This window comes from Mesocricetus auratus, unplaced genomic scaffold (assembly GCF_017639785.1).
Source record: "Mesocricetus auratus isolate SY011 unplaced genomic scaffold, BCM_Maur_2.0 Super-Scaffold_100019, whole genome shotgun sequence".
Lineage (NCBI taxonomy): Eukaryota > Metazoa > Chordata > Mammalia > Rodentia > Cricetidae > Mesocricetus > Mesocricetus auratus.
In genome coordinates this window covers 29,462,327-29,606,505 of record NW_024429200.1, presented here as the reverse complement: position 1 = coordinate 29,606,505, position 144,179 = coordinate 29,462,327, and positions in this window count along the sequence as shown.

The window sequence follows — 144,179 nt, the reverse complement described above, 5'->3', positions numbered from 1 at the left end:
GTATAAAGAAGTAACATCTTGAGGTATCACCATCTCTGACTTCAACTCTATTATAGAGTTATCATCCTGAAAACAGCATGGCATTGGCACAAAATTAGTCATTTTGACTAATGGCATAGAACTGAAAAACTTGAAACCTTGATATTAATCCACCTATGCATACCTGAATTTTGAGAAAGAAGCTAAAATTATACAATGAAAAAAAACATCTTCAAGAAATGGTGTTTTTATAACAGCATCATAGCATGAATATGAATGCAGATAAATCTATATCTATCACCATTCACAAAATTTAAGCTCAAATGGATCAAAGACCACAACATACATCCAGCCACACTGAATCTCTATCTATTAAAAGGTAAATTGGTAGGTACCCTTGAACAAATTGGTACAGGAGTCCACTTCCTAAATTTAACAGCAGTAGACTAGACACTCAGATAATCAATTAATAAATGGGACCACCTGAAACGGAGACACTTCTGTAAGGCAAAGGACAGTACAAAACAGCAGCCCACAGAATGGGAAAATATTTTCAACAATGTCATATCTAACAGAGGGATGATTTTCAAAATATGCAAAAAATCAATAAGCTAGGCACCAAAACACCAAACAATCCAATTAAAAAGTGTAATACAGAACTAAATATATAATTCTCAATAGAAGAATCTAAAATGGCTGAAAGTCAATGAAGAAAGTGTTTAACATGCTGAGCCATTCGGGAAATGAAAATCAAAAAATCTCTAAGATACCATCTTAGAGCTGTCAGAGTGACTGAAATCAAAAACACCAATGGCAGTTATGCTGGAGAGTTTGTGAAGAAAGGGCAGCACTCCTCCACTGCTGGTGGGAGTGAAACCTCATACAATTACTTTGAAAATCAGGATGGTGGTTACTCAGGAAAATGGGAATCATTCTACCTCAAAATTCAGCAATTCCACTCTTATGCATATACCCAAATGATGCATATCCATACAACAAGGTCATCTATCTGTTCAACTATGTTCCTAGCAGTATTGTTTGTAGTAGCTAGAACCTGGAAGTAACCTACATGTTAGGAGAGTGAGTTATGAGAGAGTTAGAGGAAAGAGAGGGGTAACTGAGGAGGGGCAGGAAGATATGAGGGACCAGGGAGTTTGAGTTGGAGGAAGAATACAGAAGAGCAAGAAAAGAGATATATTAATAGAGGGAGCCATTGTAGGTTTAAAGAGAAATCTGGCACTAGGGAAATGTCCAGACATATACAAAGATGACCAATCTAAGAATCTAAGTATTATTGGAGGGTCTATCTTAAATGCCCTTTGTAGAGAGAAGCCTTCCTGCCAGCCTGGTTCCAGAGACGCATCAGTCCCAAATAAACACACAGAAGGCTATATTAATTATAAAGCTGTTGGCCATTTGCTTGTTTCTTACTGGCTATCTCTGACTTAAGTTTTTTACTTCATAACTGTTAATCTATGTATTTCTCTTACCAGGTAAAGGGCCCGTAATTCTTACCCCTATGGTGGCTACATCATGACTCCCTGTGTTTCTTTTTCCCAGAGTCCTCCTCGACTCCTAGTCCCAACTATTTTGCTTCCATATTGGCCAACAGTGCTTTATTCAACAATTGATAAGAGAGAGATTTCAGAATGACATTTCCCATCGGCCATTCCACTATAATGAGATTGATGACTACCTTATATGCCACCCTAGAGCTATCATCCACTCTCTGATCGAAGCAAAAGCATAGAGCCACAGCTAAACACTGAGTCAAATTCCTGCAATTCAGTTGTAGAGAGGGAGGAGTAATGATTAAAAGCATAAACACATGGCTAGGGAATTGCACAGAAACTGCTGACCTGAGCAACGGGGAGCTCATGAACCGCAAACTGATCGCTCAGGAACCAGCATAAGAGGGACCAAGACCTTCTGAATGTGGGGGTCAGTTAGAAGGCCTGGGAGTCTGTGGGCCCTCTGATAGTGGAATAATGTTTATCCCTACTGCTACAATGGATGTTGGGTGTCCCTTCCCCACATGTGGATACTTTCTCAGTCTAGACACACCAGGAAGGTCCTAGACCTTGCCAAAAAACATGTGATAGATATTGTTGATCCCCCATGGAATGCCTCAACCTTCTATGGCACAGAAGAGGCATGGAATGGGGGTCAGTGTGGGGCATGGAGGATGAGAGGGAGAGGAACTGGAATTGACACATAAAACAAATTTGTTTCTAATTTAAATAAAATAAACTGAGGGACAGATATTGGGTTTCAAGCTGAAGATTATGAGAAGCAAAGCAGCCAGCCCGTAGACAGTTCTCCCTTCTAACAATGCTCAGAATGAAGGTGTGATCCACTGAACCTCAGTTTGCATCTCTAGACTGTACTGTTCTCCACCAACTCTCAGAATTCTAGACTGGTCTCTGAGACTGCACTGAGATCCCTGTTTACTCTCTAGAGCTAAAATTAAAGGTATGAGTTTTGTTTCTTTTACAGACTGATTCACTCTCATGTAGCCCTGGGTGGCTTTGAGCTCACAGATATTAATCCACCTCTCTCCTCTGAGTTCTGTACCTAAAGGTGCATGCCACCATTGCCTAGATTCTATGATTATGGATATCTTAGCCTTCTTATCTTGAGTGTCTTTTTTAGATCATAAAAAATATTCACCACAAAATTCTTCTCATTAATTTGGGATTAGTATGTGCTTGTTGTAGACTGCCTTTATTACGCTGATGTTTCTCCCTTGTATTTTCAATATCTCTGGATCACTAAGGAGTGTTTAATTTTATCAAGTCCATTTATGCATGTAATGAGATGATTTTTTTAGATATTTTTACTTTTAAATTTAAATTAGAAACAATGTTGCTTCACAAGTCAATTCCAGGTCCTTCTCCGTTTACCTCCCCTCTTCCAGTGCCTTCCCACCAACCCCCCCAATATCACCTCATTTCCCCAGGGAGGGTGAGGCCCTCCAAGGGGGTGTCCATAGTCCATTTCAACCAAGACAGGGACTGGCCCCTCCCCCAAGAGTTATTGTTGGATGGGAGTCCAAAGTCCATTTGCATAACCGGGATAAATACTGATCTACTACCCAAGGCTCAATAGATTACCTGGGCCTCTTCTTTGACACTCACATTCAGGGAGTCTTGAACAGTCCCATGCTGAATTCCCAGGCATCAGTCTGGGATTCAAGAGCTAACCTTTGTCAGGTCGGCTGTTTCTGGGGTTAAACCAGCCCAGTCTTAATGACATTGTTCCTCCCTCTCTGTCACTGGATTTCTTGAGTTCAGGTCAATGCTTAGCTGTGGGAGTCTGCCTCTGCTTCCATCAGCCACTGAATGAAGTTTCTGTTACCCAGACTCTCTGGCCATGGGATTGTAGGCTCACATTCCTGAGATCTATGTCTAAAATCCATATATGACAGAGTACATGCCATGTTTCTCATTTTGTGACTGAGTTACCTTGCTCAGGATGGTTTCTTCTAGTGCCATCCATTTGCCTACAAATTCCAGGATTCCATTGTGTTTTTCTGCTGAATAGTACTACATTGTGTACCACACTTTCTCTATCCACTCTTTGGTTGAGGAGCATGTAGGTTGCTTCCAAGTTCTGGCTATTACAAATAATGCTGCTATGAACATAGTGGAACAGACATCCTTGTTGTATGAATAGGCATCTTTTGGATATATGCCTAACAGTAGAGTTGCTGGGTCTTGTGGTAGGTTTATTTCCATTTTTATGAGGAATCTCCATACTGATTTCCAAAGTGGCTATACAAGTTTGCACACCCACCAGCAATGGAGGAGTGTTCCCCTTCCACCACAATCTCTCCAGCCTAAATTGTCATTGGTGATTTTGATTTTAGCCATTCTGACAGCAGTGAGATGGTATCTCAGGGTTGTTTTCATTTGCATTTCCTGGATAGCTAAGGATGTTGTGCACTTTCTCAAGTGCCTCTCAGACATTTTAGACTCCTCTATTGAAAATTCTCTATTTAGCCAATTTTTAATTGGATCCTGTGGTGCTTTGGAGACTTCTAGTGTTTTTGTGAATTTTGGAGATCAGCCCTCTGTCAGATGTGGGGTTAGTGAATATTTTTTCCCATTCTGTGGGCTGCCTTTTTGTCTTCCTCACAGTGTCCTTTGCCTTAGAGAAGCTTCCCAGTTTCAGGAGGTACAATTTGTGCTACTGGTGTTAAGTTCAGGAAGCTGTCTCCTGTACCAATTCATTCAAGGGTGCTACCCGGGTTCTATTTTAAGAGTTTCAGTGTAGCTGGATTTATGTTGAGGTCTTTGATCCATTTGGACTTACGTTTTGTGCATGGTGATAGACATGGAGAGATCCGAATTATTCCACATGTCAGCATCCAGTTATGCCAGCATAATTTGTTGAAGATGCTTTCTTTTTTCCACTGTATATTTTTACCTTATTGTCAAGGACCAGATGTTCATACATGTGTGGGTTAATATCAGGGTGTTCAATTAGATTCCATTTGTCTACCTGTCTATTTTTGTGCCAATACCAACCTGTTTTCAGGATTACAGCTCTATAATAGAGCTTGAAGTCAGGGATGGTGATGCCTCCGGATGTTACCTTGTTGAACAGGGTTGTTTTGGCTATCCTGGATCTTTTGATTTTCCATGCAAAATTGATTATTGTTTTTTCAAGGTCTGTGAAGAATTGTGCTTGTATTTTAATGGGGATTGCATTGAATCTGTAGATTGCTTTTGGCAGGATTGCGATTTTTACTACATTGATCCTACCTATCCAAGAGCATGGGAGATCTTTCCATTTTCTGAGGGATTCTTTAATTTATTTCTTTAAAGATTCAAAGTTGCGATACAAGTCTTTCACTTGTTTGGTTAGCGTTACTCCAAGGTATTTTATGTTGTTATGGCAATTGTAAAGATTGATATTTCTCAGATTTCTTTCTCAATCCTTTTATCATCTGTATATAGTAGGGCTAATGATTTTCTTGAGTTGGTCTTGTAACCTTCCGCTTTTCTGAAGTTGTTAATCAGCTATAAGAGTTCCCTAGTAGCGTTCTTTGGATCATTTATGTAAACTATCATATCATCTGCAAATATTGAAAGAATGACCTCTTCCTTTCCAATTTGTCCTCTTGATCGACTTTTGTTGTCATAAGGCTCTGGCTAGAAATTCAAGTACAATATTGAAAAGGTATGGAAAAAGTGGACAGTCTTGTCTTGTTCCTGATTTTAGATGAATTCCATTGAGTTTCTGTCCATTAACTTTGATTTTGGCTATTGGTTTGCTCTATATAGCTTTTATTATGTTTAGGTATGTTACTCTTATCTCAGATCTCTCAAAGACCTTTATCATGAAGGGGTGTTGGATTGTGTCAAATGCTTTGTCAGCATCTAGTGAGATGATCTTGTCATTTTTGTTTTTCAGCTTGTTTATATGGTGGATTACATTGAAGGATTTTCATATGTTGAACCATCCCTGTATCCCTGGGATGAAACAAACTTGATCATGGTGAATGACTGTTATGATGTGTTCCTGGATCTGATTTGCCAGTATTTTAATGAATATTTTTGCATCAAAGTTCATGAGTTCTCTTTCTGAAGTTCTGAGTTCTGAAGTTCTCTTTCTTAGTAGTGTTGTTGTGAGTCTAGGGGATCAAGGTTATCGTAGCCTCATAAAAAGAGCTTGGCAAAGACCCTTCTGCTTCTATTACATGGAATACTTTGAGAAGAATTGTTAAGAGAAGCTTTCCTTGAGAGGAGCCTTCCTGCCTGCCTGGTTCCAGATCCGCATCAGTCCCAAATAAACACACAGGAGGCTATATTAATTATGAAGCTGTTGGCCTTTGCTTGTTTCTTACTGGCTAGCTCTGACTTAAGTAATTACCCCATAATTATTAATCTAAGTATGTCTCTTACCAGAGAATAGTTCTGGGCTTCCTACCCCGTGGCGTCACATGTCGACTCTCCTGTGTTTCTCCTTCCCAGAATCCTCCTGGACTCCTAGTCCCTCCTATCTGGATTCCTATTGGCCAACAGTGCTTTATTAACAAATGTACAGGACTTCCCCCATCATCTCCTCTTTTCTGTTTAAACAAAAAGAAAGGTCTTAACTTTAACATAGTCAAATTATATATAACAGAACAGTTATCAAATAAGAACATAGTTACAATATTTTAGCAAGATTTAAAGAAAATATCATCCATCCCATCCTTGTGAGTCCAAAGTTCTATATGTAGCTTATCTTTTATCATAACTAAGGAAAATTATAACTATCTGTCTTCAACTCCATCAAAGGCCACAGAAGGATAATATATAAACACTAGAAATGACAGAGACATCTTGCCACCTGGACAGTCACCCAAAGTTCCTCTGTAACGTTGGGGCATCCATCTTCAGCCCATAGGCCACAGTGTGTCTGGAACACTTCTCAGCAAAGCAGGAAATTTCAAACTGTCCATCTGCATCAGCAATCTGTCAGTCATTTTTCTGTGTCCTGCAGAAAGTCTTGTAGACTCTTTCATGAAGCAGGAACCCTGAAGGACTATTTGAGTTCAGCAGTCACTTTCCTGTGGGTCTTGCATATCCAGATTGTACAGCAACAGTCAAGCAGTCCAGGCAAAAGCAGTTTCTTGCCCAAATGGCTAACCTTGCCATGTTGAAAGCAAACTCCATAACAAGTTTCTTCGATGCCCATCTTCCTCTCAGACATAATTGGTGCTGCCAGGAGCAGACATTTCTCATTGTCAAGAAAAAACATTTTAAATGACATTTTCTGAAGGTCTTTGAAAGGTTTGAAGACTATCTATCTCAAATATATTTCTGTATATCTAGAAAACCTAACTTACCTAACTATAAATTCTATTATAAGTAACTATCTATAGTCTGTATTCAATTATGCATTACATTTTAAAAGATCAGTATAAGCTCAATACTTACTCAAGAGGAGAAATATACACATTACAAAATTGACCTTGAATTTGTATCAATAAATGAAAAACAATACCCATACCATAATTCCCCTTTTTACCATTAAAAAGAAGTTGGCTGTGATCACTAACCAATTATAAACAACCAATTTAAATGAATACAAAGATTTATATACAAGATGGGAATTAGGATGTCGCTCATTCCAAACTGCTTCCTGCTGGAAGGGGGTGCTGTTCACACCATGGGGATCATGACAAAACTCAGAAACCTGTATAAGTCCATATTTTCGTGGTCTGTAAAGCTCCATCATCTTAGCTGTCTCAATTGTTGAAACGCCTGGCCCATTGCTTCCTGGGGTCTTGGTTCATCAAACCACAGAAGCCTGGAAGGAATCCTCAGCTTTTCATTTTCTGTGGAAAGATAAACTGAAACTCCTTTTCCGAGTAATATATCCTTATATTTAAATTTTGAAGTCAAGGCATTTTTAAAAGATAGAAATTGGGTTAATTCAGCAGCATTTATAATTAAGTATACTTTAGCAGCTGTTCCTTCCTGAGCAATTATAAAACTGAAAAACACAATAGCGTACAGTATCCAGACTCTCTGTGTATTTTCTATCTTTATGTGGCTTATTTATTTATCTATTATTACTTTATTTCTTTCACTTTTATTTATTTTTCTCTGAGACAGGGATTCTCTTTGGAAATCTGCCTGCCTCTGCCTCTGGAGGAAATCCTACCGGCGTGTGCCACCACAATGCTGGCTTTTGTATTTATTTACCACTTTGCCGTTTCATTTTCTCTCTCAATCTCACGTATATTTTGAAACACACTGTAAACCTTTCGAGGTTTTGTTCATCCAAGTCTGACTTTACTGTAAAGCTTTATGTTTTTCTGGCCATGTGTCTTATCTGTAAAACCGCGGCAGTTTATACCACCGGTTTTTCAAGATGGCGGGTGTAAGCGTGACTCCAGCTGCTAGCTTGCAGATGTCACTGCCACTTCCAGCTGTACGTACAACTTTTAAATCGTTAGCAAAGCCTCTTAAAAGAACCTTGCTGTTTTTTTTTTTGTTGTTGTTTTTGTTTTTTTTTTTATGCCGAGTCAGGTAAGCGAGCCGCGTGAATCTCAGCTTGTGGCTAGCTAAACAGAGCCCACCTGAGAAAAATGCTGCTATCAAAATCTGTGCTTCTCTCTGTTCCTAAAATTCCTTTAAAGCTTTTGTCATTCTACGTGGAAATTCATCATTCCACTCCTGATCACCATTTTGTTAAGGGAGGCTTTTTCCTTGCTAGCTGCTTTGGTTTATCACCCGCCAGTCACATGGGCTTTGCCTTTTTTTTGTTGTTGTTGTTGTTTTAATTATGAAGCTGTTGGCCTTTGCATGTTTCTTACTGGCTAGCTCTGACTTAAGTAATTACCCCATAATTGTTAATCTAAGTATATCTCTTACCAGAGAATAGTTCCGGGCTTCCTACCCCGTGGCGTCACATGTCGACTCTCCTGTGTTTCTCCTTCCCAGAATCCTCCTGGACTCCTAGTCCCTGCTATCTAGATTCCTATTGGCCAACAGTGCTTTATTAACAAATGTACAGGACTTCCCCCATCAAAGAATTTCTATAAGCTCTTCTTTGAATTTCTGGTAGAATTCTGCACTGAGGACATCTGCGCTTGGGCTTTTTTGCTTGGGAGACTTTTGATGACTGCTTCTATTTCTGTAGGGGTTATAGGTCTATTTAAATTGCTTATTTGTTCTTGATTTAATTTTGGCAAGTGATAGCTATCCAGGAACTCATCCATTTCCTTTAAATTCTCCAATTTTGTGGAGTACAGGTTTTCAAAGTATGACCTGACGATTCTCTGAATTTCCTCAGAGTCCGTTGTTATGTCCCCTTTTCATTTCTTATTTTTTAATTTGCATGTTCACCCTCTGCTCTTTAGTAAGTTTGAACAAAAGTTTGTCTATCTTGTTGATTTTCTCAAAGAACCAACTCTTCATTGCATTGATTCTTTGTATTGTTTTCCCAGTTTCTACTTTATTGATTTCAACCCTCAATTTGATTATTTCCTGGCATTTACTCCTCCTGGGGGAGTTTGCTTCTTTGTGTTCTAGAGCTTTCGCCTGTGCTGGTAATTCCATAGTATAACTATTCTCCATTTTCTTCATTTAGGAATTTATTGCTATGAACTTAGCCCATAGCACGGCTTTCAAAGTGTCCTATATGTTTGGGTATGTTGTATCTTCATTCTCATTGAATTCTAGGAAGTCTTTAATTTATTTTTTTATTTCTTCTTTGGTCCAGGAATGGTGCAGTTGTGCATTATTCAATATCCATTAATTTGTAGGGTTTCTGCAATTTGTGTTGTTGTTGAATTCTAATTTTAAAGCATGGTGGTCTGATAAGATGCATGGAGCTATTCCAATTTTTTAGTAGCTGCTGAGGTTTGATATGTTGCCAAGTATGTGGTGAATTGAGACGTTTCCATGTGATGGTAAGAAGGTGTATTCTTTTTTATGTGGATGAAATGTTCTATAGATGTCTGTTAATCCCAGTTGGGTCATTACTTCTATTATTCCCTTTGCATCTTTGTTGATTTTCTGTCTGTTATTCCTGTCTAATGGAGAGAATGTGGGTGTTGAAATCTCACACTATAAGTGTGTGGATCTTTATATGTGATTTAAGTTTTAGTAATGTTTCTTTTAGGAATGTACATACCTTTGTAATTGGGGCATAGATGTTCAGGATAGACACTTCATCATGGTGGATTTCACCAGTGATGAGTATGTAATGACCTCCTTTATTTCTTTTGATTGATTTTATTTTAAAGTCTATTTGTTAGATATTAGGATTGCTAACCCTGCTTGTTTCTTGGGTCCATTTGATCGTAAAATGTTTTCCCAACCTTTAACTCTCATGTAATGTCTGTCTTTGGGGTTGAGGTGTGTTTCTTGTTTGCAGCAGAAGGATGAGTTCCTTCTTCAAATTCATTCTGCTAGCCTGTGTCTATTTATGGGTGAGTTAAAGCTATTAATATTGAGGGATATTAATGACTGTTTATTGCTCATTCTTCTTTGATTTGGAATTGTTGTTGTTGGTGGGATTATGTGTGGAATTCCACCACTTTTTTCTTTTGGCTGTTGGTAGAATGCGGCTTTCTAATGCCTATGTTTTTTGGTTGTAGTTTACTTCCTTGGGTTGGAGTTTTCCTTCCAAAACTTTCTGTAGGGCTGGTTAGTGGATATGTATTGCTTGAATCTTGTTTTGTCATGGAATATATTGTTTTCTCCATCTATAGTGATTGAGAGCTTTGCCGGGTATAGTAGTCTGGGCTGAGATCATATTCTCTTAGTGTTGGCAGAATATCTATCCAGGACCTTCTGGCTTTCAGAGTTTCCATGGAGAAGTCAGGTATAAGTTTGATAGGTTTGCCTTTATATGCTACTTGGCCTTTTTCCTTAGCTGCTCTTAATAGTCTTTCTTTATTCTGTATATTAGGGGTCTTGATTATTATGTGGCGAGGGGACTTTTATGTGTTCCACTCTATTTGCTGTTCTGTAAGCTTCTTGTACCTTCATTGACATGTCTTTCTTAAGGTTGGTTAAGTTTTCTTCTATGTTTATGTTTAATATGTTTTCTGCCCCTTTGAGGTGGTTTTCTTCACCTTCTTCTATATCTATTATTCTTAGGTTTGGTCTTTTCATCGTGTCCCATATTTACTGGATGTTTTGTGTTAAGGATTTGTTGGACTTAATATTTTCTTTGTTTGATGACTCCATTTCTCCTAGTATACCTTCAACACCTGAGATTCTCTATTCCATCTCTTGTATTCTGTTGGTAATGCTTGTATCAGTAGTACCTGACCGTTTCCCCAGATTTTCCTTTTCCAGCCTTTCTTCAGATTGTGTTTTTTTATTGTCTCTATTTCACTTTTCAACCCTTGCACTGTTTTATTTATTTATTTATTTGCAATTTTCAGTGTATATTTTCATCCATTTGATGCATTTTATGAATTTTTTGGTTTGTTCTGGCTTCCATTTCTTGGATTTTTCATTTGCTTTGTCTTCCATTTCTCGCATTTTTTCTTTGTTTTTCCTTTCATTTCTTGCATTTTTTGTTTGTCTTTTCATCCATTTCTTTGAGGGATTTTCTTATATCTTCTTTTAGTGCCTCTATCATTTTCATGAAGGTGTTTTTAAGGTCATTCTCTTCTTCTTCATTTGCATTGTTGGAGTCTTGCTGGTGTGGAGTCTCTAGAATCTGGTGGTGTCATATTTGTTTTTTTTTGTTGCTGAGTGTGTTTTTGGATTGTCTCTTTCCCATTCTCTTATTCTAGTGGGTGCAGAAAGATCCCCTTACTGGTCTGGTCGTTAGGGGACCAAAGTTCCCTTTCAATGGGTGCTAGCAAGTCTATTAATCTGGTAGTTCTTCTATTCTTCATCATCATTCTAGTCCCATAGGTGGAAAAGAAGACCAGGAATCTGGGGTGCTTAGCTTCCCACCTGGTCCCTTGGTCTCTTTGCCAGAAGGAAAGACTTGGGATCTGGTGTGCTCCAGCTGGGATGGTAAGCTCTGTGGCCTTCCCCAGTCACTGGAAGGCACTGAGATTCTTTTTTTGTTGTCATTCAATTTGTTTATATGGTGGATTGCATTCATTGTTTCACTTATGTTAAACTGTCCCTGTATTTCTGGGATGAAGCCTATTTGATCATGGTGGGTGATCATTTGATGTGTTCTTGGATATGATTTGCAAGCATTTTATTAAGAATTTTCTTGTATCTATCTTCATATGGGAAATTGGTATGGAATACTTTTTTGTTATGTCCTAATGTGCTTTGTGTATCAGATTTAATGTGTCCCTTGAAAAAGTACTGGGTAGTGTTCCTTTTGTTTCTATTTTATGGAATGGAAGAGGAATATTGACATTAACATTTTTAAAAAGTCTGATGGAATTCTACACTAAATCCATCTTATGCTGGCCTCTTTGGGTTGTTAGAATTTTAAATACTGCTTTTATTTTAATATCTGATCTTGTTTTAGCTTTGGTTAGTAGCATGTACCTAGAAAATTATTCATTTTTAAGATTTTTCTATTTGATATAGTACAGGTTTTTAAAATGTATCCTTATCTTTATGCGTGTTTCCTCAGCGATTTTTGTTATTCCATATTTCTTCTTGATTTTTGTTAATTTGGTTTTTTTCACTTGTATTTTAGTTAGTTTGTCTAAGGATTTGTCAATATTATTGTTTTTTTCAATGAACCAGCTCTTTTTTTAAATTATTGGTCCTCTTCATGGCTATTTGTTTGTTCCTATTTCATTGATTTCAGTCCTGAGTTTTATTATTTTCATGCTTTCAAATCCTTTTGGTTGTGATTTCTTCCTTTTGTTTTGCTATGAAATTTCTCCAATTATTTTAGTACAATAAACTTGACTCATAGAAGTATCTTCAGTGTGTCTTGTAAGTTTAGGTATATACTATTTTCTTTTTTCTTTCAATTCTAGAAAATCTCCAATTTCTTCATTTCTGTCTTGACACATTTCTTATTCACTATTGAACTGTACAGTTTTCATGATTTTATAAGTTTTTCTTGTTTGTGTTATTGTTGAGATTCAGCTTTAATCATTGTTGGTCAGATAAAATGCTGGGTTTTATTTCAATTTTCATTTATCAGGTAACATATGCTTTGTAGGGTTTCTCTAATTTGTGTTGTTGAATTCTAACTTTAAAGCATGGTTTTCTGATAATATCCATGGAGTTATTCCAAATTTTTGTACCTGTTGAGATTTGCTCATTGCCATGTATGTGATCGATTTTAGAGAAGGTCCCATGTGGTGCTGAGAAGAAGGTATATCCTTTGTGTTTGGATGGAATGTTCTATAAATGTCTGTTAAACTGAATTGGGTCATAATTCTAGTAGTTTCTTTGTTTAGTTTCTCTATGGTAGTCTGTTAAGAGAAGCTTTTTCTTTTGATAGGGGCCTTCCCGCCCACCTGGTTCTAGATCTGCATCAGTCCCAAATAAACACACAGGAGGCTATAATAATTATGAAGCTGTTGGCCTTGCTTGTTTCTTACTGGCTAGTTCTAACTTAAGTATTTACCCCATAATTGTTAATCTATGTATTTCTCTTACCGGAGACGTTCCGGGCTTCCTACCCCATAGCGGTTAAATCTTGACTTCCTGTGTTTCTCCTTCCCAGAGTCCTCCTGGACTCCCAGTTCCTCCTATCTAGGTTTCCTATAGGCTCAACAGTACTTTATTGACAAATGTACAGGACTTCCCCAATCATCTCCTCTTTTCTGTTTAAACAAAAAGAAAGGTCTTAACTTTAGCATAGTCAAATTGTATATGACAGAACAGTTATCAAGTAAGAACACAGTTACAACATTTTGTCTATTAACATTTAGCAAGATCTAAAGAAAATATCCATCCCATCCTTGTGACTCCAAAGTCCTATATGTAGCTTATCTTTTATCATAACTAAGGAAAACTATAATTATAACTATCTGTCTTCAACTCCATCAAAGACCACAGAAGGATAATATATAAACACTAGGATCGACAGAGGTATCTTACGGCCTGGACAGTCACCCTAAGTTCCTCTGTACCATTGGGGCATCCATCTTCAGCACATAGGCCACAATGTATCCAGAAGATTTCTCAGTCAAGCAGGAAATTTCAAAACTGTCCATCTGCATCAGCAGTCTGTTACTCATTTTTCTGTGTCCTGCAGAATGTCCCGTAGACACTTCCATGAAGCAGGAACCCTGTAAGATTGAGTTCTGCAGTCACTTTCCTGTGGGTCCTGCATGTCCAGATTATACAGCAACAGTCAGTATAGGCAAGAGCAGTTTCTTGCCCAAATGGCTAATCTTGCCATGTTGATAGCAAACTCCATAACGAATTTCTTCGATGCCCATTTTCCTCTCAGACATAATTGGTGCTGCCAGGAGCAGACATTTCTCATTGTCAAGAAAAACCCTAAACTATTTTAAATGCCATTTCCTGAAGGTCTTTAAGAGGTTTGAAGACTGTTTATCTGTCTCAAATATATTTCTGTATATCTAGAAAACCTAACTTACCTAACTATAAATTCTAACTAGTATAAGTAACTATCTATAATCTGCATTCAATTATGCATTACGTTGTAAAAGATCAGTATAAGCACTTAATCAAGAGGAGAAACATACACATCACAAAATTGACTTTGAATTTGTATCAATAAATGAAAAACAATACCCATACCACAATTCCCCTTTTTACCATTAAAAGGAGATTGGCTGTGATCATTAACCAATTATAAACAACCCCATTTAAATGAAAACAAAGATTTATAAACAAGATGGGAATTAGGACGTCGCTCATTCCAAACTGCTTCATGCTGGAAGGGGGCGCCGTTCATACCATGGGGATCATGACAAAATTCAGAAACCTGTATAAGTCCTTATTTTTGTGGTCTGTAAGACTGCATCATCTTAGCTGTTTCACTTGTTGGAACACCTGGTCCACTGCTTCCGGGGGTCTTGGTTCGTCAAACCACAGAAGCCTGGAAGGAATCCTCAGCTTTTCATTTTCTGTGGAAACATAAGTAAAATCTCCTTTTCCAAGTAACATATCCTTATACTTAAATTTTGAAGTCAAGGCATTTTTAAAAGATAGAAGTTGGATTAATTCAGCAGCATTTATAATCAAGTGTACTTTAGCAGTTCCTTCCTGAGTAATCAAAAAACTGAAAAATGTAGCTCCAAATGACGCTGTAACAATAAGCAACACTTACTGAAAGTAAAACTAAGTATTTATTGTAGAAATTACTCACAAGATAACAAACAAGTAACCCAGATGAGCCAAGTAGTTTTCCACTGCTGAACCAGAAGCCGAACTCTGGGAAAAGAGACCGAGACTTCCTGTGTGCTGTCTTTTATGCCTTCCCCTGTAACATCCCCTAGCCATGCCCAAAAGTGGGCCCGGCTAGTGACATAGTTCACCACCTACGTAAGTATATGTCTTTACGTCCAGCCGTATATGTCTTTAGTCCTGCCTAACATGGGTGTGGTTAGCGGTGTGGTAAACCGCCCTTTTATTACCTTATCTGTATGCGCCTCTAGTAAGTCACATGTTTAATGGCAGCATACAGACTTCCTCCTACAGTAGTCCATTCTAGTGGTGTGGGGTGTTGAAGTCTCCCACTATAAGTGTATCAGGTTTTATGCGTGGTTTGAGCTTTAAAACCGTGTCTTTTATGAAAGTGGACATCTTTTTATTAGGGGAATAGATGTTCAGAAGTGAGACTTCATTTTGGTGGATTTGAGCTGTTTTGTGTGTGAAATGACTTCCGTAATCTCTTTTGATTGATTTCAGTTTAAAATCTAGTTTGATAGATATTAAGTTGCCACCCATGCTTGCTTCTTGAGTCTATTTTATTGGAAAATCTTTTCTCAACCCTTAACTGTGAGGTAATGTTTGTCTGTGAGTGTGAAGTGTGTTTCTTATGTGCAGCAGAAGGATGGATTCTGTCTTCAAATCCATTCTGCTAGCCTCTTAAGACCATTAATATTGAGCGATATTAATGATCATCGATTGCTCATTCTTGTTTGTTTTGGAATGGTTGTTGTTGTTGGAATTGCATGGGGATTTCCACCTGTTGTTTCTTTTGCCTGTTAGTAAAATGGGATTAACTATATGTTTTTCTGGGTGTAGTTAACTACCTTTGGTTGGAGTTTTCCTTACAGAACTTTCTGTAGTGCTGGGTTAGTGGATATGTATTATTTAATTCTGGTTTTGTCATGGGATATCTTCTTTTATGCATCTATATTCATTGAAGCCTTTTTTGGATATAGTAGTCTGGTCTGGCATCCATGGTCTCTTAGTGTTGGTAGAATAACTACCCAGAACTTTCTGGCATTCAGAGTTTCCATGAAGAAGTCAGGTATAATTATGATTGGTTTGCCTCTATATGTTTCTTGACCTTTATCCTTAGCTGCTCTTAATATTCTTTCTTTAATCTGTATGCTTGGCATCTTGATTATTATGACACAAGGGGAATTTTTTGTGCTCTACTCTATTTTGTATTCTGTAAGCTTCTTGTACCTTTATTGGCATGTGCTTCTTTAGGTTGGAAAAGTTTTCTTTTATGATTTTTTGACTGTGTTTTCTGACCCTTTGAAGTGGGTTTCTTCACTTTCTTCTATACCTAATATTCTTCAGTTTGGTCTTTCCACAGCGTCCCATATTTCCTGGATATTTTGTATTAGGGATTTTTTTGGACTTAAGATTTTCTTTGGTTGATGAATCTATTTCTTCTTGTGTATCTCCAACAACTGAGATTCTGTCTTCCATCTCTTGTATTCTGTTGGTTATGCTTGCTTCTGTAGTACCTGACTGTTTGTCCAGCTTTTCTATTTCATCATTCTTTCATACTATACTGTGTTTTTTATTGTCTCTATTACAGCTTTCAATCCTTGTAGTGTTTGAATACTTTCATGCAATTTTTGTTTTCTCTTTTCCTACCTTTCTTGCATTTTTTGGTTTGGTTTTTTCTTCCATTTTTTTGCATTTTTTGTTTTTTTCTTCCATTTCTTAAAGAATTTTCTCATATCATTTTCATGAAGGTATGCATCTGAGTGTTTATGCCTTGCTGGTGTGGAGTTTTAGACTCTGGTGGTGCCGTGTTTTTTTTCTGTTACTGAGTGAATTTTTATATTGTCTCTTTCCCATCTCTTCTTCCAGTGCCTGCAGGATGAGCCTCTTCCTCTTCTCGTGGGTAGGGGACTAGGGTTCTCTTTCGGTGTGTTCAAGCAAATCCAATACTCTCTGGCTTCTGCTCTCTATCCTCTGCCCTCTGCCATGAGTGGGGACAGGAGCAGACTGGCTCTCTCAGCAGGCTCCTGGTTGCTTGGTCCTCTGGGGGCAAGTCGACCTGCCCACAGTATCTGGGCTAAAAGATTTAGAGGGCAAGCTGGAGGGAGTGAGGACTCAGTTGGAGGCCTGTAGCTTACCTCTGCCCCTGTACTTTTCATCTTTATGTAGCTATTTTATTAATCAATTTCTTTCACTTTTATTTATTTATTTTATCTCTGAGACAGGGTTTCCCTGTGGAAATCTGCCTGTCTCTGCTTCTGCCTCTGGAGTGCTGGGATAAAACCTTGTGCCAACACACCAATTCAGTTTTTTTCTCTTCCAAGATTATGTAAATTTTTAACACACTATAAACCATTTAGAGATTTTACTTTATCTGAATCTGACTTTATTGTAAATCTTTATGTTTTTCTGTCCAAGTGTCTGTTATCTGCTAAACAACATTGCTAAAATAAAGCCATAGCTGTTTTAACTGCAGTCTTTCCAAGATGGCAGGCATAAGTTTACTGCCAGAAGTAGCCATGCAAGACTCTGTTTGTCTCTAGCAAAACAGAGCTCACATGAGAAAATACTGCTAGCGAGAAGTCAGGCTTCTCTGTGTACTTTTGTTTCTAATATTCCCTTTTAAGCTTTTGTCATTATACATGGAAATTCATGCAACCAACATTGGGCACCTTATGTAATGTGTATTCTTTCCTGCAGGTATCTGGGTCCTGCTGCTGTCTCAGCCCCAAAATAACATACAAGACACCGTATTAATTATGAAGTTGTTGTCCATTTGTTATGGATTCTTAATGGTTAGCTGTGACTTAATTATTAACCTATTATTGCTAATACATATTTTTCTAAGGACTTAGCTCACCAAGGATGCAGCGTCTGCTCCTGTGACCAAATGGTGACTCTCCACTCTTGACCACATTTTCCAGAATCCTCCTATTCCCAAATATCTTGCCTCCCTATTGACAAACAGTGCCTCATTTATCAAACAATCAGCCAAATATTTATATAATAGGACTTCCCCCATCAAGTAGTGAAAGGAAGTTTATAAGAGTTCTGCAAAATCCTCTGGGTGTAGGAGCAGTCTGGAAGGGAGGTAACACCACGTGTTCTGCTATACATGCCATTGAGAGCTGGAGGAGAGACGAAAGAGCTTATGAACTGAAGGTAGCAAACCTGATTCTCTCCATAGAGGATTTTATTATTAAGGGTGCTACTGATAATAAAATCATCATTAAAATATCAAAACTAAAATTTAAATTTAAAATTTCATATCCATCACCTCTTTCTTTCAAAAATGAATGAGATAAACTTTCAGATATAGAATTGTTCTGAAACAATTTCTACTCTTTTAGCTGCATATAGTAAACAAGATTGAACAGAATGTCACCTTCAAAGAAAATTTAACCAGATAATTATTTGCACCTATTGTTCTGGTGGAAGCTTCACCTGAGCCACTGGCCTCTATATACTCAATGAGTTTGGCATGTTCTGGTAGAATTTCCACTCAAGGACCCTTCACCATCCCTCTTCAAATCCTGCCACTTCTCAGAAAGTCTGCCAAATGATGGCCTCTACCCCAGAGATGCTCAAGACCACCCCCACAAGGCAATTAAAGAGACATGTGATTTTCAGGTCTCTCTCTGGGGGGTTGGAAAATTATCTGGGAGCACCTCATCCATTAAAACCGAGTTTTTTCTAATTTGGTTTTATTTTGTCTGATTTAAATTTCTTTGTTAGTGGAAAAGTTGGTGAACTTTTCATCTATGTATCACTAATATCTATGTACAGTAATTCAGAGATGCAGAAAAATATATGCCTGATAATTTCATGTTATTTCAATATTTTTTTGATAAATGACTATAAAAATCAAATCACAACAACATTCCATGTAACTTGTAATACATTTAAGAACAAAGTATATGGGAACTTTATATGAAATCAGAATGAGATAAATGAATGTATATCATGGCAAAGCTGGCATGCAGCATTGAATATGATACATTAAATTTAGGGAAGATAAGCTAATGATATCTTCAATTAGCTACTAAATTCCAGTAAAATAGCAGAGTTATAGCACATAAATCAAAGAGGAAAGTCAAAAGAAATCATGAAAATACCTAATTAATCTGAATGCAAGTACATATAAAAGAAGAAATAAAGGAACAAAAATCAACTAGAAGACAAATAGCATGTGAGTAAGGACTAGCCAGTGAGTGGGAGATTATTGCAAATCAAATACCTCAGTCAGAAATTGTGTCCAGAACTCAAAAGTAATTTCTAAAACACAGTCTTTTAAAAGCACTGAAACTGATAAACAACTTCTTCAGATAAGATAAATTTACAGGAAGTAAACCCATGGAAAGATGTGCAATATAACTAGTCATTAAAAGTAAAAATTAAAAGATGCAAAAAGCAAACAAGCAACAACCAAACAAAACACTTAGAACCACAAAAAGAAGGCTAACACACATTCACTTGCTGTGTGCTGTCTTTTGAAGACATGGGAGCTATGGAACTCTTAATGGTGTTTAGAGGAATGGCTGGCTTTTTCCAACAAAAATATTTTCTTGTTTTTAAAAACTGAGGTTTCCAAGGCCCCATTGCTGAAGACAGTACCTATCCAACTCTTCTTTTGTCATAACTTTATTTCAAAATTACAATGTTTAGCAACCCAGGTTTTGGTTTGTTTGTTTGTTTGTTTGATTGATTGATTGAACACATATATTTTAATGATTATTCTTTGTTTTAGGTGATCTATTTTTAAAACACAGGTTGATATTCATAGGAAAAAAATGAATAATATCCTGATATTTTAAGCATGGTAAAATTTAGAATAAAACCAATCCAGTTTATTATGATGCAATATTATTTCACATTTCTCTACAGTACTTACCAGGAAGTCATTAGTAGGGTAAGAATTAGTAGGTTGTTGGATTTATTTTTTCTATTCTAAAGATTGCATAAGCATGAAAATCTTGGTTCTTTTTTGTTTACAGGAAAAACCAATAAAAGAAAACCTAATATTTTGTCATGATATACTTATAATTAGAAAGTACAACATATTTGTAAAATAAATTGTTTGGAAGGCTATAAGGATCTCAAAAAAAGCAGATAAAGAATTTCACATTTTTATGCATATCAGTATAGTGAAATTTATTTGCTTATTTGTACTAACTTTTGCCCATTCTTTGTCCTCAAAGGCTAAATTACAAACATACGAGAGCTATCTATGCACATACATGTATTAGTATTCAGTAGCATCCAGGAGTATTCAGTCAGTTAAATAGACAAAGCTGTGTATTTACATGCCCACAATGTGATAACTCATGGCAGCTTTTAAAGTCTACTTCTCTCACTCAGCTATCAATCAAACTGTCAGCCTTCTTTAGATTAACTTTGTATTTCCCAGCACAAATTAATTAATCTGTCCACTACTTCCTATCTCAGTGTTTCTATCAGACAACAAATAAAGCCAATCAAGATTCCAATTCTTTGCTGATTAACCAATAACCTGACAGTGGACTGGTGGCAGCACCATTTCTGAGACTTTCATGGGAGATTATTTATAGAGGTAATGTTGCTGTGCTCAGTCTCCACACCACACATAAGAGCACTGTTTTCTTGGTTTCTTTCATCTTGTAAAGAATTATTTCAGGCAGATGAAACCATTAAAGATACACATGGAAAGGTTTTTCTCTTGTGATTACAGTATTGATATTTTGGTCATGTTGTGGCCTTAAGTGCATCGAATTATATGAATGGTTATTGTCTTTGCTGAAGTGAAAGTGTGCAAGCTCTACCAGATCTCATTGCCATGTTGTCAAAGGATTTTATAGAGATGCAAACTCTACTCCCAAAGGACATCAGATCTGGAAATATATCACTTAAACGTATAGTCCAGTAAAATCTATCACTTCTGACTGAGTAATCTAAGGTCCTTTTGGACTTTGTTAGCCACAAGGTATTTGTGCTTGAGAAGTCATTTCATACACCTCTTTGTCTTCTCTTGCAAGAATATGGGCCAAATAAGCTTTTTAAATTTGATAGCTCAAACAAACATTTTCTTTTTTCTGCAAAAACTATACCCAGACCAATTTTTGGCCTTGAGGCATTGCTATCATAACATCTATTTTTTTAAGGTAACCACTGATCTTACGGAGTGGACACCAAACCACAAGACAAGCGAATATTGCTGACCTTTACCACTGCTACTTGAGATACACATTCCATTTCATCTCCTCTGCCCCATGAAAAGCTGTTGAAAAATGTAAAGACTTTCATCACTGTTTCAAAGTACAAGCAATACTTTCTATCCCTGTTGATGCCATCTATTACACCGATGGTGCCTGAGTTTTTCCATTCTCTTTCATTTGACATTCTGCTTCAGTTCTTAGTTATCTCCGCTACTGGAAAACAATTTGTATTCCACTGCCTACTGCTGTTATTTTGGAATATAATCCAACAGCTCATTTCTTTGTGTCCCTATTTCTAATGATGTTTTTTCTCCATTGCACACAGCTAACCATCGTCTTTTTTACAACAAAGAATGAGTTACTCCTGCAGTATCTGTTTTACTATTTATAGCAGCTGTCTCCTCTCCTTCAGTCAAATTGTTTGATTGTGTTTGCTTTAAAATTCTTGGGCTTTGCAAATATATGAATTATAATATTTTGTTCCTCAATTATAGCATGTAGTCATCAATTCCATATTTTCGTGTTTCTGTTACCCTCCCCTTAGAAAAGACTACAGAGTCTCAAAATCTTCAAATACTGTGTTGCTTATGATCACAGCTTTTATAAAGAGCCTGCTCTGCACAATGCCTGAACACCAACTCCCTTCACTCTTTCAATTGCTTCCTCACTCTCTATAATGGAAATTGGATACTTTTCTCACAGCTCTCCATTGTGTACCATAAAAATTTCAAAACATATATTGCACATATATGAAACCTCCTTATCATTATGACAACAGACACACTATTTTGGAGTATTTCCTATGTTTTCTCTCCATTATTTCAAAAACTATTTCTACCAACTTTAAATAAAAAGTCTACTATCTACATGCCTGTTTGAGATCTAGTTTTTTCTCTTCTCTAAATGCATCTTCTGGTTTTGAAGTCGTCTTCAAATCCTGTACTTAAATTCCTTTTCACTAGAGAGTGGATCCATTTATGGCTACTATGCTGTTGTAAAAAGAAACCTTTTCCTTGAGAGAAGCCTTCCTGCCAGCCTGGTTCTAGAGCCGCATCAGTCCCAAATAAACACACAGGAGGCTATATTAATAATGAAGCTGTTGGCCTTGCTTGTTTCCTACTAGCTAGCTCTGACTTAAGTAATTACCCCATAATTGTTAATCTATGTATTTCTCTTACCAGAAAATAGTTCCAGGCTTCCTACCCCATGGCGTTACATCTTGACTCCCTGTGTTTCTCTTTCCCAGAGTCCTCCTGGACTCTTAGTCCCATCTATTGACCAGCAGTGCTTTATTGACAAATGCACAGGACTTCCCCCCAACATGCTGTAGATGCATAGAGCATACCTACAAGATCAAATGGTCTTTTAAAAATGGATCACATCTATTCTAAGCAAATGAACCAGATCCAGTTCCACTACACCTTGCTTGCTCATATTAATGCCAGGCTATTTCAAATTTTCTTTGTTAGTTTACATATATTCTACAATTCAATCTTACATTTTCTGTTATTATTAATATTTATTATTTTAATTTGAGGCAGGGTTTCTCTATGGAACCTGGAATATCCTGATTCTCACTGTGTAGACAAGGCTGGTTTCAAATACACAGAGATTTACCTGCTACTTTTTTCCTGAAATTAAAGGTATATTACACCATGCCTGGAAATTATTCACATCTTATTTATTGTTAATAGAGTTATTTGTGTGTGTGTGAGAGAGAGAGACAGAGAGACAGAGAGAGAGAGAGAGAGAGAGAGAGAGAGAGAGAGAGAGAGAGAGAGAGAGAGAAGAGATGCAGCCAGTGTCTATCTGAAAGTAGTAGTACAACTTTGTGGAATCCATTTATCTCCTTCCACCTTTACATAAGTTCCTAGAATTGAATTCAGGTTGATGGCATTGCATGAGAGGTGTATTCCAAAACTATGTCACCAAACATCGTGTGTCTTCTTTTAAAAGTAATTCTTAGCCAGGCAGTGGTTTTGCGTGCCTTTAATCCCAGCACCAGGGATGCAGAGGCAGGGAAATTTCTGTGAGTTTAAGACCAGCCTGGTCTGCAAGCGCTAGTTCCAGGACAGCCTCCAAAGCCACAGAGAAACCTTGTTTCTAAATGCTGCCCCCCAAATAAAAATAAAATAAAAGTAATTCTTATGACCAAGTTCTTAAAATTACTCTTAAATCATCAAACACCTCTATGTTGCTAAATCCATTGGAAACTTTTTTACTTTCATCCTATTCAGCAGAGAAACAGTTCTAAGGCATTTTATATACAACTTTCAATTTGTAACAGCCATGGAAATATGCCACTTAGATTTCCCTTCAAGAAAGAAATTCCATTTGCTGCAAGAAGGGAAGTTAACTGACAGTCTCTAGCTTCACTGCCCACGGGATCCACTTCAACTTTCAAGCTAAGACAACTTTTTCCAAGGCAGCTCTCACTCAGTGTGTGGCAAAAGAATTAGAATCTAGACATTTTTGCCAACTGCAAATCTTCTTAAGTGGGCACTCCATACTTCACTAATATAGACCTCTTCCACCAAACTTTCCACAATAACTAGGAGTATTGACGTCTAGGCATCTACTTCTAAGAGAAATTAATTCTGCTTCTAGGAGCTTCCCTATCTGATGCTGCAATGATAAATGGCACACTTACTGAGTATAAGTAAGCGTTTATTGTAGAAATTACTCACGAGAGAAAAACAAGCAACCCAGATGAGCTGAGCATTTTTCCGCTGCTGAACTGGAAGCCGAAAAGAGGGCAAGACATTCTGCTAACAGTCTTTTATACCTTCCTCCCTACACGCCCCTAGCCATGCCCAGAAATGGGCCTGGCTAGTTACGTAGTTCACTACCTATGCCCATATATGTCTTTAGTCATGTGTAAAGTGGGTGTGGTTAGCAGTGTGGTAAACCGCCCTTTTATTACCTCATCTGTATAGGCCTCTAATAAGTCACATGGCTAATGGCAGAATACTGTTTCTTCCTACACCTATCATTGTGCATCATTTAAATTCATCTGCCAAATAAGGAGGCATCAGTGAAAGAATATTTCTTATAAAGTCCTGAGGAATCCATGAGTGCTAACACAATACTGAAAATATTTGCAAATACATAAATAAATACAATGTAAATAAACAATTAGAGGGTTTTATATCGCTCTCTTCTAAAAAATCGTTTTCTAGTACCTTCTTAAGTTGTGATTAAAATTGCTGAACTGAGTATATAGTTCTGTTATGATGATAACTAATTCAATTTTTTAATTTAGAAATTTTAAATGTGGATAATAAAGAGAAATGAAACATATAAAATGGGAATTCCATACCAAAATCAAGTTTAATATCACTAATGTTCTCTAATATGTGCAAACATATTTAAAATTCAATCAAGTGGCTGCATGCATGCATTGTAAAAGCCCATTGGTGAAGCTCCCAAAGATAAGCCTATGCTGACAGAGGCATTTAACTAAGAATATACATGTATGTGTTTGCAATTTACTTTGTAAGTTTTTTTCTAGAACATATTAGTGACTTTCACCAACATACATGTTAAATTGCTTTAACTTTCAAAATTACACATTTAGAACCAGGTAGTATATCAAAAGTCCTTTTATTTTAGTTACTTTCTATAAAAATAATATTATTTGAATTTAGAGGTATTTAGGTAAAGAAAAATAAATTGTGGTAAAATGATAACATTTAATAACTCAGGTAAAGAAATTATGTTATATTATAAGTATAACTTCTATGGATTATATTCAAATTACACTGATTTTATTTAACCACAATGCTTTGCTAACTAGAAATATTATTTACATAATATTCAAAATTATGACTGATGAAATTTGTATTTAGCATTTAGCTTAATATCAACCTAATGTTTAATTTTGTATTTTTTTATTGTTTTATGTGATAAACTAAGATGTTCATCTTTAGAAGGTTCTAGAAAATGCCTGTAGGAAAATATATTGTGCATATGCATATGAAATCTTAATTGAACTTCCATATTCATAAAACAGAATATTTTGTCAGACAGACAGGAAGACAGAGACAGGGGCAGAGAGAGATAAAGAGAGCAGACAGAGACACACAGAGAGAGTAGACAAAGAGAAATTATTTGAGAGGGAGAGAATGCAGCATGCATTCATATGCACCTCACAGGAAGTTGATGGTCTTTTTAATTAGCTTGGTTTAATTTTATAGAATATACAAAAAATATTACTACTGCCAGACATACAAACACTACAAACTCAATCAGTACATGTATTACTTTGTTTGAAATGACATAAAATCTTCAGCTCTCATTATACAACTTAAACAAGAATTCATTTTCTTACAAATATGAAGACCAGTAGCAGAAAACTATACTAACTGGAAAGGTTGTCGTGCTTATATCTACATTCAGAAATATCCCAAAATCTCAAGGAGAAGTTTTGATTCTCAGAAATGAAATATATTATGTGTATAGAAATAAGAATGCTTGTAACTGAAGAATACCAAAGATCATATTAAAGATAATTCTTATTTTTATTTCTCAAACAATTTTCTGTTTGCTTTGTAGGGAAGCTTCATATCTAAAGTTGTGTGCCAAAATCTACTTTAAAGTAAGGTATGATCATGAGATGTAGCTATTGTCAGAGTCTTGTGATCATGATAGTTATGTGGGAGCAACAGAGACAGGTGACCAGAGCTTGTGGAAGCTCATGGACTCTGGATCAACAGTTAGGGAGCCTGCATGAGGTCAACCTAAGTCCTGAAGTTTAACCAAGAGGAATTGCAATAATTTAAAATATTTATGAGTCTATAAGCTCCCACTGATCACCAACTCCAAAAAAAAATTAACCCATTCCTGGGATTAGACTTTTTATTTTTTAGGCTGCAGTATAGACATTCCTGTACCAGTATAGGGTAACTTCATTTTAACCATTCTAACTCTGTATGCAGGTGTGTGTGTGTGTGTGTGTGTGTGTGTGTGTGTGTGTGTGTGTGTGTGTACATGTGTATAGAAGTTTCGGTGAAAGATATTTAATGTATTTAGCATCTCCTTGTATTTCTTCCAGTTCATTTTCCTTCAGTCTCCAACATCAATTTAATTCTTCCTTTTCCATCATTATACGTTAACCCTTTATAACATAGTCTCCTATTTCCCCACCCTTGAAAGCAACTCACTTTGTAATATTATTCAAAATGAAGCACATATATTTGATATTCAAATATATCATGTATAAATTTGAGAAAAATCTGAATTTATCTTTTTGAACCTTGGTTTCCTCACTCAAAATAACTGTTTCCAGCTCTATTGATTTACATACAAATTTTATATTTTTCAAATAAATTTCAAATATTCATATTTCAAATTAACTGAATAATTGTGTTTATAATTTCATTAAAATTAGTAGATTTTTGAAATTTCTTTTGTATTAAGTTTTAATGTTATAAAGGAAAATACAGACTGAGGAAAGATGCAAAGCAGAAAAAGAATAGAATAGAATAGAATAGAATAGAATAGTAAAATAGATTCTATATCTCCTTTCTTTTATTCTTGACCCACATGACCAATGCAGCCAAGTTATGCTACTTGCTGGCCATGGAACATGGTTCCTCATCCCTATCCATTTATTTCCACCAGATTTTTGTGTTGTGTGTGGTGTGGTTTCCTTCACTGTTTGTATGTCCTGGAACACATGCTGGCTTTGAATTCAGAAATCCACTTGCATCTGATCTGTCTCCAGAGTGCTGAGATTAACAGTGTGCCCTACCAATATTGGTCCTAAGTTTTTCTTTAGTTCTTTAATTCCTGTTTATTTTTCTATAATTCCTGAGTGGTATCTTACACTTATGTTACAACTCCCTTTATTCCATTTGGTATCAGACTTTTTTCTAATCTGTTTTCACTTCCTGGTGCCCTTTTCTCCTCAAACTGTACATTTTGTAATTTTTTTGTTTCTTAGATTGTTCTTTTTCATTTTATATCTGAATAAGCATATCCACTAAAAGCCAAGCAGTAGTCAATACAAACTGTATGGAAATCTCAATGAAAGCTGTTAATTCTATAACTCTGCACTTTATACTCAGGAAGCTTTTCTTGGACAAGGACAGAATGCAACTACATCCTTTACCCAAATATTACAAGTTCAGTCTAGGCTATATATTAATAGCATTATCCTCTGAAAACTCTTGATCCATACCCCCACAGTTCAAATCACTCTCAGTGCCACTGTTTTCCATGATCCTACTAGTATGGTCCATTAAGCTCTGCTTAAGGTATTCAATGCTTTTCAAGTCCAGAATCTCAAAGTGTTCCATATTAATCCAAATAAATGAATGCTATAGCCTATCACAGCCATATCTCACTCTTTGTACCAATTACTGTCTTAGGGTTTTATTGCTGTGAAGAGACACCAAGACCAAGGCAACTCTTATAAAGGATAGAAATTAACAGGGGCTGGCTTACATTTTAGAGATTTAATTCATTACCATCATCATGGTAAGTATGCTGGCATGTAGGAAGATACAGTGCTAGAGAAGTAGCTGAGAGGTCTGCATCTAGATCATTAGGTAGCAGGAAGAGAGAGTGAGCCACTGGGCCAGACTGGAGCTTCTGAAACCTCCAAATGCATCCCCAGTGACATACTTCCTCCAAGAAGGCCACACTTATTCCAATGAAGACATATGCCCTAATCATTTCAAATCATACCACTCCTTGTGAGCCTGTGAGAGCTGTTTTCATTCAAATCACCATTATTATGCGTAGACACATGAGTTCTCAAAAGAAAAATTCATTAGTTTTGCATTCTATCCCTTAAAATTTAGTAGTTTATTTTTCTTTTGTTTTTACAATGATATTTATCTTTATTTTTTTTAATTCTCATTTTGGTTTCATGGTATTAGCCAGCCATATTGGGCTACATTGTGAGAATTGAATAGCAATAAAATTAAAGACTTTGCTATGTTATCAAAACTTATTCTGTAGTTTAGATAATCATTGCCATAAAAAGACCCATGAGCTGAGATTTGGATCAAAATTGTGGCAAACTTGAAAAATGTGTAGCCTGTAGGAGGCATGTCTCAGTTGAAGGAAGTAATATCATATGGAATCTCCTGTTGAATGTCGTAATAGGAACCTGAACCTTTTCTCTTTCTCCCTTTGCTTTCCAGAATGCATGAAGGAAATGGGCTTTTTCTGCCCTGTTTATGAGGCACTGTGCTATCATGTACACAATGCACTGGAGCCTAGAAACTAAGATGTGAGTGGATGAACCCAAATGACCTATCCCACCTTATAAATTGTTTATCTTAGGTATTTATTCTGATGGTGAAATCTTGCTAACACTCTTGTAATTTATAAGATTTAGTATGATTTAATGAAGTTTAGGAGAGAAGAAGGCCATACTTGTGTTCTGAGACAAACTGATAAGGAAAGAATTTGAAGAAACAGAAACCACCACAAAATAAGCTCCAAATCAGAAAGGTTGTGTTTCTTTAAATGAGCAAACATAAACTAAGCAGTTTATTTTTCATTGTGACTTACATTATATCCAGGTGTATTGGTCTCAGCTGCTTGTTTTCTGAGGCAAAAGATGGTGAAGTTGTAAGAATTTATAGGCACACATCAAGGATGTAAGAAAAAAGATAAGATGCACATTTAGACAGCTTCCACAGCTCTACCAGTTTTGATCAGTGCCAGATAGATGACTTCTCAAGTTCTGGCTACTTCCTGATTAGGGCACAGGACTGAATCACTAAAATACCCCAAATCACAAGAGCATAGATTACATGTTTCAGGCGTGGGTTTCTGTAGAATGAAAAAGGGGGAAGGGAAATTCTCCAGTGACACAATGGAGAAGTTAACTGTTATTATTAGACAAGCTGTCTTTAAAATTTCATTGTCTGTTATAACTTTTGTGTAACCACTGGGTATCTGGGGTCAGGTACAGCTGCTTTTTCCAGCAATTTCTTAATAACTGTATTCCTGAAACTTTGAGCCCAGTTTAGAGCCTTGGATCTTTAAGATTTTGCTGATGGGAGGAGCACATTATAAATTAAGGCTATTTTGAGCAATTGAGAAAATTCAAGCCATTTTAAGCAACTTGACATGGGCTTGCCACAAAAATAAAAGCTAAAATAAGGGACTACAGGTGTATTTCAGTGGTAGAGTGCTTGACTAGAATGCATTAAGCAGTGGGTTCAATCCAAGCATTGAAAAAATTAGATCAATCTCTCAGCTTTTGTAAGTCCAGAAAATGGATATTAAACTGATAATAAAAGAAAAAGCTGGTTACATAGTTGAACTTTGTCAGAAATTTGGAATAATAGGTATGAGAATAGCTTTTTGGGAAAGATAAAAACCATGTCTATACTCAGTGAAATATCTAACATTTGTAACACAACTCTATATTTTTTACCTTATGATTAGTCATCATACAAAAATTCTATAAATGATGCATACTTTGGTAGACAGCCTGTGAGATTTTGCCGTATGGAATTTTTTGGTAGGATCTGAACAAAGGTCTATTCATTCTGGATGGGGAACCTGCACTAAACAAAAATAATAATTTTACTAAATTTTACATTCTGGAACCAGTGAGTATAGAGATCTTTATTCTTTATGAATACCAAAAAGTTCCTTTTCAATAGATTACTTTTATTTTATTTTTTTCTGAAAAATTTTTCCCAAACAACTTTTATTACATCAGTTAATGTCTATTATACTTCATTTGATGATGCTCCAAAAACATGACTGTCTTTGAGAACTATTAAACTTCCAAATAGTCAGAACCATAAAGCAAGTGGCCATATATCTGTGGGCTTCAGGGATTCTGGTTTTCTCGTCTTGAAACTGCACCTGAGTGCTCAGTATCAAAATAATATTGACCACAGAAGATGCTGAAATATAAAAACACACAATGTAACCTATCTATAAGGCCAAGGTTACTAGGTGGGTAATGTTGTGCCTGGTTTTAAATTGTCTTTCATAAATTTAATGAAGTTTCCTTAGGACATTACACAAAAACTTTTACTCCCAAAATACATTGTATTTTTTTTTGGTTTTACGAGACAAGGTTTCTCTGTATTGTTTTGGAGGCTGTCGGTCCAGCCTGGCCTCGAACTCACAGAGATCCGCCTGCCTCTGCCTCCCGAGTGCTGGGATTAAAGGCGTGCGCCACCACCGCCCGGCAATACATTGTATTAAATTGGACTTTGCATAACATATTTTGTATATTATAGTTTAAGCAAAACTCATATACTATAACAACTTTTTTGAATCACCTAACTAGCTAGCACAAAATCTACAAAGAATATAGATGATATTTTATTTACCAGGTCATGAGCAATTCAAGAAAAGCAACTGCACAGTTAAAAGCTCAAATTTGAACAATAGCACCCAAAGGCTTCAGCCTTGGAGCTCGCTTCATTACATACTCATGGCTCAGAATTTCAGAAAGCCTTTTCTCCCTAGGAATTGTTACTGTTTTCACAATCTTAAAGACAGGTCTTGCTAAACTTATTAATTGTATTTAAATTTTATTTCCCTTTTATTGAAAGATTTTTTTCTCTCACACAACATATCCTGATTACAGTTTCTACTCCATCTTCTCTTCCCAGTTCCTCCCCACCAACACTCCCGTCTGAATTGCTGTATCTCATTAGAAAAGAATGGCTTCTAAGAAATAACAATAAGACACAACCAAAATAAAAAATAATAAAATAGAACAAAAGCTATCACATTTAATTTGGGTAAAGCAAACCAAAAGAAGGAAAAAAAGCCCTAAGAGAAGGCACACGAATCTGACATCCACTCATTCATACACACAGGAATTCCCATACCATTACTCAACTGAAAGCTACAATACATATGGAGAGGACCTGCTGAAGACCATCTAGGTGCTTCCTGCTTTAGTCTCTGTGATTTTATATGTACTTTGTGCAGTTGTTTTAAAGGTTCTTGTTTTCCTAGTGTCCTCCATCTGCTATGGCTCTTAGAGCCTTTCTTCCTCTGTTTCCATGGGGTTCAAAGAGATCAGAGAGAAGAAATTTGATAGAGAATTCTATTCAGTCCATTTTGTTCCACTTGCTTGTCTGTCTGTGTGTCTCTGTATTTGTTCCCATCTGCTTCAGAAAGAAGTTTCTTTGATGATGCCTGAATAAGGCACTAATCTCTGAGTATATCAGATTATCATTTGGAGTCATTTTATTGCTTTTTGTTTTACCAGTATGTCTTTTATTTTTAAGTTTCAGGAACTTGGTGAGTCTTATGAGTTCTTCACTTCCTGAGATCTATAAAATATGTATAGTTCCTGCATCCTAAGGAGCCTCTCTCCGTGACAAAATTCTTCTGTTCTGGGGAGAATACTACATTAAAGTGTAAAAGGACAGATTTGTCTTGATACTCAACTCATACAGATCTATTGTAGCATTTCTCCTTTTAATTTCATATTAAAGGAACTTAGCAAAGTTTAGAATCCTAGAAATTAAAGACTTGATTCATTCATAAATCATGAAGAATTATTTCTTCTGATATGAAATTTTAATGGTTTAGGGAAAATAATTTGGGGAGATATTCTTAAAATTTAAGAAATTTTTGAAATTCTCTTTCTTAATATTATTCATGTTTTGTTTCAAATATATATGTAGTTCTTCCAATATGTTAGGTAGATATAGGCATAGGCAACTTCATAAGCTGTTTTCATAATTATCATATCAATATTTTCTTATTTGTTTTGCAGATATGTTAAGTTGTTTTTAGATTCTTAGACATAAAAGTCAGTGCAATATTTTTAACATTACATTTTGGTTTATTCTTATGATAAGAGTGATATTTTTTCTAAATTTTAAAATTAGTGTCAATGCCTTCATTCTTTTTATTAATGTATTTATAGGTCTACTCTGACAAAGTAGCATGGAAACTTTTGTTATTTTTTCCATAGGCAGATATGGTCACTCTCTTTATACAAGATATATTATAGATCACCTATGCTGAATCATGAATAAATTCCAATTGAAAATTCAGTGATTTAAACTGTAATTTCAAGAAAAATGTGTCTGTGCTCTTAAAAGTGAGAGAAACTTGCAGGGTATATATTTTTTTTACCATAGAAAACACGTATCATTTATTACATGGACTTAGAAATCAACACAAATCAATGTCAGGCACTTCTTAAGTACACACTATGAGAAATGTTTACTACCAAAGATCCGCACATTGAGCAGGCAACGCCAAAAGACTCACTCTTCCATTTTAGGAACAGTACAGAGTTAGAGAATTGAAAATGCTACTTAAAATAAAACTTACATGCTATGTCCCTCAAGGCAGGTGCAGTTGATTAAGACCATGATAGTGGAGTAAGTGAAAGAGCAGGATTTAGTACTTTGGATGCTTAAGAAGTGAGTACTTGTATTTAACCTTAAAATTATTTGAAAATGGGAAGAAATGTAACAGGATACAATTGGGCTAATTATGCAATATTTATCTTTTTGCAGGGTATATTTTTATTTTGAGGCATGAACATATGTTTTATTGCAGTAGGTTGAAGTATTTTGGGTAATTTATTAAAGCAATGTCTATTCATAATCTTTGTGACTTTGTCCTTAAGGCACTTTTCATGATTTTTTCACACTCAGTAGATGAGCATGTTGATAAAACTGGGAGCAATCTCAAATATATATGTACCTTACTGAGCTCTCTGAGACTAGATTTTCCAGAGATCCATCTGGTGGTTTTGTTTTTTTACTATATCCTGACCACTGTTTATACAATATGATGAGAAAATGAGATGGGACAGAAAGTGTAAGGAAATCATTATCCTTCTGGGTTGATGGTGAGCTCTTGCATTTGCAGTTAACATGAAAATTGATAATGTTGAAAGGATGTTAATTTATGCTTGAGTAAAAGTTAATAAAATACCATTTAGATTAAGGTCTCCCTAAATTAAAACTTAAGTGATTGCTCACAATTATAGAATTATACACCCCTCTCTCTCTCTCTCTCTCTCTCTCTCTCTCTCTCTCTCTCTCTCTCTCTCTCTCTCTCTCTCTCTCTCTCTCTCTGTGTGTGTCTCTGTCTCTGTCTCTCTGTCTCTTTCTCTCTCTGTCACTGGTGTTTGTGTGTGTGTGTGTGTGTATTTGTTCAGTATGTTGGAAGACATCAAAACAATATAGATTTTACACACACATGTATAGTTAAATAACAAGGCGAGTGTAACCAACACAACATATTATCTGTTTGTGTCCTTTTCAATTGAGGATTTGCAAAAGTGAAAGAATAGAAGTAAATTACTTATTTAAAGTTATCTAAAGTTAATCTCCCTTAAAGCTGTCTCAATGGTAACATAAATCAAAGCACTGTGACCATTTCATTAGGCTGAAGAGCAAAAAATATCAGCCAAGAACATAGGAAGTCTCCTAGAGACTTGAAAACTCTAATTTTGAGAAGAAAATGGAGCACATCAACATGAACTGTTGCTCAGACCACATTTTTAATTTCTGATACTTAGTACAAAGAGTACACATATTGGTTGCTAATTTAGGCCCCTGTGCCTATGGTAAATTGCTGTGTCAGGGACTGAAAACTAATAAGTGTTGTCAGGTAATACTTCTGCATTGAGATCTCCCTACTTTAACTGATGGTCTCTGATTATGGATAATAAACCTAGAGGCAGTGCCCAGTGGCAACTGTAAGTGATTGAGAGGAAACTATAAGGTCTTCTAAGATCTGTCCAAGGAGATATCAAAATGATACCTTAATTATTATTAATGAAGATGCCCCCAAATTGAGGGCGGAGGAATTAAATTACATAATGATGTAACGTGCAGGCTGCTGACAAAAAAGAAGGAATTAATGGCAAAGGTATTGTATAGCATTTGGCATATTACAGAATTGAAAAGGAGAATACGATTGTGTGGAGAGTGACAGAGTGGGTGTGATTCACAGAAGAATTAGTGTTGATTAATTGGACAATACAACTATGCTTCCATATGTGTTTGACACATGGTACATGGTCTTTAATAAGGACATTATTAATGATAAATTACTTCATAGGTAGAAACCTTGATCAGACAGAGTTGGTGTCATAGGACCAGAGAGATCAGATTTCATTCTCTCCCCACCCTGTAAGGTCACAGTGAGAAAACTGCTATAGTAGTTCTCTGTCAGACTTTAAAATAGTTCTCAGGAGATCTCAAAGTGCTACTCATGTCCCATACTTTCAAACTCCACATATGAAGAGAAGTAAATTTCTCTTGCTAAATGTACTCATTGTTATGTCAGCCCAAGCTAATACCATATGCACTTTCCAGGTGAATGGGGACAGAAACAATGAAAGGAGAGAAATAAAGAGGAGAGAGGTAAGTAGAGTTAAGAAGAAAAATTAATGGATGAGACATTTCCAGAATGGTCACTGGCTGCCAAGTGTGTGTACATGTTATCTGTCATAGCTTAAGTGATAAAGGAATTTTATATGCATAAAATTACTCAGAGAGAATGAAAATCCAAAATTTCTTATAATTTATTTATTCTTTCAAGTAAGGACAAGTGAATAAATATGTTTTCATATTATTATGTACAGTGCTAAAATATAATGCTTTAAATATATGAATGTGCATCTTTCATTTAATTCTTCCACTGAAAAACTTCTTAGGTAAAAACGTGTTATATATGTGAACATGTTGTGTGATGGTGTGTGTACACAAATGTGTGTGTATATGTTCATGCTTTTGCCCATATATGTACATGTATGTTTGTACATATGCATCTGAAGACCAGAGGTCAACCTCAGGAGCTATTGCTCAGGACTGCCCACCCTGTCTTTGAGACAGGCCCTCTCACTGGGACTTGGTGCTCACACTTAACTAGTTGTTGAACTCCAGAGATCCTCTTGTTCCTGCTTGCCAAGTGCTTGGATTGCAAGCTTGGATGCGGATACCACCACACCTAGATTTTTACATAGCTGTTAGACATTGAAATTCAGTCTTTCCCCTTACAAGGAAATAACATTAGCAACTGAGCTATCTTCTCAAACTGAGATATTCATTTTAATTATTATTTTTGAGAAATTCGTATTTGTATACAATGCATTGTGAACATATTCACCAGTTATGGTCTTTTCTCCCACTTCCTTTGACCTCTTTCAATTCAGCAACTAGTCACCTTTCAGTACTAGGTTCCTCCAAACTCTTTTTTCCCTCTTTTTTCTCATGCTCACGTCTTTCATTATCTTTTATTTTTAAAATTTGTTGTAGATGGTCATAGCTTTAGTCTGTTGATGATTGCAGGGGGTCAATCTATATCTACAAGACATTATTTCATAGCACCCCACCCCATCTTCCAGTTCCCACAATCCTTCAAACCTCTCTTTCCTGGAGTAAGAAAAAACAAAGGTCATACTTACCTGGTGTTACAGATCTCTTTATTTCTCCATATGTAGAATGTAGCATTGCTTTAGTTTTTAAGAAGTTACTAGAATTATGCTTTATCTGGGAATTTAAAAGGGTAAGCAAACAATCCTTTAACTAATGCTTCAGTTATTTATAGTTATACATTATTTTCTAGATTTAAATATAAAACTCAAGAAATTTAATCTGTTCTTTTGAATACCCATATATATATAATATATATATAATTGTAGACAAGGCTGGCCTCGAACTCACAGAGAAAAAAAAAGACAGGGGAAGTAATTCTAAGAATAGATTGATCTCAGAGCTGATATTATCAGGCTGTAACCACTGACTGGCTACTGCTAGTTCTTATGTATTTGATTTTATGCTTTGAATTTTTAGTCTCTTGATATGTCTTATGTACCGATTTGCTGATTCCAATGTATCTTGACATATATACAAAATTAACTTTTCTATTTTGAGTTTTTAGTCTTATGATGTGCCTTATGTGTCAGTTTTGCTGACTTCAATGTACCTTGACATATATACAAAATTAACTTCTTTACTTCCTCATGTAATGATTAAAAAAACTTATAATTGTAAAAATTCTTGTAATTATTCTTTTGCATATATATGAATAACAAACATAATAGATCATAGAAATTATTTATATATCTTTGTAACTAGGCCTTTTGAACAGTTCTATGTAGTTTGTTTTTCTTCCAATGTTTGTTGCATTGTTGGCCTTGACTTAATACACAGGACTATGTGGGAAATAGCAGTGATATTGAGTTTGGCAAATTGAATTGGTTTTAAGTTGTTGAGGAAGACCAATAAATCTGCAACCTGATGCAGAAACTTTTCCACAGAAGATAAGTTTTTGTCTTGAAATGTTTGTGGTATCTTTAATTGTGCCATATATTTAAATTTTGTACTTGAAAATACCTCAGTGATCAACACCCATCTGACAGTTTCTTTGCATAAAAATACAAAGGAGTAGAGTTGTGTTTATTTTTTTCCTGCACAGTATAGGATTTTTCTATTTAGTGGCATTTTATTGTAGAAAATGGCAAAACACTTATTATTTCAGTTTGTATTGTTTTGTTATGTGATGAAGGGGAATGCCATGTTTTTATGTGTTTATTTCAAAATCATGACAGAAAAATTTCCACTTTGCTATTGTGTATAAAATATATGTAAATAAGTCTATTGATATACATTTAAAACATAATATGAATTTGCAAATTTTAATGAGGTTTATTAATAAAATATTCAATGTTAACATCTCAAGTGCTATACTAGCTAGTTTATCTTAAGATTTCCTTTTTTAAACAATAATGTCATCTATTCTATTATTTACATTGAAATTGAAGATAACTTTGTTTATAACCCCTCATCAACAGAGCTACTGTTTGAAGTAGATAGAGACTATTACAGAATGCCAACTTGGTTAAAATGCGGAGAATGATGGGCTATGGGATAACCAGCCTGAAATGATACAACACCATCTTCTACCTACAGTTCAGAGAATATCAGTGAATAGGGGCATAAAGCTTGTAAGAGTCATAAGGCAAAGCTGTCTGTTGAGAAATTGTGTCTTATATACTGGAGACAGAAACTATTCCCATGAAAGATCAACAATATAGTTTCAAACAACAACAACAACAACAGAAAACACCTGAACAACGCAGTAACAACACCAGTTGACATACAAATGGAAATAAGGGAAGCCTCACAAGTTTCCACCCCGAGATTAGGAGCAATTAAGCAGAGAAAGGGAGGGAGTATCAGTGTTCTCCAGGCATGAGTCACCTAATTCATTACCCAATACCAAGTAGCCCTCACTAAAAACATATACATGAGAACAGATAAAAGTGGACAAAAGAGAAAGTAGAAGTTGAACAGGCAAGTAGAGGTACAATAGGCGGTGAATAGGATAAAATACAGTGTATAAAATTCTGAAATAATTAATAAAAATAATTATATTATGGTAATTTAATTTATTTTGTATTGAATATGTATGAGGGGTTTGGCTGTATCTATATATCTGTGCACCACTTGTGTGCAGTGCCCATGGAAGTCCAGAAAGGACATTGGATGTCCTGAAACTGGACACTAGGGTAGTTTTGGCCAATTTATGGGTGGTGGGAATCAAAACCGTGCCAGAACAGTCAGTGCTGAGTCAAATTTCCAGATCCTTTATTTAACTTCTAACCATTTTAATACTGCAGCTTTTGAAAATAAATAGGGATGTATGTGAAGTTTTTTAATTGCCTCAGTTTCATCAGAAATTCATTGTTAAAATTGGAGTGAGCAGAGCCAGGCGGTGGTGGCACACGTCTTTATTCCTAGCACTCGGGAGGCAGAGGCAGGCAGATCTCTGTGAGTTTGAGGCCAGGCTGGACCGACAGCCTCCAAAACAATACAGGGAAACCCTGTCTCATAAAAAAACAAAAAAAATTGGAATGAACATGTAAAAGGCTTACCCACAATATTAAAAAAATTGTAATTCAGTTCATGTCTCATCCCTTAAAAGATACTGTTAAATATCACACGTAAATATCAGATTGCAAGGTTATAGCCTTTTAATTCACTACACAATTAAAAATTCTATCTTTAATTTGCAATAACATATACAATCTTAAATGATCTTTTTATATTTTACTATTGTATATTATATACATATACAAATTAAAGTCATGTTAATTTTAGTATTTTTGAAAATAATAATTTAACATAAAATAAAATATCCTAAGCTATAACTGAAAATATTTTACTCATCATAAATAAACTAATTGCACTTATTTATTTTGATACTAAAAGATAAATAACTGTGGAATTTAGTAAGCTGATCATAATTAATAATCCACTAGCATAACTGAAATTTGCTAAGACAGTATATGTTAAATATGAGAGAATGAGACTAAGAGAGTAACAGAATGAAAGGGAGATATTGGCAAATATGATTGTAGGAATTATTTTCTATTTTATACGCACTAAAATCTTCACATTATGTGTTTAGATACACACACTTTTTTCACTTATACTTTAATCTGGCATTAGCATTATATTTTTCTATTTTCAAATGTGAGTCAATCGATGATGTAAAGACAAAAATATATACTGAGTAATGTGTGGTTAAGCACTTTCATTATACTATAAATATCTGAATGTACTCACAAAAACCTAAATGCCATAGATTACTGCATATGTGTCTATATATGGTTTACCTAGTTCCTTGTAGGTTACAAAAACATATTTCATAAAGCTATATCCCTAAGTGAAAATGGCATTCTCTCTGTCAACAATCATAATTTGCCACTCGTGGGTCCAATCCCCATCTGTAATGAAATAATAACAGATGTGATAGTATACAGGCCTTGCACAGAAAGTCACAACTGCAGTGAATTCATAGATGTGATAGCTGAGTCATGTCCAGAGGAATCTTTGCGATGCACATCTCCTTGTCATCTGACTTCTACATTCTTTCTACTTTCTCTTTCAGTATTTTCCAAGCCTTGAATAAGAGACAATCAGTTGGGGTGCTCCACAATCACTTATTCTTGACACCTTGGCCAATAAGCCATTACTGGTAGTGTAAATGGTTGACAGCTGCATGGGACTGTTCATGATATTTCTCTCCCACAGTCTGCATATTAACTACTAGAACTATGAAGGTGAACTATGTAGTTTCAGTAAGACAGAAACTTCCAACTCAACTCCTGCCTGATTTTTGTATGTATTATACAAAATGTATGGTGTCTCTATAAACATCATCTTTCCATAAGTTCTAGTGGCAAACAAGAGTATTGACAATTATTTGAATTGTTTAAGGGGAACTGAGAGCTTCTTTGAACAACTCATAGCGTAGTATCCTACACATAATCCTGTAATTATAATTTATTTATGCATAATTTCTTGGAGTAATATTATTTATCAACAAAGCCCTATACTACTTCCAATGATCATTTCACTCTTTCTGGCTTTTATCAACATTTCAAGTCAATCACATAACTATATTTGTAACTAAGATCTACATGTAAGGGAAAACTTGTGCCATTTGTTTTTATGTACCTTGGTTTCCTCATTCCATATATTTTCCAGGCACATATATAGTCCTATAAATCTCATAATTTCGTTACTCATTACCACTATGTATATTTCCATTGTGTGGCCATACCATATTTTCATGAGCTATTCATCAGATGATGAACATGAACATCACTCCCCTGTCTTATATTGTGACAAGACCTGCAATGGGCATGGAAATGCAACTATCTTTTATGGGCTATGGATGTGGTTTGTATATGTCCATGAGAAGCTGAGTTGCTGTAAAATTCTATGTTTCCTGTTTTCATTGAAGTTCAACACTGATTCCCATAGTATCTCTACCAGTTTGCACTATTGCATAGAGAAATTATGGCCCATTTCCTAAATGTTCACCATCATTTATAGTCATTTGTTTTTCCTTTTAATTTTTATTTTTATTAAAAGTAAATTCTCTTATATAATACATGCCAGGTGCCCCTCTTTCCGCTCCTCCCAGCTCCACTTAATCTTGCCTCTTCCTCATATTCACTTTCCGTTTCATCAGAAAAAAAAATTAAATTGCAGGGTGTAAAGAGAAGCCTTCCCGCCAGCCTGGTTCCAGAGCCGCATGAGTCCCAAATAAACACACAGGAAGCTATATTAATTATGAAGCTGTTGGTCTTGCTTGTTTCTTACTGGCTAGCTCTGACTTAAGTATTTATCCCATAATTGCTAATCTAAGTATTTCTCTTACCGGAGAGGTTTCCGGGCTTCCAACCCCATGGCGTTACATCTTGACTGTCTGTGTTTCTCCTTCCCAGAGTCCTCCTGGATTCTTAGTCCCACCTATCTTGGTTCCCTATTGGTCAACAGTGCTTTATTGACATATACACAGACCTTCCCCCATCATCTCTTCCTTTCTGTCTAAACAAAAAGAAAGGTCTTAACATTAACATAGTCAAATTATATATAACAGAACAGTTATCAGGTAAGAACACAGTTACAATATTTTAGCAAGATTTAAAGAAAATATTATCCATCCCAACCTTGCGAGTCCAAAGTCCTATATGTACCTTATCTTTTATCAAAACTAAGGAAAACTACAATTATAACTATCTGCCTTCAACTCTATCAAAGTCCACAGAAGGATAATATATAAACACTAGAACTGGCAGAGACATCTTACTGTCTGGATAGTCACCCAAAGGTCCTCTGTAATGTTGGGGCATCCATCTTCAGCCCATAGGACACAATGTGTCCAGAAGATTTCTCAGCAAAGCAGGAAATTTCAAACTGTCCATCAGCATTGACACTCTGTCAGTCATTTTTCTGTGTCCTGCAGAAAGTCTTGTAGACTCTTCCATGAATCAGGAACCCTGAAGGACTGAGTTTAGTAGTTACTTTCCTGCGGGTCCTGCATGTCCAGTTTATACAGCAACAGTCAAGCAGTCCAGGCAAGAGCAGTTTCTTGCCCAAATGGCCAATCTTGCCATGTTGAAAGCAAACTCCATAACAAGTTTCTTCAATTCCCATCTTCCTCTCAGATGTAATTGGTACTGCCAGGAGCAGATATTGCTCATTGTCAAGAACAACTTAAGATATTTTAAATGCCATTTTCTGAAGGTCTTTGAAAGGTTTGAAGACTATCTATCTCAAATATATTTCTGTATATCTAGAAAACCTAACTTACCTAATTATAAATTCTGACTATTGTAAGTAACTATCTATAGTCTGTATTTAATTATGTATTATTTTTTAAAAGTTCAGTATAAGCACAATACTTAATTAAGAGGAAAAATATACACATCACAAAATTGACTTTGTATTTGTCTCAATAAATGAAAAACCATACCAATACAAAGTATTCATTTCCATACCATAATCCCCCTTTTCCTTTAAAAAGAGATTGGTTGTGATCATTAACCAATTATAAATAAGTCCATTCAAATGAAAACAAAGATTTATAAACAATATGGGAATTAGGACGTCACTCATTCCAAACTGCTTCGTGCTGGAAAGGGGTGCTGTTCATACCATGGGGATCAAGACAAAACTCAGAAACCTGTATAAGTCCTTAGTTTTAGGGTCTGTAAGGCTCCATCATCTTAGCTGTTTTATATGTTGAATCACTTGGGCCATTGCTTCCGGGGGTCTTGGTTGATCAAACCACAGAAGCCTGGAAGGAATCCTCAGCTTTTCATTTTCTGTAGAAACATAAACAAAAACTCTTTTCCCAAGTAACATATCTTTATACTTAAATTTTGAAGCAAGGCATTTTTAAAAGGCACAAATTGAATTAATTCAGCAGCATTTATAATCAAGTGTACTTTAGCAGTTGTTTCTTCCTGAGCAATCAAAAAACTGAAAAACACAATAGCGTACAGTATCCAGACTTTCTGTGTATTTTTATCTTTATGTGGCTTATTCATTTATTATTATTACTGTATTTCTTTTACTTTTATTTCTTTATTTCTCTGAGACAGGGTTTCTCTTTGGAAATCTGCCTGCCTCTGCCTCTCCAGCAATCCTACTGGCTTGTGCCACCACAGCCGGCTTCTCTATTTATTTACCATTATGTCATTTGTTTTTCTCTCTCAATCTTACGTATATTTTTAAACACACTGTAAACCTTTAGGGGCTTTTCTTATGCCAAGTCTGACTTTACTGTAAATCTTCATGTTTTTCTGGCCACGTGTCTTATCTGGTAAAACCGAGGCTGTTTAAACTGCAGCTTTTCCAAGATGGCAGGCATAAGCGTGATTCCAGCTCTCAGTTTATGCTTGGAGATGTGGTCACTGCCACCTCCAGCTGTATGTACACATTTTTAATTGTTAGTAGAGCCTCTTAAACAACCTTGTTTTTTTTTTTTTTTTTTTTTTTTGCTTATGCTGAGTCAGGAGGACTCTCTTAAGGGAATCGCATGAGTTTCTGCTTCTCACTAGCAAAACAGAGCCACCTGAGAAAAATGCTGCTACCAAGAACTCATGCTTCTCTCCATTCTTTTGTTTCTAAAATTCCTTTAAAGCTTTTGTCATTCTATGTGGAAATTCATGATCCCACTTTTGATCACCATTATGTAAAGGGAAGCCTTCCCACAAGCCTGGTTCCAGAGCCGCATCAGTCCCAAATAAACACACAGGAGGCTATATTGATTATGAAGCTGTTGGTCTTGCTTGTTTCTTACTGGCTAGCTCTGACTTAAGTACTTATCGCATAATTGCTAATCTACGTATTTCTCTTACCGGAGAGGTTTCCGGGCTTCCTACCCCATGGTGTTACATGTTGACTCTCTATGTTTCTCCTTCCCAGAGTCCTTCTGGACTCCTAGTCCCACCTATCTTGGTTCCCTATTGGTCAACAGTGCTTTATTGACATATACAGAGCACTTCCCCCATCAGCAGGGTCTTATCCCAACCACAGAAGGCTGAGCTGAATCCAAGGAAGGGAAGGTGCATTGCTCTACAGTTCCCTAGCCTCCCAGGATCCTGAAGATGATCAGGTGCATCAGGGAGTCTAGTCAAGCAGGAATTTGGTTATTATCCTATAGCAACCATCTTTTAAAGCAAAAAAAACCTGCAAAGCAGGAAAACAGCCAGCCAATGATTTTAAAGGTCAGGTTATCATATGCCTAGGTGCCCTATGCTTTACTTAGTGAACCAAGTTGTTCATCCAGTGACCTCATCTGATTCAGTCTTGACAACCAATCACCCTTTTTTGTAAACTTCTCAGGACTTTCCCTACTGACTTCACCTTGGCTCCATCTTTAACTGGCTCATGTGCCCTTCAGATTCCCCCTTTTGTTTTAGATCATGGCCCACCTCATGTCTAAGTACAGGTCACATAGCAGCTCCACAGAGGTTCATGTCTTAGAAGACCTTTTGTCAAGGTTCACTCAAAAGGGAGATCTCCTTGGGACTGAGACTATCACAATATACACAAGGGGTCATCAGTTGGATCTCTTGTGTCTTTGTTCTGATTAGTCTGACCAGCCTATTGAAAAGGCAAGGCGCAATGACTCAAATTAAGGTTTTTATTATAAAGGGACCCAACATGGTGGAGCTCAGGGTCGTTAACGGCCTAATGAACTGGTGGCCTTGTGTTGGCTGGACACTTTTTCTAATGATAAAGAGTAACCCTTTGTCTTGGAGCCCCCATGTCATCACAATCTCCCAGTGAGGAGTCCTCTATCCGTCTTCAGTAAGGGTAATCTTAAGGGGGTTACACCAATATGACATAATTTCCTATACAGAGGATTCCGGGCAAGCTTGGGTTGATTCAATCTCTCGATCTTAATCGGCCTGCTTTGCCTTATCCAGGAGCCCATCCTCATTTTCACGCACCCCTATTGTACACAGTAGAAGTTGTCTACCCTACCACATTTTGATATGTCCACTGCTGTTCAATTGTTCCCTGGGCATATGTAAAATCAGTGTCCCATAAGTCTGCTCTAATGGGTAATTGTAAACTTCCTAGGCATTAGGGGTCTGATACGTGGGGCAGGTAGCACCCCAGCAACTCTCCATATTAAGACTGTCCTTGATGAAAAGGAGTTCAGTCTCCCATGTCCCAAGACCATTGGTAACAGAGGTCAAAGAAGAGTGTGGGTCACCAGGCCAGAGTGACTGCATCAATGGTGGTGTTATTGAGGACATTTCCATTGGCAGAATTGATCATCCTCTATGTCACCTTTGGGGGAAAATGAGGGTTCTGCTAGGTGGCCACTGTAGCAGTCGGCATCATTGGCAGAAGCCTTAGAGCAGTCAGGAAGTGGAGCATCATCTGTAATTTTTAAAGAACATAAGAACTTATCAAAGGTCTGGCACCCACCCTTGGACATGGATAGGTATCATTGTATTGACACTCTTATTTTGTAAGTCAAGCCTTGACCACCATTGTTGTTTCCTTTCTTGTTGGTCAACCTGTTTATGATAATCCACCTGCAGTGTGGCAACAGGCAGGAATTTTAGATTTCTGATAGGAAGGCAGATGGGTGCTTTCCCCCCGCTATGAGGAAGATACACCCAAATCCTCTTCCCATTGTAATTAATAGCTCTGGGCCCCTACATTGGAATGTTATAGGGTACTTCTATTTGCCCTTAACTTGGGCTTTGGGATTAGGTGGCCAAAATATATGTGGAACTTAGATTTGGTTCCTCCCTTAGAAAAATTCAAAACAATAAGAGTAAATAAAGACCATTCCTATTTGTAAATGGGGGCAACTCCCTCTTTTTGATTGAATATTTTTTGAAGATATTTGTGGTTTCTTTACTGGCAATGCAAGGGCCATTATCAGTCTTAAACTGTGAGGGTAATCTTAGGGTTGTGAAACATTGAAGGAAGTGGGCTTGAGCATAATTGGTCTTTTCCCCCATATGTACAATGGCACAGCAGGCCCCTGACTAAGTTGTCTATGGAGACAAAAACATATTTCTGTTGCCAAAAACTGGAAAATGAGTAACATCCATTTGCCAGAGGGTATTGGGCCATTGGCCTCTAGGGTTAACCCCTGGTTAGTATAGAAGGGGGACTCTTAGATATGATTGGCATGATTTACATAGGAATCATTGGGAATCTATTTTGTAGTCCCCTCCAATGGTCCTGGGTTATATCATGCATCTGGGTGTCTTCCAGAAGGGTTAATGGTTCAGGGTCTTTCTCCAGTCTATCTGCCCATTCATTGCCCTTAGTCAGGAACTCTGATAGATACCCATACTAAAGGTCTCACTTACTCTGAGAGACCTCGTAGCCTTGGCTATATGTAGATCCTTCAGGTCCCATATTGAGCAAAAGGTGCAGGATCTTAGCCCAACCATGGAAGGCTGACCTGGGTCAAAGGAAGGGTAGGTCAAAGGAAGGGTAGGTGCACCGTTTGCCAGTTCCCTAGACTCCCAGGATTCTGGAGGCAATTAGTGGCAACAGGGAGTCTAGTCAAGCAGGAATTCATTTATTGCCCCACAGCAACCATCTTTTAAAGCCCCTCAACTGAAGAGTGGATAGAGAAAATGTGGTACATTTACACAATGGAGTATTACTCAGCAGAAAAAAAACAATGGAATCTTGAAATTCGCAGGTAAATGGATAGCACTGGAAAAAAACCATCCTGAGTGAGGTAACCCAGTCGCAAAAAGACAAACATGGTATGAACTCACTCATATATGGATTTTAGACATGGATCAGGATAGTGCCAGCCTGCACTTCCACTGATAGAGAGTCTGGGAAACAGGAAAAAACCTAAAAGATATGCATATATGCATAGTACCCAAGAGAAGAGGATTGAGACAAGATCGTCTGAATGGATGGGGAACACAGCAAGGGGTGGGGGGAGTGGGAGCAGGGAAGAAGAGAGGGGGTGAAGAGGAAGAGAGTTGGTCATGGGGGAACAGGAAGTTGAGTGGGTGGGGGTAGAATAGGGGGAAGAGGGAATCATAGGATCGAAGACAGATCAGGTACCAGAGGGACCTTGAGTGATTTAAAGGGATAACACCAATTGGCAAGCTAAGCAATAGTGGAGAGACCACCTCGAATGCCCATTCCTGATAATGAACTTGATGTCTGTAACCCTCGGGGAGCCTTCATCCTGTGACTGATGGAAACAGAGGCAAACACACAATTAATCACTGAACTGAACCCAAGGAACCCAGTGACAGAGAGAGAGGAGTGATGAGCAAATTGGCAAAGAATGGGCTGGCAAAACCATCAAAGACAGCTGATCTGAACTGGGGAGAGCTCTTGGACCCCAGAGCGACAGTGCGGAGGCCAGCATGGGACTGATCTGGACCCCCCAAATGTAAGTGTCAGTGAGAAGGCCTGGGCAAACTATGGGGCCCTGAGTTGTGGATCAGTGTCTATCCCTGGAATACAAACAGTCTTCGTGTGCCTATAGCACAAAGAGTGATGCTCTCTCAGTCTGGACTCTTAGGGGAGTGCCTGGACCCTACCCAGAGTGAAATGACAGACTCTAGATAATCCCCTATGTGGAAGGATTTGGCAATAGGGTGGGAGGGTGGGGGGAAAGGGAGTGTGATAGGAGGGGAGGGAGAGGGAACCGGGATTGACATGTAAAACAAGCTATTTAAAATTAAAATAAAAAATGATAAAAAAATTTTGGTTTTTCACAACAGGGTTTCTCTGTATTGTTTCGAAGGCTCTCCTAGAACTCTCTCTGTAGATTAGGCTGGCCTCGAACTCACAGAGATCTTCCTGCCTCTGCCTCCTGAGTGCTGGGATTAAAGGCATGCTCCACCAATACCCGGCTCAACCAATGGTTTTAACACCCTATCAAACACCTAGGTGCCTTATGCTTTACCTTGTGAACATGAGCTGTTCATCCAGTGACTTCAACTGGTTCGATCTTGGTAAGAAATCACCTTTTTTTGTAAACATCTCAGGGCTTGCCCTCCTGATTTCCCCTCGGTGCCATCTTTAACTGGCTCATGTGCCCTTCATTAAATTTAATCAAAATATAAGTACCATTCATCTTCCTTTCTTTCCTCCAACCTCTCCCATTATTTTTCCTTTTAAAATATTTAAATTTGTTAATGGTGATAAATATGTGTCATTTCCCTTCTTCTAAAAGCATACATAGAGGAATTTTCCTCACTTCCTTCCTCTGTCCATCTCTCCCTCCCTTCCTCCCTCCCCCAATCTGTATGTGTGTGTCCACATACTTGCGTGCTGTAGTGCACATGGACAGGTCATAGGATAACATGTGGGAGTCCATTCTTCACTTCTACAATAAGGGTCCTGGGTGCTGAATTTAGATTGCCACAGTTTATCAAAAGGAGTTTTACACACAGAGCCATCTGATTGCCCCCACTTATTTTCTTGACAAAAGCCATTATGATAAGAATAAGATGAAGTATTATAGTAATTTTGATATTTAATTCTCCATTGGCTGAAATTGTTCATCTTACAAAATTTAAAATCTTTTTGTTTGTTACAGATGTATAGTTTTCTAAGTTATTCTATTTCATACACACTAATTTTTGTCAAATAAATATCTATATGTATGCAAACATATATGTATATATGCATACATATGTATATGCAAGCATTTCTACAACTGCACAGGCTAGCTCTTCACTTAGCAGTTTCCTTGTAGCTTTGCAGCACAGAAGCTTTTTTATTTTCATGTGGTCCATATTTCCTGAGTGACTTACCTACATCTTTTATTTCTATGTTTACTCCCTGCTTTAGTTTATACTAGTTTCAGAGATTTATGTCTAGCACTGATAGGTTTGCCTATTTGGAAATGATTTTTTTCTTTTGGTTTTTTAAGAAAGGGTTTCTCTGTAGCTTTGGAGGCTGTCCTGGGACTCAATCAGTAGAAAAAACTGGGCTCAAACTCACAGAGATATCCCTATCTCTGTCTCCTGAGTACTGGAATTAAAGGAGTGTACCACCACCGCCTGGCTGGAAATATTTTATATATACTGAAAGATAAGGACCAAGTTCTAGTCTTTTACAGATATTTCAATTTTCCTAGTACCATTTATTGAAGAGGCTGTCTTTTCTCCAAATTGTAGTTTTGGCTTCTTTGTCAAATATCAAGTGGCTATACTTGAACAGACTTATAATTGTGTCTTCTATTCTAAAGAGGCAAATAATTATGAATAATATAGTCAAAACATAAAAGAATAAATGGATGTTTACTGTATTTATCAAGTATTAGCTACTGCTAGTAATTATACATACTGAACTTTTCTTATATCAGCCTCACTACAAATACATGAGTATTGCATTGGCGTATGATTTTCCTGTGCCAACTATGTTATCTCTCAGAGATAAGATAGTGTATTTATTTATAATCTATTGGATTGTTTTATATGCCTTGTGTAGTTAGCTGTAACTTCATAATGCAGATCTCTACTTTTGTGAAAATAAATGATGACTTTTACATAAAAATGTCAAACTAAGTACAGAAACATTAGGTGCTCGGTATAGTTACCAGGTTAAGAAAGAGATTGTGATTGTTTGTGTAGGGATGGCAGTTGTTTCTCTCAAGGATGTGCCTAGATATTTATTTTAAGCATCTTAGTTACAAAGGAGAAAGCATCATAAGATTTTCCTTCATACTCAAGAGAAACGGTGTCTCTTAAAATGCTATACTACCCAGGGACTTGACAGAGGCAATAATCCAATCTGTCCTTCTTGGACTGGAGATTCTCTGGAGAAAGAATTCAAACTAGCTCTTATGATTTAAACCTCTTTTGTGGCAACAAGTGTTAATGGTTTTAAGATTCATCTTTGTTGCTAAGGATGGTTATTCTCACTTATTCTCTCAGAATGTAGCCACTATAGAGCAGGTATTTTGTTGAAAAATCAATTATGTAAGAATGCAAATAGTGCCCAACGTGCCACTTCTAACTAACCACTCATTTGTAATTGTTAGGCAAACAATAATAAATAATTTGGCCCCCTGACTGTGCATTTTAGCAATTAAACTTTGGATGTATCAGACTGCCAGCTGTGGAAATGGGCTTCTTGGCTTCTATTTTTTAGTTACTTATAACAATTTGTTTAATTACTGAACCATAAAACAGACAAAATTCATTAAGAAATGGATGCCAGGCAAGAAGTGCAGATGCAAACTAGTACTGGCCACCACCTGTGGCAAAGCCCTCCAGATCATTTGATCAAAAGCACTTAGAATGTTTTCACAATAGAAGTGGATAGACATGGGTTTCTAGTATTCACAGTAGAAAACTAGCTGCAGAACTGTGTACAAGGGACAACCACTCTGTATTTCCTTCTCTCCCTTACAAAGGAAATTGGTATTTTAGACCTTCCTAGGGTTAAAAGAAGGTTAAACATGTGGTCATAATTTACAATGAGTCCTCTTTGATACATTTTTAACCCAAAATGTGGAGAATACAATTTTGTATTTGGAACACAGATCCATTAATCAGTCCAAGAATATAAAACATTTGATAGAAATGTCATTAAAATATACCTTAAATATACAAAAACTAAAATTTAAGATTTCCATCAATCGATCTACAAAGAATGTTTGCTATCTATTGTTGCATCTACGTGATGAATTTCTTTCAGGTATGTGAAGAGCAGACATTTAGTTTAATCTGATAGCTTTCAGTATCAGAGTTTATTACAAATGAAATCCTGCAGTTACAATGATGCTCACCAGGCACTTTATTACTCATGTTTCCCAGTGTAATAACTTCATAGATGCAACCTGTTTTAATGGTTTTAATCTAAAATGATGTACTTGTGAAATGGCTATGATATGTTCACATAGTTTCAGTAGTCTGCGTGCCAACACTGATTCCAGCAATATCACAAGACCACACCCTTTAATGAGTATCTAAAGGCAATCAATAGATATGGGGATGGAATTCTTCTTCTAGGACAAGTTCCCAGGGCTATTAAAACCCAAGAAGTCAGTCTTAAGCAGACACAAATAATAAAACTCTAAATTGGTTCAATGGGTAGTATATGCATGATTTATGAGGAGTGGATGTATGTATGTATTTGTGAAAATATTTATCATAGTAAAAGTGCCCACAATGTTGAGAAGGAGTCGAGGGAAGGGTGAAATGAAAGGATTTTGATTGGGAAACTGCAGGACTGGAAAATATTTAAGTATGGTATTAACATTAGTTATTATTAAAAAGCATAAAAATGAAATAAGGTCTTTAACCTATACTGAAACTTGGTTGTCAACATTTATAGTTACCTGCACTGGGCCAAATCAAGATGATCCCAATTAAGAGTCCTCCAGGGACTGTAAAACTTTCACAAGGCTCTACCCTTTATTACTGATATATAACCTGTTGCTGAATTCTAGGAAAGGGTAGAATAGCCGCTTTTACTTTTGTACCCTTTGGTTAACCCACTAGTACACTTCAAACCTAATGGTCACATAGAAACAGATGGGAGATATCTGAAAAGAGGGAGACATTATAAGTTGGAGGAAAGATCTGGCACTAGTGAGATTTTCACAGATATACAAGAATGACACCTACTGTCATTAAGACTACCTTAAATGCCCTCCCATGATAATGAGATTGATGACTATCTTATATGCCATCCTAGAACCCTCTTCCAGTGGCTTATGGAAGCAGAGGCAGACATCCACAGCTACAAACTGAACTGAACTCCTGGAACCCAGTTGCAAAGAGGAGTGATGAGCAAAGGAATCAAGATCAGGGTGACGAAACCCACAGAGGCAGCTGACCTAAACAAGGGGGAATGTATAGACCCCAGACTGATAACTGAGAGACCAGCATGGGACTGGTACATACACCCCCCCACTCCCTGAACCTGGGTGATAGAGAAGAGGTCTCAGCAATCTGTGGGACCTGGGAGAGCAGAGCAGTATTTATTCCTGGGAGCCCATTGTAAATCGAAAGATGCTCTTTTAGCCTGGACACATATGGAAGGACCTAGGCCCTGCCTGGAATGATATAACAGACTCTGAAAATCCCTCACTAGGGGCATGGAGTGGGTTGGGGAGTTGGGAGGATTGGGGCCCAGGGAAGGAGGGGAGGGAGAAAGAACTGAGAATAACATGTGTAAAAAGATAAATTAAAAAAGGAGAAAAAAGTTCTCTCCACTAAACCAATTCATGCATTACTTAAAAATATTTATTTTTAGCCGGGCGGTGGTGGCGCACGCCTTTAATCCCAGCACTCAGGAGGCAGAGGCAGGCAGATCTCTGTGAGTTAGAGGCCAGGCTGGACCGACAGCCTCCAAAACAATACAGAGAAACCCTGTCTCGTAAAAATAAAAAATATATTTATTTTTATTATGTGTTTATATATTTATTGTCCCTGATTGTTTGTGTGTATGCTACCTGTGTAGTGGCTGCTTTTGGAGTCAAAAGCAGGCGTTGAATCTCCTGGAACTGGAGATAAGAATGATTGTGAGCCATAATGTGAGTGCAGGGGACTGAATGATGATTCCTCTGCAAAAATAGCAGATGCTCTGATCCTCTGAGCCATCTCTCCAGTCCCTAGTCCATTCATTTTGACTTAAGCCTTATTCAAGTTTTCAGGACATGGTAGAACAAAATCAGGTTCTGTGTAAGAATTTATTGCAAATGATCTCTAGTCCAATCCCTGCTTGAATTCTATTGCCCTCTGAAACGTGAGTTGTTTCTCTCAGATTCCTGGCTTTTCAAATGCCATCCAGAGTGGACATTAAGTTATGCTTCTAAATTTCTATACCTTCTCCATCCTGTAGCTCCAAACTCTTTCACATTGTTAGGGCAAATTAGTTCAAAGGTCTAAGTACCGCAGGGATAGGTTTATCCTACCACAGACATACTCCTCAATGCATTTTTTCTCATTCCTATGACAAGGTGTGAGAGAAAAATAATGTAAAGAAATATGGGTTTATTTGGCTGTGATCCGTGTATCATACATGATCATGGGAGGCATGATGCAAAAGCACTAAATGGCTGTCCATGTGTGCACACTGTCGAGATCAGAGGGTAAAGAAAATACCGCCACTCTTCTCCTGCTTTCAACCTGTTTATTTAATTTTGGTGTTCAGTCAAGTGGATAGTGCTGTCCACATTAAGGGTAGTTCATTCTTCAGTTGAGTCTTTCTGGAAACACTCTTATAGAAATCCTCAGAGGTGTGCTTCCATGCTCAGTCTATGTCCAGTCAGATTGATAGTCATCATCACAGAAGTAAAAACAAATCAAATTCAACCGTCTGGTTTTTATGAATGTCAGAAGAGGATGCCATTCTCTCAAGTTTCAAACCCTTGTGACAAAATTTGAAATGACAAAGAAATCCAAAGTTCACCATATTCTTCATGAACCAAATAGGAACAGTTGAACATGGCTGCTTCTGTGATGTGATTCCCCCGATCTCTCCAGAAACTTAAACTCATTCCTGTATAGACCTTGTAGAAATAGGGTGAGTAGGATGGGGATAATTTCATATATTTGATATTTTCATAGCAAAATAGTGTAATGTACTGTTAGAATGAGTTTCTTCTTTAAATAAGGTTATGAAATATAATTCACTTAGGTAAATTACTTAATTTTTTTATCTGAATTCATTTCAGTCTTAAGGCAGGCCCCTTAGGATTGGTACCTTGTCATTGAACAAAATTACTTATGGTTGTCTAAACAGTCAGTCATAACTAGCCTGTTGCAGGTGTGAGCCCTGTAAAATTTTTTCCATCCATGTTATCATGTGAACTGCTGTGAACTTTGTAGGATTTGGTTGGCAACATTGTTTTTAAGAGTTCCTGGGTATATCATCCCTGCAGAATTCATGGTTTTTTAGCAGTTGGTCCTTTACTCAGGCTTATAAGTTTTCAGTTTCTTTTCTGGACAATGATCCCTGAGTCTTAGGTGTAGGGCTTGCATTATAGATAATCTATTGAGAACCAAGTCCCACACAATCACTTATTCTCCAAATTTTGACCCGTTGCCTATCTCTGTACTATGTTTATTTGATGGAAAAGAAGAATCTTCCATGAGAGGTGAGGGCTGCACTTATTTATGGATTAAGTGTAAGTGTTCATAGGGAAGGTGAAAACTATAACTTAGAAAAATGGGAATGGTAGTCTGTTCTGCTATATGACAACTGCAGCCTACATTTACAGAACTGGGCCTAAGATCTCTATTACAGCAGAGTCTTGATTCCATTTAGAAAGCTATTGGTTATACCCTACATAAGGATGCGACCTTTGTTCCCCTGGGAACATCTTGCCTGTTATGTCATTGAGATTCTGAGGATTTACACCTGGGTGGCATTGTTGATAACTTCTCTCATTTGGCAGCACCGTCCAACACTATAAAAGCAGGAATAGCTTGAATTCTCCAGGTCTTCTGACTGAATTCATGGATTCTTACTTTCATGCTCTGGCAGAAAAAAATGGGTAATGTCAATAATCTAAAACAGTGTTTCTCACTCTTCCTAATTTTGAAGCTAGTTAAACAGTTCCTCATGTTTTAATGAATCCCCAAGCATAAATTATTTTTAATCTTCATAACAGCAATTATACTAGTGTTATGAATTATGCCGTAAATATCTAATGTGCAGGCTGACTGATATGCAACCCCAGTGAAAGAATCTTTTCACCCCCAAAAGAGTCTTGACACATAGATTGAGAACTACTGACCTATCATGTTTAGGCAGCTCAAACATACTTAGAATTATGTCTCTCTTCTCCTGTCTCATCTCTCTCTGTATCAGCCTCCCTAGCAAAGTATCATTCCCTTTACTAGGTCCCCAATCATAGCAAATGTGTCCCATTATTGCCCTCTATGAAGAGGCTGCCTCTTCCAGTGACATCTTTCTACCTTCCTGGCTTCAGGGGATACTGAAAGCTATATGTGCAACCCTCAATAATTTGATCAAAGGATTACAAATAAGAGAGGGCAGGCAGTGTTTGTCTTTTAAGCCTGGTCTAAGTCATTAAGCATAATAATTTTATTCTCATATTTAACTACAAAATCTGATTTAAAAATATTGTACATCTACTGAAAAGTTTCGTCAGAAGAAGGAAATAGATTGGGATTGGATGGAATGGGTCACTATAACCATGTAAGTCAAGGTCAAAGCAGGTGAGAAGTCTAACAGAATGAAATGTATATGAAAATACTTGTGCCAGTAAGTAGGGGTTAGAGATCAGATTAATGTTCATTGATTTCAGTATGTAGAATTTTGACTCAGTGGTTTTATAGGGTACCCTTCTTTACATACAGTGGAATATTATCTATAACAAGCAACAAAATCAGGTCCAAACCTTATTTGGTGTTATGATAACTATATAATAACCAATTTAAAAACTGAGTACTAGCCCACAATATAAACATTTGACTATATGTTTTATCTTGAGTTTCAAAGGGATGATATATAGTATTATACTATTTTAAAACAGGCCAAGGGAAATTTACTGAATATCAACCAAATCATCTTCTGAGTCACGGCACTAGAAAAATATCTTGTTAACAATTAGATCAAGATTATATATCAGAAAGGCAAGCCTTCACATATTTTACTGAAGCCCCCTTATTTTCCTTAAAAAGAAAAAGTTAAAGAATACATGATACATGAAATCTTTAGCATCATTGTTTAGTGAAGTCATATCTATAATAAAATATAAGGTATATTTTCCTATTCTAATAATAATTTTGCACAGTTTTGATATGCATTAAGTTATACACTATGGTTAAGTATCTAATATGTATTCACATAAGCATGTGTTTGAAGATGCAGGACATTTGAAAATGCATCTAGAAGAATCTAATGGTGTCCACTAGAAAATAAATTAACTAACTGAAATTTGCAATATAATCAGTAACATAATTTTCAGAGTGCAAGGTATTTGAAAGCAAAGTGTTTTATTATCTATAATGTTGAGACAGACCACATGAATTAGAATTAAATCTTCTTACATCCAAGAGATTTCCTCACAACAGATAATGAGGAAGAGTTTCACTCTAATGCTTTTGATATAAATATTTTGAGTGACATTTCTCTTCTAGAATTCTATTTATACTTAAGACAAACATTATTGTGGAATTTATAGTGAATTTCAATGAGAAATTTGAATATCTTACATTATTGAAATGTGTACTTTCTGGAATATGAATATTCTGACATATGAGACTCCATCCATCAGCCGTGTCTAACATTTTTGACATTGTTTATATAGTATTATCACTAATGGAGTTCAAGTTTCAAAACTATGTATTAAGCAAGTTTATGATTTTTGACTTAGGTCATCTTTTATTTCAAGACAGGGTTTCTCTGTGTAGCTTTTTACACCAGGCTGGCCTTAAACTCACAGAGATCCATCTGCCTCTGCCTCCCGAGTGCTAGGATTATAGGCATGTGCCACCGCAGCCCCGTTTGAATTAGGCCATCTTTATACCTATCCTTGATAGCATTCAGTCTTTATCTTACTGGTCAAACTTGCCTGAAAGCCTCTATTTTTTCAATTGCCATTGGACAGCTTTTTTTCTAATTATAAATTTTCAGGGTTTTTTTCCCAACAAAAATGACTAAAACAAATCAGACAAAAATGAAAGCGATACTTAATTTTTTTCTTCCTTAATAAGGGGTTTTTGCCAAATAATTTCTATTATAGCTGTTAAATGTAAATAAATGAAGAGACTAAGATTTCACACCACTGATATGCTAATAAGTAAGCCTGCTTGTTTCACGAATATCAACAGTAGATACAAGACTCCTATTTGAAAGACAAAGAATAATTTATTAATTACAGAAATGGGAGCCATACTGGTTAATGTTTACAAAATGTTCAGCTACACTGGTATTGGTTAAACGGAAGTTGATGTTGGAAGGACCCAAGGATCCTTCAGGACTCAGTGAGGGCATCAGGTAAAAGATATATTGCGACAGTGCATACTGAACTGTGTATAATGAACAATGATATGTTTTCCTTTGTGCTAGAGTGAGATAGCTTAGTTCTCAATTCTGTTTGGTGTGTAAATACTCTTTAGAGAGATAGCTCTAGCAAGAATGTCCATGCTACTGTGTTTAAATGTTCAAAAATAGATGACACCTTAGGAGAATCATCTCTCAACATTTTTGCCCATAAAACACGTGTTCTTATGAGTATATTCCAATATAAACATAATCATCAAATAGAAAAATTAATTAAACATTACAATATAAAATGAGGTCATATTTTAAAGAATAAGTTGCAAGATTTAGATATCCCAGTAGTTAAGAGTGCTTGATGCTCTTACAGAAAACACAGTTACTAGTAAACATATTGTGGCTGGCAACAACTTGTAGCCCTATTTCTATGGAATTTGATGCCTTCTTCTGATCTCCAAAGGCACAAGACAGTGTGTGGTACACACATATCCATTTATGCACTCATGCATAAACATAAAATAAAAACAAGATCAGAATCAAATGTTGTAGGATATTGCCATTCTTAATGAAGTACTACAAGTTTCTTACAATGCCACATGCTTTTAAAAATTCTAGTTTCTCCCTCTTCAGAATATGCTCACATGCAATGATTCACTTTATAGAATGAAAACACTCACATTTTATTTCTTTGTCCTACACCCATTTTACTGATCTTCAAATGGCACTTTCTCAGGACAATCCTTCCTGTGTAGGTTGCTAGATAACTAATTCTAGGTACAAACACAATAAAATCAAGAGGTCAAATTTTGAAGATTGGATATATTCCTTATAGCTGAGGGCTCAGGTACTTATGTGAAAATTCATAAAATCCATAGCAAAGTCAAAATAGAGATAGGAATGGAAGATGCTAAACACACAACTTTATTGTTGTGAGAATCTGTAGCTTTCTATGTTATTTATTGAACTGTAGCTCAAAACTTAAAGAATCTAGCATTGCTAATTTATGTCTGTTCTTCCTGATTATTATTTGGAAACATTTATCTTCTTAGGAAACTAGAACATTCTTTATTTAATAGAGGCTTAGTGTGAACCATGAACTTAGATATTTGAACATGTGCTTGTGTACCTCAATTGCTCAGTGAGTTTCTGTACAAGCCATTTATAATCAATAGTATAAATTAGACAATCAACAATACAAAAAATAAATCAATAATTCACAGTGGTATAATCAACTGAAGTGCTTTCAAAGTAAGAGGATGGTTTCATGATACTAGGAAGGTTCAGAATAAATCTCTGAGCACTGCATCAGGATTTAGAAAAGTGCCGTGGCAAAAAACCAGAAATATACTTGTGTATGTTAATTCATGTGTGTGTTAATAAATATGAAATATTTAATCAAAATCCATAGAAAATAACATAATGTAATGTATCTTGTATGTTTAAGAATATTATAAAAATACATAAGTTAAAGCATGGGGCTGACCAAGACCCCCTGAATATGGGTGTCACTGAGAAGGCCTAGTAATTTATGGGTCCTTGGGTAGCATTTATCCCTGGTGTACAAATAGACTTTGAGTGCCCATCCCACAATGAGGAATGTTCTCTCAGCCTGGACCTTTGAAGGAGGGCCCTACCCTGGATGACATGACAGACTCTGGAGATACACCAGGGAGGGCCTCACCCTCCCTGGTGATTGGAGTGGAGATTGGGTGGGGGACCTGGTGGGGAGGAATGGGAAGAAGGGGAGGGAGAGGGAGCTGGGATTGACATGTGAAACAAGCTTGTTTCTAAGTTAAAGAAAAAAAGGAAGAGAAAAAAATTTGCTTCTCTAGTAAAAGTTAAGAGTATTGATTACATGACTACTAATCTATGATAGAGTAGTGCAAAAGAACAGCCCATAATTAAGCCTTGGTTACAAATATTGAATAGAAACTATCCAGGTGTAGATAAAAGATAACTGAGTTTACATAATTGATATAAAAATTGACAGAAAGCTAAGAAAGATGTACCCAAGAATAACTTCTACAATAAAAAAACAGGGATGGTAGATCTGCACATTTTTGTAAGCCCATGCACAAAAGATCATATGGAGTTTTGTAAAAATATTTTAAATTAATTTTCTTATTTACATCATTTTTCCTTTCATTTACTTCTTCCACAACACACAGTTGTTTTGTTTTCTTTCAAATTCATAGAAGCAGGGATTGGTGAAACATGTCTTTAATTATGGCACTTGAAATGCAGAGGCAGACAGCTGTTTAAGTTTCAGGCCAAACTGGTCTACAGAGTGTGTTCAGGACAACCAGGGTGACACAGAGAAATGCTGTCTTGAAAAAGCAAAGATTAATGGATAAATAAAATAAATAAAGATACACAAATTCAGAACCACTGTCTACTCAAATGTAGTTGCAGGCATATGGGGGAGGTGTGTGTGTATTCCTAAATACACATATACAACTTGCTCAGCATTTATAATGTTATTTGTGTATGCCAAAGATCATTTCAGAAGAGAAGTTTGTAAGAGCTACAGAAAGACAGTTTTCAATGACTTTGCCTCTGAGAAATGTTAGAAGCTACCCCTGTTACATTTGACCAACATGGTTGCCTTATTCTAGTATGTTTTAAAAAGAACTTCTGTACGGAGAATTTTCTAGAGACTTGGCATACCAAAATTCATATTTGGGTGATAAGACCCTATGTCCATAGTAATATATATTTTAGGAAGAGTACATTTTTAAATATTTGAAGATAAATTGTAGCATAAATATAAGACATAATGAAGTATCTTTTCCTATTTCCCCATGTATTTCCATATTAATAGATTTGTTATGTAGATACAATTCATCTTAAACTCTCTTTCAATAACTCTCAGCCTTTTCAAGTAATATCAACAACTACCAGTATGTGTTAGATAACTAAAATCCAAGAAAAATTACATAGTTGGGATTCTTTGACATAACATATTTTAAAGAAATTTAGTTTTAAAAGGTAAGCAATGTAGAATACCATGTGATTGCAATGGCTAATGAGAAATTAATTTCCTACATTTCCTATGAAATAATCGTTTGGAAGATTGTTTCAGAGAAGCAGATGATGCACTCCCTTAGCTTATTTCATGTGTCAGGGAACATGGCCTTATGAGCATCATTGTCAATTAATTTGAAATGACTGCAAAGTTCAAATATCAATGAAGCATCACATCAAGTGTTCAAATCAGATGACCAGTTGGCTTTGCAAATGCCATTTATATTTCAGAGGAAACCCATTGTTATAATAAAAAATGAATTAGCAGACACGGAAACTACAAGCACCATTTGTCATCTGGAACTCCTGTACATTAATAAGCATCATGTCTTCTACTCTAAGAAAAGCTAAGTCAATTCCAGAATTGAACTGACTATAACATCCAGAACTAAATGTAATGCATTGTAAAGTTTGTGTATTAGAAACTGAATATCAACTGAAACTAAATCATGATGCCTTTGAAAATTAAATTACAAGAGGGATTGTCTTAGTTTTCATCCTGTGTCACCCAGAATTAGCCTAGGTGTCACATTTTCTTTCATTTATATTCTCTAAAATAATTTTTTGTATAAAATTAGAAAAAAATTACCCAATTTTGCTTCATCAATATCTGATAATAAGTTTGATTCCTAAGGAAATAAAGTCTAACATTACTGCATAATTTGACTAGAATATTCTCTATGAGATTCATTTAGAGATGTATCTGAGCTCTATATTTATCAATAATATTAATTATAATGATCATGTGAAATATTCTTATTATATTCAGTGTTCAAAAAGAGGCTTAAAAATATACACTATTGGGTTAAAATGTTAAACCTACAAAAAGTAGAAGGGCACCAAATAGTGAAAATAAAATTATGAAGTATTTATTTTTGTCTTTCTTAATAAGACCAAATAAATCCATAAAATGAATTATGTTTGAAGCCTAACAGCAAATATAAATCAAACAAAAGGCAGCTGAGAATGTGTTTTGCCAACAGATTACTCTCTTTGCATATGGATGTGCATTAGTACTGTTACACAGACATGCTGCCAAGATATAGGAATCATTCCAATTATTCTAAGAGGAAAACTGAAAAACAAAACATAGAATCCTAACATTAATACAGTTAGTTAAAAATATTTCTAATCATTCTAAGTCTAATTCTAAGACTAATGAATGCAATGGTCTTTGCTCATCTAAATTTATATCTAGAAACATAATTGTGTGGCTATATGGAAATGTTTATGCATATATACAATGAATAAACTATAATTGTACTGCATATCTTTGAGAGTAATAACCACATCATTTTCCTTTATTATTTCCCTTTACAAGTTAGCGTACTGCTTATATTAGTGTAGGTGCTCCAAATGTTTGTTGGATGATTTGGAAATTTGTAAATGATTTAATACTAGACTGTAAGAAATGACTTTTACAACATAATGGCCACCATTAAGAGAAAATTACTCTGTGTCTGCTTTAGACACTGTACAAAGTATATTATGTGAAAAAATTCATTTTCCTAAAGAAAATATTAAAGATATCATACTTCTTTTCAATCTTTTTTATTTAAATTAGAAACAAGCTTGCTTCACATGACAATCCCAGCTACCTCTGCCTCTCCTCCTCCCCCACTTCCCCGCCACTGCCAAGCCCCCCACCCAATCCCCACTGCACTCCCCAGGGAGGGTGAGGTACTACATGGGGGATATCCAGAGTCTGTCATTTCATCCAGGATAGGGCCTAGGCCCTCATTCTTTTTTAATACAACCACAACATTCATTTTCAATATGCATATATGCACGTTACACAAATATAATTTTATCATGCTTAATTACATTTAAAGATTACAAAGTAGTAAATTAGTTTTTAGACTGCTTATATTCTGACCAGTATCATTAGTTCAAATATCACTGAAATATAATAAGATATTTTGAGTAGTGGTTGCTTCTTTTATTTTTATTTAGTGTTGTGTATAGCTTAAGAAACACATATGATACTTGTGGCATATTTCAGCTCACTATCTATCCAGAATTAAATTTCATATATATTTAATTGAAGTTTGATGCAAAAGAACGTGAGTATCAATTGAATAAATGAGATTAAATATCATTAAAGGAAAAGCAAGATACTGCCAGCCATTTTAAGATTGAAGAGATTTGGTATAATAGTTAATTAGTCAGTCTTGTTGCAGACTTAACTGTACAAGTTAATGAAATTTTAATCTCACCAATTCCATAATTTGCTATATTAATATGTCCAAATTTGATATGTTGTTCTGTCTAAAATAATTTCAGTTGCTTGACTAGATTAGATTCTGGGCTCCATCACTATGTATCTACCAAACTTAATTACTTTTTATGAATGTTATGTTTTCAGTATAGAAGATATTATATCTCAAAAATAGTTGATTGTATTTTAAATTATATAGGCCTATGAATATTCACAATAGAAAATTTCTTAAAGAAGCCAAATTTACTCTTAAAATTTGGCCAAACTACCTATGTTTTAAAAATATTTTTACTGTTTTAGAATTTCATATATAAATGTAATAGTTTTCAATCAAATCTGCTATGTTTTCCATTCACTTCCATACCTCCCTCCCACCCCAACCTACTTAACTTGATTTTATTTTCTCTTTTCAGTAACTTACAAAGTGTCCTTACATTTACCTGTATATTGTTTGTTGAGAAATTTCTACACTATTAGTAAACCCTATGTTCCACATGCCTAAAGAATGCTGACTCTTCCTCTCCCAACAACTATCATTTGTTAATAGAGTATCACCCAAGAGTATATCTTCCTTGTTCCCTCTTCCCTGCCTTTGCTGTTTTGCTTGACTTGGTGCAGTGAAGGTCTTGTGCATACAGTCACAATTTCAGTGAGTTAATGTGTACAATAGCATTGTCATGTCTGGTAAACACTATTTTGTTATAGGAACCATTACTTTTAGCTACTATAATCCTTTGTTCCTCTCCTCCAAGATGATACGACTTCAGTAATAGTCACCATCTGCAGTAGTTTGAAAAAGAATGATCCCCGTGGGCTCTTATATTTGACCCCTTAGTCACCAGGGACTGAAACTGTTTGAAAGGATTAAGAGGTATGTCTTTTGGGGAGAAGTGTATTATTTGAGATGGGTTTTTAGGTTTCAAAAGTCCATGCTAAGCCTAGTCTCTCTTCTCTCTCTCTATCTCTCTCTCACTCTCTCTCTCTTTCTTGCTCGCTCTTGCTCTCTCTGTCTCTCTCTCCCACCCCTCTCTGCCTCTCTGCCTAGATATCAGGATACAGTTCTCTGCTATTACTCCAGTACTTGCCTTCATACCATTATGCTCCCTGCCATGATGATGTGGACTAAGACTCTGAAACTGTAAACAAGCTTCCAATTAATACCTTCCTTTAGTAAAAGTTGCCTTTGGTATTGTGTCTTTTCAAGGCAATAAGACAGTGACTAATGCACCATCTAGTATAAAAGGTAGTCTCTCTTATGAGGTTGAGAGATTCACCACTTTGTGTGTATAAATACAAAGAACAGGGAAAGAATTTTACTATGACCATTGAGCAGACTAATAGTATCAGGTTCTCTCTATGGGCCTAAGCAGTAGTTAAATTACTGGATAATAACATAAATTAGTAAAAATTTTAACAAAGTTTACATGTATTAAAATTTTATGAGAATCTTATCGGATTATGAGAAATATAATCCTTGTGCAAATATAACATAGTGAAATGTGAATTTATACTATCCACACAGCATCAGATTTCTAAAATAAAATATTAAAATTTGAAATATTTATGAATAGTATTGGAGAAACAAACTTTCAAGTTTGTGGTCTTTTTTCCAAAGAGATGTTCAAAATCCTAAAGGGACACACAGGAGGAAATAATGATTTGTACTGTAAAACCAGTCAGAAATCCATGGCTAAGGAAATCATAGTTCCCAGTGGGAAACTTACTATTAGTGCTTATCTGAATTAATACCGGACTAGGCTGCTTATAAACATTTACATTTCTCCTCTCACTCTTAGCAAAAGAAGTATGGATTTGTATGGAACAGAATGAAAGGCAGAGACTCAAGTCTGCTCAATGTACCCAGATATGATTATATAAAGCTCAGCTCAGAACAGATGTTTTGTACCATCATCTCTCAGTATCAGGGGATGTCAATGGAATCAAGACTATTATGACATCGCGAGAAGATGAAGGAGAGAAATGTTACCTTCTCAGGATGATGTAGTCCTCTTATTCATATTTAAGCAGAAGCTCTGGTGGCCTGCACTGGGAAATGACAAAACATTTGACAATCAGACAGGCATCAGAAATGGCAACAAAAGCACTCTATATTTCATGCAGAGCTAGTAGATACTGACTATTTATGGGTGAGAGTGAGTTATTATCTTAATATTTGAAGTCACTGTTGATCCCACTGGGCCACAATGAATAGCTCTAAACCTATGGTCACACAGATGACCCAAGTTACACTCAGAAGATACAAAAGTAAACAAAATGACCCAAATGAGGAGAAGAACTTGTAGGAAAGGGAGAGGACTAAAAAGGATAGGAAGGCAATGACAAGAGGGAATTATCAGAGTAATCACAAAGCATTACAATATATGAAGTTGCCAAAGAAAAAAAAGTAAATAATAAAATGGAATTGAAACTTGGCATTAATAAACATTGTAAAGAGTTCAACTGGTGGACTAAATGGTTGAGAATCATGTAAAGGAATTATGAGAATATAAGTATTGGTACCATAATAAGAGGTATTGTTTGTTTGTTTGTTTGTTTGTTTGTTTGTTTTGGTTTTACAAGACAGGGTTTCTCTGTTTTGGAGGCTGTCGGTCCAGCCTGGCCTTGAACTCACAGAGATCCGCCTGCCTCTGCCTCCCGAGTGCTGGGATTAAAGGCATGTGCCACCAACACCCGGCTGAGGTATTGTTAAAAAATCCTAACATCATAATAATGAAAGTAAGAGGTAGTTCATAACTTAACTCTTGAATTATTACTCTCAAACATAAAGAAAAAAACAAACAAACAAACAGAAAAAAATTGAAGAATCAAGGAGGAAAGACAGGCTTCATCAAAGGTTAGAAGATTTCCTCCATATCATATTAGATACATTATGCATTTGATACACTCATTAAAGTTATTAAAGAAAATAATTGCAAGACTATAATTGATTTTTTAAAATTTTGACATGTTGAGTGTTTGCTATGGTTTCTAGTTGGCTATCTCTGACTTCATAATTAACCCATAATCACCAATATATATTTTTATAAGCAATTATCTTTCTGTGAATGCCAAAATCGGGTTCTCTCCTCCAGGGATCACATTGCACCAAATCCCTTCACTATATTTCCCAGAATCCTCCTAGACTCACATTCCCACCTATCTTGCTTCCCTATTGACCAACAGTGCTTTATTTACAATTACACAGAAAGACTTCCCCCATCATCTCCTCTTTTCTGTCTACATAAAAAGATAGACATTGACTTTTACGTAGTAAAATATATAACAAGGCAGTTATTAAGCAAGAATTACAAATACAATATTTAGTCCATTAACATTTAGCAAGATTTGAAGAAAATTCCATCTATCCTATCTTTATGAGTCTAAAGACTTATATGTAACTTATCTCTAATCCTAACTGAAGAAAACTATAATTCTAACTATCTGTCTTCAACTCCATCAAAGACCATAAAAGGATATATATATATATATATATATATATATATATAATTTTATGTGCAATCAAACTCTCATTTGACAGAAAGCAAAATAAGGAGTGAGATGTAGTCCAGGCCTACAGTGATGATCTGACATATACAAGGATCTGGGTCCCACAATCATTGTCAGGCAAGGAATATAACAAAGCTAAAGCAAAGAAAAAAAACTGAAGTAACAGACACAGAGTGTAGGAGATCAAGAAAATTTAATACTGAAGTACATATAGACAGAGGAAGAAAGTTTCAGTACGTATATAATTCATTATATGGGGAAAATTGTGTAAATGCTGACAAGCATGCAATTGCATCTAGATAAATTCTTAATAGTATGAATGATAATAGTCAATTTAAATAATATTTATTATAGATGAAATAAGCTTCTGTAAGGCAAAGGACACAGTCAAAAAGACAAAAAGGCAGGCCACAGAATGGGAAAAGATATTCACTAACCCTACATCTGACAGAGGACTAATCTCCAAAATTACAAAGAACTCAAGAAACAAGTCTCCAAAACACCAAAGGATCCATTTGAAAGGTAGGGTACAGAGCTAAATAGAGAATTCTCAGTAGAGGAGGCTAAAATGGCCAAGAGACACTTAAGAAAGTGCTCAATATCCTTAGCCATCAGGGAAATGCAAATCAAAACAACTCTGAGATACCATCTTACTCCTGTCAGAATGGCTAGAATCAAAAACACCGAAGACAATTTATGCTGGAGAGGATGTGGAGAGAGAGGAACACTCCTCCACTGCTGGTGGGAATGCCGACTCATACAGCCTCTTTGGAAATCAGTATGGAGATTCCTCAGGAAAATGGGAATTAATCTACCACTAGACCCAGCAATTCCACTCTTAGGCATTTATCCAAATGAGGCAGGTTCATACAACAAGGGCATCTGCTCCACTATGTTCATAGCAGCATTGTTTGTAATAGCCAGAACCTGGAAGCAACCTAGATGCCCCTCAACTGAAGAGTGGATAGAGAAAATGTGGTACATTTACACAATGGAGTATTACTCAGCAGAAAAAAACAATGGAATCTTGAAATTCACAGGTAAATGGATAGCACTGGAAGAAACCATCCTGAGTGAGGTAACCCAGTCACAAAAAGACAAACATGGTATGTACTCACTCATATATGGATTTTAGATATGGATCAGGATAGTGCCAGTCTGCACTTCCACAGATAGAGAGTCTGGGAAACAGGAAAGAACCTAAAAGATATGCATATATGCATAGTACCCAAGAGAAGAGGATGGAGACAAGATCCTCTGAATGGATGGGGAACATGGCGAGGGGTTGGGGGGAGTGGGACCTGGGAAGAATAGAGGGGGTAAAGAGGAAGGGAGTTGGTCATGGGGGAACAGGAAGTTGAGGGGGTGGGGATAGAATAGGGGGAAGAGGGAATCATAGGATCGAAGACAGATCAGGCACCAGAGTGACCTCGAGTGATCTAAAGGTATAACATCAATTGGCAAGCTAAGCAATAGTGGAGGGACCACCTCGAATGCCCATTTCTGATAATGAACTTGATGTCTATAACAATCTGGGAGCCTTCATCCTGTGACTGATGGAAGCAGAGGCAAACACACAACTAATCACTGAACTGAACCCAAGGAACCCAGTGACAGAGAGGAGTGATGAGCAAATTGGCAAAGAATGGGCTGGCAAAACCAGCAGAGACAGCTGATCTGAACAGGGGAGTGCTCTTGGACCCCAGACCGACAGTGGGGAGGCCAGCATGGGACTGATCTGGACCCCCCCAAATGTGAGTGTCAGTGAGAAGGCCTGGGCAACCTATGGGGCCCTGAGCTGTGGATCAGTGTCTATCCCTGGTATACAAACTGTCTTCATGTGCCTATAGCACAAAGAGAGATGCTCTCTCAGCCTGGACTCTTAGGGGAGTGCCTTGACCCTACCAAGAGTAAAATGACAGACTCTAGATATCCCCTATGTGGAAGGATTTGGCAATAGGGTGGGAGGGAGGGGGGAAGGGGAGTGCGGGAAGAGGGGAGGGAGAGGGAACTGGGATTGACATGTAAAACAAGCTATTTAAAATTAAAATAAAAAATGATAAAAAAAGAAAAAGGCAGGACACCTGAAAAAAAAAAGATATTAGTGTGTTACATAAACTTATATGGATATAGCAATAATCAATGAAAAAAGTATATAAATTTGAAAAAAGCCAGAAGGGTATATGGGAGGTTTGGAGGGAGGAAAGAGAAGGGTGTAATGATGTAATTATATTGTAATCTCAAAAATAAAAGAAAAAGTACAATAATTAAAAAAAGTTTTGTTAAAAAATACTCTAAATTTGATAAATACACATAAGTGTGATCGAGTGTATGTGTAATTTTTAAAATGAAAATGATACTAAACATTCATAATAATTATCAATTTCCAGCAGTTTTGAAATCGTAATTTTACTGCTTAATTAATACAAATTCTCTAAATAGTACCAGGTCAGCAACATCACATCCCAGTAGGTCCTTTACTTCTCTTGCTCTTTCCATACCTGATTCTGACTTTCTTAAACATAATTTAGTACAGAGTAAAATCTCATCCCCCCCCTCTCTCCCCACCCCGAACACATGCTCACGTGTGTGTGTGTGTGTGTGTGTGTGTGTATTTGTGCTCACATAAATGGATTTTGTGGGATGATTTTTGTTTTTTCTAAAGTTCACATGTTAAATCTTAACCTCCAGTCATACTAAGAGAAGGTAGGTACTGGTACTATATGAGGAATTAAGTTGAGCTATAGAAGCCTTGCGAGGTCCTTAGTGATCTTCTAAAACTCCCATCTCAAAGGAGAAAGACCAAAGGAAACTTGCTCTCCGTGCAAATTGATAATAATGTTCCTGGTTCTATAATTCGTAAAAGTACCACCCAATCTGCAGTTAGGCTTTCTCCCAAGTGACTAAGAAAATATATTTTTTGTAATAATTTCATCATTGTTTTAAATATTAAAATTTTTTGTGATAGATAAAACCATTCTATAATTTTCTTTAATTGTCAGAATAAGTGGTCTCAACTGATGCACTTTTGTAGAGAATATAATCATAAATTTTGTAGAGAGTATATTATTTCAACATATATATTATATGGTTAAACATAAAACTTTTATGAATGTGTTTTTATTAAATTTACACATATTAATTAAATAAGTTATGTTATACGTTACATAAACTATTCTAAATAATTTCTTGAAAATTAACTAAAATCATTGATGTTTATAACAGCTTTATGTCTTATAAACAATATATTTGGGTTGATTAATCAATATACATAATATGGATACTTTAGAGTAATTTACTTATAGCCATATATGATTTTGGTAACTATTTACAGTTATAATGAATGCCAAATGCCATAACAATCTATGTTGATATGGAATATGTAAAAATTTTGTTTAGCCATTTGTTGAGTTATAATGGAAAACTTAGTAAATTTCATTTGATTTTCCAATAATTTCCTCTGACACAAATATGAATAGGGTGCAGACTTGGATCAAAACTAACTTTCACACCTGTACTTTGTCCTGTTCCTGTATTTTGTTTTGGGTATCAACAGAATTATGAGTTCATAATCTCAGGGAGAATTTTTCAGTCTGTAAGTTCATTTTTCAATCCGTGAGTCTATTTATGTGTTTGAATAGTACTTATTTTTGAGTCTTTTTTTACTCAAATAGTGACATTATTATTTATGTTCAGACATTTTACACTTCAGAGTCCATGGCATGTTTGAGAGTAATAGGGCTCCAGCTTTGAGGGGATTCTAATGCATCAATCCTTAATTGCCTGCTTGGAGCAAAGTCAAACAATTCCCTTCTTGCCTGACCAAAGCAGTGTTCCTTTTGGCCTTGAACAGCTGACTCTCACTTCTTTTTTAACAAAAACATGTCACTTTGAGAAACATTCAATGTGGTAAAGATAAGAAAATAATTGCTTTTAATTATTTTTATTAGTGTCATTGGCATCACCATTTGTGTAAGGGGTTATATTATGGGATCTCAGAATGGTTCCATATGTCCTTGGAGCCAGCATGCAGAAGTCATATTAGAGTGGGTGTAACACTGATAAAAAATCAAAGCAATTAAATGCAGAGTATAGTGCTAGGAAAATATTTTCCCTTAGATAATAATGCTGCAATTTCCAAGTCAGTTTCAAATTCAAAATAATCTTCTTCGAATTATGCTTTATTCTTGAGTCAATTTTAATTTTTGAGTACTAAAGCTTTGTACATTTTTTTCTTTTTGGTTTTTATAAGACAGGGTTTCTCTGTATTGTTTTGGAGGCTGTCGTCCCAGCCCGGCCTCGAACTCACAGAGATCCACTGGCCTCTGCATCCCGAAGCTTTTTGTTCATTTTAATGGGTAAGATAAATAAAATTTCATATATAACTTTATTGTAAATTATTAAAAGTTAAATGGTGCCCAGACCTATCATCATCAAATTTGGCTCTCAGATATTACTGAATTTAATTGTCTCCTTTCTCAGACCCCCACCCAATTATTATGTATGTAGGCTTATTATATAAAAGATTCAGCATGAGCTTACATACTCCTCACTCTGTACCATTAAAATGTATCAATTTAAACACATTTATATTAAACTGATTCACCAGAAATGATAACACACATCCAACCATGCTTGTCTTCTTGAACCAGAGTTATGGAAAAGTAAATCACTTAAGATTAAAGTGATGCATTAGCTTAGGCTGTGAAAGCTGTTTACATGGGAAATCCAAGGTAAGTATGGTTGGTTGTTACATTACTCTCTTAAAGGTAGGCTTAGATTCAGACTGAGTATACAGTATGAGAGTTGGTGTGATTCTCAAGGACCACTAACTGTGAGAGCCATCAAAGTCCCACTCCCTTAAACTGGAAGATATCTTTTTTTATTGGAATGCTTCACCACAATCATGTGTCTGCTGAAATATAGTGTGCCTTTATACTAATGTTCCACAGCTATTGATGTATGTTACTTAGACAAACATTTCTGTTATTGTCAGAACTTCTCATTCCTGTCTTCCCAACATTATCTCAGAAATATAACATGGCAATCTTTTCCCTTTTTTTCCCAAGACGTGTTTTCTCTGTGGCTTTGGAGACTGTCCTGGAACAAGCTCTTGTAGACCAGGCTGGCCTCAAACTCACAGAGATCTGTATCACTACCACCCAACCACCCAACCACCCAACTGCCCAACCGTTCTCTCTCTCTCTCTCTCTCTCTCTCTCTCTCTATATATATATATATATATATATATATATATATATATATATATCTTAACCACTTTTTCTTGTTTCTTTTTGTCTCCCAACCCTAGGCATATTTTTAAATACATTATAAAACTTTTAGAGCTTTTACTGAATCTGAATCTGAATTTATGTTTTCTGCCCATGTGTCGGTTATGTGTTAACAGTCACGGGGGCTTTAACTGCTGTCTTTGTAAGATGGCAAGTGTAAGTTTACCACAAGCACTGGTCCTGCAAGTCTCCACTTATCTCTAGCAAACCAGAGCCAACTTGAGAAAAATACTGTTACCAAGAAGCTGTGTTTGTCTCCATTCTTTTGATTGTAAAATCCCTTTTTAAGCTTTTGTCGAGTTTTAAGTGGAAGTTCTTAGTACCCACATTGGGCACAATATTGTTGCAGGATTCTGCCTGAATCCCATTGCCACTTTAACCCCCAAATAACACACAAGACACTGTATTAATTAAGAAGATGTTGGCCGTTTGCTATGGTTTCTAATCAGCTAGCTCTGACTTAACTATTGACATATAATGACTAATATATATATTTTATTAAGAACTTATCTTTATGAGGATGTACTCCTGATGTATCCATTCGTGCCAGGAGATCACATAGCTGCTCTCTTTCAATACATTTCCTAGACTCCTAGTCCCACCTACCTTGCTTCCCAATTGTCCAACAATGCTTTATTTACATATACACAGAAGGACTTCCCCATCAATCTTAATCTAAATATATTGTCAATAATTTTCTTGGAGTTTTTAGCCAATGAGATCCTAACAACCACCAAACATCACAGGGTATTGCCAATATTAATTGTTAACTTTCAGAACTTTACAGTAAGACTCATAAAATATGAAGAATGAAGAGTTTATTTCTGAGAATTTGTAGAACACAGTGAGTGAAGTGTATAGTAACTATGCAAATGACCAATTTATTGTTAGAGCTTGACCTGTCTAGCTTTTGTAGATCTATATTTTAAATCACATTGCAAAATATGTATCTGACCTCAGAAGCCATGCTGGAACTTGTGAACTGAGCCCCAAACTAAAAGCCAAGTCTATTTACATTTTCTGTCATTAAGTCACGTAATACAAAAACATTCCTAGTCCCATAATACTAGAAAAGTAAAACAGTCGATGATTAAAAAGTGAATGACTTGTGCATGTGGCACTACTCATGAAGAAATCTAGGTCTGATAGACAAAATATTCCAATATCAATAAACTTAAAATGTGACTCAAAAAGGTGAAAAATATACCTGAGAATAAACAAGGTAAAAGATGCCAGGCAGTGGTGGTACATGACTTTAATCCCAGCACTCCAGAGGTAGAGGCAGGCAGATTTCCATAGAGAAATCCTGTCTCAGAAAATAAATAAATAGAAGTAAAAAATGTAGAGTAATAAAAATGTCACAGAAAGATGGAAAACACAGAGATGGGATACTGTATGCTATTGTGTTTTTCAGTTGTTCAGTTGCTAAGAAAGAAACAACTGCTGAAATATACTTGATTATAAATTCTGCTAAGTTAATCCAACTTACATATTTTAGTAATTCTATGACTTCTACATTTAAATATAAGGACAGGTTAAATTGGAAAGTAATTCCTGATTTTTTTCCACAGAAAATAGAAAGTTGTGGATTCCTTCCAGACTTCTGTTGTTAGATGAAGCAGGACCCCTGGAAATAGTGTCCCAAGTGATTCAGCATCTGAATCAGCTAAGATGATGCACTCTTGCAAAATACAAAACCAGGACTTAGACAGGTTTCTGTATTTTGTCATGATGCCCATGGTATGGACAGTGCACCCTATCAGCAGGAAGCAGTTTGGAATGAACAAAGCCCAAATTGCCAAGTATAGTTTATAAATCTTTGTATTCTTTTAAATTGTTTCTTATAAATGGTAATGAACACAGTCAATTTCTTTCTAAAGGGAAAAAAGGAATATGATATAGAAATGAATCCTTTTATTGCTATGTGTTTTCATTTATTAATATAAATTTAAGATCTGTTTTATGATATGCATATTTCTCCTCTTGTTTAGGCATTGTGTTTGTATAACTCATTTAAAAATGTAATGTATACTTAAATACAGGTTACAAATAGTTACCTATAATAGTTAAAACTTATAGTTAGGTTCGTTATTTTTTCCAGATATACAGAAATATATTTGAAATACATAGATAGTCTTCAAAACTTTCAAAGATCTTCAGAAAATGGCATTTAAAATCGTTTAGGTTTTTCTTGACAATGAGAATTATCTGCTCCTGGCACGCCAATTACATCTGAGAGGAAGATGGACATCAAAGAAACTCATTATGGAGTTTGCTTTCAACCTGAGAAGATTAGCCATTTGGACAAGAAACTGCTCTTGCTTTGACTGTTTAACTGTTTCTCTATAAACTGGACATTCAGGATCCAAAATAAAGAGACTTCAGTCAGAACTTGATGGACAGTCCTACCAGGTTTGTGCTTCATGCAAGAGTCTGCCAGACATTCTGCAGGACACAAACTCCCAATGCAGATGGATAGTTTAAAATTGCCTTCTTTGCAGTAGCCACACTATGGCCTATGCCTGAAGATGGATGCTCTAAAATTACAGGGGAACCTCAGGTTACTGTCCAGGTAACAAGATGTCTTGGTCAATTTTAGAGTTTATATATTATCCTTCTGAGTCTTTGATGGAGTTGAAAACAGTTATAATTATAGTTTACCTTAGTTATGATAAAAGATAAGCTACATATAAGAATTTAGACTCAGAGACCAGGGGACCAGCTTTTCAGGCAGGACTAGATACAACAGGCCCTGAATCCTGGCCTGTGTCCTAGTGACAGGGGATTGTCTGGGAACTGCACGGAGCTTCCAATCCCAGTGGGAGCCAAGCACCCCAGATTACAGGTCTTCTCTCCCACCAATGAGACCAGGAAACTAGCTGATCCAGTGGATCCAGGGAGACCAGGGGACCAGCAGTTCCACCAGTACCAGGTACAACAGGCCCTGAATCTGGGCCTGTGTTCCAGTGCCTGGGGATTGCAAGGGAACTGCACAGAGGTTCCAATCCTGGCAGGAGGCAAACACCCCAGACTCCAGGTCTTCTCTCCCACAAATGAGACCAGGAAACTAGCGAACCCAGGGAGAACAGGGGACCAGCTGTTCTAGCAGGACCAGGTAAAATAGGCCCTGAATCTGGGCCTGTGTCCCAGTGCATGGGGATTGCCTGGGAACTGCATGGAGCTTCCAATCCCAGTGGGAGCTGAACACCTCAGATATCAGGTCTTCTCTCCCACCACGAGACCAGGAACCCAGCAGATCCAGCAAAGGGACCAGGGGACCTGGTGGGAGGCTAAGCACCCCAGATTCCTGGTCTTCTTCTCCAACCATGGGACAAGAATGAGGACGAGGAATAGAAGAAGTACCAGATTATTGGAATAGCTAGCACCCTCCAGAAGGGAACTCTAGTCCCCTAACCATCAGACCAGTAAGGGGCTCTTTCTGTACCCACTAGAAGAAGAGAGGGGAAAGAGACAATACAAAAACACAATCAGCAACAGAAAAGCAAATATGACACCACCAGATTCTAGAGACTCCAAACCAGCAAGACTCCAAAATTCTAAAGCAAATGAAGCAGAAGAGAATGACCTTAAAACCAACTTCATGAAAATGATAGAGGCCCTAAAAGAGGATATAGGAAAATCCCCCCCAAAAATGGATGAAAAAACAAACAAAAAATTTAAGACATGGAAGAAAAAACAAAGCAAAAATTGCAAGAAATGGAAGAAAAAACAAAGCAAAAAATGCAAGAAATGGAAGAAAAAGCAAACCAAAAAATGCAAGAAATGGAAGAAAAAGCAAACCAAAAAATGCAAGAAATGGAAGAAAAAGCAAACTGAAAAATTCAAGAAATGGAAGAAAAAGCAAACCGAAAAATTCAAGAAATGGAAGAAAAAGCAAACCAAAAAATGCAAGAATTGGTAGAAAGAACAAACCAAAAAATTCATAAAATGCAACAAATGGACGAAAAGATAAACCGAAAATTGCAAGAAACAATGAAAACAGTGCAAGGGTTGAAAAATGAAATAGACACAATAAAAAAGCACAATCTGAAGAAAGGCTGGAAATAGAAAAGCAGGAGAAACGGTCATGTACTACCCATACAAACATGACCAAAAGAATAAAAGAGGTGGAAGAGAGAATCTCAGATGTTCAAGATACACTAGGGGAAATGGATTCATCAACCAAAGAAAATCTTAAATCCAACAAATCCTTATCACAATACATCTAGGAAATATGGGATACCATGAAAAGACCAAACCTAACAATAATAGGCATAGAAGAAGGAGAAGAAAACCACCTCAAAGGGGCAGAAAACATATTCAACAAAACCATAGAAGAAAACTTTCCTAACCTTAAGAAAGACATGCCAATGAAGGTAAAAGAAGCTTACAGAACACCAAATAGAGTGCATAACAAAAAAGTCCCCTTACCACATAATAATCAAGACCCCACATATACAGAATAAAGAAAGAATATTAAGAGCAGCTAAGGAAAAAGACCAAGTAACATATAAAGGCAAACCTATCAGAATTACATCTGACTTCTCCATGGAAACTCTGAAAGTCAGAAGGTCCTGGATAGATATTCTACCAACAATAACAGACCATTGAGGCCACCCAAGACTACTATACCAAGCAAAGCTCTCAATCACTATAGATGGAGAAAACAATATATTCTATGTCAAAACTAGATTCAAGGAATACATATGCACTACCCCAGACCTACAGAAAGTTTTGGAAGGAAAAATCCAACACTAGGAAGATAACTACAACCAGAAATCCATAGGCATTAGAGGATCCCTCTCTACCAACAGCCAAAAGAACAAAGGGGTGAAATTCCACACATAATTCCACCACCACCAACCATTCCAAATCAAAGAAGAATTAGCAATCAATGGTCATTGATATCCATCAATATTAATGGCCTTAACTCACCCACAAAAAGACACAGGCTAGCAGCATGGATTAGGAGACTGAACCAATCCTTCTGCTGCATAGAAGAAACACACCTCACCCTCAAAGACAGACATTACCTGAGAGTTAAAGGTTGGGAAAAAATTTCCAATCAAATGGACCCAAGAAATAAGCAGGGGTAGCAATCCCAATATCTAACAAATTAGACTTTAAAATAAAATCAATCAAAAGAGATGAAGGAGTACAATACATACTCATCACAGGCTAAATCCACCAAGAAGAAGTGTCTATCCTGAAAATCTATGCCCCAAATACAAAGGCATCCACATTTGTAAATGAACATTACTAAAACTTAAATAACATATAAAGTCCCACACATTTATAGTAGGAGATTTCAACACACCACTCTCAGAACTAGACAGGAATCACAGACAGAAACTCAACAAAGAAGAAAAGGGTCTAAAAGAAGTAATGAAACAACTGGGATTAACAGACATCTATAGAACATTTCATCCACATAAAAAAGAATATGCCTACTTCTCACCACCACATGGAACCTTCTCAAAAATCGGTCACATACTTGGCAACATATCAAATTTCAGCAGCTTCAAAAAAATTGGAATAACTCCATGAATCTTATCAGACCACCATGCTTTAAAATTAGAATTCAACAACAACACAAATTCCAGAAAACCTACAAACTCATGGGAACTGAATAATGCACAACTGCACCATTCCTGGGTCAAAGAAAGAATAAAAAAAGAAATTGAAGACTTCCTGGAATTCAATGAAAATGAAGACACAACATACCCAAACTTATTGGACACTTTAAAAGCAGTGCTATGGGAGAAGTTCATAGCACTTAGTGCCCAAATGAAGAAACTGGAGAATAGATATACTACAGAATTAATAGCACAGCTGATATCTCTAGAACACAAAGAAGCAAAATCCCCCAGGAGAAGTAGACACTAGGAAATAATCAAATTGAGGGCTGAAATCAATAAAGTAGAAACTAGGAAAACAATATAAAGAATCACTGCAATGAAGAGTTGGTTCTTTGAGAAAATCAACAAGATAGACAAACCTTTGTCCAAACTTACCAAACAGGAGAGTGTGAACATGTAAATTAACAATATCAGAAATGAAAAGGGGGACATAACAATGGACTCTAAGGAAATTGAGAGAATCATCAGGTCATACTTTTAAAACCTGTCCTCCACAAAATTCAAAAATTGAAAGGAAATGGATGACTTCCTGGATAGCTATCACTTGCCAAAATTAAATCAAGAACAGATAAGCAATTTAATAGACCTATAACCCCCATGGGAATAGAAGCAGTCACCAAAAGTCTCCCAAGCAAAAAAGCCCAGGTCCACATGGCCTCAGTGCAGAATTCTACCAGAAATTCAAAGAACATCTTATAACAATTCTTCTCAAAGTGTTCCACGCAATAGAAGCAGAAGGGTATTGCCAAACTCTTTCTATGAGGCTTCAGTAACCTTGATCCCCAAGCCACACAAACACATAACTAAGAGAGAGAACTTCAGACCAATATCCCTCATGAACATTGATGCAAAAATACTCAATAAAATACTGGCAAATCAGATCCAAGAACACATCAAAACAATCATTCACACAGTCAAGTAGGTTTCATCCCAGGGATGCAGGGATTGTTCAACATACAAAAACCCCATTAATGTAATCCACCATATAAGCAAGCTGAAAAACAAAAATCACATGATCATCTCACTAGATGCTGAAAAAGCCTTTGACAAAATCTAACACCCCTTCATGATAAAGGTCTTGGAGAGGTCTGGGATAACTGGAAAATACTTAAACATAATAAAATCTATATACAGTAAACCAACAGCCAACATCAAACTTAATGGACAGAAACTCAATGCAATTCATCTAAAATCAGGAACAAGGCTAGGCTGTCCACTCTCTATGGAGCATTGTACTTGTAGTTCTATCCAGAGACATATGACAACAAAAGAGGACCAGGGGATAAAAAATTGAGAAGGAAGAGGTCAAACTTTCATTATTTGCAGATGATATGATAGTTTACATAAATGACCCAAAGAACTCTACCAGGGAACTCTTAAAGCTGATTAACACCTTCAGAAAAGTGGCAGGCTATAAGATCAACTCAAGAAAATCAGTAGCCCTATTATATACAGATGATAAAAGGGGTGAGAAAGAAATCAGAGAAACATCACCCTTTACAATTACCACAAACAACATAAAATACCTTGGAGTAACACTAACCAAACAAGTGAAAGGTCTGTATCACAAGAACTTTGAATCTTTAAAGAAATTAAAGAAGCCCTCAGAAAATGGAAAGATCTCCCATGCTCTTGGATAGGTAGGATCAATATAGTAAAAATGGCAATCCTGCCAAAAGCAATCTACAGATTCAATGCAATCCCCATTAAATTCCCAGCACAATTCTTCACAGTCTTTGAAAGAATAATAATCAGTTTTGTATGGAAAAACAAAAGACCCTGGATAGCCCAAACAACCCTTTTCAACAAGCCATCACCATCCCTGACTTCAAGCTCTATTATATAGCTAATAGTCCTGAAGACAGCTTGGTATTGGCACAACAATAGACAGGTAGACCAATGGAATAGAATTGAAAACCCTGATATTAACCCACACACATATGAACACCTGATCTTTGACAAAGAAGCTAAAAATATACAATGGAAGAAAGAAAGCATAACTGGAGGCTGGCACATAGAAGAGTGCGTATCGATCCATGTTTATCGCCATGCACAAAACTTACATCCGAAAGGATCAAAGGCCTCAACATAAATCCAGACACACTGAACCTCTTAGAAGAGAAAGTGGGTGGTACCCTTGAATGAATTGGTACAGGAGACAGCTTCCTGAACTTAATACCAGTAGCACAGACAGTGAGATCAACAATTAATAAATGGGACCTCCTGAAACTGAGAAGCTTATGTAAGGTAAAGGACACATTCAGCAAGACAAAAAGGCAGCCCATAGAATGGGAAAAAAAATTCACTAACCCCACATCTGACAGAGGGTTGATCTCCAAAATTTACAAAGAACACAAGAAGCAAGTCTCCAAAACACCAAAGGATCCAATTAAAAAGTGGGATGCAGAAATAAATAGAGAATTTTCAATAGAGGAGTCTAAAATGGCTGAGAGGCACTTGAGAAAGTGCTCAACATCCTTAGCCATCCAGGAAATGCAAATCAAAACAACTCTGAGATACAATCTCACTCCTGTCAGAATGGCTAAAATCAAAAACACCAAGAACAATTCATGCTGGAAAGCATGTGGTGAAAGGGGAACACTCCTCCATTGCTGGTGGGAATGCCAACTTGTTCAGCCACTTTGGAAATCAGTATGAGATTCCTCAGAAAAATGGTTATAAACCTATCACAAGACCCAGCAACTCCACTCTTTAGGCATATATCCAAAAGATGCCTATTTATACAACAAGGATGTCTGTTCCACTATGTTCATAGCAGCATTATTTGTAATAGCCAGAACTGGGACGCAACCTAGATGCCCCTCAACCGAAGAGTGGATAGAGAAAATGTAGTACATTTACACAATGGAGCACTATTCAGCAGAAAATATCAATGGAATCTTGAAATTTGCAGGCAAATGGATGACCCTAGAAGAAACTATGCTGAGTGAGGTAACACAGTCACAAAAAGGAAACATGGCATGTACTCTCTCATATATGGATTTTAGACAAAAATATGGTGAGTGCCAGCCTACAATCTTATGGCCAGTGTCTGGGAAACAGAACCTTCATTCAGTGGCTGATGGAAGAATAGGCAGACTCCCATGGCTAAGTACTGAGCAAAACTCGAGAAAGCCAGTTACAGAGAGGGAGTACTGATGACCAAAGGGATTAAGACTGTGCTGGTTTAACCCCCAGAAACAGCTGACCTGACAAGAGTTAACTCTTGAGTCCCAACCTGATACCTGGGCATCCAGCATGGGATTGATCAAGACGCCCTGAATGGGGGTGTCAGTGAGGAGGCCTAGGTAATCTATTGAGCCTTGGGCAGTAGATAAGTATTTATAACGAGTATACACATGGACTTTCGACTCCCATCCAACAATGTGAGGTGCCCTTTCACCCTGAACTCTTGGGTGAGCGACTAGGCCCTGCCCTGGATGAAATGACAGGCTATGTAGCACACCACCATGGAGGGCCTCACCCTCCTGGGGGAAATGAGGGGATATTGTGGGGGTTGGGGGAGGACACAGAGGAGGGGAGGGAAATGGAGAGGGACCTGTAACTGACTTGTGAAGCAACCTGCTTTCTAATCTAAATTTTAATTTAAAAATAAATTCAAAGAACCTAAAAGATATGCATATATGCATAGTACCCAAGAGAAGAGGATGGAGACAAGATCCTCTGAATGGATGGGGAACACGGCTAGGGGTGGGGGGGAGTGGGACCCGGGAAGAATAGAGGGGGTAAAGAGGAAGGGAGTTGGTCATGGGGGAACAGGAAGTTGAGGGGGTGGGGGTAGAATAGGGGGAAGAGGGAATCATAGGATCGAAGACAGATCAGGCACCAGAGTGACCTCGAGTGATCTAAAGGTATAACATCAATTGGCAAGCTAAGCAATAGTGGAGGGACCACCTCGAATGCCCATTTCTGATAATGAACTTGATGTCTATAACTATCCGGGAGCCTTCATCATGTGACTGATGGAAGCAGAGGCAAACACACAACTAAGCACTGAACTGAACCCAAGGAACCCAGTGACAGAGAGAGAGGAGTGATGAGCAAATTGGCAAAGAATGGGCTGGCAAAACCAGCAGAGACAGCTGATCTGAACAGGGGAGTGCTCTTGGACCCCAGACCAACAGTGGGGAGGCCAGCATGGGACTGATCTGGACCCCCCAAATGTGAGTGTCAGTGAGAAGGCCTGGGCAACCTATGGGGCCCTGAGCTGTGGATCAGTGTCTATCCCTGGTATACAAACAGTCTTCATGTGCCTATAGCACAAAGAGAGATGCTCTCTCAGCCTGGACTCTTAGGGGAGTGCCTTGACCCTACCAAGAGTAAAATGACAGATTCTAGACATCCCCTATGTGGAAGGATTTGGCAATAGGGTGGGAGGGAGTGTGGAAGGGGAGTGCGGGAGGAGGGGAGGGAGAGGGAACTGGGATTGACATGTAAAACAAGCTATTTAAAATTAAAATAAAAAATGATAATAAAAAAACAAAAAATACATAAATTCAAAAAACTTTAGACACACAAAGATAGGATAGATGACATTTTATTTGAATCTTGCTACATGTTAATAGACTACATATTGTAACTATATTTCATACTTATAATTGTTCTGTTATATATGATTTGACTATGTTAAAGTTAAAACCTTTGTTTTTATTTAGACTGAAAACAGGAGATGATTAGGAATTCCTTCTGTGTATATAAAAATAAAACACTGTTTGCCAATAGGGAAGCAAGACAGCTGGGACAAGGAGTCTAGGAGAATTCTGGGAAATGTAGTGAAGAAGAGTCAACATGTTATCTCCTGGGAGGAATGGACACATCAAGAGTATGTCTTTGTAAAGATAAGTCCTTATAAAATGTATATTAGTAATTATAGGTCAATAATTAAGTCAGATCTAGCCGATTAGAAACATAGCAAATGGCCAACTGCTTCATAAATAATATAGTATCTTGTGTGTTATTTGGGGACTAAAGCAGTAATGGGACCCAGCCAGAATCCTGCAACATATACTATGTTTATTATGTTTGAAAGTGGATCTCCCCATGTAGATATGGCTAATGTAGAATATTTTATGTGTAATAAACTGGTCTCAAACTCACAGGTATATACCTGCCTCTGTCTCTGCCTCTAAAGTATAAGATAAAGGCAGACTGAAGCATGTCAAGCTATGTATATATGGATTTGCTTATTTATTTATTTTTGTTTAGATTCTTATGTTCTATTAAGGGCTTTTAGTCTCCTGATAGGATAACTTAGTTTTTTATTATTTAAATTAGAAATGTACTTATTTTACATATTAATCCCAGTTCCCTCTTCCTCACATTCTTCCATGCCCACCACTGATGCCTCACCCCATCCCCATTCTCAACCCCATGGAGGGTGAGTTCCATGGGTGATCATCAAACTCTGTCACATAATTTGGGGCAGGGCCTAGCCCCTTTCCCACATTTCTAGGCTTAGTGAGTAACCCTCTATTGGGAATGGGCTCCCAAATTCCACTAGGGATAAGTTGTATTCCACTACCAGAGGCCCCACAGACTGTCCAGGCCTCCTGACACCCAACTTCAGAGAGACTGGTTCAGTCCTATGCTGCTTTCCCAAATGTCAGTGTGGGATCTATGAGCTTCCCCCTTGTTCAGTCAGCTATTTCTGTGGATTTGTCCAGCCTGGTCTTGACCCCATTGCTCATCACTCTTGCCTCTCTACAACTGGATTCCAAGAGTTCAGCTCAGTGATTAGTTATTGGTCTCTGTTCCTGGTCCCATCAGCTACTGGATGAAGGCTCATGTTTGTCTATTTTTTTCCACTGGATAACCTAACTCAGGGTGGTTTCTTCATGTTCCAACCATTTGCCTCCAAATTTCAAGATTCCATTGTGTAAATGTACCACATTTTCTTTATCCTTTCTTCAGCTGAGGGGGATCTAGTTTGCTTTGAGGTTCTGGTTATTAAAAATAATGGTGCTATGAAAACAGTTAAACATACATTCTTGTTGTATGTATGTGCATCCTTTGAGTACATACTTAATAGTTGACTTGCTGGATCTTGAGGTAGACTGGTTAGCATTTTCTTGAGAAACTGTCCTGCTGATTTCCAAAGTAGCTGTACATGTTTGCACTCCCACCAGAGGTTGAAAAGTATACCTTTTCTCAACATCTTCTCCAGCATAAGCTGTAGTTGGTATTTTTTATTTTAGCCATTTTGACAGGGGCAAGATGATATCTCAGAGTTGTTTTGATTTGCATTTGGCTGATGGATAAGGATGTTGTGCAAAATGCCATTAGAGGTGAGAGAGTTTCAAATTTTCAGCTTCGCTCAGAGTTCTGCTAGACCTCAGTCTATAGGCTTAAGATGGATGCCCCAACATTACAGAAGAACTTTGGGTGACTGTCCAGGCAGCAAGATGTCTCTGTCAATTCTCGATTGTATTTACTATCCTTCTGAGGTCTTTGATGGAGATAAAGACAGATAGTTATAGTTATGGTTTTCCTTAGTTATGATAAATGAAAACACACATAAAATTTAGACTCACAAAGATAAGATAGAAATAGAATAATTTCTCTAAATTTTGCCAAATGTTAATGGATTATACATTGTTAGCTGTAGTTCTTATTTGATAACTTTTGTTATATATGATCTTACTATGTTAAAGTTATCACTTTCCTTTTTGGACAGAAAAGAGGAGATGATGGGAGTTTTCCTTCTGTATATTTGTTTCTCTTAGTGGTTGATGAATATAACACTGATTGACCAGTGTAGCCAGGCAGGGAGTTTAGGAGGAGCTACCATATGAGAGGAGAATTCTGGGGAGAGGAATCCAGAGAGAAGCCCTGAGGGAGATGTCATGTAGTCACTGAAAGAATAACATGTTAAGAGAAGACCAGGTGGAAATACTTAGATAATAAAAATGGGTTAATAATTAAGAGAGAGCTAGCCAATAAGAAGCCTGAGCCATTGGCCATACAGTTTATAATTAATATAAGTCTCCATGTGTGTGTGTGGTTTTTTGGGGGGGGGGGTAAATGGCTGTGGTATCAGTTAGAACAGAAACCCTATCTATGCAAATACTGGGTAACATGCATCTATCAAATCACCCACCCTACAATCAAACCATGCTTTGCATTTCCTCAATCATAGACAAACCATGTTCACTTGTGAGGATTTTAATTATTTCAATGCAAAGGCATTTTTTATAGCATGGACTATCTTTGATCAGACAGGAATCCCTCTGCATCATCCTCCAGATTATTGAAATTAAAGGACAAACTCCAATGCACATCTAAGTGAATTTTTCTTTATCCAGTATCTTTATTGGTGAGGATAATTATAGGGAATCATGCCATTGGTAATTTTATATTTCTTAGCTTATTTCTTCCGTAACCTGCTTATTTAAATTTTAAATTAAAAATTATTTTAAATCTCTTTGTTGCCAAATTAGTATTATTTGTGAGGGAGATAAGGAGGATACATCCATTCAAGAGGTGCCAACATATATCACTATGTATGAGCACACTTGTTAAGAGAAGCTTTTTCTTTGAGAGGAGCCCCTTCGCCCGCCTGGTTCCAGAGCCGCATCAGTCCCAAATAAACACACAAGACGCTGTATTAATTATGAAGCTGTTGGCCTTGCTTGTCTCTTACTGGCTACCTCTGCCTTAAGTAATTACCCCATAATTGTTAATCTAAGTATGTCTCTTACCAGAGAATAGTTCCGGGCTCCTACCCCATGCGTTACATCTCAAACTCTCTTGTGTTTCCTTGCCAGAATCCTCCTGGACTCCTAGTCCCTCCTATCTAGATTCCCTATTGGCCAGACAGTACTTTATTGACAAATTCACAGGCAAATAACAGGACTTCTCCAACATCTCCTCTTTTCTGTTTAAACAAAAAGAAAGGTCTTAACTTTAACACAGTCAAATTGTATATAACAGAACAGTTATCAAATAAGAACATAGTTACAATATTTTAGCAAGATTTAAAGAAAATATCATCCATCCCATCCTTGTGAGTCCAAAGTTCTATGTAGCTTATCTTTTATCATAACTAAGGAAAACTGTAATTATAACTATCTGTCTTCAACTCCATCAAAGACCACAGAAGGATAATATATAAACACTAGGATTGACAGAGACATCTTACTGCCTGGACAGTCACCCGAAGTTCCTCTGTAACGTTGGGGCATCCATCTTCAGCCCATAGGCCACAATGTGTCTGGAACACTTCTCAGCAAAACAGGAAATTTCAAACTGTCCATCTGCGTTGGCAGTCTGTCAGTCATTTTTCTTTGTCCTGCAGAAAGTCTCGTAGACTCTTCATCAAGCAGGAACCCTGTAAGCCTGAGTCACTTTCCTGTGGGTCCTGCATGTCCAAATTATACAACAGTCAAACAATCTAGGCAAGAGCAGTTTCTTGCCCAAATGGCTAATCTTGCCATGTTGAAAGCAAACTTTATAATGAGTTTCTTCGATGCCCATCTTCCTCTCAGATGTAATTGGTGCTGCCAGGAGCAGACATTTCTCATTGTCAAGACAAACCCTAAACCATTTAAAATGCCATGTTCTGAAGGTCTTTGAGAGGTTTGAAGACTGTCCATCTCAAATATATTTCTGTATATCTAGAAACCTAACTTATGTAACTAGAAATTCTATTGTAAGTAACTATCTATAGTCTGTATTCAATTATGCTTTATGTTTTAAAAGATCAGTATAAGCACAATACTTAATCAAGAGGAGAAACATACATGTCACAAAACTGACCTTGAATTTGTATCAATAAATGAAAAACAATACCCATACCATAATTCCCTTTTTAACCATTAAAAAAGACTGGCTGTGATCACTAGCCAATTATAAATAACCCCATTTAAATGAGAACAAAGATTTATAAAAAAGATGGGAATTGGGACGTTGCTCATTCCAAACTGCTTCCTGCTGGAAGGGGGCGCTGTTTATACCATGGGGATCATGACAAAACTCAGAAACCTGTATAAGTCCTTATTTTCGTGGTCTGTAAAGCTCCATCATCTTATCTGTTTCAGTTGTTGGAACACCTGGTCCACTGCTTCCTGGGGTCTTGGTTCGTGAAACCACAGAAGCCTGGAAGGAATCCTTAGCTTTTCATTTTCTGTAGAAACATAAATAAAAACTCCTTTTCCAAGTAACATATCCTTATACTTAAATTTTGAAGTCAAGGCATTTTTAAAAGATAGAAGTTGAATTAATTCCACAGCATTTATAATCAAGTGTACTTTAGCAGCTGTTCCTTCCTTAGCAATCAAAAAACTGAAAAACATAATAGCGTACAGTATCCAGACTCTCTGTGTATTTTCCATCTTAATGTGGCTTATTTATTTATCTATTATTACTTTATTTCTTTTACTTTTATTTCTTTTTCTCTGAGACAGGGTTTCTCTTTGGAAACCTGCCTGCCTCTGCCTCTGGAGCAATCCTACCGTCATGCACCACCACAACGCCGGCTTTTGTATTTATTTACCACTTTGTCGTTTCAGTTTCTCTCTCAATCTCACATATATTTTTAAACACACTGTAAACCTTTAGAAGTTTTTCTTTATCCAAGTCTGACTTTACTGTAAATCTTTATGTTTTTCTGGCCACGTGTCTTATCTGTAAAACCGCGGCTGTTTTAAACTGCTGGGTTTTCCTCAAGATGGCGGGCATAAGTGTGACTCCAGCTTACCGCCTCAGTCCATGCTGACATCCAGCCAAAGCTGCCACTTCCAGCTGTACGTACACACTTTTAAATCGTTAGCAGAGTCTCTTAAAACAACCTTGTTGGCTTTTTTTTTCTTTTTATGCCGAGTCAGGAAGACTCCAGTAAGCGAGCTGCGTGAATCTTGGCTTGTGGCTAGCAAAACAGAGCACAACTGAGAAAAATGCTGCTACCAAAATCTGTGCTTCTCTCTGTTCTTCTGTTTCTAAAATTCCTTTAAAGCTTTTGTTGTTTTGCGTGGAAATTCAATCCCACTCCTGACAACCATTATGTTAAGAGAAGCTTTTTCTTTGAGAGGAGCCTTTTTGCCTGCCTGGTTCCAGAGCCGCATCAGTCCCAAATAAACACACAGGAGGCTATATTCATCATGAAGCTGTTGGCCTTGCTTGTCTCTTACTGGCTACCTCTGCCTTAAGTAATTACCCCATAATTGTTAATCTAAGTATGTCTCTTACCGGAGAATAGTTCCGGGCTCCTACCCCATGCGTTACATCTTGAACTCTCTTGTGTTTCCTTCCCAGAATCCTCCTGGACTCCTAGTCCCTCCTATCTAGATTCCCTATTGGCCAGACAGTACTTTATTGACAAATGCACAGGCAAATAACAGGACTTCCCCAACACACACTATTTGGAAAACAATCATTACTCCTCTTAATTCTTCAACAGTCTCACGTGCAGTTTTGAGACTAGAGTATGGGGTTAGAGCTCAGTAAGTGTGTAGCAACAAGAACCAAACTGTACCTTGGAGATTCTTCTTTCTAGTTAGCAAAGACAGATCGGTGGAAGATTGTCTGGTTGATTTAATCAGTTGGGGGATTCATTTTTCCCCATAGTTGCTACATTAGGATTCCATCCAGTTCCTTCCAATGTATAAATGCAGGAAATTTGAAGTACTTAGTTCCTGGCAAATGTTAAGTTCAGCTGTTTTTGGTTGATAAAAATATAAATGAAGAAACTTATATTCTAATCTTTTGATATATAAAATTATGAAAATATCTTTGCTGGCTTCATGCCTTTGTAGGAGATAAAGCCTAGGTAATTTTTTAAAAATTCAATTTCTATGAAATTAAAATTTAATTAAAAATAATGTCATTTCCAACAAAGTTGGCTTTTAAAATTCTTATTCTTTTTATTTGCTGATAATTTTGAATGTTAAGAATGTTCCGTATGGCAAAATAGAATACATAGGCAAAAACAGGGAAAAACTAAGCAATATTTTAGTTACATGATTTAACAATGATTAATTCCTTAAACTAAAGAACACTCAATGTATAAGTTACTCATTGTATACACACACTGTGGTAAGGATGCTGTTTACTGTACTTTCCCCCATAATTATAATTTTTCTTTTATTCTTTTTATATGAATATTTTTCAAGCCAAAAGTTTTTAGAGTACAAGTACCCTTTTTTCCAGGTAGGCTGGGATGAGCCAGATAGAAATGCAATTTAAAACCATCCAATGACTCATTTGGAAAAAACTGTGGCATTTCTTTGTCAACAACTAAAAATTCAGGGACTTTTTAAATATTTTGCAGAACTTTAAACTAAATTAATTCCAAAGGAAGAAAAGAAATAAACGTCATGCAAATAACATACCAGGTGAAAGAAGAGAGTAAGAAAAGAGGTAGACCAGATGACCCAATAAAAAAGCTGGTTAAGGACACTAGATAATGACAATGTATTGATATTTCTTAATCACATGGGAAACTTTTGTAGGAAAAGGGGAGTAAGCTTTAGAGAGACAGAAACCTCTTGACAGCCCCTACCTGAAAAGCAATGGCATTGGAATGCCTTTGATATTACAACTCATTTTTTTTCTGTAACAGAGATTCACAGGAGAGCACAAAGGGCCAAACAGATCCAGAGGAGTGACTTTTCCTTTACTTTGTTTTATTTTTACCATTTTTTGAAGATGCGATATGCTTTGATCACGTTCACATGTTTATTTTGATTTATATTTTACTTTTTAAAAGTTCAATCTTTTGGTACAGTTGCTGAGTGAATTAGACTTATATTTTTAGGGAAAATGTAATATATATTCTTGGGTAAAAACTTTTTTGAAAAAAAATTAAAGATATCTTTATATTTATTTTGTAAGAATAAATATTTTACTTACTTGTATGTATGTGCATGACTCCTGTTCATTGCCCAAGGATGCCAGAAGAGAGCATTGGAGCTAGGTAAGCTGGGGTTTTATAGACAGGGCACTGGAACAAAACCAGGTTCTTCACAAGGACAAATACTTCTTAACTGGTAATCTATGTCTCTAGCCTTCTCTTGGCAAATTTCAAATAAACAATATATTGCTAATTTTAGACATCATGAATAACTACAAAACATTTGATATAGTTTTTTCTTATTTTCTGAGGCAGACTGCATAACTAGTAGTTCATATACAAATGTGAGACATAAGAATCATGCTGTCAGAGGTAAAAACAACTTTTGACTCAAGCTAGCACAATAGAGTTGCTATAGGGGCACATTGACTGGGGAGTGCCTTAGAAATTTTTGAACATCACTTGGCAGTGTAGCCTAGTACTGGATTTATTTATGTATAAAATGGCAATGGTTCAGTTGACCAAGTCAAAGAGTGGTGTTGCATCTGTTTCATTGCAGCATAATTTATCGAATCCCTATGTAAGAGTCTTCCTACATTCTGACATAGTCAGGTGATGGTAAAGGCCTCGGATAGCTATTCACTTGTTTTGCTGGAAGAAAAATATGCTAATTTGGATGGAAATAACATGTGTCTCTTATTTTGTAAAAAAGTATTTCTTACTTTGTAAAAAAGATTTTGGATTTTATTAGAATTTAGAATTGTAAATATGCGTTTAAATGATGGTATAATAATACATGTCATTTACAGGGATAATGAATATCAGCTATTTCTGCTTAAATTTAATAAAGAGTAAGAAGAAAATAAGAGCAGGGAACTTTTAGATTAAATATAAGGTACTGAGTTTGTCAAACTTTTATATAATTAGACTATAAACTATCAACTGACAAAAATGTAGATAATAAACTCATGAATTGGTATATGTATAAATGTGTTTATAAATACAAAATTCATTAAAGGAACTGAGGTGAATGTGTATCATATATATTACTAAAAATACGATATATGAAAATATGTCTTAAAAAAGTCATTTTAGTTATGGAGAAAATATACACCTAAAACTTACTTCAATTTCTAACACCAAATCATAGATTGTTGAATTGAACAGTATGAAGTCCTACAAAATGTGAAAAATAGTTTCTGATCTGAATATATGTTAGCAAATTCAATAGAATTTTATACTTACAAACGTGTTCAACTTTTCATAACTAATAACAAATATAAATTGGCATTTAGACTTAATTGCATTTATGTAAGAATTAATCTTTGAACTTGGACTGATATTTTCTCCTGTATCTCTCATAGACAAGAGGCTATCTTCATTGGGCATTGCCTGTGCTTTTTCAGTGGGTCTAGCATATGGAAATGAGGGGTTTGATGCAGAAATTTGGAAATATCTTTACTCAGTATTTTGCTACAAATGTGTCTACTGCTGTGCAAACACTCTTTAATACTGAGGAACAGTCTATCTAAAAGAACTCAAATTTGATAGTATATTCTGGATATAAAACTTATTGTTATACTTGAATGGAAGTTATGGCTCCTTATGCCTTAAATTTCTGTGTACCAAAAGGTCAAACCACAACAGATAAGTTTAACTTCTCAACATATAATATTTTTATAATGCTTCCTAATTATGAATTATGTTATACAGAAGGGAATTGTTTTTTTTGGTGCTCATGCTATGTTCTGGCTAAATATTTATTGTGTTTGTTTACCATACATGAATTTAGAGTTAACGTGACAGGAAGAATTAGTATTATAAAAAAAATATATATTAGCACATTAGAGTCTAAAGAAAATACAACCAAACCTTCAGGGTCATAAGTCATGCATCTAATTTCCTACCTTAAAAGAATAACATGTTTCTATCTGGGAAATATTTGTCATTCAGTTGTTCTATCCTGGCCATGGCCATGGAGCTCTCTTTTGGTCTGTGTTGCTGAATTTTCATACCCGGCTGATCCTGACACACTTGGGACCCAAGTAAACACACGGATGCTATAATAATCATGAAACTGTTAGCCATTAACTAGGGAGTCTTATTGGCCAGCACTGTCTTAATTATTAACCCATTTCTATTAATCTAAGAATTTCCACGTGGTCTTATCTTACCAGAAAAGGGTTTGGATCTATTACTCCCTTGGCAGCTTCTATGGCAATTATGTCTGCCTACATTTCCCAGAATTCTCCTCAACCCCAAGCCCTTCCTATACTTCTTGCCTGGACAATCAGCCAATCAGTATTATATTCATTAACCTATGAGAGAAACATACACAGAAGCACATCTCCTATCAGGTCTGGGATTGCAAGTGTGTCAGTTAATTTTCTCTCCTTTTGCTTTGTCTTTCTTACTTGATAAAAGCCTAAGAACATGTCATAGCCATGAAGAAAATCAAGATAAGTTTAAACTAATGAGAACTTTCATATTTTAGATTAATGCTAGTGTTCCCATAAAAGTCTAGTAAGGACAGAGATTCACAATCAGGAAAGAATATATGAGGGTACAGGGATAAAAACAGTCAACTCCCTCAAAAATAACCTGTAGAGAAGCATGGACACAATTATTTTCAATAGTCTTTAGGTAAAACTGTGTCTGACAATTTTTTTTCCTTTTTATTTATTTATTTATTTTTTTGTTTTCTTTTTATTTCTTTTTTTTAAATTTTAAATAGCTTGTTTTACATGTCAATCCCAGTTCCCTCTCCCTCCCCTCCTCCCGCACTCCCCTTCCACCCTCCCTCCCACCCTATTGCCAAATCCTTCCACATAGGGGATGTCTAGAGTCTATCATTTTACTCTTGGTAGGGTCAAGGCACTCCCCTAAGAGTCCAGGCTGAGAGAGCATCTCTCTTTGTGCTATAGGCACATGAAGACAGTTTGTATACCAGGGATAGACACTGATCCACAGCTCAGGGCCCCATAGGTTGCCCAGGCCTTCTCACTGACACTCACATTTGGGGGGTCCAGATCAGTCCCATGCTGGCCTCCCCACTGTTGGTCTGGGGTCCAAGAGCACTCCCCTGTTCAGATCAGCTGTCTCTGCTGGTTTTGCCAGCCCATTCTTTGCCAATTTGCTCATCACTCCTCTCTGTCACTGGGTTCCTTGGGTTCAGTTCAGTGATTAGTTGTGTGTTTGCCTCTGCTTCCATCAGTCACAGGATGAAGGCTCCCAGATTGTTATAGACATCAAGTTCATTATCAGAAATGGGCATTTGAGGTGGTCTCTCCACTATTGCTTAGCTTGCCAATTGATGTTATACCTTTAGATCACTCGAGGTCACTCTGGTGCCTGATCTGTCTTCGATCCTATGATTCCCTCTTCCCCCTATTCTACCCCCACCCCCTCAACTTCCTGTTCCCCCATGACCAACTCCCTTCCTCTTTACCCCCTCTATTCTTCCCAGGTCCCACTACCCCCCCCCCTTGCCCTGCTCCACATCCATTCAGAGGATCTTGTCTCCATCCTCTTCTCTTGGGTACTATGCATATATGCATATCTTTTAGGTTCTTTCCTGTTTCCCAGACTCTCTATCTGTGGAAGTGCAGACTGGCACTATCCTGATCCATATCTAAAATCCATATATGAGTGAGTACATACCATGTTTGTCTTTTTGCGACTGGGTTACCTCACTCATGATGGTTTCTTCCAGTGCTATCCATTTACCTGCGAATTTCAAGATTCCATTGTTTTTTTCTGCTGAGTAATACTCCATTGTGTAAATGTACCACATTTTCTCTATCCACTCTTCAGTTGAGGGGCATCTAGGTTGCTTCCAGGTTCTGGCTATTACAAACAATGCTGCTATGAACATAGTGGAGCAGATGCCCTTGTTGTATGAACCTGCCTCATTTGGATAAATGCCTAAGAGTGGAATTGCTGGGTCTAGTGGTAGATTAATTCCCATTTTCCTGAGGAATCTCCATACTGATTTCCAAAGAGGCTGTATGAGTTGGCATTCCCACCAGCAGTGGAGGAGTGTTCCTCTCTCTCCACATCCCCTCCAGCATAAATTGTCTTCGGTGTTTTTGATTCTAGCCATTCTGACAGGAGTAAGATGGTATCTCAGAGTTGTTTTGATTTGCATTTCCCTGATGGCTAAGGATGTTGAGCACTTTCTTAAGTGTCTCTTGGCCATTTTAGCCTCCTCTACTGAGAATTCTCTATTTAGCTCTGTACCCCACCTTTCAAGTGGATCCTTTGGTGTTTTGGAGACTTGTTTCTTGAGTTCTTTGTAAATTTTGGAGATTAGCCCTCTGTCAGATGTAGGGTTAGTGAATATCTTTTCCCATTCTGTGGCCTGCCTTTTTGTCTTTTTGATTGTGTCCTTTGCCTTACAGAAGCTTTTTAGTTTCAGAAGGTCCCATTTGTTAATTGTTGATCTCAGTGCCTGTGCCACTGGTGTTATGTTTAGGAAGTGGTCTCCTGTACCAACTCGTTGAAGAGTATCTCCCACTTTCTCTTCTAAAAGTTTCAGTGTGGCTGGATTTATGTTGAGATCTTTGATCCATTTGGACTTAAGTTTTATACAAGGCGATAAACATGGATCTATCTGCAGTCTTCTGCATACCACTACCCAGTTATGCCAGCACCATTTGTTGAAGATGCTTTCTTTTTCCACTGTACAGTTTTAGCTTCTTTGTCAAAAATCAGGTGTTCATAGGTGTGTGGGTTAAAATTAGGGCTTTCGATTCGGTTCCATTGGTCTACCTGCCTATTTTTGTGCCAATACCAAGCTGTTTTCAGGACTATAGCTCTATAATAGAGCTTGAAGTCAGGTATGGTGATGCCTCCTGAAGTTCCTTTATTGTATAGGGATGTTTTGGCTATCCTGGGCCTTTTGTTTTTCCATATAAAGTTGATTAATGTTCTTTCCAGGTCCTTGAAGAATTGTGATGGAATTTTGATAGGGATTGCATTGAATCTATAGACTGCTTTTGGCAAGATTGCCATTTTTATTATGTTGATCCTACCAATCCAAGAGCATGGGAGATCTTTCCATTTTCTGGTATCTTCTTTGATTTCTTTCTTCAAAGACACAAAGTTCTTGATATACAGGTCTTTCACTTCCTTGGTTACATTATCCCCAGATATTTGATGCTGTTTTTGGTGTCAAATTTTGATTTTTTTTAATTCTAGCTCCCAAAAGGAAACATTAAATGTTCACTTTGACTATCCACTGTGTAATATTTTGTTTTGACAGTCCCAGGAATGGTGTACAAATTCACAAGCACAAATTCAAGAATTATTTAAACACAGTCACACAATCATGAAATATGCCAGCACAGAAGGGTACAGTGCTGAGTCCACTTCTATAATCTGTCATAATTAAGCAGGTTTTCCCTGCTTTGCGGAAGATTCCAAAGAAAACAGAGAACTGAAACACAGCATTAAAATTCTTTGTTACTGTGGAATAGTAGCTCCTAAATCATAACAACATTCTTGTAAGTTTAACCAGCTTCAAAAACCGTAAAATTTTAAACCTCATAGCGTTTCTCTAGAAGCAAAGTAACTCTTGTCTCCTACTATATAGCACTGTATATGGCAAGAAGAAAAGTGAATCAGTCTAACAGTCCTAGACTTAAAATGAGTTATAGGCTTATGCACAGATCTATACAATAATTTTAAGTATACTTTATAGATTGAATACTAGCATACTGGGAAAAAAGGAATGAATTAATTCATTGTAACCAGGTATATGCTATAAAATTTGCTTCAAGCTACACTTTTTTGCAGATGGTATGGTTATTTCCAGTTACTATTTCCATTTAGTCACTCAGTCAATACCTATTGAGTTCTCATTTGATATCTTATATCAAACATAGAAAGAAAACACACACTTCCTACTCTATGGATTTGAGACTGTATAATCTTATGAATGTGTAATATATAGAAATAGCTAAATATTTTTATCTTAAATCTATTTCTAAATATAGTGAAATATTTAAAAATAACTGGTAAAAGATTTTGTTAAGACTACATACAGAAAAAATGGACCTAAATAATTATGACCACAATTTTTAAAACTTGTTAAATAAAGATTTGTAATGAAAACTATGTCTTTGAATTTATGCCATCTAAGTCATACAGGATACTTTCAAAATACACATGTGAATGAATGATTAAATGTTTTAGATGAAATCACACACACAAAGCAGGAATAAAAATATTAGACACAGTACTGTTTGATGTCTTTACTTACTTATCTTATAATTTTTTTCTTTATCAAAAGAGCTATTTTTAGTTACATGGCTGAATTTGTAGTAGAACAAGTTGAACATAATTGTATGAATATTTGCATATAGAAATAATTTAGTGTTCTTTCTTATCATTAATTTCATTCTTAAGTTTTTTCCTTAATTTTATCTATACTTAAAAATAATCAGTCTTGTTCTAGTATATTTTCCTTAATATTTAATATGATTTAGTAATCAGAGGTTGTAATTCTTTCTATTCTTATTGTTAAGCAAGAAAGCAGAGACAGGCAATTCTTCTATTCCTCCTGTTGGAATTGGATGATATTATGCTTGCAGCATTCAAATGAGATTTTATTCTATTTTCATTTCAAATTTTTCAAACAGATCGTACATACTACTACATGCAGAAAACAGCAAGGAATTAACTTGTTTCCCTCCCAATGAGATCATTTATATGCTAAATTGCTAGTGTGTGTGCTATTATAAACATGGTGTTTTTATTTAGAAGGCCATTTAAAATATCCATAACCAAAGCATTTCATGATTTAAAAAGTACTGAAATCCACCAGTGATATATGGCTATGTGAAGATTTCAAATACTTTTTTCTACTATTTCTATCAGATTTTAATTGTAATTTTGTTATCAGTATGCAGGTATTAGAAATAATTTTCTCTTAAATAAAAATGAGCACACCAAAATTAGGATTTCCCCAAAAGACTAAAGGTCCACATCAATTACATCATACATCAACAAAGCACAATATTGTTTCATGCTCTATTGGATCACCATGTAATTTCCATTTTTATTTGCTTTCTTGTGTGGTCTAATTCATTTCATTTTGTGAAAAAGATGAGTATAAAATGATTGCATTATATATCAACTTTGTTGTGCATGACTGGTAGTTCCCCATAGTTGGAAAAACAAATGAGTTTTTACATGAGAGCTTGATGCTAGTAGGGTTCAAGTCTACAGATATTCTGTAATATGATAATGAAAGCATACCTATCATTGCACATAGTACGGAAAGAATTTAGAGCAGAAACTGCTCTTTCAATTATCTAGGATGTTGAGAACAAACAGAAAAATTGAAAGAACAGAAATCAATGGAATAAGGAGACATGAAACTGTACAATTAAACTTTACACATATGAAGTTATGGATTATCACATACACAAATGCTTGAGAAACAAGGGAGGCATGTATGTATAAATGTGTGTGTAGTAAAAATGATTGAAAGGAAATATACAAATAAATTAAATATTTCTGTAAAATTTATACAAGCAATGGATGTACAAGGAAAGGCTTGAAAAATAATTTTACTGTTATAATTCATTTATTACTTTGAATTCCTTTCCTAACACCCTTACTAAATTGAAACAACAGCCTCCATTTTGAATTCACTTTGTATTTTGTGTAATGGTAGGAATGCTTTCATATTAATTTTATATATCTAAGGCCTAGGACAAAGCTGGGTTTGTAATAAGACTCAATAAATATTTTATGTATCAATGACTCAATCAACAAACCATATTTACAGCTTTACCAAATTATAATAGCAATTTATTTTCCCATTTGTCTTGTTTCTATGTAATTCACCACATTAGCACAAAATAATAAGTGATACAGACGTTATGCTATTTTAAGATTGACACAGTCATGCTTAATGTCTATACCCCACTTCTCACCTCTTTCAAACAAAGCTAATAATATACACTTCATTGGTGGCATATAAATGGATTAACTGCATGTAAATAACATCAATCTACATTTGGCACAACATAAGCATTCAAATCTTAACGATAATTTTAAGCACATTTTAGTTATTATGAGGTATTCTTGAGATATACTGATTAATGTGCTGTTTAAAGTAGGATGCTTTCATGTTTATTTAAATATCTTAATGTTTTCAAATATTATGTCATTTTCTCTAATATATAAAACTATTTCACAAAATATATTTCACAATATAAGTAAAACATGCATACTCAGAAGATCACTGGGGCATAAATGATGCTATTTATTTAACAGTCTTCTATTAATTTTAATGATGTAAGATAACGACATTGTGCTGTTTTGAATGAAAATTGCACATACCAGGTTATTGCATTTGAATACTTATTCCCTGAAAATTATTTGGGAAGAACTAGGAAGGTTGTCCTTGTGGGCGGAGGTGAGTCACTAGGGTTGGCTCTTTGAGTTTCAAATGTCCACACCCAAGCCTGGGTCTGGATTTTCTAACTGCTTCTGGCAGATAAGGATGCAAAGCTCTCAGCTACTGTTCCAGAACAATGCCTGTCTGCTTCCCACATGACAATCATGAACAAATCCTTCTAAGCTTGGTGTTTGAAATACAGGTAAATCAAGAAACAAGTCAAATGAACTTCCATGTCATATTTCAAGGGTACCAATTTGTGAAACCAGAAATTAATGCCTATTTATTGCTTAAATTTTTGGACAAAGTAGAAAATTTCTGAAAATCCTAGGATAGGGGAAAAACATTTGAAATTATACTGCTTTAGAAAATGTTACAAGATGATCACTAATTTACAGATTTAGCCAGGTGTGGGTGCAATTATTAGGAAACTTGCTATGCTTTAGATTTGAACAAATAAATTGAAAAATTAATGAGGTATTCGATCAAGTATTTAGAAAACTTGTGTAAACATAAAGCAAACAATTACATATGAAAGAAAAAATATATGAACACAATGTGAATTTTCTTTAAAAAATTATAAATGTTTTGAAATTTATAAATATGTGGAACAAATTAAATCTCTGTTCGGTGTCAATATAACAGATTTAGCAAAATATAAAAAATAGAAATTATACATAATCTTACACAGAATGAAATATTGACAAAACTTAGGTAAGTTAATGCAATACTTTTTCATAAATTACAGTTATTTTTAAAGTGTAAAGATTACTATACATTTGGAATTTCATTGAATTTCTTTAATTCAATTCAAAATTTAAAATTTTTAAAAATTTCTTATATTTGTATGATACCAATCATTATAGTGTTTTGTAATTTTTGAAAGGAATTCACAAGAATTTTCATCATTCACATGATCACACTGAATTGAAAATTTCCTTCATATTTCTTTGTGAAAATTATTATGTAAAAGTTAGGAAAATCATCTGAAAATGTGACAAAAATTGGTAAAATATAGACACATTTAGCAATATTAGAAAGTCCCTTTAATTTTTTAAATTTATTTTTCAGTTTAAATTTAAATAAGAAGCAAGGTTGCTTTACAAGTCAATTCCAGGTCCCTCTCCCTTTCCCTCCCCTCCTTGCGTGCCATCCCCTCTGAACCCCACATTATCCCCTCATTTCCCCAGGGAGTGTGAGGCCCTCCATGGGGGTGTCCATAGTCTGTCATTTCATATGGGGCAGGGCCTAGACCCTTCCCCAAGAGTTCAGGGTGAGAGTGCACCTCACATTGTTCTATGGGAGTCCAAAGTCCGTGTGTATACTCGGGATGGGTACTGATCTGCTGCCCAAGGCTCAATAGATTACCTAGGCCTCTTCACTGACACTCACATTCAAGGGGTCTTGATCAGTCCCATGCTGGATTCCCAGGCTGACGCCTAGGATTCAAGAGTTAACCTTTGTCAGGTCAGCTGTTTCTGGGGGTTAAACCAGCCCAGTCTTAATCCCTTTGGTCATCAGTCCTCCCTATCTGTTACTGGCTTTCTTGTGTTCAGCTCAGTACTTAACCGAGGGAGTCTGCCTCTTCTTCCATCAGCCACTGAATGAAGTTTCTGTTTCCCAGACTCTCTGGCCATGGGATTGTAGGCTGGCACTCCCCAGATCTATGTCTAAAATCCATATATGAGAGAGTACATGCCATGTTTCTCTTTTTGTGACTGGGTTACCTCACTCAGGATGGTTTCTTCTAGTGCCATCCATTTGCCTGCAAATCTCAGGATTCCATTGTTTTTTTCTGCTGAATAGTACTCCATTGTGTAAATGTACCACATTTTCTCTATCCACTCTTCGGTTGAGGGACATCTAGGTTGCTTCCAAGTTCTGGCTATTACAAATAATGCTGCTATGAACATAATGGAACAGACATCTTTGTTGTATTAATGGGCATCTTTTGGATATATGCCTAAGAGTGGAGTTGCTGGGTCTTGTGGTAGGTTTATTCCCATTTTTCTGAGGAATCTCCATACTGATTTCCAAAGTGGCTAAACCAATATAAGAGTCCATTTAATTTTTAAAAATATTTAATTCCAGTGGATAGCATCTGCCAGAAGTATATACAACACCCAATAATGTAATTTCAAATTTTTTTTAAAATTGTGTTCTGCTATACTGTGTGAATGTGTGTGTGTGTGTGTGTGTGTGCGCGCGTGCATTTGGGTGTGTGAATGATTTTATTACATGTCAATAAGTATACCACATTCCTGGTGCTCATTGAAAAGTGCATCAGGTTCCTTTGAACTGCTTATGTGGAAGGTTGTAATCCTTCATGTGGATGCTAGGGATAGTTCTTAGATCCTCTTGGGAAATAGCAAGTGCTCTTAACCATTCAGCCATTTCTCCAGTCCTTCATGACTTGATTAAATGAATGTTTCAAAATGTTCCACTTTGCTTCCTTTGTTACTCTCCAGCTAAGTCCCTGGAAGCCCTCATTTTACCAATTGGCTTATATAAATATAAATATGTAACTTTTACTACACTCTATTAAATAGTTTATACACTTAGCTTACAATTGCTTCCTCCACAACAACATATATTCAGATAAATTTTTTATTCAAAAATAATGCACTCTTATAATCCAATTATAAGAATTTTAATTCAGAACCTTATAATATTCACTTTTTAATATTGTTTCTGAAATGTGAGTCTCAGTAAAAATATATTCTGAACTATCACTGAAGTTATAAAATTATTCATTAAAAATTTCTTTTTAGTAAGTTATACAGATAATTTCCTAACTTCTATATTTTATTTATAGCATGAACTTAAAGACCAGAAATAGAAAAAAATTTATTGGACATATTACTATTCTGGATATATTAAATTTTCTATTTTACTTAGCTGTGGTAAAAAGAGTTTCAATTAGCATTCTTACAGCAGTAGCATCCTCTGTCAATACATCATAGCAATATTATAAGCATGAGTGGACTTAACTGAGGAAACAAATCATTGATAATGAAGTGGTCCTGTGACAGATTAAAGACAGAAATGGACTATGCATAATGGACTAACATGCACTTTGTTCATCAAGAAGTCCTAGGGACCAGTTGTACCATGAAACTGATCACACATGGCTGAAGTCAGTGTTTTCCTCATTTCTGAATTATGCAATGATTGGTTTAAGCAGTGACACAGTTACAGAAATTTAAGTTTGAAAAACATTTTCCTCTTCCACACTAGACTAGAAACCAAAACTGAACTAATAAGGGGATACTTTCTAAATGACACAAACTCAACTAATATCCAACTATTGTCAGTGACTAATATCTTAACTTATTTTGGTTATTTATCAGAGAGATGGTCACTTTGAACTTATATTAGAAATTTGTAGAATTCTGTACTTTGGCTGCTGAATTATCTCCTACAGAAATAGTAGGTTCAAGTCTCTTTTTCTGGTGATCTACATGGTAATTTGGGCTCAGTAGAATATACTTAGTCAAACTGACAGGCATACCATATTATAATGAATAGAATTGAACCATTAGTTATTATCATGCAAATTGGAGTTTTGCATATAAACCAATGCAGTGCCCCAGCCACAAGCAAGTCCAAGGTATCAGGAAAAGAAAGACCAGATGTCTAGCTGTTTGTATTAAGAGAATGCATGTGCTGCCTTAATGCCAGGAGTGTGTGTGTGTGTGTGTGTGTGTGTGTGTATGTGTGTGTGTGTCTTGTAAGTGCTAAGAGGTCTCTCTCTTGTAGGAGGCAACAGTCTTATATATAGGCTTAAAACACAGATGAAAAACCCCAGGTGGAAGAGAGCATGTTTTCCTCATGCTAGATGTTGATGTCAGTAAGGCAATGTGGGGGCAGTAAGATAGGACTAGAAAACAGGATGCACCTGTGGCTATCAGCTGACAAAAAACTCAGAGTCCCTGTGGGGGCTAGGACCCAACATCTCCTCCTTTTTTATTTTTTGAAATTTTGTTACACTGTTTGCTACTCAATAGAGTCTTCCATACAGATTTCTTTGGCTCTGAGGCAATGTTGTAGGCTTTTGATATTTTTCCACTGACTGGCTCTGAGGACTCAAATCATCAACCTATCCAGGCAGTCAGTGTCCTCTTAAGACACTGACTGGATGGATGCTCCTTTAGGCTATATCCAAAGCAATTTAGGTAGCATTTTAACTATCTTCAAAGCAACCTAAGTATCCTTTTAATCATATCCAAGGCAATTTAAGCAGTTCATATTAATGCATTCACAATCACATTTCATACATACCAGTGTGGCCACACCATACATTCAGAACATACATACATATTTCAGTCATTCTTTATCCCTAGGTCATGATTAGTTTGTTGAAATGAAACTTCCTTAATTGAAATCTCTATGACAGAACAACTCCACCCAATCCTTGAATTCAAACAAAAGGCTGCAAAAGACCTGTGTGCCCCTCATCCTCCCTCCATTTGAGAAGTTTTGAGTTACACTCAGGCTACAGCCATACCCACTCTTTGTAAAATGTTTTTAGAGATGACTCATAAAATTGATCTTAAATTTGTATCAATAACCAATCCTTTATAAATGTAAACAAACACTTATAAGCAATATTTGGTAATGTGGGGAATGTGAGTGTCATTGTTTCCAAACTACTTCCTGCTGTTAAGGGGCAATGAAATACCAGGGGGATCAGGACAAAAAAAAAAAACAACAAAACAAAACCAAAATCCAAAAAACAAACAAAACAAACCAAAACAAAAAAACCAGAAACCTGTTGAAGTCCTTCTTTTTGTGATCTGCAAGGCTGCTTCATCTCAGCTATTTGTTTTAGATGTTGGATCACCTGGGCCACTGCTTCAGGTGGTCTTGCTTCAACAAACCATACTAGTGTGAAGGAACCCACAGTTTTTTATTTTCTGTGGAAACAAAAGCAGAAATTCTTTTCCCAAGTAACCTGTCCTTATATTTAAATTTAGAAGTCAAAGCATTTTCAAAATATGTAATTTGGATTATTTCAGCAGCATTGATAATCAAATGTCTTTTAGCAGTTTTTGTTCCTTTCTTATCAATTAAACAGTTTAAAGACTACTCAACACCTCACAGTATCCAGACTCTCCGTGTATTTTCCATTCCATACACTTTTACCTTTTTCCCTTTTTTCACTTAATACCAGTACCTTGTTTACTAACTGTTACTAATTTTCAATTCACCCATTTTCAATCCATCCTCCAACCGAGGATGATCCCTCAGGCAAAAGCCTTAAGATTTACTCAATCCACCCTCCAGCTGAGGGTGGTCTCTGAGGTTCCCCTTTCTTTCCCAACCTTGGTGTCAGGCAAAGGCCTGGAGATTTAATCTGGTGCACCTAACTTGGTACCCCTTTCCCATACACTCTCATAACTTTACTTGCTAGTCAGCGTTTGAGGGTGAACTCTTAGTTCCCATTTTTAAATTTCCTGACCTCAGTGGATCAGGTGAAATGCCTGAGATTACTTCAATACTCCCTTCAACTGAGGGCTATCTCTCAGTTTTCCCCTTACTTTCCTGACCTCAGTGGATCAGGCAAAGCCTGGAGATTAATTCAATACACCTTCTCCTTAGAAGGTGATCTCTCAGGCAAAAGCCTGGAGATTTTGCAGTACCTGTTTTGAAATCATTTTTACCCTCGAGTCTCTCCTCTCTTGAGTCTTATTTCTGGCCAATTAGTCCCAGTCTTTCCAAGTCTCTCTGGATCTCAGTGGGACCTCCAGTTTTGGCACCTGCACTATAAGCAAGTCCAAGGAATAAGGAGAATACATGTGCTGCCTTAATGCCAGGAGAGTGTGTCTGTGTGTGTCTTTATTGCAAGAGCTAAGAGGTCTCTCTCTTGTAGGAGGGAGCAGTCTAACATATACATGCTTACAGCACAGTGGAAAAGCCCTAGGTGTAAGGGAGTGTGTTTTCCTCGTGCTAGATGTTGATGTCAGTGGGGCAATGTGGGGGCAGTAAGCCTGGACTAGAAAACAGGATGCACCTGTGGCTATCAGCTGACAAACAACTTAGAGACCCTGTGGGGGCTAGGCCCCAACAAACCACATTAAAGAAACAAAAACAGTTGTGCCAATTATTTTATACAAGTCAATAAATTCTTGTAATGTGTATTTAGAGTGAAAATGTCATTTATATCTTTAAACATGAACTAAGCTATAAATTCAAGGAAGATCAATGGATGAAGGAGAATATTTTTGAGAACTTTCTATATGCTTATTTTATTATTAATTCCTCAATTGTGTCTCCCTCCTCAAGTGCTTTTCATGCTTCTCCTACTTCTTTTATCACCTCTTCATATACAAGTGTGTGTGTATGTGAGTCTATTTAGTGCTGCTCAAACATATATATGTTTTAGAGTAGGCAGTTGGGTGTTATGGGACGTTAATTTAAGATGTGTTACATTTATGCTGTGGAACATTTGTTTAATGATGCAAAGCTGTATTGCACTCTCTTATATTGCATTTGTTTAACTCCATGAGGGTATGTTACTGTGTCTGTCTAAAACACATGATTGGTCTATTAAAGAGCTGAATGACCAATAGCCAGGCAGAAAAATAAGTAGGCAGGTCTGGCAAGCACAGAGAATAAATAGGGGGAGAAGACTGGGGAGAAGAGAAAAGGAGAAAGAAAAGAAGAAGCTGAGGACACTGGTGGCCAGCCACTGAGCCATCCAGTCATCCAGCAAGCCCTGGGGTAAGAGTGAAAGTATGACTTACAGAAATAGAAAAAAGTAAATCCAAGAGGCAAAAGATAGATGGAAAAATTTAGGTTAAGAAAAGTTTACTAGAAACAAGCCAAGCTAAGGGCTGGCATTTACAAGTAAGAATTAAATCTCAGTGTGTGACATATTTGGGAGATGGGTGGCCAAGTCCCCAAATGAGCAAAAGAGCCAAAGAGTGCCAGTAAAAATCTATGAACCACACTGGGGATTGGCTGACATTTAGGGGCTCTTTCCAAACTACTTCTCTCTCTATCAGCAGCCATTTTTTCCTGTAGATTTTATTGTAAGGATTAGGCATTGTGAAATTTACCAATGTATGTTGTCATGTCTAGTGGTGTTTTCAGTGTGCAGGTATTATTCAAGTGATAATTTTGTAGAAATTTGCTGGGTTTTGATTCCTTGACCTATGTAGAAGAACATATTTTACAGCAGACATCATTGCTTTCTGTCTCCTACAATCTTGTAGAAAGAAGTTTCTTTGATGAGGGGTGAGAAATACACTTAGAGAAAATCATTGATAAAAATGCAATGCCTATTTTCAATTATAATTCAAATAAACTAGTAATAAAGAAAAATATTCTAAATTTGATCTTGAATATGTAACTAAAACATGAAATTTATATCCACTAAGTGGCAAAAGATTAAATTTTCTTCTTAAAAATCAGGAATCAGTTATATTTATCCATGCTAAGTACTCTATCAAAATTCTGGAGCTTCCAGATAATGTATTATAATACAGCATCCACCAACACAACAGAAACATCAAAATCTCTGTTTACAACAGGCAACAACAGGAAAGGAGCCAATGTGTATAAAGAAGAAAATAGATTCAAAAATTGTAATGTATTCATAAATGGAATATCATGCAATAAAATAAAAAGTTATCAAATATTTATATATGAAACAATCCATGTAAATCAGAAATCATCCTGACCACATAGGTAGAAAGAACAGAAAACTATGTAACTTCACAAATCATATATTCAAAATGAAACTTGATGTCCAGTGAGGAAAGACTAGAGAGTACTCAGAGTATGGTGATATGTCCAGTGACAAAAGGAGACAGTGGATGGGAAGGGACACAAACTAGCTTCTATTGTTTTTCTCCACTGAGTAGTACTCCATTGTGTAAATGTACCACATTTCCTCTATCCACTCTTCAGTTGTGGGGCATCTAGGTTGCTTCCAGGATCTATCTATTATATATAATGCTGCTATGAACATAGTGGAACAGACATCCTTGTTGTGTGAATGGGCATCTTTTGGGTATATGCCTAAGAGAGGAATTGCTGTGTCTTGTGGTAGACTGCGTCCCATTTTACTGAGGAATCTCCATACCGATTTCCATAGCGGCTGTACGAGTTGGCATTCCCAGCAGCAGTGGAGGAGTGTTCCCCTCTCTCCACATCCTCTCCAGCACAAACTATCATTGGTGATTTTTTTATTTTCACCTTTCTGAGAGGAGTAAGATGATATCCCAGAGTTGCTTTGATTTTCATTTCCCTAATGGCTAGTTATGTTGAGGACTTTCTCAAGTGTCTCTCAGCCATTTTATACTCCTCTATTGAGAATTCTCTATTTAGTTCAGTCTCCCACTTTTTAATTGAATCCTTCGGTGTTTTGGAGACTTGCTTCTTGAGTTCCTTGTAAATTTTGGAGATCAGTCCTCTCTCAGATGTGGGGTTAGTGAATATCTTTTCCCAATCTGTGGGGTGCCTTTTTTCTTGCTGACTGTGTCTGTCCTTTTCTTTTGGCATGACTTGTAAGCTGGTTTTGCAGAGAATCTGAGGTTATATTACTTCCTGATAACATAAATATTAATAGTCATACTGTAAATCTGAAAGTATTTGTTTGCAATTAATATCCTGTCTCTGTAGACTATGGATGTTTTTCTCTATCTTTGACATAAGGAGGGACAAAGAAAATTTGAAAGAGAAAAGAAGATATTGAGAAGTGAAGAAAAAGAGACAGTGTGGTATTCAGGCATGGAAAAGTAGAGGGGTAATTGAGAGATGATGAAAAGATTAGAGACAAGCAAATTTAGTGAAGTAGTATATGGCAGTAATGTATTTTTGATAAATATGAGTCAGACCTTATTGAATGACTAGTGTAATTGTGCATTTTGACAAGAACATTAACATATCAACAACCATTCCATTTATAGCTCCCAGGTATCTTAGTTTCAGAAAATTTATTAATAATATATGCCTCCATTAGATAAGATTTTTACAGACTCAGGTATTAAAGCTATTGATGAATAAAACTACAAAAAGTAAAAATAAGCTACCACATAGTTTATACCAACCTAATACCACTGACAATTGCATGCTATGATTTATATATAAATGCATAATGTTCTCTGAAATATACCCAATCTTATCTGGAGTTGATAGCAAAAACAGAACAGATGCCATTTGTTTTCAAGGAGTCTCCCTTTGCTCTGTGAAGGTAAGAGAGATATTTACAGCCAATACCAAGAGGTTTAGGCAATTTTTCCAAAGGAGAATTTGAGCTTCACTGATCTTTACTCTTCCTTCTCCTCCCATACATAAGGGAATTTTAGGTACATATTAAGCTTAATGTTTTGTTAAATGTCTTTAATCTTACTTGTTTAAATGGTTCCATGACATAAAAATAATAAGTGTGGGATCCAATGCCTACTGTAAAATCTTCCTTAACCAATGAACTGTGGTAATCAAATTTCCAAATTCTTTTAAACTAAAAAAGTAAAGTTTGAGTATCTTAACCTCAGTAAAGCATTAGACTTTTCTTTTCCTTTAAAATAGTGAAATACTGACAATAGTGAAATATGACAGTTGACTTAATTTTCCATGTGAAACACATTTTTAGCATCATTGATGAAAAGCATCTCCATTAAGCTAATAGCTTTTCTGTTATTTTCCAATGTATTGGTTTCCTACAATGAACTTTTAAAAATACCTTCATACTATACATTAAGGATCAATTCATTTACTCTTCCACAGATAAATATACACATAAAACATTTTATTTAGGACATTTCGCTCAAGTGTGAAGCATGGTTAAGTAAGAAATATTTACAACCCAATTTCAAAAGGTCATCATTCTATTTTACCTTCTTAGAATGCATAAAATTTGACATTGCCATTATTTAATGAAAACATTGTTTGAGCACACGGGACAAATAAATGGATGATCTGGTATGTATCCCATTGAAGTGCTGATTTTCCCCTTGCAAACGCTGAAATTAGAATCTTTATAATGTCAATCAACTTCACAGATCTGGTCCTCAATAAGATTTTAATTCCTTTTATAGGAACATCCTAATATACTGTATTAATGATCAGTCTCTTCTTACTCCAAACTCTTTTCTACATTTCTGTATGTCCTTTTAAGAAGTTTATCACTTTGGTAACAAAGCACTGACTGTAATAATCTGACATCGATGACCTGGCTAGGTGCTTACTGAGAGGCTGTAGGTTATTCCTACTGTGCATTGCAGTACAACGCACAAGCAAGGTCATTTTAGAACCAACATAAAGTGGCACCAAACAATTTCCCTGTGGCAGACTCAAAATGTCTACAACCTTTGCCTCAGTAAATTAGAATAATTATTTTTACTTTTCAGTGACCACTTTATTCTTGCTCTAGCATGATAAAATTTCCTTTAAAAACTCAATCAGGAAATTAGCCCCACTTTCTGAAACCTTTTGGTCTAGACTGACTTTTTACTTCTCTATATCCACAATGTAACTGTTACATAATTCTAGTATAATCTCAGCTACTAAAGTTTTATTAAGATTGTGACAATTCCTGGTGGGGTACATGATAGGGATTTACATTTTCCTGGGAACTGTGGCTGGAAAATATTCATACACCTTCAGGCATCTTTTATCATCCAACTCCATGAAACCCTTTATTCTCTGGTCTCTTCTACCTTCAGGCAATAGTGGCTATTTGTTTGTATGGAAAACCTACTTTGTATGTCAGTCTCTTTCATTCCATGAGTGCTCCATGCTCCAGTTTAATAACAACTAATAAGAATTATGAATAAGGACTGTCAAAGGAAAAATAAGGAGTGACTTAAATATAAAGGCCGAGTAAGCATACAAACTTGTGAGACATTCTTGTCAAAAAAAGGATATTTAGACAGAATGCACACAGCTTTCTGTCATTTCCTCTCTATTAGAGTCTGAAGAGACTCATGGCAGAGAATGGCGTCACTCTTATCTTTTCCTTACATAGGAATCTCACAAGCTATGTTTTATGTGGAAAGCAATATTATCCTGTGAGACACACAATATGAAGACTAGACTGCAGAAAAATTAAATCTGTGACCTTGAGCATGAATTGGTATCTCAAAAGTCACTAGGTCACTCAGTGTTTAGTCATCATTGGTAGCCAGTGATATAAATCTAACAAACAAGCAAACAAAACAAGGAGATAATAAAAAAGAGCATTCATTTTATAGTTTATTTGGCAGTAGGAGAGACAGGGGTGTGTTTAGGAAGAGTAATCAGACCTCAAAAACCTTGATGTATTATTATTGCAAAGGTAAAAGATGGTCAGTTAGACTTTATTAATCTTAGTTCTAGATTGGACTGCTGAATTTACATTCATTTAAAATGAGGTAGTGATTTAGAAATGGCTTATGAAGTTTAAGGAAAATAGACTTGCCTTTTCAAAAAATCATTTAAGTCATTGACAATAAAAGTAAAAATCACATAGACAACCCATAAAGAGACTCATAAGTATAAGATGAAATTAAAGTCAAGCACGTAGCACATGTATTAATTCCAGTGATTTGGAAGTTGAGACAGGAGGATTATTTTAACATTCCTATCTCTTAGTTACTATTGCTCACTTATCACAAACCTAGAACTGAGTAAAATAAAAGAAACACTGTCACAGCTTGGGCGTTAAATAGCAATAAAGAGTAAACAACTTACATGTAGCTACAGCATACCCACCCTTCCTGTTGAGCTTTGTGCTCTTGGAGAATCATCTCAGGAACCACCATCAAAGCTAGTGCATCACTTCAGTGGCATTATGCTCATTTCTTACACACTATTGGCAGAGTCAACAAATCTTTTGAAAATTTCAATGTCATAACCTTCCTTTTTCAAGGTAAACATTTTATGTGAGATGTTTAAAAACTGATCCTCGACTAAGCATTGCTTAATCATCATCACATTTATCCCAGTGAGACATGTTACATAATCAAAATGGCCACATCTCACTGCTATAAAAACTATCTACACGATCAATTGAGAATATCAAATTCATCAAGTCATATTCAATTAATTATATTCTTTCTAAGAGTATTGACTTGGAAAACATTTTAATAATCATTGAGACAGGAAGAATATTTGATTACCAGTATGCACAGCTCTCAGTATACAGAGGCGTCACATGACTGTCCATTTGGTTTACCACTTATTTTTGCAAATATGATTTTACTGGAACATATCTATGTTCCTTGGTTTACAACTGCTATTGTGATACAAAACTTAATTGATGTTTGTATTAGAGAATTTTTTGATCTCTAAGACTAAACAGAAATAGTTATCTATCTCTATTATAGTTGATAAAATAATGATTAGTGTGCTGGATTCCTTGCTTTTAGGATAACTTTCAACAATTTTCCCCTTCCTTAGAATTTCTAGGCATTATCTATAAGGTATTTAGTTTGAGGTTACTGTAAAACTTGTATTTCAGTTATTTGTAATACCATTTTTAACACATTTACAAAATTTATTTTAAAATTGTAAATCAAACTTCCATTTAAATATTAATTATTCCTTAATCATCATAACATTTATCCCAGTGAGACATGTTACTTAATCAAAATGGCCACATCTCACTGCTATAAAAACTATCTTCATGATCAATAGAGAATATCAAGTTCAGCAAGTCATATTCAATTAATTATATTCTTTCAAAAGTATATATTTAGGTTTTTCAAATATTCTTGCATTGCTTTCCTTGGTAGTCAACAAATTTAACAACAAAATTAAACTATATGTTTCTTACTATAAATTTTTGCTGTTAATTTATATTGTTTATATTAAAAATTCACCGAATCAATTATGAACTACAAGTTACAGTGTTGGTACTCTCACTTTAGGATTTTCTTTTTCTTTTGCCTGTGCTAGGGAGGGAAGAAATACATCTGTTACTAGTTTTACTCTTTTGATAGGGCCACATTCATTTGCTGGGCTGATTAAGCTGACAGAAGTTAATGGCACAGGTCTGTCCAGGCTTTCCTTTCCATTGGGCCCACTTTCTGTTGACTTCCTTGCTGACAGGGGGACAGCATTTGGCAATGACACAGTAAATACTAAGGCTTTAGCATTGCCAGGGGACTGTGTGAGTGCTTAATGAGCCATTTCATTTGGTTAATGTCTTATTCTTTGCTCTGTGATGTTCGGTCAGTTGGCAAATTGCAACTATAAAGTCTAAGGCTGTCACATACATCTCTGGAAATGGACTCTGGGTTTTTGTCTTTGTAGTCTTATTTTGGAAAACATTTCTCATGCCAGTTTTCAGGAAGCAATCTTATCAGAATGGGTATAGCTCAGTGGTAGAACATTTGACAGCAGAATGGCCAATATTGTCTTCTGTGATGGGTTATTTGAACATCAGTCGTACTAAAATACTTTTGTGTTGAACCTTTCTTTTGGAATCCACTTCCTGTTGTAACTTATTCCCTTTGGCAGTCATGAAAATTCTTTGTGGGTTTCATATGACACCTCAATGGCAAATGTATTGTGAGACTATTATAATAATAATTTGGTGATATAATATTATAAAACACATATCTCAGTATTGAAAAAGCAATGACCTTGTGAAGAAGGAAGAATGAAATAACCTGCTCCAACCTCTGACTCCAGTAATATGTCTCCATGATTCATTTACAATATCATAAAACAGCACTCTGCAGCCATGTCATTCTCAACATTCATGGAGGTTATGAGGTTCATCTTGCAAAGTCATGTCGGCACAACAAAAGTAATATGCTACACTTATGTTATTTTATGACAATCAGTAGTGAAATATAAGGTATCCTTAATTTCATTGTTCTTTGTTAATGAGAATACAAAACAATTTATAAAATTTTAAATGTACAAGAAAATTATTCATTAACTTTTCAAAACTAATGTTTTAATGTATTAAAATATAAAGTTCAATGATTTGATTAAGGTTATTGACAAGAATAGCACAGTGTTAATTGATAAAGCAAAATACAAACCAATGCATGTGTATGTGTGTGTGAAAGAGAGTGATACAACAACTAAATACTTATATGTAGATATTTATTTAATGTATACATATATAATAACATATAATTTGTGAAGGCAATTCTTTGTAGATATAACTATATATTTAGTATATTTTGTCTTTATTGAACAAATGCTCATGTCCTTTTCAAGAATTTTATTTATGATCAATATCAAGTGGCCCATGGAAGGTTTTCCTTCTTAATGCATTTTGTATAAGCTTATTAAATTCTGGTTTTCTATGCTGGAAATTTACTAATACATCATGTTTAACCTAAATCATATTAGTACAAGAAAATATACCACCTGGAGCAAACAAAGCATAAACCTTACTTGCTGGAGAAATTAAAATTCTATTTTTGCTATGTAAATCTAAAATGTGTTGGTCTAACTATTGGATATTACTCACAGCAGTGGTCCAGAGAATCAAGAAGTGCTTGCTTTTTGACCTTATTTTTTTCACAATGTACCTTGCCCAGTTTCTGCTAAAAAGAGCACTGCCGTGATTGTCTTTCTGAGTTTGGGTTACCTTACTCAGGATGTTTTTTTTTTTCTAGTTGTATCCATTAGCCTTCAACTTCTTTTCAGATGAATAGTATTCCAGTGTGTAAATGTACCACATTTTCCTTATCCTTTCTTTGGTTGAGGGGCATCTAGGTTGTTTTCAGGTTATGGTTATTACAAATAATTCTGCTATGAACATTGTTGAGCAAGTGTCCTTGTGATATGATTGAGCATCTTTGGTGTATATGTCTGAGAGTGGTATCATTGGGTCTTGAGGTATATTGATTCCTACTTTTCTTAGGACCCACCATACTGATTTCAAAGTGGTTGGACAAGTTTGTATACCCACCGACAGTGGAGTAGTGTTCCCCTAACTCCACATTCTCTCCAACATAAACTATCCTCAGTATATTTGACCAACAGCTGTGGAGCCTCCAGGGCACTGAACTAGTATCTCCACCTGTGGGAGACAGTTGGAAGCTTAGACTACCTGAGGGGTCCCTGGTAATAAGACTATAATACAAAACTGGTACATGACCTAGCTTGTTAGGGTCCATTTATTATGGTGGGATGCCATGTTCATCTTTAATGCATGGGGGTGGAGCTTACTCCTTGCCCCTGCCCCAACAGATTTTTTTCAGAATTTGCTGTGAGGAGGAGTGGACTGGGAATGGGCTGGGTGAGCCTGAGGGGACAGAAGGAGGGGGAAGAGAGAACTGGGGCTGGGGCTGGAGTGTAAAATGAAATTTAAAAGAACAAAAAAAGAGAAAGCATTGCTATACTTGGGTGAATAGAGGAATGGCACTCAAAACTGAGGAAATTAGGGAAAATTACTCTAGCTGTGCTCATACTAAGGGAAATTTAACCCATCATGACTATGCAGAATTAGGAACAGAGGAATGTGTAGAGTCCTAAATCCCCCTAAAGTGCTGCTTGGGGTTGGCTATCCACCTTAAGTCTAGCCTGGCAATGGTGATACCAACACCAAGTAGGTTGATGAGACTAGCTCTATCTGCTTTGTGATTTTGATTAAGATGCCATACCACACCTATAAAGGTAGAGGAGTGGGGAAGGATCATCCCAAGATAACTTCTGTTTTCCACATCCATGTACAAAGTATATATAGGAACCCACAACATTCAAGCACACAGTCCAAAAAATACATACCTCATGTTAAAAAGGAAAAATAATATGAAAGCAAACTTCCTATCCAATCTTCTTTAGGTAACATTTTAAACTCTCCCTTCCTCCTTGGTGTTCCTTTCCTTTATTTTAAAGAAAAATGTAATTTGGGGACACAGTGTGGGGAGGAGTTCAACTCTCATGGCATTGAGTAGGGCATGAGTTCCAGGTAGGGGATCTCTCATACAGAGACATGATAAGGAAACAATTAGCAAGGTTCTATGCCTTCTGGGACATGCATGGATGGGGCGCCTTGTGGCCTAGAGGCCCATATCTGCAGAATGTACAATTTTGTTCTGAAGTACTCCTGGGTGCCACATCAGTGTGGGGCCTGCTTCAGACCCTTCAGGTTCAGGGCTGAGTTCTGTCAACCACACAAGAGAGGGGCCTATTCACAGAGACTGAAGGTGATACCGATCTCAAAGTTGGAGGTTTTATATAAACCTTTACTATTGTGGCCTTGTTGTTTGTTGTTCTTTTGTATTTTCTAAAGGAGTATATTTTGATTAGATTCATGTTTTTTGTCAATATGCTTAACCTTATTTCTGTCAACTGGCTCTGTTTCTTCTTTGCCCCACAGTAACTGCTAAATTGTCCTAGCTTCTAATGAAAATGAAAGATAATTCTAAACCACTTGTACAACCTAGGGAAAAAATACCTTAAAACTTTCTGTGGTCTGCATTGTCATAATATCAGAGAAAGACAAATACATCATAACAAAGCAAAACCCTGTAAAACCAGCATTACTTATGATCATAGATGAATAAATCATCAACATAATACTGGCAAATCAAATACAAATACAAGTAAAATGACTATACACAACTCCTGACTGAAATCTACCTAAGGAATACAATATTGTTTTTGCCTACATAAATGCTAATTAATTTAATATACCATTTTAATAAAGAATAAATACTCCAAATACGTCTCAGTAGAGAAAGAAAAGGGATTTGACAAAATTAAATTGTTCTCGTAATCAAAACAGCCAGGAGACAAAAATAAAAGAGAACTTGTTCAATCTGTGAAAAAAAATGACCTGTAGTGGGAGAAGAGTGCAAGCATCTCTTGGGAAAAGACATGAATACTTAATCTATGTTTGACATTTTCATTCACCTCTGAAGGGAAAGTTGGAAGCAGGTCATTTAGCTGTGCATCTACTATAGGGCTGCAGGAACAACCAAGGCTTTTCATGTCTTAGTGGAAAAAAACTATAGCAAATACCATTGCAAAGGAATTCTTCCTCAGGGTAGACCACTTCCAAGATCAGTGGTGGGAAATAAAATTACTCTGGAATGAAAACATGCTTGTGTTTGTTGGTAGATGACCAAGGGACGTCAGGTCACAGGTGAGCAGTTAATTACTATAGACAGATGGATACTGAAAGGCATTTAGGACACTAGGGAGATAAAAGCTTAAGTGTTAAAGACACAGAGACTTTGTAGTTTGCCAATTACTTAAGGCAGGAGAGTTTTTACATATAAAAATAGATCAGGAATTTCCATTTATTTTCCTTTCTTTTTTGTTTATTTTTTGTTTGTTTTTTGTTTCCATTTTTGAAGACACAATTTCTTTGTGTAGCACTGACTATTCTGGAACTAACTTTGCAGATCATACTGACCTTGAACTCAGAGTTCCCCCTCCCCCTGAGTTCTGAGATTAACAGTGCAGACCACCACTACTTGCCTTTTATTAAAAAATAGAGATGTGTTATATATTTGGCTGGATTTATGCTTATTTACCCTGCCTGGCCCAAATTCATAGAAATTTTTCTGTCTATCTTTCCAGAGTACTAAGATTATAGATATGTACTACAATATCCATCAAAACAATAATGATAATAACAGTGTCAAGTATAGAAAATTCAGTTCCTACTTTTTGCAGTATGCCTCTTACAACTCTTTAATAATAGAACTTAATAATGTTTTGTAATACAAGGTATTATCAAAGATAAAGCTTTATTAAGTAGTACTAAGGGGGCAATAGGCAAATTAACCAATAAAAAGTGATGAAAACAGAAAAAACAAACAAGGCTTTGAGAAACCCTCCTCTTTAAGGCAGGAAAGGCATGATATTATTAAATATATGAAAAGTTAAGCTGCTATCTGTGGTGATATATTTTTATGATTTATTAAAGCTTGCTGAGGGTACAGAAAGCAAAGACAGCCCCAATCCATGGAAGTCAGGCAACAGTGATACACACCTTTGATCTCAGTAGCTATGCTAGCAAGCCACAGAGCCAGGCATAAACCTTTAATCCCAGGACTCAGGAGACAGGCAGATGGATTTCTCTGAGTTCAAGGCCACAGTGGCCAACACAGGCATACAGAGTAACAGAACTCACATGCCTTTTATACCAGCACTTGGGATCACATGCCTTTAATACCAGCAGAAGGGAGGTTGAGACAGGAGTGATATGGCTGTAGGGAAAAAGAAATATAAGGCAGGAGGGAGGAGACAGGTACTCACAGCTTTTGGCTATGAGTGTTTAATAGCATTGTCTTTGAGGATTCATTGAGAAAGGGTTGTAATTTCAGTTGGGTAGAGGAAAGATCTACTGACTTGGCTGCTTTGCTTCTCTGATCTTCAGTTTGAAGCTTGAAGGACAAAATCTGTCCCTTGGTCTTTATTTTTCATGTCATAAATATTAAACTGTAAGTAGAGCAATGATGTAAAGACTAAAGAGAAAACGAATCCATTCAACATCTATACTCAGCTTAATAGTGTACAATGTTGTTCCCTTTCATGAAAAAATGTTGCTAGAGAATAATATATATATATATATATATTTATCATATAGTAAGATATTTTCAAATGCATCTAAATTAAAAGCAATATAACCTATTCTTTGTTGATATCTAAATATAACAAAAAGGCAACTCAGAATATCAGAAACATACAAGTATAAGGTACAAAAAAAACCTAAGCAGATCTCATAGGGGCACACAGAGATGGAAACAGCAACCATGAAATCTACATGCATCACTGCTAGCTCTTCTGCATGCATGATGTGGTTGTTTAGCTTGGAGATGTGTAGGTCTTCCAACATTGGGAGCAGGTGTCACTGACTCTTTTGCATGTTCTTGGGATCAATTTCCTCCTACTGAGTTACCTTATCCAGTACAGCCTTGATATGAGAGTTTGTGCATAGTCTTATTTCTTGTAGTTATCCTATACTCACTTGATATCACTCAGAGATCTGCTTTTCTGAAGGGAAACTGAGTGGCAGTAGAGTGCATTTGGGGAAGAAAGCAGGTGGGGCAGGGAACTTGGAGGAATGACGTGGGTGGGAACTGATGCTTTTAGAGTGCCTCAATTTAATTATATTGATTATCAATGACTGCATACATTTTCCAGAGAATGGTAATTTATTTTTCTTTTTGACTGACATAAATTTCACTGTGTATATATGACATATTTTCTTTATCCATTTCTTGAATGATGGGCACATAGTTCACAAAGTAGCTACTTTGAATTGTGTTACAATAGGCAATGATTTCCAAGTTTAGAATCCCTGGATATGTTCTGTAATGATATAGTTGGATCATATGTTGATGTATTTTTTAAATATTTGAGCAACCTTCCCACAGATTTCTATAGATGGAAAAAACAAGATACCCTATTTCAAAACCAGATTTAAACAATGAATATCCACTAATCCAGGCATACAGACAGTTCTAGAGGAAAATGACAACCCAAGAAAGTTAACTATGCCCAGGAAATCATAGGCAATAGATAATCCCACTTTACCAACAGCCATATCAAAAAAGGTGTGGAAATCCACACACAATCCCACCATCATCAACAACAAATCTAGAACAAACAAGAATGAACAGTCAATGGTCATAAGTATCCCTCAATATTGATGGTCTAAACTCACTTATAAAAAGACACAGGCTAAGAAAATGGATCCTAAGACAGAATCCATCCTTCTGCTGCATACAAGAAACACATTTCAGCTTCAAAGACAGATGGTACCTCATAGTTAAGGGTTGGGAAGCAACATTAAAGCATATACAGAGCAAGAATCTTAAATATGTGTCTATATAAAAAATTCCATAGCAATGTAAATTATTTGAAGTTTGAAAGTAAATTCAATCAGCTCCCCCAATTAAACTTAGATTTATATCAACATACACAAATCCATGCCTGTGTAAAATATCTGAGATTGATAATTGCTTTTTAATTAAATAAGATTCAATAATAAACTCTTTTATCCTATCCTTTTCATACCTGCCTATTTTCCTCAGGAAGAGATCCTTCAATCCAACTCCCTTTTCTCCCTTATCATCACCAGTAACAATTTGCAATCAACTACCCTAAACAATGACAAACATTCATAAACTGCCTAACATCAAAAAAACACCTCCCTGCTTCTTGGGAATATTGGCATCGTATTCTTAAAATTACTTTCTGCTGTCTGGGAGTTATGGCATTTTTAAGATGTCAGTATAATGGCATTAATACCATCCAGTGGAATTGTCATTATGGGGACCAATCATCTTTTTAGAGATTTTAAAGCTTACTGATAGAAATCAACATGTTTCCTTATATAAAACATAAACATTTTAAATATCATATATAGCAAATTTTGTAGAGGTTATAGGAAAACAACCTGTTAAGTATACCCAGGGTACACAAACTAAGTTCTTAGTTACCTGTTTCAGACTGAAGCCAAAAATTGCATACAGGCAGCTCAATGAATTCTACTTCTACATTAATTAGTACTCTATATGTACATTAATATCATAACAGAAATTTTAAATAAATAAGTATGAAATTTTATATATTTAGGAATAATATTTGTAGTCTTAAAAAAAGTTTTAAAGAGTCAAATGATACCAAAGGATTGTGAGAGTATGGGCAATAGAATAGTACCTTAACTTTTATTTTTCTCCTCTCTTGTATCAGTTGACACTTCTGACATGAGACAGAGATTTAGGACTTTCTTTTAACAAGCGTGCTTGAGTTTAGAGAAGGAGAAAACTATGTTCAACCTCTAAAGCCAGCTTTGATTTTTTTAATTGAATTGGGTCCACAAGAACACCAGTTGTCTTTTGGATTTGTGGAGAGCTAGAAAAACAAATATATGGGAAAATTTGTGAAATTTTATCCTGTTGGAAATTCATTATACCATTCAGCCAACTGACTCATTTTGGGGATGATGATTTTCTCTGAATGATTCTTCAGAAGTTTCATTTGTCCAGTGGTCTCCAGAATCCTTAGTTGGATGCTTTTATTCTCCTGGAAAGACAAAACAATGCCCTGCCACAACACTAACTTTGAAGGCAAAAATTCCCTGTCCTCTTCTTGCAAAGGTATAGTTTAAAAAAAGAAAGCAGTCTTTTAAATCTATTCTAATAGACCATACCTTAGGTAATATGGAAGGCAAGGGAATTACAACCTGTAAAGTGCCCATTGGCAGAATAGTCTATATGGCTCTTGTATCCATTAACATTTTCTATTTTCCAAACTTGTTTTTAATAACAGATATAGGAGAATTCCAAGTACTGGTCAATATTTCAATATGTTGAGCACTTAGCTGCTTCTGTACCAACTGTTCTAATGTCTGTAACTTTTTGATGTCAGAAGCCATTTTCTATTAGCACAGGTTTGTCAGTTAAACATTTTAAAGATTCCACTGCTCCAACAAATCATGTCCCTGTAAATTCATTGCTATTTTAGCTAAATGTGGCTTTGATTTTAATATCTTTCCTTTTGGCCCTATAAGCTTAACCCATCCTGCACTTTGTTTTAGGGGAGATGAAGTTACAATTCCTACACCTTCTGAAGAGGCCAAACTTTCAAGAGTTTGTTGAAATTATTGTTACATCTGAACCTATAGCTACCAAACCCTCAAATTCAATGTCCTTTATTTGCATTTTGCCTTGGTCTTTGCTCATTTAGAGAAATTGCAAAAATACTTGATTGCTGCCTCACCTGAAAATTTTGTTTTATCTCCTGAAGCTGTTCTGTCATCTTGTCAATATGATTTTTAACACAGGGCATTGAATCATTTAATTGCTTTGTGGAGGAATTTCCCTAATTATGAAAGGGAATTATTTAACTAAATTTGACATTTAGACCTGTGAGAGAACTGTCAGGACATTTCCTGATGGAAAAAGTTACCTTACCTGTCTCTTTTTGATCTACATTCATTGGTCCAGTGCTGGATATTGCCACACCTTCTGCATATTCCAGAAGGCTAGGTCTTCTCTTAGGTCTTCTCCAGAAAAAACATTGTATCTAGGAAGACCTTGCATAAATCCCTATTTAGATGACCTGCTTAACATCATTTAAGAATACTGGCCTTTTGATTTTTCTTAAAAATTTTAGCAGTTATCTGTATTTTGGATCCATTTATCTATGGTTATGGGTTCTCATCTTTACATACTTAATCACCTACTTATATTATGAATTCACATTTTCAAAAGCCAAAGATTCAATTAATATGTGTCTGATGTCTAGACTAGACCTTATAACATTCTATTTATAGTTTGAGTCAATTTTCATAAAAATAAAAACCATGAAGTCTTTTATGGGCCTTATAAACTTTTAGTAAATGACTCAATACTCTATCCGTAATCTTCAACCCTGTCCCAAGGATTTTAACCTGCTACATGCCATAGAAACAGGTTGTAATCATATAATATAGACTGTCTTTGTAAATCGGCATACTCTCACTAAGAAGCTGCTCTTGGTAAATTTCATTACCTCTAGCCCTACCGCATATGATAATAGTTTCCTCTCTACACCATGTTCTGTGCTGTAACTAAGGACCAGCTTCTAATATAGCTATGACTAAATATGTCGAGTTTTGTGGAATAATTCTTTTCCTAGTTGTCCATAAGCTAACACTTGCTTCACAAAGATGAATGCATAATATGAAATGATTTCTTCCTTAAATCTCATCAAATCTAACATTTCTACAGTATTCCAATGAACTTCAGCATTACCTTGTGGGTGCTTATTATCTGGTGGTTATTCTTGTGTTGTAAGTGGGTAAATTAAGACTGATGTTCTAACAATATTAGTTATTGTGCAATGGTGTGACAGGTTCTTCTCTAAATTCCTGTCTGTGTCTGACTATTTTTCTTATTTTTATTAGTAGGTCTTGCATCTTTACAACAGTAAGTTCTTCTAAGACTTGTATCTTATCAATCCATTTTTTCTTATGTTCATTAGTAAGTCTTTCTTAGGCTTGTATGTTATCAGTAGTAAGTCTTTCCAAAATTTATGTCTTATCAGTAAAATTATTATAACTGGCACAGTTATCAAACCGCTGTTTTAAGAATAAAATATTAAATTCCAAACTGATAATAATTACAATTGACATATGTCAATCCCAGCTAAGATATTTATCCCCTTATTTAAATTTTCCATTTTCAAACCATCCACAGTAACATTATAGAAAGTAATAGTTCCCAGCCTTGTGATATTATTTATTCTTAACATGGGAAGGTTTTTCTTTTTAATATCATTTAACTCTCTAATAAAGGACTTCCCAGGTATCTCAACAATGCTGCTGAATTTTCTACTTTTGCCCTGTATCAGTGGTGAAATTAACCTGCTCCCAATAAATTCCAAGCCCAAGCCTGCTTTCTGGAGTCCCTGCAAGTGGCAACCAGTTACTCCATGTGCTAACCAAAGTGAACTGTATCAGAGGTAGCTGGCATACATTCTATATTCCCATGGTTGTGCCATGCATTGGTCACCAAATATTGTTTTAACTTTGACACAATTGCTGCACCTTGATTTAACAATGTTTCACCTTTGTAGCTACCAGCTTGTTTCTCTGGCAGTGGTCTGACCACTCAGGTGGCAGCCTGGTGGGAATTCTCTTCTTGTAGGGACTAGCTCTGTTGCTGCTCTTAAAAGTAGCCTTAAATAAATCTCTATCATTCTATTTATAAATATGACTCAATTCAAAGCCTGGGGAGAAACCTGCTAGCTCAGAGAGGCTGGATTACAACTAACTAAACATCTCTCTTTGCTGGCATCTCCCAAATATAGTATCCTTCTACTCTCCCAAGTCAAAAGAAAAAGACATTCTATTCCAGATCCCTTCCATGTTCTTTTGGCGTGTCTCTCTATCTCTTTCAGATGCCCTCTGATGCTCTTTGAATATTTTTTGTCACCTAGTTGCTAACTCAACTTCCTGACCCAAGCTTAATTGTATTTAATTAAAGCAAATACAAACTCAGAATTCACAGTGTGATCAAATATCCACCAACTATTAGGTTTTCTACCACTGAAGAATAGAAGGTAAAGAGCCAGATGAAACTCAAAATTCAAAACTAATTGCATGAGAATGATACACATAATTTCTGTGATTCTTTTATGAAAACTCAGTGTACAAAATAATGTGCACACTTTCTAAATGAAAATGTATCCAACAGAAAGCATGTAGGAAAGTATCTTTAGTGCCCAAACAATAAAATTGTGGCATAGAAAACAGAAACATCGTCCTAAGCTTTCACTCTGGTATACAGAAGCTATCTAAAGCCCAAGAGTTTTTCCCAGATAATATCTCAAATATTCATAGGTCTTACACTAGAATAAATTTATTGCTGCTATAAGATATATAAAATGTTGATAAACTGCTTTCCTGACCTTGGAGAACTTTGTTGACGTATTAAGAGTCTTTGATACATAGCAGAATGCAGACATGCTGCATGATTTGTTGGATGCATAGCACTGGGTCTGTGCTATTAGGCACTTAAGAAACAAGGGGCATCTTCAGAGAAGGTAGAACATTGGAATGAGTCATATTCTTGCTAGTAATGCAGCAAGCAAAAGCTCTCGCGATTGGAATGTTAAGCAACTCCATTTAAACACTGTGCAAACCCTATTTTATGACGTACATTGTTCCCTGCAGTCTGTCCCTGAGATTCTGCTGTCTTTTTTTTTCCTCACTAGTAACATAGCATTTGACCCTTGGTACCTTGTTTACAAAGCACTGCCTCATGCAGCACACTGGGGCTCTAATAAAGTGATAGCAGTAGCTTGGAGAGACTACATTGTGAACAGTGATACCAAGCAGTGTTCATCTCATGAGACTCAACTTTTTTAGTTCTCTAGAAATATCCTTCGAAGAAAAAGACTTTAATGGCAAACTGAGGTATGGAAAATGGAACTTTGAAATGAAGTAATATTTGAAATAGAAATTGCGAAAATTTATTGTTTGTTCATAACAACCAAAGCCTCTTCCTAAAACCAAAGACATCACTACAAGACTTATATGGATGGCTTTTGAATTTTATCATTTTTCTATAACATTTAACACATAACTTTCTTCTGTTTTATTCCATGGATGACTTCAATGTTAAAAAGTATACTGGAAACAAAAACTTATTTTAATTTGCAAGCTTTAAGTCACCAAGTCTATTTGTCCTTAATTTCATTGATATATCATTTTCTTCAAGTCAAGTCTATCTTGTCTTACTGACAGATATTAGGATGACATTCTATAAACTGTTTTTTCAGAAATAATTAGGGTCACTTATATACTTATGAGAAAGGAAATTTCTTTGTGAATTCTGTGAAACTAGGCCATGCTTGTATAATTTTTAGCCTAGATTTAGTAAAATAACAATAAATTAATATTGTCTTCTTGCTTGCAAGTTAGCCAGTCATCACATTCAAAGCACAGGTTCTTCAAGTAATACATTATATATACTTACCATTACAAATGATCTTTCTTATCTGTGAATTCTACAAAATAATTTTATTGATATTATGTTTTCTCCATGTATAAGGTCTTTCCAGGTGGGTCATGGTAAACCATGAGTGAAAGTCAAGGAATCCCATTTGATATTTCCATCTGTGTTATCACTATTTCTTGCTTAACTTTGATCCTCTTGTTAAATGTACAGTAAAAGTGCATGACCTGTTAAGATAAACGAGATGGCAAATACCTTTTACCAAAATGAATTTATGGATGGCTTATCTTTGGACTATCAAGTTGAGTCTCCCATAAGACATAACAGTTTCATATAGTTTATAGCTGAGAATGTACATTGCATAATATTTAACAATTTTAAAGTTTGTGATTTTATGTGTTCTCTTCTGTTATGGCAACTTAATTATTTATATTTCCTATTGAGTGTTCATGTGTATATGACAACACTTTGAAAGACTCTTACAGAAATACATGGTGACATTCAGTAATTGCAGACAGAATTTAGTTCTTGTGATTACACTGGCTAGAAGGGTCATGGTCTGAAGGGTTCTCTGTATCTTTTCATATTTGCAAGATTCACCACTTCTCTCCTTTGCATATTATCATCACCTGTAACTGTCTCTTTATTCACCAGCCTTGAGACTAAACGTAATTTAATTGTAGCCACTGAATTTTCATAACGTACTATATATATTTTTTATTTCCCTTTACAAATCTATCTACCATCCTGTACCTGGCTTCTCCTACAGCAGATTAATATGGATTGCATTAGTGGCGTCCTGTCTTCTACCTTGAAGTTTAACTGTGATAACAGTTTATACTAGCAATACATTGGGCATTGGCAGAAAAAAGAGAAGATTTTCAGAAATGTCCTACAGAAGATAGAAGTATCTATAAGTCAGTTCTCTCTATATAACTTTAGTTTCAGTAGCCAGGACTGTGAAGTCTTCTTATCCTAGTTACTTATTTTCACTATTGTGGCCATCATAGAGGAGAGATGGTATTCCAAAAATTCCTTATCAATATCACTAAGTCTGTTTTAAACCTCTAAAATGATACTATAATATTGTAATTTTGACTTACATTTGTTGTTTCAATGCGTGTAATTACCATAACTACCATATGAAGATCCCTGTTCCTCTCTTCGCTCACCCACCTCCAACCCACATAGCCCTACAAACTTTCCTACAGTCAAGTCTGTTTCTTGCATTTTGTGACCCAGTGAGATTAACGTGTCTGAATAAATACAGGTTTGGATATATCTGTTTACAGGTGGTGAGATTGACAGTGCTATACGCTTCAGGCAGACGTATTCCATGTTCTTTTGGTTCTTTACTGAGTCTCAGATGGTTCGTGGTGCAGGATCCAGAAGGGTGTCTCTTGAGAATGGAGAAAAGTTGGCTCCATACTGATGACACAACAAGCTTAGTTTATTCCAGGAAGGAGTGAGCCTTATGTACCCCTCAACCCAGATGCAGGGGAGGAGGTATACTGATCTGGCATTTGCTAGGGTGATGTGGTCTCGGTCCATGCCCATGTCATCTTTGGCCTGTTGATGTCAAGGCTTTCTGGCAGACCCAAGCTGGCTATCAGAAGATGCCTACTGTGCATGCTGTGGGCCACCTATCAGGCCCATTGAGGCTTAATTTTCCCACAAACAGGAATAGCAGGAAAATATATAATTTCATTTGTTTGCTTTGACTACTGTTTCTACATAAAAAACTTTAGCTGATATAGTGAAATTAGTTTTACTTTCAGTATTTGTAATTCAAAGGAAGAATTTGGGACACAATTTTACACCACAACTGTCAAATACTTGACATTTTAGTATTGTAATATTTAGCAGAAAAATTTGATATGTTCAGGAGTTCATCTGGCACTGTCCTAGCTAAAGTCACTTTTTAGGTTCACAACGAAATTGTTAACTTTTAATACATTTTACAACTTGTTTTCAGGGTAATGTGTTTTTTTTAAGTACGTTTTCTTCTTGAAACATTTTTCCTCCTGTTTTCTATAATCAAAACAGTCTGTGGACTACCACACCATAGTATATATTTTCAAACTCTTTCACTCAGTAAAATATTTTAAGATTTTATTCATATTATTTTATTTGTATTATGTATACAGTGTTCTGCCTACATAGGAAGAGGGCACCAAATCTCATCATAGATGGTAGTGAGCCACCATGTAGTTGCTGGGAATTGAACTCGGGACCTTTTTAAGAGCAGCCAGTTCCCTCGCCTCTGAACAATTTCTCCAGCACTTAGTAAGTAAATAATATATGACTGTTAATACTTTTATTGTGATTATGTCCTCAAATGAGCATCTTTGATTTCAATATCAATCTATAAATTTAAAAATGAGAAAACCAGTTACTCTAAGGTTATTATTGTATATGGTAAATCTAAGAGTGCTATTTGTTTAGGTAACTTAGTAATTACTGACATAGTTTTATATTTTCAAGGCTATAATTTAGAAAAGTTAACCCAGACTTTTGAGCAATTACACTGAAGAGACAACTAGAATCATCACTGTGCTTCAAGCTAAAGAGAGACTATAGATTATTCCTGTTTATAGGAGAGGCAAAGAATTTTTTTTGGTTTTACGAGACAGGGTTTCTCTGTATTGTTTTGAAGGCTGTCGGTCCAGCCTGGCCTCGAACTCACAGAGATCCGCCTGCCTCTGCCTCCCGAGTGCTGGGATTAAAGGCGTGTGCCACCACCGCCCGGCAAGAATTATTTTTTCTCTAAATGTATTGACAATATCTTCAATTAAAGACAAAAACAGGGGCAAATTTAAGCACCCAAAGAAAATCATTTAGAATGAAACATTATCCCTCTCTTATTTTTCTTTATGATATTTACTGCATTTACCAACTATGATCCAAAAAGTTTAAACTCTGGCATTAGTTGATGAGAAAATAAATGTGTTCAGTAACCTTCAAAAGCATGTAATTCAAATATAAGTTATTTTCTGCACAAAAATATAAAATAGTAAATATGAGTCATTAACACTTGACTATAAATTTATGGTAAGCAATATATTATATAAATTATAACATGTGTATTTAATGTTCTCTATCACATATTTTCATCTTTCAAATTTTTATGAGAATATGTCAATTAATAAATACATAGAGTTTCTTATTGCATGTGTGGTCATGTTATATAAACACACGTATACATATATGTGGTTATCACACTTTCTTCAAAATAAAAAATTCTCAGATACAAATTTGTATGGAAAGAGGCATATATTTAAAGTTTAGGCATATTTGTTAATTATCTTCTCTGGTTAAATGTATTTCACATTTTCATCAACCTTGAGTGCTTCTAACTGTGCTTACACTGAGCTATTCTTAATACATTCTGATATGTTTTTTGTTTATAACATGAAACTGTGAAGTCTAGCTTCATTTAAATTACGTTACTTTTATTTGATTTTAGAGAAATTTAGGGCACAGATTAATTTTCTATAATTCATAGAGGCAATTAATGAGAAAATACACCTAAGAATGTCCATCTTCCAATGTCAATGGTTTATATGTTAACATTGTTCCTTTAAATAATAATTGTCTTTGTTCAGGTCAGCTGTTTCTGTGGGTTAAACCAGCCCACTCTTAACTCCATTGCCCATTAGTTCTCTCTTTCAGACAATGGATTCTAGTTCAGCTCAGTGTTTGTCTGTGGGTATCTGCCTCTGCTTTCATCTGTCGCTGGATGAAGGTTCTGTTTTCTACACTTTCTGGCAGTGTGATTGTATGCTAATCCTCCCCTGATTCATGTCTAAAATCCATATATGAGAGAGTACATACCATGTTTCTCTTTTTGTGACTGGGTTACCTCACTCAGGATGGTATCTTCTAGTGCCATCCATTTGCCTGCAAATTTCAAGATTCAATTGTTTTTTTTTCCACTGAAGAGTACTACATTGTCTAAATGTTCCACATTTTCTCTATCCACTCTTCAGTTGAGGGGAATCTAGGTTGCTTCCAGGTTCTGGCTATTACAAATATTGCTGCTATGATCGTAGTGGAACAGACTTCATTGTTGTATGAATGTGCATCTTTTGGGTATATGTCTAAGAGTAGAATTGCTGGGTCTTGTAGTAGACAGATTCCCATTTTCCTGAGGAATCTCCATACTGATTTCCAAAGTGGCTGTACGAGTCAGCACTCCCACCAGCAGTAAAGGAATGTTCTCTCCTCACATCCCCTCCAGCATAAACTGTCATTGGTGTTTTTTATTTTAGCCATTCTGACAGGAGTGAGATGGTATCTAAGAGTTGTTTTGATTTGCATTTCTCGGATGACTAGGGATGTTGAACACTTTCTCAAGTGTCTCTCAGCCATGTTAGTCTCCTCTATTGAGAATGCTCTATTTAGTTCTGAACCCCATTTATTGTTCCATATTTACCAGTGGTGTACAAATAGACTTTGAGTGCCCATGTCACAATATCGGAGGCTCTCTCAGTTGGAACTCTTGGGGGAGGGCCAAGCCCTGCCCTGGATGAAAGGACAGTAACTGGAGATCCACGATGGAGGGCCTCATCCTCTTTGGTGATGGAAGTGGATATTGGGTGGGGGACTGGAGGACCTGGTGGGGTGGATTGAAGGGGAGGGGAGGGAGATGGATCTGGGATTGACATGTGAAACAAGATTGTTACTAACCTAAATAAAAAAATAAAATAAAAAATAAACAAAAATTAATTGTCTTAAAATTATCAAGTACTTCTTGGCTATTTAAAAATACTGATATTGTCTATTTATTCCATTGAAGAGGTACCACTTAAATAGTGACTAAAATTTGGAAATTATTTAAGTTTTGGAAAAGTGAAATCTGTCAGGTTTAAAGATACTAATATAGTGGTTTACATTACACTCAGCTTCAGTGACAGATACGTTAAATATAAATAACATTATTTAATTAATTTATCGATTTCAATAACAGACATTGAGACTTACCAGGCTAAAATGCTAAAGAGAAACAGAATCGATCATATATCACATCATCCAGAAATTTATTTTATGTAATAATATTTGGAATTTACCCAATGTAATATTAGTCAACTCAGTGACAATCTATATTTCTGTCAAAAGTATATCTTGATTAAGAAAGGCTGCCATGTATATAAGTATAAAACACATTGCACTAGATCTATTAAATAGGAATTACAATAAACAAAACGTTTTATAGCCAAACCATTGCACCACTTAGAAGGAATGTGCAAAATGTAGCAATTTGACTGAGTGGTCTAGACACCTGAAGAAGTGTGTTTGTGTGTGTGTAATATATGAAGGTAACTTTTGGTCAATGTAAATTGTAGACATTGTAGTTCCTGTTAAGACACTCTAGAAACTGACTTATCTAATAATACTAAATGCTTGAACTGAACTTTTCCTTTTGAAATTCTAAAGAAATGTTGTAGAACATTATCATGCATATATATATTAGATTAGAAACAATGTCATTTTATATATCAATCCTAGTTCCCTCTCCCCCCCACCTTCCCATAATCCTTACCTACCCCCATTCCATCCTTCTTCTGCTCCATCGAAAGGGCAAGGCCTACCATAGGGAATCATCAAAATCTGACACATCATTTGGGGCAGGGTCTAGGCCTGAGTGTCTAGGATGACACAGTATCCCTCCATGAGGGTATTTGTCTCCCACACTCCATTCGTACACTAGGGATAAATACTGTTATACTACCAGAGGCCGTGTGGACATCCCAGGTCTCCTAACTGACACTCAAGTTCAGGGGACCTTGTTCTGTTCTATGCTGGTTTCTGAGCTGTCAGTCTGGGTTCTATGAGCTCCCCCTTGTTCAGGTCAGCTGTTTCTGTGGGTTTGCCTGGTCTTGACCCCTTTGCTCATCACCCCTTCCCCTCTACAACTGGATTCCAGGAATTCATCTCAGTGCTTAGCTATGGATCTCTGCTTTTGCTTCCATCAGTTACTGGATGAACACTCTAAAATGATATATAAGGTAGTCATCAATCTCATTATAGGGGAAGGGAATTTAGGACATCTTAATCAGCTGATTTTCATCTGTTTCTATAAGTATTTTTGTTAAAGTGAAAACACAAAAGACTGGAGACTCTGAATGTCTTTTGATGACCATCCTACTAGATGAAAATATATAAACCATGCAATATAGTTATTAAAACATTTATCTGTAGATAAATATGAAATCATCAAAAGAAAGTATCAGATTATTTCTGTTTCATCACTACTGTCATTACAGAGATAAATCAATATAAATGGGTGCACAACTATGCATGAAATCTTGGGGAAATTCTCAGCGACTATATCATCACATCAACTCTTCTTTAATGATAGTCTTCCTCACTTATTCCACAGCTGCCTTGGCAAACATTCAAGAACCCTGTGCATTGTGATCTGCTGTAATATTGTTTAAAAAAATATATCCTGTAGTAGTAAATCCACCTCGCATGAACCTAAATTTGAAGCCAGCTGACTGGAATGCCAGTTATAAGTCAGGGTTAACCCAAGCATTTCACTTATGTTTGTATCCTTCAAAACTGATTCTACCATCTCATTTTCAGGTTGTTTGCATTAAGGACAGCACCTGTGTTATATGTCATCAGGATGAGCAGTCAGAGGTGTTCTGGCCTTGTTGTGGGGCTTCATTTCACCAAACGGTGAACTTGGTCTCTGCGAAAGATATATGAGTGTGCCGGCCATTGCACAGTGTTCAGTCTAGGCATTTAACAGAAGAAATCAATGAGGCACAACTGTGTAAAATAGGGGTCAAATATGTGCAGCTGTGGTTCCACATAGATCAGAGAGCACTGTTTGATTTTTCTCTGGACAGCTATCATTAACAAAATGGTCTTCAGAAGCTTTTTATTAAAAACAAATTGATGTTAATTAATTCAAATTGCAGTGAAGGTTAGTTAGCAATCTCAATGTAGGAAACTGGATCAGATCAGGCCTGTACTCTGACACCATAACTTGTTATCATGAAACATAATTTTAAAATGAGACTTTTTGTTTATGTCAAATAAAGCTTTACATATATAGATTCTTGATTTTCTGGTGGTTGTTTGACTGCTTGACTCTTTTTTAACAACTGATATTATCTTATTTCCCCAAGTATTTACTGATAAAATTATGTGATTAAAATTTACCCATACATCATAGATATTTGAATTCAAAAATCATGTATTTTTATTTCAGCACTTTGAGTAAAATAGAAATGTATTTTAAAGGAATATATTTTTTTCCCATTTTAAAAAGAAACTCATCCTAAACATACAAATTATAACAAGACAGCTCCTTCCATGTTTTAACTGTTCACATCCTATACTACTCTGCCTCTATATTATTCTTTATTCATGCCTTATCTCTTCCCAACATACACACACATTCATAAACAAAAGAGAGAATAAATCCTTTCAAAGATCCTTCATTTTTTTCATTCCTATAATTAGTCTGAATAAGAACCAATTGAATTGCCCTTATTCTCATTGTCTTGGCCATTTGTCTTTCTGAGTGACTGAAATATTAGGTGCAGACAGATATGAATTATTTTTGCTTCTTTATCTTCACCTTTCTTTATACTGATGAACAGCTGGAAGTCAGAATCAGAAGGCAAAGTTTCTATAAGCAGTATGTGAGAGAAATAAAAGGTGCATGTGACTATGTGGGGAAGGAAAGTACAGATAAGAAATTTCCAATACCTTCCAAAAGACAAATGAGTTATGAAAATATGAAAGCATAGGAAGATAAGTTTCTAGAGGGAAAATAAATGAAGTATAATTTGTAGGCGATGCTGTTTTTAGGAATTCTAGCAAGCAATTCCTTATTTCTAAGGTTACACCTTCTCATTGGAGTCTACTGTTAAAAATTTGCAACATCCTGAGCTGGGAATATTGTATAACAGTACAGTATTTTCCTAGCATGCTCAAGTCCTGGTATTCAATTGTCAGCATTAGGAAAATGTAAATGTTATCAAATATCGATGCCCTTCTTCGGGGTGTCTCAAAATCTCAGGTAGTTATGGTACAGCACAGTGTTACATAACCTGACTGGTACCAAAGAAAAATGCTCTTTATTCTCTTTGTAGATTTCTTTGGCTCTTGTCTAACACCAAGCCTAGGGGAATGATGGGTGCCACATAGAACTTCTGAAAAGGAGGAATCTAACTTGCTTCCAGATTTTGGCTATTACAAATAAAGCTGCTTTGATCATAGTGGAACAGACTTCCTTGTTGTATGAATACTCATATTTGGATATATGTCTAAGATTGGGATTGATAGAATTTGTAGCAGACTGATTTCCATTTTCCTGAGGAATATCCATACTGATTTTCAAAGTGTCTATGCAAGTTTCTACTCCCACCAGCAGTGGAGGAGTGTTGCTCTCTCTCCACATCTTCTCCAGCATATACTTCCATTGATGTTTTTGATTTTAGTCATTCTGACAGGAGTGAGATGGTATCTCAGAGTTGTTTAGATTTGCTTTTCTCTAAAGACTAAGGATGATAAGTACTTTCTTAAGTGTCTATTGGCCATTTTAGCCTCCTCTATTAAGAATTCTCTATTTAGTTCTGTACCCCACCTTTTAATTGGATCCTGTGGCATTTTTTGGAGACTTGCTTGATGAGTTCTTTGTAAACTTTGGAGATCAGTCCTCTGTCAGGTGTGGGGTGAGTGAATATCATATCATTTCCCATTCGGTGGGCTGCGTTTTTGCCTTGGTGATAGTGTCTTACAGAACCTTCTAAGTTTCAGGAGGTTGCATTTATTAATTGTCCATCTCAGTGTCGGTGCTACGTTTGTTATGTGCAGGAAGCAGTGTCTTTACTAGTTCTTTCAAGTGTACCTCCCACTTCCTCTTCTAAGAGATTCAGTGTGGCTGGATTTATGTTGAGGTCTTTGATCCATTTGGACTTAAGTTTTGTGCATGGCGATAAACATGGATTGATCCGCATTCTTCTAAATGCCAGCCTCCAGTTATGCCAGTACCACTTGCTAAAGATGCTTTCTTTATTCCATTGTATATTTTTAGCCTCTTTGTCAATGATCAGATGTTCATATGTGTGGATTAATATCAAGGTTTTCAATTCATTTCCATTTCGTCTACCTGTCTATTTTTGTCCAAATACCAAGCTGTTCTCATGATTATAGCTTTATAATAGAGCTTGAAGTCAGGGATGGTGCTGCCTCCGGACATTGCCTTGTTTAATGGGGTTGTTTTGGCTATCGTGGGTCTTTTGTTTTTCCATACAATATTGATTATTGTTCTTACAAGGTCTGTGAAGAATTGTGTTGTTTGTGGCAATTGTAAAGGGTGATGTTTCTCTGATTTCTCTTTCAGCCCTTTTATCATCTGTGTATAGTAGGGCTACTGATTTTCTTGAGTTGATCTTGTAGCCTGCCACTTTGCTGAAGGTGTTAATCAGTTGTAAGAGTTTCTTGGTAGAGTTCTTTGGGTCATTTATGTAAACTATCTTATCATCTGCAAACAGTGAAAGTTTGACCTCCTCCTTCCCAATTTGTATCCCCTCGTTCCCCTTTTGTTGTCGTATGGCAATGGCTAGAACTTCAAGTACAATGTTGAAAAGGTATGGAGAGTGGACAGCCTTGTCTTGTACCTGATTTTAGAGGAATTGCGTTGAGTTTCTGTCCATTTAGTTTTATGTTGGCTGTTGGTTTACTGTATATAGGTTTTATTATGTTTAAGTATGTTCCTGTTATCCCAGATCTCTCCAAGACCTTTATCATGAAGAGGCCTTGGATTTTGTGAAAGGCTTTTTCAGCATGAGCTGAAATAATCAGCATGAGATAATCATGTGATTTTGGTTTTCACCTTGTTTATATGGTAGATTACATTGATGGATTTTCGTATGTTGAACCATCCCTGCATCCTTGGTCTCTTAGTATTGGTAGAATATCTATCCAGGACCTTTTGGCTTTCAGAGTTTCCATGGAGAGGTCAGGTGTAATTCTGATAGTTCTGCCTTTATATGTTACTTGGCCTTTTTCCTTAGCTGCTCTTAATATTCTTTCTTTATTCTGTATATTTGGGGTCTTGATTATTATGTGGCAAGGGGACTTTTTTTGTGATCCACTCTATTTGGTGTTCTGTAAGCTTCTTGTACCTTCATTGGCATGTCTTTCTTAAGGTAGGGAAAGTTTTCTTCTATGATTTTGTTGAATATATTTTCTGCCCATTTGAGGTGGTTTTCTTTTCCTTCTTCTATACCTATTATTCTTAGGTTTGGTCTTTTCACGGTGTTCAATAGTTCTTGGATATTTTGTGTTAGCAATTTGCTGGACTTAATATTTTCATTGGTCGATGAATCTATTTCTTCTAGTATATCTTCAATGCCTGAGATTCTCTCTTCCATCTCTTGTATTCTGTTGGTTATGCTTGCATATGTAGTAATTTCCCCTTTGCCCATGTTTTCTATTTCCAGCATTCCCTCAGTCTGTTTCTCTATTGTCTCGATTTCAATTTTCAACCCTTTCACAGTTTCAATTTTTTTTTGCAATTTTTGCTTTGTCTTTTCCTCCATTTCTTGCATTTTTGGTTTATTTTTTCTTCAATCTCGTTAAAGGTTTTTCTCATATCCTCTTTGATAGACTATCATTTTCTTTAAGTTGCTTTTAGATCACTCTCTTGTGCTTCATCTGCATTGGGATGTTCAGCTCTTGCTGATGTACATTCTCTAGACTCTGGTGGTGTCATATTGGTTTTTCTGTTGCTGAGTGTGGTTTTATATTGTCTTCTTCCCATCCCTTCTTCCAGTATTTGCAGAAGGAGTCTGTACCTCTCATGGTGGGTGCCAGAACAGGGTTCGCTTATGGTGGGCTCAAGTGGGTCTGATACTCAGTGGCTCTACTATTCTGTAGATGGAGGCAGTTCTAGTACTGGGGCCTTGGTAGTCTGAGGGTGGTTTGGTCTTCATCTGGATGGGTTCTATGGTGCACAGTCCCCAGGCCTCAGTGGGTTATGAACAGAACACGGGAATGTGGGCTGGAAACAGGCCCAGGCTTACCTAGTCCCATGGGCTGAGAAAGAGACTAGGATTCTGGCAGTCTCTGGGTGCTTTGGATCCCACTGGGATGGGAACCACAGTAGCAATTCCCAGATCTCAGCAGGTTGTGCACAATGCACAGGAAGCCATTGTTTTCCTTAAAAAGACAAGCTAGACAATTCTACAATGATACTAACAGGATCAAATGATAGAATGACTTTCTGATATTTTGTAATGGTTTAAACCATGCTACCAAAGAAGGATAATTACTGTATGAGTAAGACTAGTCTACTCTTTTCACAGAGACAGCTATAAAATGGACACTTAGTCCACAAAAATTCTAGAGTTAAAGTATAATTCTCAGCATTATCTGAATTGAAGGTGAGACTGAAAAAGTAATTATAACAAGGAGATAGAGCCCTGGTGGATGAGAATATTGTTCTTGTATGTGTAGGTAATCCTGAGCTTTAGCCACATTCAGCCATATGAAGAAACAGTAAAAAGATTGTACTCAAATGCTGAAACAGGGATTCATTAAGAAAACCGCCCTCATTACCTCACACAGAGTTTTATCATTGAAGCCAGAACCAAAAGTAAACCACTTCCCTATCCTTCTGGCTGATGATACAATATAGGAAGATAGACCCTATTTTATGAAGTTAATGAATACAATCTCAGTGTTTCAGGAAATATGAAGAGATTTATTATTTTGTTTTTATGCCATAAAACTTCATATACTAAATTAACTTCACTAGATACCACATTACTATTCACTGAGAATGTTTTGAGTGGAACTTGCATTTATGGTCCTTTCAAAGGAGTAGAATATCCCTTGAGAAAGCCACTGGAAAGTATCTATTTGAGTAGCATGATGGATGGTGCAATATTAAGAGTAATGATATAAGCCATATTAAATAAATGGTATTAGGAATCTTTGGTGGCAAGAAGATCTGTAGTGTTTTAACATAAGCTGTTTGTGAAGAGCATGACACTGTGAGTAAAAGCATTGTTGCTACCTGTCTCATGGTGGGAGATGTTGGCTTTCCCTATTAGAAAGGAAAGAACATGAAGAAATGCTTAAAGACTCCAAACATGATTATGTCTGGAGACTATAAAAACTATTCCTGTGCACTTAATGAATAAACAAAAGCCTAATAATATATATGCAACATTTTGAATACTCAACAATAAATAACCAAGATAACATGGTGTTCTGAAGCTTTATGCATTCCAAATATTTATTTTTATTTTATATTTGTCACTTATCCATACATGTATGTGTACCACATTATAGCCTGGGTTCTAAAAAGTACAAAATTGGTTATCATATCACCTGGAACAGACAAATAATTTTAATCATCATCTAGGCACTGTAAATCAAACCCAGATCATCTGTAAGTACAGCAAGTAGTCTCAATCCCTGAATCTATATCTTCAGTTTAATTTTACTCACTTTAGTCAATGCTTTTGCATAGATAGAAACACAGACAGTATTTTCTGCATGTACACATTTAATCAGGTTATCTCTGGGGAACTCTTAAGATACCTACAGCTGTGTATCATGTAGTCAAATTTTGAAAGTGCAAAGAGTACGTTACTTCACAATGCTGATATTCATAATTTCCCCAAAGAGGGAAAAATACATAAATTTCTGGATAGTGGAGAAAGAGTGTAAAAGCATGAGAGATAAATAATCTTGACAATGAAATAAGCAGATATTTCTGTTCTGTTTCATGAATTTCAGTGACTACAATCAAGTATAATCATAATTCTTGAAGACTGAATATATAGACTTCTCACAGATTTCAAAATTCTAAGACCCCTGAAATATTGTGTATATTTGAGATACACTTATCCTTAAATGACATCAGAGAACCAGGCTTAATAGAAGGAAGAAACATAAAAATTTTAATTGGAAAATGTAATTATGGCATTATGTAGTGAGATTTTGGTAACAAATAGAAAATAGAAATTAATCCATATGGGAGAAACAATCCGGTTTTTGACATATTTTTCTTTTATTGAAAACAGATTAAAAACAATATATTGGGAAAAGATTTTCCAATAAAATGGACCCAAGAAACAAGTTGGGGTAGCAAACCAAATATCTAACAAATTAGATTTTAAAATGAAATCAAACAAAGGAGATAAAGGAGGTCATTACATAATCATCACAGGAGAAATCTTCCAAGATGAAGTTTCAATTCTGAATATCTATATCCCAAATAGAAAGGCATCAACGTTCATAAATAAATATTACTAAACTTAAATCACATATAAAGCCCCACACACTTATAGTGGGAGACTGCAACACCCGACTCTCACGACTAGACAGGAATACCAAACAGAAATTCCATAGAAAAACACAGGCTCTAATAGAAGTTATGACACAATTGGGATTAACAGATATCTATAGAACATTGCATCCACAAATAAAAGAATATCCCTTCTTACCACCAAATGGAACCTTCTCAAAAATCGACCACATACTGGGCAACATATCAAACCTCAGCAGCTACAAAAAGTTGGAAAAACTCTATGCATCTTGTCAGACCACCATGCATTAAAATTAGAATTCAACAACAACACAAATTGCAGAAAACCTACAAACTCATGGAAATGAAATAATGCACAACTGCACCTTTCCTTGGTCAAAGAAAAAATAAAAAAAAGAAATTAAATATTTCCTAGAATTCAATGAGAATGAAGACAAAACATACCCAAACCTATGGGACACTTTGAAAGCAGTACTACAGGAAAAGTTCCTAGCACTAAGTGCCCACATGAAGAAACTGGAAAATAGTTATACTAGAGTATTAAAAGCACAGCTGAAAGCTCTAGAACACAAAGAATCAAACTCCCCCAGAAAGAGTAGACACCAGGAAATAATCAAACTGAGGGCTGAAATCAATAAAGTAGAAACTAGGAAAACAATACAAATAATCAATGCAATGAGGAGTTGGTACTTTAAGAAAGTTAACAAGGTAGACAAAACTTTGTCCAAACTTACAAACAACAGAGGGTCAACATGCAAATTAAAAAATAAGAAATGAAAAGGGAGACATAACAACGGACTCTGAGGAAATTCAGAGAATCATTAGGTCATAGTTTGAAAACCTGTATTCCACAAAATTCAAAAATTTAAAGGAAATGGATGATGTCCTGGATAGCTATCACTTTCTAAAATTAAATCAAGAACAGATAAGCAATTTGAATAAACCAATAGCTTCTATGGAAATAGAAGCAGTCATTAATAGTCTCCCAAACAAACAAACAAACAAAAAAGCCCAGGTCCAGATGGCCTTAGTGCAGAATTCTATCAGAAATTCAAAGAAGCAGAAAGGTCTTTGCCAAAGTCTTTCTATGAGGCTTCAATTACCTGAATCCCCAAATCCACACAAAGACACAACTAAGAAAGAGAACTTCAGGGCTGGAGAGATGGCTCAGAGGTTAAAAGCATTGACTGCTTTTCCAGAGGTCCTGAGTTCAATTCCCAGCAACCACATGGTGGCTCACAACCATTTGTAATGAGATCTGGCGCCCTTTTCTGGCCTGCAGGCATGTGTGCTGGCATAACACTGCATACATAATCAATAAATAAATATTTTTAAAAAAAGAAAGAGAACTTCAGACTAATATCCCCCGTGGACACTGATGCAAAAATACTCAAAAAAATATTGGCTAATCAGATCCAGGAACACATTAAAACAATCATTCACCATGATCAAGTAAGTTTCATCCCAGGGATGCAGATATGGTTTAACATATGAAAATCCATCAATGTAATCCACCATATAAACAAGCAGGGAAACAAAAATCACATGATATACTCACTAGATGCAGAAAAAGACTTTGAAAAAATCCAACACCCATTCATCATAAAGGTCTTGGAGAGAACTGGGATAACAGGAACATGCCTAAATATAATAGAAGCTATATACAGCAATTCAACAGCCAGCATCAATCTAAGTGGGCAGAAAGTCAATGCAATTCCTCTAAATTTTAATCAAGAACAAGACAAGGCTGTCCACTCTCTCCATGCCTTTTTAATGTAGTACTTGAGTTCTAGCCAGAGCCTTATGACAACAAAAGAAGATCAAGGGGATACAAACTGGAAGGGAAGCGGTCAAACTTTCACCATTTGTAGATGATATGATTGTTTACATAAATGACCCAAAGAGTTCTACCAGGGAATTCTTAGAGCTGATTAACACCTTCAGCAAAGTAGCAAGCTACAAGATCAACTCAAGAAAATCAGTAGCCCTATTATGCACAGATGATAAAAGGGCTGAGAAAGAAATCAGAGAAACATCACCCTTTATAATTGCCACAAACAACATAAAAATACCTTGGGGTAATGCTAAACAAACAAGTGAAAGACCTGTATTGCAAGAACTTTGAGTCTTTAAAGATAAAATTAATGAAGCCCTCAGAAAACATAAAGATCTCCCATGCTCTTGGATAGGTAGGATCAATGTAGGAAAAATGGCAATCTTGCCAAAAGCAATCTACAGATTCAATGCAATCCCTATTAAAATACCAGCACCATTCTTCACAGACCTTGAAAGAACAATAATCAATTTTGTATGGAAAAACAAAAGACCCAGGAAAGCCAAAACAACCCTGTTCAACAAGGCAACATCCAGAGGCATCACCATCCCTAACCTCAAGCTCTATTACAGAGCTGTAGTCCGGGAAAACAGTTTGGTATTGGCAAAAAAAATAGACAGGTAGACCAAGGGACTCAAATTGGACACCGTGATATTAGCCCAAAAATGTGTGAACATCTGATCTTCAACAAAGAAGCTAAAAATATACAATGGAAAAAGAAAGCATCTTTAACAAATGGTGCTGGCATAAATGGATGCTGGCATGTAGAAGAATGCGGATAGATCCATGTCTATCACCATACACAAAACTTAAGTCCAAATGGATCAAAGACATCAACATAAATCCAGCTACACTCAACCTCTTAGAAGAGAAAGTGTGTGATACCCTTGAATGAATTAGTACAGGAGACAGCTTCCTGAACATAACACCAGTAGCACAGACAGTGAGATCAACAATTAATAAATGGGACCTCCTGAAACTGAGAAGCTTCTGTAAGGCAAAGGACACAGTCAGCAAGACCAAAAGGCAGCTCACAAAATGGGAAAAAATATTAACTAACCCCACATCTGACAGAGGATTGATTTCCAAAATTTACAAAGAACTCAAGAAGCAAGTCTCCAAAACACCACAGAATCCAATTAAAAAGTGGGCTACAGAACTGAATAGAGAATTCTGAATAGAGGAGTGGAAAATGGCTGAGAGGCACTTGAGAAAGTGCTCAACATGCTTACCCATCCAGGAAATGCAAATCAAAACAACTCTGAAATACCATCTTACTTCTGTCAGAATGGCTAAAATCAAAAACACCAATGACAATTTATGCTGGTGAGGTAATGGTGAAAAGGGAACACTCCTCCACTGCTGGTGGGAGTGCTAACTTGTACAGCCATTTTGGAAATCAGTATTGTGATTCCTCAGAAAAATGGGAATAAACCTACCACAAGACCCAGCAACCCCACTCTTAGGCATATTTCCAAATGATGCCCTTTCATACAACAAGGATGTCTGTTCCACTATGTTCATAGCAGCATTATTTGTAATAGCCAGAACTTGGAAGCAACCTAGATGCCCCTCAACTGAAGAGTGGATAGTGAAAATGTGGTACGTTTACACAATGGAGTACTATTCAAACAATGGAATCGTGAAATTTGCAGGAAAATGGAAGGCACTAGAAACCATACTGAGTGAGGTAACCCAGTCACAAAATGAGAAACATGGCATGTCCTCTCTCATATATGGATTTTAGACATAGATCTGGGGAGTGCCAGCTTACAATCCCATGGCCAGAGAGTCTGGGAAACAGAGCCTTTATTCAGTGGCTGATGGAAGAAGAGGCAGACTCCCACGGATAAGCACTGAACGGAACTCAAGAAATCCAGTGACAGAGAGGGAGGACTGATGACCAAAGGGGTTAAGACTGGGCTGGTTTAACCCCCAGAAACAGTTGACCTGACAAGGGTTAGCTGTTGAATCCCAGACTGATGCCTGGGAATCCAGCATGGGACTGATCAAGACCCCCGGAATGTGGGTGTCAGTGAGGAGGTCTAGGCAATCTATTAGGCCTTGGGTAGTAGATCAGTATTCATCCCTGGCATGCAAATGGACTTTGGGTGCCCATCCAACAATGAGAGATGCACTCTCACACTAGACTCTTGGGGAAGGGTCTAGGCACTGCCCTGGATGAAATGACAGACTATGGACATCCCCATGGAGGGCCTCACTCTCCCTGGGGAAATGAGTGTATATTGGGGGGGTTGGTGCAGGAGGAGGTGAGGGAAAGCGAGAGGGACATGGAATTGACATGTGAAACAACCTTGTTTCTAATTTAAATTTTAAAATAAAAAGAAAATATTGAAAAAAATGTACCCTGATTACAGTTTTTACTCTCTCTACTGCTCACAGTTGCTCCTCTACTCTCCTTCCATTCAGATTACCCTCTTTTTGCTTCTTATTATAAAACACTCTTTTACAGAGGGATCAATTTGGGTGTGGTGTTGCACACGTGCAATCCTATCTCTCAATGATCTGAGGCATGAGAGTTTGGATTGCAAGGCCAGCCAAAGTTGGATAATGATGCACAGTGTCTCATATATATATATATATATACATATATATATATATATATATATATAATTCAAAATAATGAATAGAATTAAATCACGGAAAGGAAAAGGGAGAGGGGGAGAAATATCAAATATATGGAATTGAGAGAGCAATATTTAGAATGATTTTTGCCAGTGTCTCCTGACAGAACTGGGTCTCTTTCAGACCCTCTGGTGTTCTTCTGAATTAGTTATGGCTACTTGTTTCCAATGTAAATTTTCTTGGTGGTGACAGCATGTATTTGCAGATAGCCAGAGAGTCCAGAAAGAGGGTTTCAAATCCTCCTGGAGCCGAAATGACAGATGGTTTTGACACACCCTGTGTTGGTTCAGAGAATCAATTTCTGGTCCATTACAACAACAGAAAACGTTCTTGACCCCTGAGCCATCTCTCCAACACCTACCATGTAACTTTCCCTTTCAGTCCCATGTTGCCCTTCTATTGCTTTCATCAAACACTAACCTAAACTGATCCTTGGAGGAACTGGTTTCTTTTACTTACAGGTAAAAGTTCAGTAGCTAAGAAAACCCTAGAAGAAGTTCAAGGCAGGTACATGGAGGAAGAAATTGAATCAGGGCCATGGTGGAATGATGCTTATTGGCTTGCTCCCCATGACTTGCTCATCCTGTTTTCTTATAGAAACTAGATCATCTACCCAGGGGTGGTGGCACAATCTACAGCAGACTGGCTTATCCTACATCAATCATTAATCTAGAGGATACTCCACAAATATCCAGTCTAATAGAGACTGTTTCTCAATTGAGGTTCCCTCTTCCAAGGTGATTTTGGCTTGTATCAAGAGGACAAAATTTAGCCTTCATAGATACTTTACTAATAATGCCCTGAATTAAATAATTTCTCATTAAATTTTTTTGCAACCTTGTATTTTAGCTGGATACATGGTTATCTGTAATAAAATCTGTTTCTTCTACTGATATACCATCTTACACCTCCCAGAATGGCCAAAATAAAAATAATCAATGACAGTCTATGCTGGAGAAGATGTGGAGAAAGGGGAACACTGCTCTATTGCAAGTGACAGTGCAAACTTGTGGGGCCACTTTGGAAATCATTATGGTGGTTTCTCCGGAAAATGAGAATCAGTTTACATCAAGATGGAGTAATTTCACTCTTGGGCATATACCCAAAGGATGCAAATTCATACAACAAGGACATCTGTTCAACTATGTTCATAGCAGTGTTGTTTGTAAATATCCAGAACCTGGAAGAAACCTAGATGCTCCTCGATCAAATAATGGATGAAGAAAGTGTGGTACATTTACACAGTTAGTATCACTCAGCGGGGGAAAAATGAAATCTTGAAATTCTCAGGCAAATGGATATAACTGGAAGAAACCATCCACATAATAAACACTCTTAAACATTGGTAATAAAAAAATGTACTATGATAAAATAAACACAGAAAAAATGAGCACATCAATCCAAGTGCAGTAGCACATTGAGGCAGAGGCTTGTGTACCTCTTTGAGTTCAAGGGTATCCTGGTCTACATAGAGAGTTCTAGAACAGCCACTGTTACATGGAGAAACCCTGTCTTAAATTAAGCAAGCAAACAAACAGAAACAAAACATCAGATTTTTTTAAAAAGCAAACAAACCAGGTAAAGAGACCAAAAATGGCAAAATAAAAAGCAAACATGCAGAGAATCATTATTCCCTAGTTTGCACATTCAAGAATCCCATAAAAACACAAAACTGGAAGCCATAATACAATGTTCAAAGGATCTGTCGGGGAGGGAGAGAGAGAGACAGAGAGAGAAAGAACTTGGAAGCTTCTCTGATGCTGGAAAAAAACTGAACTGATATATGAGTAGAGAAGAATATTAGTATGCATCATTTTATTTCATGTTCCTTTGGTATAACAGTGCTACTTGGTTTCTCCTGCCCTGTCTATTTTCTTGTTCTTGTCACTCAATCCATGTTATGTATGTATAAGAAAGTATATACCATGATTGTGATTGTAGATTTAGGATACCTCATTCAGGATGATTTCTTTTCTAGTTCCATCACCTTAACTGCAAATTTCATGATTGCATTTTTCAACAGTTAAGTAATACTCCATATTGTAAATGTGCTTCATTTTATTTGTCCAGTCTTCTGTAGACCAACATTTACATTCCAAAATCCTGCTACTGTGAAAGGAGAAGCAACAAACAATAACACCACCAACAGCAAATCAAAAACCAACATTCAAATGTCCTTAATCTCCATTAACATTTATAGTCTTAATTTGAATATAAAAATGACACAGGCTAACAGAATGGATATGAAGACAGAATTCATCCTTCTGCTACATACATGAGAAAATCCTAAAGCTGGTAAACAGCTTCAGCAAAAAGGACAGATACAAGATTAACTAAAAAAATCAGTAGCTCTATTTTATATAGAAGATAAATGGACTGAGAAAGAAATCAGAGAAACATCACCCTTTACAATAGCCAAAACCAACATTAAATATCTTGGCACAATGCTTACCACATAAGTTAAAGACCTGTATAACAAGAAATTTTTGTCTTTAAAGAAAGAAATTAAAGTAGATGCCAAAAAAATGGAAAGATCTTCCATGCTCTTGGATAGGTAGGATCACCAGAGTGAAAATGGCAACCTTGCCAAAAGCAATCCACAGATTCAATACAACTCCCATCAAAATCCCAGCACAATTCTTCACAAACCTTGAACCAAAAATAACCAACATTATATGAAAAAACAAAAGACTCAGATTAGTCAAAACAACCCTTTGCACTAAAGGTACTTCAGGATGCATCACCATTCCTGACTTTAAGCTCTATTATAGAGCTATAGGTCTGAACAAAGCTTGGTATTGGCCCAAAAATCGACAGGAAGACCAATGGAATTGAATTGAAAACCCTTATATTAACTCACGCACCTATGAACACTTGAGTTTTGACAATGAAGCTACGATTATACAATGGAAAAATGAAAGCATCTTCAACTAATGGTGCTGGCATAACTGGATGCTGGCATAAAGAAGACAGCAGATAGATCCATGTCTATCACCATGCATAAAACATAAGTGCAAATGCACCAAAGATCTCAACATAAATCCAGCCACAGTGTACCTCTTAGAAGATAAAGAAGGAGATGCACTTTAACTAATTGGTACAGGAAACCACTTCCTGGATGTAACACCAGTAGCACAGACACTGAGATTGACAATTAATAAATGGGACCTCCTGAAACTGAGAAGCTTCTGTAAGGTAAAGGACACAGTCAGCAAAACAAAACAACAGCCCACAAAATGGAAAAAGATATTCACTAATCCCACAACTGACAGACTTCTGATCTCCAAAATTTACAAAGAATAAGAAGCAAGTCTCCAAAATACCAAAGGATCCAATTAAAAAATGGGGTAAATATCTAAATATAGAATTCTCAATAGAGGTTTCTAAAATGGCTGAGATCTCTTGAGTGGACTGGGAGCATAGGGAGAGGGTACAGGTAGCTGGGTTAAAGTGAGGGGGACAAGACAAGGGGAGTGGAGAACATGGGGGAGCAGGAAAGTTATATTAGGGGAAGAATAGAGGAGAGCAGGATGAGAGAGATACCATAATAGAGGGAGTTATTTTAGGTTTGAGAAGAGATCTGTCACCAGTGAGATTTCTAGAGATCTACAAGAATGACATCAATTGTCAATCTAAGCAATAGTGGAGAGATTACCTTAAATACCCTTCCCTGATAATCAGATTGACAACTGCCTCGTATGGCATCCTAGAATCTGCATGCAGTGTCTGATAGAAGCAGAAACAGACACCCACAGCTAAAAACTGAACTGACCTCCTAGAAACCAGTTGCACTGAGGGAGGAGTGTTGAGCAAAGGGGTCATGACCAGGCAGGTGAAGCCCACAGAAACAGCTGACCTGTACCCCAGACTGATAATTCAGCAGCCAGGATGGTACTGATCTAAACACCCTGAATGTGGGTGTCTGGGAGGAATCCTTAGCAGGTTTTGGGGCCTTGAGTACTAGATCAGTATTTATCCCTGGCATCCAAATGGACATGGGGAACCCATTCCACATGGGAGGATGCTCTCTCAGCCTGGACACATGGGGAAGGGCCTATGTCCTGTCCCAGACAATATGAGAGACTTTAGAGATCCACCATGAAGGGCCACATCCTCCTTGGAGAGTTGAGTGGGGATTGGATGGGGAGTTTGGCAGGGGTTGGTGGCTCTGTGGGTGCGGAAGGACATGGGAGGAGAGGAGGGAGAGACAGCTGAGATTGACATGTGAAGCAAGATTATTTAAAATTTAAATAAAATTTTAAAAAGAGAGTATTCCCTCCTCCTCTCACTACAGTAAATTTATGTCCATGTCATGGGACCAGAATATTGATAGTCAAGGACTAAAGGAGATTTGTGAGTGACATAGATGTTCCCCATGTAACTCTCACAGGGTGTGCATTCATTTCTGAACATCTCTAATAAAAAATGTTAGCAACCATAAAAAAGGATTCAATTAGCCTTCTTGGTTTATCTCAGTGAAATATATGTTGTTATATTAATGAAAATTTCTCATGAGTAGTGATTATTGAATAAGAGATATCCATGGTGTATGGCACTTGATGTGTTGGGCTTAGGTAAACTATGGCCCCCTGTCCTTTGTATTTTATATTTATCAGTTGTCATCTTCTCTAGTTGGTCTCAATCTGCTGCCAAAACAAGCTTATTTGATAGTACATGAGAAGCACACATATACCTGGGTTCCAAAATAAGTACTTAGAAGCAGTTAGGAAATGTAGTGACTTAGGAAAGTAAAGTAGTAGGTTCTTCCTTGTGGATTATGACCTCAATAGCCGCAGTTACTTGCCTGGGTTTATAGTACCAGACACGAATTCCATTCCATTGAGTAGGACTTTGGTCCAATTAGAGGGATATTGGTTACCCGCATGATGTGATTTCTACGATTGCACCTTTGAGAACAACTGGTTGGGTTTCTAGGCATTGGAGCAAGGTTGGACTGCTATTTGCATTTTTTCCCTGACAACTTGCACAAGAGTTAAGATACTATGACAGTTAATCTTTGTGTAAGAATCTTTCCAGTAGGATCCATGCACATTGCTCTAAGTCCTGTCTCTAAAACATAGTGTCTAAACATACAGGGTTTCACCTTCAAGTATTGTCTGGTAGCTAAGAGAAACAGAAATCAACAATTCCTTCTATTATTTGAAGTGTCTTTTGGAACCCTCTTGAAGGCAAGTTATGGCCCTCAAGTAGCATAACTGCATTCAAACTCTCATTTTCTTGCTCTCTGTAATAGGATTCTATTGCCTTTTAAAACATCCTTTGCATTATTTATCCTTCTTCCTTCTCTTCCTGCTTTACCTCTCTTCCCTATGTATGTCCTCCTCCATTTTTCCTATTGTCACATTTATAGCACCTGTCTCTTATTTGCTCCTCTTTGGAGCTCTGTCTTTCCTCCCCCTTCTCATGATCCTTTTGGTTGTTCAGTTACTATAGTTTTAACACCTAAGT